The sequence below is a fragment of the Dendropsophus ebraccatus genome, chromosome 1 (genome assembly GCF_027789765.1).
Source record: "Dendropsophus ebraccatus isolate aDenEbr1 chromosome 1, aDenEbr1.pat, whole genome shotgun sequence".
Lineage (NCBI taxonomy): Eukaryota > Metazoa > Chordata > Amphibia > Anura > Hylidae > Dendropsophus > Dendropsophus ebraccatus.
This window is the reverse complement of record NC_091454.1, coordinates 57,395,035-57,539,213: the sequence shown is the minus strand read 5'-3', so window position 1 is coordinate 57,539,213 and position 144,179 is coordinate 57,395,035. Positions and strand designations below refer to the sequence as shown.

The 144,179-nt window shown below is 42.0% G+C and overlaps 1 protein-coding gene across 5 annotated transcripts; it reads left to right on the top strand.

The window, feature by feature from the left end:
* The first annotated feature begins 26,237 nt into the window (after positions 1-26,237).
* Positions 26,238-135,353, top strand: HRH2 (histamine receptor H2). 5 transcript variants are annotated; one of them, XR_011363220.1, is made up of 5 exons: positions 26,238-26,414; positions 72,052-73,585; positions 115,344-115,504; positions 126,267-126,342; positions 134,136-134,215. XR_011363220.1 is itself a non-coding variant. In XM_069971485.1 (3 exons), the coding sequence occupies exons 2-3, from the start codon at positions 72,468-72,470 to the stop codon at positions 134,338-134,340; spliced, it is 1,320 nt and encodes a 439-aa protein (XP_069827586.1). In that variant the 5' UTR covers positions 26,238-26,414; positions 72,052-72,467; the 3' UTR covers positions 134,341-135,353. The 5 variants fall into 5 exon arrangements, 2 of the variants coding, with proteins under 2 accessions (XP_069827586.1, XP_069827578.1); XR_011363221.1 differs by lacking the exon at positions 126,267-126,342 and having other exon boundaries at positions 134,139-134,217; XR_011363217.1 differs by lacking the exon at positions 126,267-126,342 and having other exon boundaries at positions 134,136-134,214.
* The last annotated feature ends 8,826 nt before the right edge of the window (positions 135,354-144,179 follow it).

Genomic DNA, 144,179 nt, shown 5'->3' with positions numbered 1-144,179 from the left:
ATAACTTATTAAGTACAGCTTCTTCACCAACACCCCCCCAGCCCCACTCAGTGCAGTGAAAGCTTCCCCTCCCTCTCCTCTGTGTGGTAGCCCCAAGGTGAAGATAAAAACAAACATTTACTCACCTCTCATCCTCAGCTCCTCTTCTAGCATCCGATGCAGGCAGACAGACTGAGGCTATGTTCACACTACGTGAACACCCGGCCGTTCTCAGCCCGGATCATCCCGGACGGTACTTAAGTACTGGCCGGGTGATCATTGCAGCCGCGGAGCTCTGATGCATCAGAGCTTCCCATAGCCCACATAGCCGGAGCCGCTTGCTTCACTGTGTGAACTGACAGGTCTTTCTGCTGCCGGAATTCACTGAATTCCGGCCACAGAAAGCTGACAAGTCAGTTTTTTCCGGCGCCGCATGGGATCCCGGCCGGAGAGCATACGATGTGTGTACGCTCCGGCCGGGATCCCATTGAAAACAAGGCTATGTTCCACCCTCAAAACTACGGCTGTAGTGTGAACATAGCCTAACATACAGAGGCTGCCTACACAGGAAGCACGCTGGTCTCTGTTCCGGCATCTCTACTCCTCATAGCTGTGTGTGCTCGGCCATGTCACTCTGGCCCGGGGATTTGGAACTTAGATACCAGATCCCCGGGCGGGTTTCCCTAAAGCTGAGGGGCGGGGCGCTGCAATAGGTGGCGGCTACGGCCCTAAAAAGCTACTGGGGGACTGGCCCAAGAGGCAAATTCCACCCTGCCACCTGGACCAGCCGGCCTCTGTCAGTGCCCCCCCCCCTAATTTCGCTACTGGCTTACAGGCATATTGGTGGTTTAGTGTCCCCAAACCAAATGACAGCTTTTATTTAAATTCTTACTGAAAGCGATTTTTAGAGAACTGTGACAAAAACATCATATTGCAACATTACCATAATGTGTGATCACAGCATACATAATTCACATACAGTATATACATAATTTAGCAGCTTCTTTTACATACTGACACCTGAGTAACACAACTTATCATATTACCTCACCTACATTTCACAACAACACCTAAGTTCAAGCCTTTACACTCAGAAACAGTAAATCTCCTTGGGGTCATAAAAAGTCAAGTAAAATAACTCATCAAATAAAATTTCTTAAAAGAACAGCCATGGAAGTCTAAGAATGATATCATCTGACTTAATCTTCCCTTGAGCATGTGATGTAATATATTCATGACAGTCATTTTCTAGCTACAAGTACTTACAAAGTACTGCAAGCTTCAAAAGACTTTGGTCAATTTTACATGTAAAAGATGGATAAAAAAGTGAAACCTGGCTGTGAATGCAGCACATGAGGAACAACACACCCTAACCTGTTTGTACAGAGCATTTAAGTTACACTTATTATTTATTCAGGAAATGTGTCAAGATGGAAAAGACACTGTGTGTACAGAGGGCTTAAAGGGAACCTGTCATCAGGTAAACAGTGTTTATGTGCGGGGATGCAAATGTTTAATGGTTCTAGAATGCCATTAATGTGAGAACACAGTTCACTAAATATTTAGAAGCATTCATATATATATTTAAATATTCATATATGATTAGTCTGGATCATACAAATCAGAAATTGATGGCCTATTTTGGGGATAGGCCATCAAACATAATAACGCAGAAAACTCCTTTAAACCACAGATAGTAAAATGTTAGAAACAGAAAAAAAGCAAATGCAAAAAAAAAAGCAAATGTACCATCAGGTACATCAACTTTTTATTTTTTATTTTTTGCTGTTAGCACTGGGACGCTGGCAAGATAGGCAGACAAAACAAAAAAAGTGAGCCCTAAGCTGAACCCACCCATTGTCCCTGTCTACTTGCCACAATACAGCCCTAGGCGACTGCGGGCACTCACGGTGCCGGTCCATGCAGTGAGATAGGTAGATAACATGAAACAGAACAGACAAGTCTACGGTCTGGGTCTGCAACAGCAGGCAGTGAAGTACAAAGCGTCAGGCAAGAGGAAAGTCAAGATACAGGCATGAGGTTCAGGGCAGGCAGCAAACGAGGACCGGCCCCTGATCCTCAACACAGATCGCCTGAACAGCAGCAGGTTTAACCCTGAAGCTACCAAGGCATAGCAAGCAAAGCAGGTGGGGCTAAACAAACCTAAAGCCCCTATTACATGGGGAACTGAAGAGAAGCAAACGAGCTATGTCAGCCCTCGCTTGCTCCTCTTTTCCCGCTTGCTGCCGGCTCTATTACATGCATCAGCAGTAAGTGGGTGAGTACAGGGGGGCCGCAGGGTGCTGCCGGGGGGGCTGCCTGGGTGATCACTAGATCGTCCGGGCAACCAATAGCAGATAGCAGCAGTCTGATGCCGCCATTCCTATTCCAGGGAGCTATGGCAGCAGATCACTGCTATCTCAGTTCTCATTACATGGTTCATGTTGCTTGATCGTTGCCTTCTATTACACAAGACCAATATGGGTCCAGGAAACTACACAGAAACACCAAACACAGCGCCTTCTCAGCCGCACAGCCCGAACCGAGGAGTGCCGAGGCACAGTCCTGACAATTTACTAGCATAGGGATCCTGTTTGTGTGGTCCTTTTGTTAAGATACCGTCCGGTTCACACTCTCAGTGCTGTTTTTGTCTTATGCACCTATCCGGCTATACACTGGAGGCTGGCCCAACGCCCCCCAGTGTGACAATATCCCGTCCCCTCTGTGACACACCTCCATTAGAATCAACAGGGCTGCGTCACAGAGAAGAGGAGATATCATGACATTGGAGAGCGCTGGGCCTGCCTCCAGTGCATAGAGCCGGGCTGGTGCACAAATCGAAAATAGCGACAAGTACAGGAACCAGGCAGGAAAAGAGACCATGCCACCATGATACCCATGCTGTAGCTAACAGGGTAATTTAGAAAAATGAAATTGAAGTAGCTAGTGGTACATTAGCTTTAACATTGTTAAATATTTATAGCTCTACATTTTCAATCTTTAGAGTAATCCACATGGTCCCTGGCTACTTCTATCTGTCCCCCTGGCCTCTATTAACAGATCTCTCTCTTTGCCCATCTAGGGAGACATCTATCTTTCAAAGTGCAGGCACTACCTAGATGACTTGTGGTAAAAGTGGTAACAGGTTCCCTTTAAAAAAAAAAGAAAATTTTATTATGTCTGCCATGGCACTCAGCACAGAATAGCTAAGCTCTCCTCAGGCCTCTCCACACTGAAAATAGAATTAGCATCATATTTTATGTCAGGCATCATGTGATATTATGAACTGAATGTTCAGTTTTAAGATTTACAGATGGTATATCAGAATATTTTTTTTACAGTTTTAATTTTAAGAACTTCAATATTTTGTCATCTTTGTAACCTGATCAAATATTTTGTCTTTTCTATGTCATAAAAGACCGAATAAAGAGAATTGATAATCATGTAGAATTTGTAACAGGGAATTTAAAGACTCTAGGGATATTTTCTAGGATTTACTGTGATCCTGGGAATGAAGAGGCCACTGCATTGATTAAGCATTGCATCCCCTTCAAAGTTTTTCCTGTACTATGGTGCTCCAGGCCTTCGAGTGTCAGGCTGCAGCACTAAAGCAAAGCTGCAGCCCGTTCATTCACAGGATAGTGAGGGTCTCGGATGTCCCCCAGCCATATAGTAATGGTATGCCCTAGTGATATGCCATCACTTTATCAGATGGCATAACCCTTTAACGTCTATGTTCTACTGAAGCTATTACCAAAGGAAAAAAAAATATTGTTTAAAGTTTCTTAGCTATCCATAAAGATAAAATAATGGTCAGAATATGACAAGTCAATATCAACTGTCCAGAGGCAGACAGTTCTTGTGCTTCTCCGAAAACAAAGTGAATTTAACAAACTAAGTTGACATTTTTATGTTATACAAGTGAAGGACATTGAAGAGTAGTTTATCAGTTTGATCTAAAGAGTCATAGTGAAACTACAAAAGGGCTGCTGTGTTTGAAAGGTGAGCAACATTAAAAAGGCGAGAGTCGATTTGATATGAAACCTGTCTCCACTTTACTTCTGAAAGTAGTGTTGGCTCTGTGAGTAATATTTACATAGGAGATTGGTAAAACATAAAATCCTATTTAACTTGGCTTTTATGTTTTGTTGACCTTCTCACAATAGCAACAATATTCTATAAGCCTAAAAATAATAATGCATTATCCTGTATGTTATATTGTTTCATTTAGCATTGAACTAAGAACTTTCAGAAAAGGGGAAGATGAAATTATTAGTCTGACGTTTAAGTACTAAAGTCGGAACAGAAAAAAGCTTCATTTGAAAATGCTTACTTCAGATCAGAGAATCCCTTGTTGTTGCTGTTATTCTTTATTGTTTACAAGTTGTTGTTGACTTATTTTAGATGACATTTAGGCTACATTCATATGTTATGTAGGAGTGTCCATAACCGCCTAACCCATAGCTACTACAGATATTCCTACGTAAGATAATCCATGGACCCATTCATTAGACAATAGTGATCCAAATGTGTGAACGAATGTGTCCATAGTCTGTCCACTATTGCAGCTAGAACTATAAAACATGTAGAAAAGGCTTTAGGCTATGTTCACATTACATGAACATCCGGCCATTCCGTGACGGCCGGTCTTAGCCCAGATCATCCAGGCCGGTACTTAACCCCTTCGTGCTGCAGCTAGTTTGGGCCTTAATGACCAGGCTAATTTTTCAAAATCTGACCTGTCTCACTTTATGCTCTTATAGCTCAGTGATGCTTTAACGTATGCTAGCTATTCTGAGATAGTTTTTTCGTCACATATGGCACTTTATGTTAGTGGCAAAATGTGGTCACTACTTTGTGTGTTTTTTGTGAAAAACATCAAAATATCATGAAAATTTTTTAAAATTTGCATTTTATGAACTTTGAAATTCTCTGCTTCTAAAAAAGGAAAGTCGTAGCACATAAATTAGTTACTAAGTCACATTACCAATATGTCTTCTTTATTCTGGCATAATTTGGTAAAAATATTTTACTTTTTTAGGGTGTTACGGGGCTTAGAAATTCATCAGCAAATTATCACATTTTCGTGAAAGTTTCCAAAACTGATTTTTTTAGGGACCAGTTCTTTTTTAAATGGATTTAGAAGTCTGGTATCCTGAAAACCCCCATAAGTGACCCCATTTTGGAAACTACACACCTTAAAGAATTAATCTAGGGGTATAATGAGCATTTTAACCCTACAGGGACTGGAGGAAAGTATTCACAATTAGGCAGTAAAAAAATGGAAAATTAAAATTTTCCAATAATATATATGTTATGAGTACTCATATATATATATGAGTACAACGGTACCCCATATGTGGGCATAAACCACTGTATGGGCACACAGCAGGGCTCAGAAGGAAGGGAGCGCCAATTAGCTTTTCCAATGCAGATTTTGCTGAAGAAGTTTCTGAGCGCCAGGTGCGTTTGCAGTGCCCCTGTAGTGTCAGCAGAAAGAAAAAAAACCATAAGTCACCAAAATTTTAAAAAAAGTGCACCCCTCAAAGAATTCATCTTGGTGTGAGGTGAGCATTTTGACCCCACAGGCATTACAGGAAAGTATTCAAAAGAAGACAGTAAAAATGAAAAACTCGAATTCTTCCAATAATATGTTCGTTTAGTTTGAAATTTCTCAATTTCACGAGAAACAAGAGAAAAAAGTACGCCAAAATTTGTAACGCAGGTTCTCTTGAGTACAATGGTACCCCATATGTGGGTGTAAACCACTGTATGGGCACACAGCGGGGCTCAGAAGGAAGGGAGCAACAATTAGCTTTTCCAATGCAGATTTTGCTGAAGAAGTTTCTGAGCGCCAGGTGCGTTTGCAGTGCCCCTGTAGTGTCAGCAGAGAGAAAACCCCCCATAAGTCACCCCATTTTGGAAAGTGCACCCCTCAAAGAATTCATCTTGGTGTGAGGTGAGCATTTTGACCCCACAGGTATTACAGGAAAGTATTTAAAAGAAGAAAGTAAAAATGAAAAACTCGAATTCTTCCAATAATATGTTTGTTTAGTTTGAAATTTCTCAATTTCACGAGGAACAAGAGAAAAAAAGTACCCCAAAATTTGTAACGCAGGTTATCCTGAGTACAATGGTACCCCATATGTGGGCATAAACCACTGCATGGGCACACAGGAGGGCTCAGAAGGGAAGGAGCGCCAATTAGCTTTTTCAATGCAGATTTTGCTGAAGAAGTTTCTGAGCGCCAGGTCCATTTGCAGCGCCCCTGTAGTGCCAGCAGAGTAAAATCTCCCAATAAGTCACTCCATTTTGGAAAGTACACCCCTCAGAGAATTCATTTTGGGGTGTGGTGACCATTTTTACCCCACAGGTATTAGAGGAAAGTATTCAAAAGTAGATAGTAAAAATGAAAAACTCAAATTTTTCCAATAATATGTTGGTTTAGTTTGAAATTTCTCAATTTGACGAGGAACAGGAGAAAAAACGTACCCCAAAATCTGTAACTCAGGTTCTCCTGAGTAAAACGGTACCCCATATGTGGGCATAAACCACTGTATGGGCACACAGCAGGGCTCAGAAGGGAAGGAGCGCCAATTTGCTGGAGCTAAACCGCAGCTAGTAATGGATATTAGAATAGCGCAGTTACTAAAATAAAAAAAAATAAAAAATGAGATTACAGGTAATGTGGGGTGGTTACGGGCAACCTGGGGTGGTTATGGGCAACCTGAGGTAGTTACAGGTAATCTGGGGTGGTTACGGACAACATGGGGTGGTCACGGGGCAACCTGCTGTGGTTACAGCAACCTGGGGTGGTTTACGGGCAACCTGCAGTGCTTACAGACAATCTGGGGTGGTTACGGGCAACGTGGGGTGGTTACGGGCAGTGTGGGGTGGTTACGGATAAACTGAAGTGCTTATAGGTAATCTCGGGTGGGTACCTGTAATCTGGCATGGTTCCTGCAATCTGGAGAGGGTCATTGGCAATTTGGGGTGGTCAGAGGCAACATGCAGTGGTCAGAGGCAACCTGCGGTGGTCGGAGGAAACCTGCGGTGGTCAGAGGCAACCTGCGGTGGTCAGAGGTAACCTGCGGTGGTCAGAGGCGACGTGGCGTGGTCAGAGGCGACGTGAGGTGGTCAGAGGTAACGTGGGGTGGTTACAGGCAACGTGGGCTGGTTACGGGCAACCTGCTGTGCTTACAGACAATCTGGGGTGGTTACGGGCAACGTGGGGTGGTTACGGGCAACCTGCAGTGTTTACAGACAATCTGGGGTGGATACGGGCAACGTGGGGTGGTTACGGATAAACTGAAGTTCTTATAGGCAATCTGGGGTGGATACCTGTAATCTGGCATGGGCACCGCAATCTGGAGGGGGTCATTGGCAATTTGGGGTGGTCAGAGGCAAGTGGCGTGGTCAGAGGCAACGTGGCGTGGTCAGAGGCAACGTGCGGTGGTCAGAGGCAACGTGCGGTGGTCAGAGGCAACGTGCGGTGGTCAGAGGCAACGTGCGGTGGTTACGTGCAATCTGGGGGGTTACATGTAATCTGGCGTGATTACGGGAAACCTGGGGGGGTTACGTGCAACCTGGAAGGGTTACAGACAATCTGGGATTGTTACTGCTAAACTGAAGTGCTTATAGGTAATCTGGGGTGGGTACATGTAATTTGGGGTGGTTACGGGCAATCTGGAGGGGGTCGCTGGCAATTTGGGGTGGTTACGGGCAATGTGCAGTGGTTACGGGCAACGTGCGGTGGTTACGGGCAACGTGCGGTGGTTACGGGCAACCTGCGGTGGTTACGGGTAATCTGGGGGGTTTAGGGGTAATTTGGGAGTAAACTGCAATTATTACTATAATAAAAAAGTGTGTGTTTTATTTTTTTGTATGTTTGTCACTTTTTGTACTTTACACATTCATTTTCACTGTATTACTATGATTACTGTGATATTTTGTATCACAGTAATCATAGTTCAGTGACAGAGACCAAATTGGTCTCTGTCACTTTAAATTTTCCAGAGTTGGCTGGTTGTGAAGCGCATGCGCACTTCATAACCAGCCAGGACGTCGAGGAGGACGGAGCTCCAGGATCAGGTGAGTATATGGGGAAGGGGGGGGGGGGGGGTGACTGGGGGACGGGGGTGACAGGGGGGGTGGGGGGGCGACTTGGGGGGTGGGGGGACATCACTTTTTATCCCCTGTCACCAATCATTTATGGTGACAGGGGATAAAAAGTGCCGGGATGCACATGGCACAAGCGATCAGCGGTATATAGTATATACCGCTGATCGCTTGTACCGGGACCCCACAGGGGGGTCCCTGATGACTGCCCCATGCTCTCCGCTACCTCCGGTGGCGGAGAGCATGGGGCTTTCATTCATTTAAACTTTTCCATCCCTGCGAACAAACATCGTTTGTTCGCAGGGATGGCGGCAGCCATCTTGGAAATGATGGCCGCCGGGGGAGGGGGGTTAGTTATTGGGGCACTAGGGGGGTCTGATCTGGGGTCTGATATACACTTATTTCATCTCCCCCCACCGTGGTTTCACGGCGGGGGGAGATGAAAGGCTGCGGCGGCTCCGGTAATCCCCTTTACCGACGGCCGCCGCTATAACGTTAAGGGGGGGTAAGGGGGGGGGGGGCGGGACGGACCCCACATACTGCCCCAACCCCTCAGCCGGGGGGATGGGGTGGGGGCCGTCCCGGCCCCGCAGCCTTATTCTCTGCCATCGCCGTAAAAAGCTGATGGCAGCAGAATAAGGCCCATTAGTGACCGCTGTAAAAAGCCGTATCGGCGGTCACTAAGGGGTTAAGTACGGGCCGGGTGATTTTTCCGTCCGCGGAGCTCTGATGCGGGCGCTTCAGCGTGCGCCCGCATCAGAGCTTCCCATAGCCCACAGTGAATCAAGCGGCCGGAGCTGCTCGCTTCACTGTGTGAACTGACAGGTCTTTCTGCGTCCGGAATTCACTGAATTCTGGCCGTAGAAAACTGACCTGTCAGTTATTTGCGGCGCCGCATAGATCCCGGCCGGAGCGTATACGATGTGTGTACGCTCCGGCCGGGATCCCATTGAAAGTAAGGTTATGTTCCACCCCGCAGAACTACGGCCGTAGTTCTGCGGCGAGAACTATGGTCGTAGTTTTACGTAGTGTGAACATAGCCTTAAACTGGTTCCTCAAGCCAAGTGGCGGAACTGTGTATGGTAAGTACATCTAAAATGATGGACATTTGATATTCTAAGTTGTTAAAACCTGTCTTAAGAGATTACTAAGCAAAATGCTTTAGAATTGTTCCTTCAATTATGCAAAAAATAAAGTAAAGACTATTATATATCTGTAAGTATACAGTTATAAAGCTGTGTTGGTTCAGCACATCCAACAATTTCAGGAGGTGCTGCCACAAAGATCAAGTCAGCAAGTCAAATAAAAGTCACAAACATTAGTATTTCACTCATCACCTGTTCACGTTTTATTGTAAAAATCATTCTCAATATACTTGAAACCCAATATTCAATGTCCTTCAATCGCCCTGTGTTTGCTTATGAAGGATAAGAGTTTCGAGTCTTCAGAATTCATTCTGCTTTACTCTATGTTCTTTCAAGGGTTTTTCACCTGATCTATAGTCAAATAGAAAGGAAAACCATAGTGCAGACACAAAAATATTATAAACGTGAATGATTCTTTATTACTTCTAAAGTGGGAGGAAGAGGAGGCACTTTAACACCATGAAGCAAAATCATATACATGGTTGTGATCTTGTTGCTGAGGGCTGCCGCTAATCGCTTGGACAGAGCAATCTCCATGCCGGCTGTTTATCCATCTAAATGATTCTGTAAAAAACTGATTGCAGCATTTATATTGCCTTACAACAAGTGACTAGTACTCCCTAGTAGTTTTTATGGGGAGCTGAGCTGTTTGCCATAGCAGGTTATAGAGCCTCTCTTTTATACATTCTTTGGGCAAGTCTGCCCTTATGTTAAGTTATGAATTTGCTAAAGTGTATCAGTTGTGCCATGTTGGTAACATCTAACGTTAAATAAATGTCATGGATGGTTTACAAAGCAAATACTATACCTGTAAATATGTGTATAGATCCCTCGCCTATAGAGATATCTTGGACGTGTTTCCTAAAAGCCTGATGCGCTATGTTTCTAAAAGGACATGTGAACAATCGTGCACTTGCCCCTTCCTTCCCCCTTTTTTCCCACTCCCTCCTTCTTGAAGGCGGAATACGACCGATAATCGTTCCGTGGAATTGACAGCAACGATCAGCCGACATCGTTCATGACGGCTGATCGTTGCGTCGTTTGTCTTTCAAACATGTTGAAAGACAAACGACTGATACAGCAACGATCTGCTGCCGTCGCTCCGTGGAATAGAAGCGTCGGCAGCAGATGCTGCTGTATCCTATGGGCTGCCTGGACGATCAGCAATTAGGGGACATTTGTTAAGTCCGGCATTTTTGTGCCGGGCTTAAAAATGTCTCAACAGCACTGACGGTGTACAGATTTATGTAGAGGCGCAGTGCCTTTACATTACAGTAAATCCCGTGCGAACAGACTGGCGTAGGTTTCCTTATAATTTTCCTTTGTGAAAAATAATAAATTCAGCGGACCCAGAGTTCTTGCCCCTTGTTCCAGGCATTTGCGAATAAATTTATTTAGAAGCGAATGGTCCCTATCCCTACAGGTGTTGTTTGTAAATAGGCATATCCTGTAATTGTCTCTGTTGCTACATAATGTGGAAGTCTTGGGTTTCAAGCCCTATTTATTATTTAGGTTCCATTATCTATAGTTCTCTTTTTAAAATATGTGGTTCCATAATTAAAAGGAATATTACTCCTTTACATTGTAGCAAATGTCCATTTTTTTTGTAGATAACTGTAAGGGCTTTTCACTCGCATCAATGAATATAATTGCTTTAATATAATTTTTGATTACAGAAATAAAACTTCCATTAAACATGTTGTTACATTCTGTGAGTTCCTTGAAATTTCCATCCATTGGCTTCAAATAAACTACTGGAAAATAAATGTTTAGCAAACAGTTTAGCAGACTGTTAAATGCACTACTGGATCCCTGACCAATTACTGTAAGTGGACCTTTGATCATTTCACATAAATACTGTCTTTTATTAATAAGTTACAATTTGTTTAGTTTGTTGGTTAATTTTTTTTTTAGTTTGCTATTCTGTTTTCAGAATTCAAACTTATGCTATAATCCACCCTGGTTCCTCTGTTTAGTTACCCTAATGATGCGCTGTCCTTACACTAACAATTATGCTCTTAACACGCTGTAGCCTCAAAGATTGACTGTTGTGGCTTCAGAACTTCATTAACAATGCAGAGACACAGCCTCATATGGGTAACTAACAGAGAGTCTGTTCAAGAATAGAGAAATTCTGGACCAGGTGAGGTGAGCTTGGTGGTGTAACATAAAAGTTTTTATTTCTCTGTTGAATATTATTTGACTACTTTGGTACCTGTATTTTGAAAAAAAAAAAAAAAAAAACACCTTGTACTGTAAGTACAAGCTGCATTAAAGAGGGAGTTTCATCACACTGGGGGCTGGCTGACCTGCTCCCAGTGCTTAATGCTGGGCCGGTGCTCGGGAATATGCCTGCAATGTGCGTGGGAACTGGGCCGCAGTTTAAAATAAAGACTGGCACCGACATCCACGCAATGGCGCCGTTCTGTTCATGTAACAAACACAAAAGATGTAGCTAGTGGTACAATCACTTTAAAATAATAATAAAAAGTTAAATAGCATTAGCACGAGTGATAGCTCCATTAAGCGTGAGATAAAAGTCAGCCTCTTGGTACCTCTTCTGACTATTTGATGTGACTTCCGCTAGAGATCGCACCCGTTGGTGTTTGAAACCCCTGCTCATATAACTCCTCCTCTTCCCCCTTCACCACCATTTCATCCCTCTCCAGCTCAGGTTCACATGGTAGACTGTGGCATTGCTCCCCTCTGTGTTTATGTTCCCCAATGCAGACATAAGGACTGAGTTCTACCACGTTTTCACATTGCAGATGAGCTGATGTTAAAGTCTGCAATGGCATTTGATCTGATGAAGGGCATTACGTTCCACTGAAGTTGGTACAAAGTTTCCTGGACTAGCAGCTACTTCAAGTTCAGGGAAGGAGCATAGGAACCTTTGCACTGGTAAGTTCAGCACATGAGCCATGCACGGAAGGTGTGTCAGTCCTCCCTGCTACAGTGCCAACACTGTGCAATGTCCTTCTTGATTTACAATGTCCTTCCCGTTGTCTATCACTACAGTGCTCAAATGTGGAGCGGTGGGCACTTTGAAATTTCGTTCTCCATGGACCAAAGCAGTTCCTGCCCTATGTAGTTGCATTCACTCAGGTCGCACAAGCACAGGACAGCCTGACAGCGGTGGACTTGGCAGCATCAGTGCCTCCATCACCTCGTGACTACAGGATGAGGTGATGAATTCAGACAATGAGGTTTTTGAATTATGTCCCCAAATGAGCCTAGAAAACCAGGGGGGGGGGGTGACCTGTGCCCCCTTGTTCATAAATCTCCAAATGTTCGCACTAGGTGCACATGATTACAGGTACAGTAGAGATTACTGAGTGGTGCTCAGTATGCATAAAATCCAAAGCAGCAGAGTAATAGCAGCGGCGTTCACCAGTAGTGAAAATGGTTGCTTTTTTTCAGGTCAGGTGCAGACATACATGGAATGCATTCCAATAAACAGAGCGCTCTGTTTATTAGAATGCATTTCATGTATGTCTGCACCTGACCTGAAGTAAAGCAAACGTTTACACTACTGGTGAACACAGCTGCTATGACTCTAATGCTTTGTATTTACTGCATTCTAGGACTTACTAGGCTTTAGTGCGGGTCTATTTATTTCAGTGGTCGAAAAGGCAATACCACAATTGTCTGGACCCTGCACCTTGGGTATTGGTGAGAATCCAGTACTACAAGTATCAGGAATCCCACTCTATGGGGGCACAGAGGGGCCTAACTTCTATATTGGGCCACAGAGGCGTAGTACTAAAGGGGGACAGAGGAACCCTTATACTATAAAGTGGCACAGAGGGACCTAATACTATATGGGGGTCCTTTTGCCTATCGCAAGGTGGGGGTATAAGTGAAGAGGCCTAACTAATCCAGGATGACAGAGGGGGCCTCTGAAAATAAAAACATATATCTACTCAGAAAATAGAAACATATTGTAAAAAAAGAAGAGATTGTTAGTTTCTGGTTTTAATAAAAAAAAAAAAAACTAGGTAAAACATGCAAGAGAGGTGTATAGTCAGAGCCATTTCTATTAGGGCTGCTTGATCAGTTGTTGAACTAGGTAATGGAATTTTCTCTAAATATGTCAGTATGTCTTTATCTGTAAATTCCAACTCAAAAGTATAGAGAATTGTAAAGCATATCACCAACTCTTCCATTGTGATATTAGGATCCATAGTAATTCTATTATCCTTACTCCTAGTTGCATTTATCAAGTTACATTGTTGTTGTGATGCAATCAATCTGGTTAAAAGCCTTGGAGATGCATCCCCAGCGACAGTGAATCTATATTTATTAAATTGTATAGATTGTTTGGCTCTTATAAAATATACAGATTTCACATTTTCTTGATGTTCAAACCAAGAAATCATATTATCTTCAGCAGATACACTTAAATATCATTCTTCTGATCTTTGCACCTCATCTGTGACCTTTTTATATCTTCGATAGCATTGTTCTTAAACCGTACTATCCCCTTGAACAAGCCTTTGGAAGATGGTCTTTAAAGCATTCTGCACTACACATTTATTGTAATTAGGGAGATTGATCTCCAGAAACTCCTTCATATCTTTACAGATTTCACTTTGTTGCCAAAGTAGTTTTTAACAATTGAGAATTACTTTTTTATTTTGTTTTTTTATTATTTTGTTAGTACAGATATAGATACAACTCTCAGGCCCTACTCCACTTTCTTTTATATGGCATAAAAAAGGGGGGGGGGGGGGGAGATACTTACCTTCTACTGCCCCACAGGTTATATTACATATTAACGTTTGGCCTCTGTGGTTTGTCACTTCTCAAAAACTTCAAGGAGTCAGATTAGTACCTGCCCTCTTAGCCAAACACTAACCACAGTGATGTCCCATCTAGAGCAGTAGCTTAATAAGCAGAAAGATCCTGCTGAGACATCTTCTCACAGATAAAGGAGAAGAGACAATTAGTAGGGGATTGTAAGCCACTGAAAGAGTGGGGATCAAGGTAGGAATCATACTTTTTTTTTTTTTTTCCACTAGCCCAGTGACTTTCACATTCACATACACACTACTCAATGGGACACCTCAAAGAGGTTATCTGAATAATTTTTTTAACATAAACACCCACCTTGCTGCTCATCAAATAAGTAGCTTCACTCCAGACAATACACATATTCTCTGCTCTGTTGGTGCATGACATCACTTTTTATGTCACTGACTTTATTATGTAGCGAAGGGGGACCAACTAAATTGGTTTGGTCTTCAAATTCCCTACATTTAAATGTAATCTTAAATCTGTGATATGTGCTGCAAACTCAACTTTTTATGGAGGCTCGCAGCTTGACTCTAAATAAATCCATCAACAAATGGCTTAGTTCTTGAATGCATAAAAACAAAAGGAAAAAAACATAACAAGGGACACTACATGGTGTAGTGTAGCCGAGCATTCAATATAGGGGTTCGTGAGCCAATGAAAAAGAACTAACCTGTTAGTGTTGTACTGCAAGGTCGGCACAACACTAAAGAAGGCAATTTTCGGTGAATAATCTCAGGTGTCAGGCTTGTGGTCGTGGCTTCCAACATCCATCACAATGTGTCAGCCCAAGCAATACAATAGCCAAAGACTATCAGCTGAATGTCTCAAATGTCATTTAAGACAGGTAACATCAATCATGTATACAATCAACAAGACACAATATGGAGCAAACAACGCATTTGGGTACCACACCAGTACCTTCTCCAGGTTCTCTAAAGAAGGTGCCAAAATACATTGTTTGCTCCATATTGTGTTTTGCTAGATTTAAATTCAGTGACAATGTTGGTAGGGGGGGTTGAAATAGGTGATATTCACATACAGCTTATCGTAATTAAAGTCTACAGAAATATTGACCAGACATTTGTGATGAGCGAAAATGCTGATGTTCATTTTGGATCACGCACACAGACATTTTAAAAAAAAAGATTGTGATCGGTTTGTGTTTGTCGAACATTCACGAACAAATAACAAACGAACAGTATAAGCGTACGTTTCGGACTACTCCCCAGCAAACAGATTATAAGGTGCAAAGCGTAAATTACGCAGTTGCTTATGTTTGCAAGTTTGAATATGTTTGAAAATGTTCTTATAACCATTCCGATCATCGAACAAATTGCTTGTGATTGGCAAACACGAACAATTAGTGTCATGTTTGTACGGACATACGAACATTTCCGAATATGTTCGCTCATCACTACCAGACACCCTAGTAATGGAAATAGTTATGCTAAAATGCTCTCCTAAATTCAACTGACTTTTGATTGAGCCCCTTACCCCAACAATTGATATCATTATGTAGCTTTCACCAAGAGGAAAACAGGTCCTAACACAGCCATGGATTTGCTAAATCTACATAATGATACCATTGTTTTTTTGTTTGTTTTTTTTTTGTTTTTTTTTTTTGTTTTTTTTTTGGGGGGGGGGGGGGGTTGTACATATTCACTTTAAGCAGTGTTAGCAGAATCGGTATTGAAGAAGGGATAAATACTGGAAAATAAAGACTTGACTTGATATATTACAATGCACTTTACTATAAAAATAATTTTATTTCCTCATCGTGTGTAAGCCCATTTATAACTACAGAAAACCCTTTTTAACTATAAACTGTGCATATGATGTAGTGCAACAGACTGAAAAGTCAAGCAAAGTCAAAAAAGTCATGTCTGAAAACAAATATTTTGACAAAATTAAGCTTAGATATCCTTGTTGAGGTTATTGAGCTTAATGACATCTGGTTACATTCAGCAAAAGCTTTCGAGAGGAGAAAAAAATAATAGAGCTCAATTTCCTTTTTTTTTCTTTGTTCATTTCCGACAAAGTTGCGAGTTAATCTGTTCTCTTTTGTACTCTCTTAAATTTTCCATGTTGATTCAAGATATGTGAACTGCAAGATAAATGTGGTAAGAATACTTTTTCCACTTTCATTGCCTGTAGTGCAATCGTTTTGTCACATAGCACCTAGACATACAGTACGCCCTGGGCATACAGTTACATCAAGAATTTTAGCTTCTACTGTTTGCTGTCTTGAAAATTTGGTGTTTTAACACATGCTAGTCACATAAAGTTACATATTAAAGGGTTGGAAAATAAGACACATGTCCATCAAGTTCAACCAAGGAGGATAAAGGAGGGAATGAATGAGGGAAAGGGATATGGAGGGATAAAGTCTATATTTCTACATATGTATTGTTAAGCCTCCAATGTTTTTTCTGTGACCAGATCCTGGGGTAGATTTTTCTACATATTCATTGTTCTCATGGTAAAGAAGGCTTGTTCCTTTTTTTTATCTCCAGTCGGAGACAAAGCCCTCTACTCTTTTGAGGCGGTTTAATCTGAGACATCTTTTCACCATATTTTTTGCATGGGCCATTTATATTCTTATAGTTGATCAAGACTTAAAAATGTAATTCATTTAATCATTCCTCATAACTAAGATGCTCTATTCTCCTTACTAGTTTAGTTGCCTGTGTAGCTTTTCCAGTTTTAGGGCCTCTTTTCTACGAACCGGTACCCAGAACAGCATTTTCCGGATGAGGCCACACCAAGGCTTTTTTAGGCCAGGTTCACATACTGTCTTTTTTATTAAAATACCAGCTGTTATTTGATATTAAAAAAAAACTGTTGTTGTTTTTATTCTTCCGTGATTTCCAGTGAAGTCTTTGGAAGCAGCAGCCATTAGTCCACACAATGAATAGAATAACAGACACAAATTAATGTTCAGGACATTTATTGGCAGTTATTTAGCAAAAAGTACTTTGGCGGCCGTTATTTTAAGTTGTTCACACGCAGATTTTTTTTTTCTTGCCATCCTTTTACCATCTTTTCAATAAAATTCAATGGATCTTCAAAAATAGCCAAACCCGAAAGGGTGTTGAAAGCGGCCATCATTCAGCCTTAACAACAGCCATTATTTTGAGTAGACATGAACAAACTTTTGAAAAGTTTGTTCCAATCCGAACCAAAACAAACCACATTATATTAGGAGAAGGATTGCAGCTATATTAATAGTAGTATTACAAAGTATAAGCTCTAGAGGCAGCAGGAGCTATTACAGTAAAAAAAAATGTTAATCCGCAGACAGGGCATTTAACTTTCACAATATCTGTCATTGCCGTGGCCATCTCTCTGTCCCTGCAGGGTATGTCACAGATCCATGCTCCTTCTCCTCCTCTCCTTAGCTGTCTGTGTGAGCCTGCCCCGTCCACTGAGATTTAAATCGCCAGTGCGCCCTTGATTGGCTGCCTTTTATTATTTAAACCCTGGCTTCACCTGGCTCTCCTGTTGGAATCTCAAGTAGGGCCCGGGTGCTGAGAGATTCCCTGTAAACTTTACTCTATATTATCAATTTTTAAACCAAATACAAGAACTGATTATGGTCCTAGGACCAGGAACATTAGCTTTAACATTACAAATGTCATGCTAAACTTTTAAAATACAAGACTGCCCAGACCAGGTTAGTTTTTGGCCAGACACTTGTGAGTCTCCATGATAAAAGACCGACCCCTGGCTCTTCTGATGTTGTTGAGCAGAGTGGTCTGGGAGGTATCTCCCAAGGACATGTGGCAACCGCCACCCATCATCCTTGTTGGCCCTTCATAGAAGTAAACTTCACTTCTTGAACATGAAATATAGAAACTGGGTAAGCTCACCATGTGCAGGATAACGTAGTGGAGTGAGTGGTTTTCCAATGTAGGACTGGAGCACGTGTAGAAGGCTGGGCTACACCACCAGCTGGGCAATCATGGCAAAAGGAAATCCACAGCTCCAAATAAAGTCCAAAAGTTTATTGGGTGTCCATAAAATACATACAAAACTTTAAAATACACCAACGCGTTTCGGGAAGGTCTCCCTTAATCATGCCATGTCATGTATTTTAAAGTTTTGTATGTATTTTATGGACACCCAATAAACTTTTGGACTTTATTTGGACTTGTGGATTTCCTTTTGCCATACTTCACTTCTCCTGATTTTAGATTGTGGAGAAACTCAAGGAAGTAATCCCGCTTTACTGCACCCAGACTCACAAAAAGGGTTTTATCGATGTTATTTTCTAGGAACCCATAACCCCTCAGCAGGTTGAAGTCCACTACCACTGCTTCTCTTCTTTCTGGAGGAGTCATATCCTCACCTCCCACTTCTGCTGTTTCTTTTTCTTGAACCATCTCTGAAGGTTTATGTACAGCCCCACAGGGTTGGGCCTAGGGAGCTGTACAAATTTGAGACCATCCTCATCCCCAAACAGCCATTGTGGAATGATAGTTGCTTCCAGACTCGGGGGCCTCAGCATGACAGTGGTCGGCCTCATAGCAGGTACGTCAGATGTTTTAGACAATGCCTCCGCTTGCTCCATCAGGTCACCTAAACGGCCCTGTTATGGGTAGAGGAGCTGTAGGAGAAGTTAAACACCTCACTTGAGATGACTGTAGTACTCTAAGGGTTGGGCTTAGGGAGTTGTACAGATTTGAGACAGTCCATGTCCCCAAACAGCCTTTGCAGAATGACTGGTGCTTCTAAACTCGAGGGCTTCAGCATGACAGTGGTCGACCTCATAGCAGGTACTTCAGATGTTTCAGACAATGCCTGTCATGAATGTGCCTGTGCCGAACTCCGTGCGCCCCTTGGCTCGTGCTGTGCACCTGAGATGGCGCTGATATTCATTGTTTTTGTATATTTGTGCAGTGTCCTGAACCCTGTCTGAACACTGCTCTATTTCCTTCTGTGTTTCTTCAGCCACACCCGCTTTGCCTGAGATACTCCTGGCCACTCCGGAGTTAACTCTGATGCTGGTTAGCTAGTCTGATAGACTGTTCTCCCTGCTAGTCAGGTTGCTCTTGCCCCAGGTGTTCTGAGGAGATTAGGAGTCTGGTCCAATCAGCTTCTGCACTGGACCTCTGGTCTCCTATATAGTGTCTGCCAGCCTGCCTCTCACTGCCGGATATTGAGCTTGTCTCAGCCTGCTTCTGCCTCTGTTTAGCTCTGTGTTTATTCTGACTATTTTTGCCTTGTATTCTGACTATCCCTGTTTGCTGCCTGCCCCTGACCATATTTCCTGTTTATTGACCGTGCTTTTTGGATTGTGTTTTTGTACTGTGTTGCCCGATTGTTGTGACCCGGACTGTCGACTATTCTTTATTGTGTTTTGTCTGTCTGTCTTGTCTTTGTGTTCCACCTAGCCAGTACAGGGACCGCCGCCATCTTAGGGCGGATTGCGGCAAGCAGGTAGGGAGAGTGGGCAGGGTTCAGTGTCAGGGCTCACTGTCTTGTATTGTCCTGCTGTCCGGTTCCTGACAATGCCTCTGCTAGCTCTATCTGGTCACCCAAACTGGATGATATAGCCCCGCTGTGGGTAGAGGAGCTGGAAGAGAAGTTATATGCCTTACTTGAGATTGCTGTAGTACTCTGAGGCATCAAACTCGGTGTGATCAAAATTTGGTTTGTTAACTGAATTTTTGGCAAAATTAGAAATTAACCCAGGTTTGAAAGGTTTAGTTTGCTCAGCTCTAATTTTGAGCATCAAATATTGGCCATTGAAAATCATTGTGTAAACATAGTCCTAAGCAATAATATTATGTCCCTGTCCTGAAAGTCCATGTCTGTTTTATTGCATGACAATATTCTGCTGGCCTTAGACGCCGTTGATTAACATTGCGTGCCATTCTTAGATCTAAGTGGATGACAATGCTGGGTATGTTTGTGATGACATTATAAAATTTTATACAATAAAGGACAAGATTTTATTTAAACATTGTAAAATTGAACTGTATGTATCTATTGTTTCCATTTTGACTGCCCCTATCACCAAACTTACAAACTAGTGAGTGGTAAAGTGCCCAGGGTCAATGGAAACTTTGGGCCCTATTCCACAGGACGATTATCGTTCGGATAATCATTAAATCATTCGGAACAAAGCGATAATCGTTTGATTGAATAGCAATTAACGATTAAATGACGAACGAGAAATCGTTGATTGCTTAGTGAGACCTGGACCTACTTTTATCATTGCTTGTTTGCAAATCGTTCACATGGAATAAGACGTTGTTTGTTTGTTCACAGGAGCGACAGATGCAATAGTGACAACAAGACGACCGCAAGAAAGATCATAAGTAACGATCATCGTTCTGTGTAATTGAGTGAACGATTTCAGGTCATTCGCAATAGAGATCGTTCATCGTCAACGATTATCCGAACGATAATCGTCCCGTGGAATAGGGCCCTTTCTATAGTATAGAGTATGCAAAGTCGGCTGGCAACATGAGCCAACAATCTTTTCTATGTCTTTCCAAAATTCTTTTGCTAATAATTTCATAAAATCAATCCAAAAAAAGAAAATAGTCCTATACTTAAAAAAAAACAATCAAGCTCTTAGTCAAACTAATCCTGTTGGAGGTTTAACTTAAAATGTACAGCACTCTGATCTGTCTAGAAGAAGCGTGTGCATCTATTTTTAGCTAACCAATTTAAAGTAGTTCTGTAACACTTCACATTCTTGCTTCTAAAGCATGAAAGATCCATATTTACAGAACGTAAAGCAGCAGAAAATTACCTTGCAACATGATAATGCTGCATCGATTTTGTACCATAATGCCAAACTTTTACAGGCGGACTATTGATAAACAGACACCACAGTCGCTGTATCAAAATAAATGCAAAGGCAAGGGAAGTCAGTTAATAAGGTCAGATGAAAAATGACTATTCCTTCCTCTGTGTGGTTTTTTATAGAAATACTGTACTAAGCTAAAATACATTGATACAGGCATGACACATTTTTCACAAAGATATACGTATCACCATGAGTGAAATGTATCAGCTACATCAGTTATTTATTAAAGGGGATGGCCTCTTCTATGACATAAATAACCATGATAATGACAATTCACAGCTCCTGGGACTGTTAGACACTGTCCCCACTCTTTATAAAGATCTACCCCTACCAATCTTCCCTCCCTTTGATGTGCCTGGATGGAGATCTACAGTTTTTCCCTAAAAATAAGACAGTGCCTTGTATACATTTTTCCTACTAAAGAGGCACTATGGGGGAGATTTATCAAAGGGTGTAAAATTTAGACAGGTGCAAACTTCCCCCAGCAACCAATCACAGCTCCTCTTTTCTTTTTACCAGAGCTGAAAGCTGAGCTGTGATTGGTTGCTGTGGCCAGTTTGCACCAGTCTAAATTTTACACCCTTTGATAAATATCCCCCTATGTCTTATTTTCGGGGGATGTAAAAAAGCACAAGCGCAATGGAGGGGCTGGGTTGCATTACACATTCACATGCTCCTCCATATAATGTCATGGTATGGTAAGGATCTCAGAAGGATCTGCATCAGAAGGAGGGTGAATTGGAAGGAGGTTGGAGTTGTGCATTATATTTGTCCCTCCTTAACTTTCCTTGAATTTAAGAAAAAATTTATTCTTTCTTTAATCTTTTTTCTTACTATATCTACCTGCTTACAGCACACATGCTGGTCCCATTTATTAAGCAGAAAGCTGTCAAAGCATTAGCGATGATTAAACAAGCCTACATACATGGAACAGTAGGGCTCTCACCAGAAATTAATAATGCTTAAAGTGTACCTGTCATGGCAAAAAACAAACAAACATAAAAACAAAATGTATTATTAAGTTTGCAGCTCTAGTGGTCTATTTTGTGCTGCTTATGTTTCTGCATCTCACTAGTCTGATTGGCGGCCATTAAATCTAACTAACTAAAGTTAGTTTACTTAACTGCAGCAGTGCAGGGGGGGGGGAGGGTGTACAGGGGCCTTCCCTTCTTGTTACAAAAGACCAAATATCCTTAGTGACAGAGCCTTGACTGCAGATATCAGAAAGTGAGACACCTAGTGACTGATTTTATAGCATTGTATTTCATATTGAAAACAGGCAAAACAAATAAATGAAGTAAATTGCAAAGATGTAGTATCGCAGCTCCCCTACTGATTTAGCATTATTTATTGGCAATGATAGTGACCATTTAACTGCATGTTTTATTACCCCTGTAAAAATGATTTATTATTTAATTAATTAAAAAAGCACCTAGGTTTTTTTAAGGAGAGGATATTTTTGCGGAAAATGTGGACCTTCATGGTACTTTTCTTGGATATATTCTATTTATTTTACAGTAACAGTGTCTATTATAGAATGAATAAAAGATTATAAACTATTTTATCCAATGAAATGTGCACAGTGAACCATATCAAACTAAATAAGAAAAAAAAATATCTAATAAAGTATACATTTCTTGGTACCTGTGTACTCTACATTAATGTTGTGTATAGTTTGTTTCATAACAATGGGGTGGCGTTGATAACACCAACACAGTCTATCCATTTAGAAATAGAGGTATTACTGTATTTTTAGTAATGTTGGTCTTAATTATATAGGAATGTTAGTTGGTGCTTTTATGGTGGCATTTTGGTAATTACTGTATATTACTAAGTTGATATAGTAGTATTAGTAAAAGTATGATGAAATACTGTGTAACGTTGGCCTCTCCATGACTAATAATAAGCCTATGCTCTGGGTACAGGCCGTTTTCAGCAGTTGGGTGGCTGTTTTTAGCAATTTTCATCTCTGTATTGGGTCTGTTTCTTGTGTGTCTGCAATTTCAGCCATAGCAACATGCTCTTGCCTAGTGAATAGTGTTGTAGGAGAACTGACCAAATTTGTCTTTTTGTCTGTGTTCCAGATGGGGGGAGGGGTTGCCTCTACTTGGTCGTGCACTCCACCCATGTGGTTATTTTTGCCAGTATTAGTTGGATGCTGCATGCCCAGAGCATAGGTTTAATATTAGCCATGGAGAGTACACTATTTGCAAATGGTGTGCCGAGAGCCCTTATTATTTTTATAGAGATTTTCTTTAACAGTTAGGAAGCTCCTTTTAGTGATTTTCATATCTGTATTGGGTCTGTGTCTTGCCATTAGCAGTCAGCTGTTGCATTTTTGGTGTTTTTGTGTGCCTATGCCAGGGATTCTTCTTCCACAGCTTTGACAGGTTAGCTTCGCCCAGTTGTGCAAGCCTGGGACTCGTACTTCCAAACCTGTCACTTGCTTGCTGGACTTGTTTGACTGGTCTTTATATTTTGTCTACTTCTAACCGTGAGTATGAGAGTCTTCCTACACAAGGTCGCTACAACTCATTCCGGCAGAGTACTGTACTATCTAGGTAAAGTCCCCAAGGCAGCCCCCTAACCTACACCTCCTATACCTAATCTATTCAACTCAGCTACACTTGTTAACCCTACACTTCAAGCACCCAAAGCTAGAGATTCTGTGTCCTTCAAGAGAAAGGACCTTGTTAATTGTGATTATTGTTGGCGCACTTTCTACTGGAAAGTACTAAAGGGGTTGTCCAGCAATTTTTTTTTTTTTTTTTTTTTTTTTTAAATCAACCAGTGTCAGAAAGATTTGTGATTTACTTTTATTTAGAAAAGCTCAAGTCTTTCCATACTAATAAGCTATTATATGTCCTGCAGGAAATGTTGTTTTATTTATAATTAGAAACAGTGCTCTCTGCTGACACCTCTGGCCGAGAGAAGAACTGTCAAGAGTAGTAGCAAATCCCCATAGAAAACCTCTCGTGCTCAGGACAGTTCCTATCTCGCCCAGAGATGTCAGCAGAGAGCACTGTGTCTGAATGGAAATAAAACAATACTTCCTGTATGACATATAGTAGCTTATAAGTATGGAAAGACTTGAGTTTTCCAAAAAAAGTAGTTCGACAACCCCTTTACCTGTGCTACCCTTACAAAGCCCAGTGCCAGTGTGTCTGGAGGTGGATATCACCACTCTTAGCCAATGTAAAAATTGCCCAAGCATGACACCAACTAGCTCACTGTTGTTGGCAACTAGCAACCCCGGGCCAGTGCACACAATTTTGTTTTGTTTAGTATTTAGCAGTCTCCAACCCATTGCTATCAATACGTGATCCTGATCAACCAAACTGTAAAGTTCTGTCAGACTTGAGATATCTTCTAAGAAGTTTCCACCCGTCACCAATATTATACGGATCCCTTGGGGGCATAATTGTAAATTGTGATAAAACACCAGTCTGCCTATGTTTTTCCATTTACTTTGTATTTGCTGTACATGCTTTATCTTTTGGAGCTGCTAATAAAATTATTGTTTAAAAAAAGGACTGTATTTTCCGGTGTATAAGACGACTCGGCAAACAGTATAATACGACCCCCAACTTTCCCAGCTAAAATATATAGTTTGGGATATGCCCGCTGTATAAGACTACCCCTCTTCCAACACACACCAAATAAAAATTTATAAAAAAACATCAGACAGCAGTGAGATCTAAGAGGCAGAAAAGGAGATACAGTAATACTGGTAGGATACAAGGGTAACCACACGGGTGAGAGAGATGTGTTTTTCTGTGCACACTGCCACTCTACTCTACTCTTTTTTCCATACAACGGACGTCTGTAGCTTACTCTGCCCTTTATACAGTCGGAGTATATGATGAATGTACGCTGTATAGAAATTAGTTGGGAGCAGCCATCTCAAAATAAATGCACAGTCCATAGCTGAGTTGGCCCATCTGTGGACACAAATCCACAGAAGAAAGTTATAGGACAACATCTCTTGCAGAAAAATCTTATTTATTTTGCCATATTGCATGCAAAAAACTGTCAATTTTTCAGCTCCTAAAATAGCATGAACCTTTTTCAAGCACAAACAACATGATGTGATACACCATATTTATGTAACCTCTTACCAATCATGTTACACCATTTATCTTATTAAACATGGAGGGTTTGACACGCAATGTATCATACATGTCAAAGGCGTATACAGCAGAAATGCGTACAGGAAGATACTACCTGCTGGGGAGATTACCTACAGAGTGATGACTACATGGGGGAAACTAACTGCACAGATATGGCAAACTATGGGTCACGGAGGTGCCTAACTTCTATATGAATATAGAGAAGGGTGCCTAACTATTATATGGGGGAACAAGAAGACTAAAATGTTGGTCTAGAAGATTTTGCTAAGAGGAATTCTGGACAAGAGAAGTCTTTATGATGTCTGATATTTTTTAATTTGGGAGTTGTTCCACTAATCATTTAAATAAAATAAAATGTGTATAATCAGACACCTTAAGCTATTTAAATTTAAACGGACAAAAATCATGAAGATCACTTAACTGTTTATGTGTTTCCGGTGATGCTTGTCTTATGGTTCTTAGGTGACCCTCCTGGTTTCCCTCCTGGGTTCTTTCCATTCACCTAGTGACAGGTTCTCAGTAATATTTGTTACATCTTGTTTTGGGGGGGTTAACCACAGGTCCACAGGTTTAAAGTGTTACTTTTATTTGAAAAAAAAACAAAAAACTTTTGACATGTCACACATGGTGACACACAAACATGTCAAAAGTTCTAATCTATTAGGGTCTCTGTACTGAGTCCCCCTCCAATCTCTCAATACAGTGTCAAGAAGTACATGGCAGCACACGTCACTCCTTGGTTTCTTGATCGATCAGGTTCATTGCAGAAATCATCTTTTATAGACTTATAGACTGCGATTACTAGCTAAAGTTATGTCCTATATTTTGTGCGTACATGGTCTATTTAGCAAACAAGAAGCAATAGTTGGGTCTCATTTGCATTTGCATTATGAACACTTCTTTCACTTGGATCAATAATTACTCCAAGCAAGCGGTCCTCTAGGCTGTCGATTATTTTCTCGCCAGTTCTGCAAAATATTTCTTCATCAAGTAGTTTTATTTAGCTTTTTGTTTAGCAAATTTAGTGTTCAGTGTTTTTGTTTAGCATGTCAGTTTCTAATTTCATGTATGGTGGAGCAATGGTTGACCAGACCCAGACATGCACTGATGCTATGCACTTGAGAGGAGGGTTGCCAATGCCGAATAATAGAGTTTGCCTGTGAGATTACAGAGCATAAAAATCCCTCCCACCTCTCTTTTCTGCCTGTGTGAGTCACTCTATATTCAGAGCAGTGCTTGCATGTCTGTAAGAGCAGGAGCTGCAGTGAGCAGTATGAGAGCTGTGCACTCCTTCTGGGCAAAGTGACAAGTCTTTCGTATGGATGTGTCGTTCTGTTCAAGGATATTCTCGAGAAGAGAATTGGGAATTTCAGTACCTGGAATGTTTAAACTACGGTATATACCCTCGGCATACTTACCATGAAGGTAGGAACTTTCCTTTTTTCGTTCTCTTTAAGCATCACATAATATTTTATACATGTAAGAAATAGTTTATTTCCTTGATATTAAGGAAACATTAGTATTATTGTTTTCAGGAGTTACTGTACCTGCAATGTCAGCAAGCCATTCTAAAATATACAATTATACCAGAACATAAGTTGTGTAAGACCTGCCAGCTAAATATCAACCTGTAGACTTTAAAAACATGTTTGAAATGTTACATAGGTGTTTCTAACAATTTATTCAAATTGTCTTTGCAATTATATATTTTCCTATTAAACAAAAAAATCTTTGTCTGCAGCCCATGGATTCCAAATAAAGAGCGTCAAAGAAGCTTTTGACATAAAAAATAACCATTTTTGAATCATAAATGAGAGATTGGGTGTTTAAGGACTTTGTGACCTGTTTTGCTTTGCCAGAGGCTGAATGATGTCACTCATACTCTAAGCCAACAAAATAAGCACCTTGGTTTACAGCAGTGGAACATACTGTAGCCTATCTATTTCATTCCATTAAACAGAAGTGAAAAAGTGACTGTAGTGTTTGTTCAATTGTGTTTAATGGATTGTGACACCAACAACAGTTTAGTAGAGCAAACAGGCTAATCATTATGGTACAGTGACGTTTCCAAACATCAACCCTTTAATATGGTTTTATCATTGGATGGCGGTCAGGTGTTGCATTGTTCCAGTGAGGCCACCTGTGTAGTGATCAAGATTGTATATAGCTTTCTCCCATTAAGCATGTTAAATACATGCATAATATGATTAGCACTTGTCTCAAGATTTTTTTTCTTTTGTGGATTTTCAAGAAGAAAAAGATGTTTTACTACAGACAGTGATATTGTCACAAACTAGAAACAGACAGTGATATAATGTTACAGACTAGAACTAGACAGGTTACCTGTTAGGATTTCCATCTGTCAGAGAAAGGAAAATAGATTAGGTGAAGATTACAGGTGCAGGTAGAATTTGTCTTCATTACCAAAAGTTAGACTTGCCTAAAGATCTTGGCAGCTGTAAGTAATGGAAGATTTTTCTTTCCTTAAATTGACCCAAATGTACAGGCAGACATGGGTGTCAGGCAGGGTCCTGCAGATACTACTAAACTCTGCTAGGGTATCATGGTCAGACAATAGGAAAGGAACCCTTTGGAAAAATATCTGGACTACTTCTATTTTCAAATTGAATTTGCAGGTTCAACTTTTGACAACCCTGGGAAACACATGTTTTAGCTGTGGGAAGTTGCTGTTGTCTATACAATACCCCTGAAGCATCCACAGGAAGTCAAGTCTGCTAGAGTAGGAACTGCTGTTGATTTGGTGCGCTCCACTTTAGCTCATAGAGAGGGTCTAAAACACAGGACCCCTATCTTGATGTCTGTATGCCTTCTTATGACCTTTTACACCATAAAAATAGTACCTATTTAGTGATACTTCAGAACTGAAAACCTTCTTAAATAAATATTTAATAAAATTGTGATTTATTAAAGAAAAATGGTCATCAAGGTCTGACCCATAAGAAGACCTGCCAACATTCACAGAAACATTTTCTGAACAAAAAACTGTGAAGTAAAGGAAACTAATAAGTACAGTTCCTCTATGACATCTTCTGTCTAGATGTAAAAAAAAAAAAGTAATTGCATATATAGTACTACAATAAACAGGTGTTACAGCTATTATCGCTACTAGTTAAAAAAAACATTAATATCTATTATATTTCTTAAACTTAGAAGTTTAAAAAACTTTGGAAGGTTTTCCTCACCAACTGAATCTAAGGTGTAGTGTTTTGCTGCCCATAATGTAGACCTCGCGAGTACTAAACGTTCTGCAAACCTCCACTGATCAACATGGTCTTTTTTTAAGCATGTGCATATATATATATATATATATATATATATATATATATATATATATATATATATATTATAGTTGTTACAACTAGATGGGGTTAAACAATTTTTTTTTTTTGGTAGAGCTTTTTTCACTAAAGAATTAAAGAGTTCACCTTTATCTATGGTCTGGTAATTCATTTAGACCTGTCAGAAGATAATTATGGTAGTGGCAATATGAGCCAAGAATAGATAGGTTACAGTAACCCCCTTTAAGGAAAGAGAGAGGACATGTCTGATCTTTTGGGGACATCTGAAAGAATTCTTTATTTATTTCTCAGTTTGTGTTACAATATAAAACCTACTTCATCTTGTAATCACAAAGCAGTAAAATATGGATAGTTTTTCACCTGGTTTGATAAACTCCATTATTTCTCACTTCCCAATTCACAGTCATAAAATTTACCAACTGTGTACAGACAGACCTATGTAAGTGTCCAACCACTGGGACCCCACTGTTTGCATTCTGCTTGGCTATTTTCATCAATTGCTTGGTTACATTTAATAATAGTTTTTTTTTCTTCTTTTAATGAAATACCCCATGAAAGGGAATCTGTCACCTGCAATTCACATTTCAAACTACTTACACTGTTAAAAAGCAGTTAGTGCAAGAAGACACATTGTACTTTTTAAGTATCTGTATGTCCTTTTATAACATAGAAGATTTATTTTATTATCTAGTTGAAAGAGTCAAAAGTTCCTAAGGGCCCTATTACACCAACAGATGTCTGACAGATTTTTGAAGCCAAAGCCAGGAATTGATTTGAGAAGAGGGGAAATCCCAGTCTTTCCTTTATGACCTGTTCCCTGTTTATAATCTGTTCCTGGCTTTGGCTGCAAAAATCTGTCAGATAATCTGTCAGATATCTGTTGGTGTAATAGGGCCCTAACTGTGGGCTGTAATGCCCCACTTCCCCCCATACTTCTCCCTTCTTGAATGACAGCCAGCTGTAAGCTGAGCTCTACTTCTAAAACTCATACCTGTGCACAATTTGTATGCAGAGAACAAAAATGAGACTTGGCAACACAAATCAGCTCCCAGCTGACTGTCAATTAGGGAATTTGAGGGGGAAACAAGGAGGCGTTACAGCCCTTTGCACTTTCAGGGCTTGGAAACACCTTTTTGACTCTTTATACCAGGTAATAAAAGCATTTTCTATGTTTTGGAGGTAAACACGGATATAAAAAAAAAGGAACATGTGTCTCCTTGACCTTGAACAGCTATTTAACCGTGTAAGAAGTTCAAACATGAATTAGTAGAGCTGACAGGGTCCCTTTGTATAAACACACACACACCGTATATGCAGCAGATACGCAGCAGATCTGCAGCAGATTTGATGGTGCAGATTTGATGCTGTGTTCAGTTATTTAAATCTAATCTGCTGCGTATCTGCTGCGTATTTACTGCGTATCGCAGCAGTAAATACGCTGCGTATACGGTGTGTGTGTTTGTACCCTTTAACCCCTTAACGACATCGGGCGTAAGTATACGCCCCCGCAGGGTGGGCTTTAACGCAAGCGGTCGGGGAAGATGGCCTGCTATAATGTATAGCAGGCCATCTCTGCTCATCGGCACGGGGGGTGATTAACCCCTCCCGTGCCGACGATCGCTGCTATATGCTGATCTATACAGATCAGCATATAGCAGCTGAAAACAGCTTTCCGGGTCATCGGTGACCCGGTGACCCGGAAAGCAATGGAGATTGGTGCTGTCCGAGACAGCACCAATCGCCATTAGTGTCCCCACCAAAGATGGCGCCGATGCCACCCCCACGATCGCCGTGATAGGCTAGGTAGCTGAGGGGTGCAGAACAGGTGTGTGTGGTGCAGGTGTACCATACTCACCTGATCTGGGCGTCCGGAACGACGATCTGCGGTCCGCGCCGTCCTTGCGTCTTCTTTGCTTCACTTCCGGGTTCGGTTGTCCAGCGTCGGAAATCTTCGGAAACGCTCGGGTCCTCGGGTTCGGCGAGTCTCGACAATCTCCGGCAGCGTCGCTCTACTGCCCCCTAGCGGCTGATCAGTGAATATCATTCACTGATCAGTTGCTTTGGGTTAAAAAGATTTTTTTTTTTTCAAATTTTTTTTTTCTTTTTTTGCGCCCTAACGCCGCTGAGTGCTGATCAGCATCGCACGCAAGTACGCCGCTGATCAGCAACTCCCCCTTATGGCGTAGGGGCGTTTTTCCCCCTATATCCTACCACCACTGGCTGCTGATAAGTGCCGCACATAAGTGCGGCATTTATCAGCAGCTCCTTTCTTGGCCAAGGGATATTTTTTCTTACTGTCAAAAAAACACGTAAAAAACACTACACTACACCACAATACATGAAATAAAGTTTTACACTACACCACTACACATTTACATACCGCATATACCAATCCCCGTATAAAGATGGCCCCCAAGGTGTTTGGTGGCGTTATTATTGCCTCCGACACCGAAACAGCCAGTGAGGATGAATGGGGGGATCCTTCTTTCCTCCATTCATCCTCATCATCCTCATCATCCAGTGACGTGTCTGGGGGTAGCGTAGCGTACGCTGCCCCCCAGACACGTCTTTTCCTCCAGTACCGTCCCAATAAGAGATGATGGTATGGCGTGAAATTCTACAAACTCTGTGAGCGTACCTCAGGGTACACTTACAGATTTAGGGTACGTGCACACTGCGGAATGGCGAAGGATAACCCTTTGTGCATTCCGCAACTGGCAACCGCTGGCGGACTGATGCGGGCACGCGTCTCCACCCGTGTCATAGACTCCATTCTATGCACGGGCGGATTCCGTCGTCCGTCCAAAGAATGAACACATTGGACAGAGGGCAGAATCCGCCCGTGCATAGAATGGAGTGTGACAAGAGCGGAGACTCCATCAGTCCGCCGGTGGGTGCCAGCTGCGGAATGCACAAAGGGTTATCCTTCGCCATTCCGCAGTGTGCACGTAACCTTAGAGTATATGAAGGAAAGGACACCCAAATCCACCCCCAGATGCCCCCCCCCCAATCCTCCGAGTTAGTGGGAAGATCGTTCGGGAACTGATCTTCCCACTGCTAAAGGTTACCACCTGTAACTCTTTCGGTCCCTCGCTGCCTGAGCTACTGTAGCTTGCGGCACGATCCGTAAATATCAGAAGTAGTAATAAAGCCCTAATATTTAGCAGCCATGGAGCGGACCCAGCGCTTCTGGATATGAAGGACCCCGTATCGCACCAGGACAACATTTTCCAGGTGACGTCCCCCACACTGGAGAAAGGGAGACCCCAGAAGAAGTGCAGAGTGTGGCGTAACAGGGGGATCAGGAAGGACACCATTTTCCAGTGTGACACCTGTCCTGATCACCCCGGCCTCTGCATACTGGATCGCTTCAAGGCGCACCACACGTCATTGACGGCCACATTTGTGCCGTAAAAGTGAAAAAAATGAAATTTTTCCCTTTCACGTCACATTGTTCCACATTTGTGCCCGTCACCAGTGGGGTCCATATGCTCACTGAACCCTTTGTTAGATTCCTTGAGGGGTGTAGTTTCCAGAATGGGGTCACTTGTGGGGGGTTTCCAGTGTTTTGGCAGCACGAGGGCTCTGTGAATGCGACGTGGCCCTTGAAATCCATTCGAGTAAAATCCAGCTTGCAAAGGCCAATTGGCGCTCCTTCCCTTTGGAGGCTCGTCCTGCGCCCGCTTGGCACTTTATGTCCACATGTGGGGTATTTCCCTACTCGGGAGAAACTGCGCTACATGTTTGGTGTTTTTTTTTTTCTTTTATCCCCTTGTAAAAATTAAAAATGAAGGCTAGAACAACATTTTAGTGTAAAAAATAGAATTTTTCCTTTTTTACACCACATTGTTCTGAAAATCTGTGAAGCACCTGTGGGGTCCAAATGCTCACCGCACCCCTTGTTACATTCCTTGAGGGGTGCAGTTTTCTAAATAGTGTCCCTTTAGGGGTGTTTTTTAGGTTTTGGCACCCCAGAGCCTCTGCCAACCTGAAGTGGTACAGTCAGAAATGATCAAATATAACGGAGCCATTGAAATTCACTAGGCGCTCCTTTGTATCTGAGGCTTGTGGTTGTGTCAAATAGCGTAATAGGGCCATATATGGGGTATTTCTATAAACTGCAGAAACGGGGAAATCAATATTGGGGTGCATTTCTCTGGTAATAGGTTTATCATTATGAAAGATATTGGATTACAATAAAATCTCTGCACAGAAAATAAAAATTTTCAAAATTCTTACACACTTCGCTTTTATTTCTGTGACTCCCCTAAAGGGTTAAAAAACTTTCTGGATGTGCTTTTGCAGAGTTTGGGGGGTGCAGTTTCTGAAATGGGGTGCTTTGTGGGGCTTTCTAACATACAGTCCCCTCAAATACACTTTGAACCTGAACAGGTCCCTAAAAATATCTGATTTTGAAATTTTACAGAACATTTGGAAAATTGCTGCTAATGTTTTAAGCTTCCTATTGTCTAAAAAAAATGAAATATAGTTTAATAAATGCCGCCAACATAAAGTAGACATGTTGCTAATGCTATTTAATATATAATTTATGTGGCATAACCATTTTCTGTATAAGCAGAAAGGTTTCAAAGTTTGAAAAATGCATTTTTTCACAATTTTTCACGTTATTTTGGTGTTTTCCATAAAGATTCGTTATGAGTATCGACTCCATTTTACCAGAAATGTAAAGTACAATATGTCACGAGAAAACAATCTCAGAATCGTCCGGATAGGTAAAAGCATCCCGAAGTTATTAATGAATAAAGTGACACTGGTCATATTCATAAAATTTGTCTCTGTCCTTAAGGCCATTTCAGGCTCTGTCCTTAAGGGGTTAAAGAGAATCCATCACTTTATTTTTCTGTCGCTCACAATAATATTCAAAGTACTTATTTATTTAAATAATATCCATAGTAGTATTTTTATGTCAATCATAACAATAGCCTGGGTGCTACAATTTCAAAGATGTTTAAACCAGGCAGGCTCTGTAATATCACTTTAGTAAACACATCCATAGAAATGAGACAAGATACTGTAGATGTTCACAGTAATGCATTATGCAAATGTGCCTCATGGGGGTTTTGCCTTTCTCTGGATCAACACTGTAGGGTTATAGGTTTAACTTGATGGACTCTGTGGGGTAGATTTATCACCAGAGCTGGAAGCTGAGCTGTGATTGGCTGCTGTGGCCATTTTGCACCAGTCTGAATTTTACACCCGTTGATAACCCCCCCCCCCCTTTGTCTTTTTTCAAATGTATTAGCTATGTATCTATGAATGTTCAGATAGAGAAGTTCTGTAATACCGTTCTCACTCTCAGACTCTCAGAGTAATATTTACTTAATCCAAAGTAATAAAAAAAAAAGTATAAAGTATTTTATAATTAGGTAAATTAGAAGCAAAATTGATAACTTTTATTTCTCTTTTGAAAAATAAATGTGGATAGTGGCCAAAACATGCTATTTATTATCTAACAATATTCTTTGCACTACTTGCATTTTTTGGTTATTGTTCAGCTGGATGTTAGTAAATTGTAGGGTTTTTTATTGTTTCTTTGACATTCATAACATTGGTGGTCTATCCACAGGAGTACATAGGAGTAACCATGCATAGTTAAGGATGCTAGAAGCCCTGTGCCTTCTTATCTGTAGTGGTGGCATGGCTTATTGGTGCTCAACTACCATTGAATTCAATAAAAATTTTTAGCCTGTCAGAGAATGAAAATGCAGGCCCAGTCATACCCTCACACCCTTTTGCTAATTTAATAGCTGGAGGCTTTCATACCTTGCTGGTGACCAAGTCTTTTGGCTGGCTTGTGTGTTTACTCTGTGCTATTGTTTGGTATTTCACCCTTTACCTCTGTGTTTTTGACTTTGCTCTTTCAGATTCTGACTTGGCTTTGACATGCCCTCCTGGTTCTGGAAAAGCAGGAAGCCACTATACACTTTAGACGTTGGGCTGAGTCTGCTGAAGTCAGTGAGTTAGGCTGACTTTTGTCTAAAGTATATGGGGAAAGACATTGAGACTGAAAAAGTCAGTTTCAGATTCAATTCAAATCTTTTCTCACAGACGATGAAAGGCACATGGGTTTAAACCAAAAAAATGTTTCAATGACAATTGGTGTTTGTGAGAATCAGTTCATAAATCACTGGGCCTCTTGTCCCTAGACAAGTAGAGCATGTTTACCTAGGTTGCAATTGACTTCCAAAGCTTTGTGGGTCCCTTAAATTTATTTGTTTGTCTGATGCTGAGACGGTCATATTTTCTATGTCCAAAAACACTAGATAACATTGTAAACATAAGACATATTAGCTCGGATTTATCATTTCGCTAGAAATTCTAAACTGCCTGGTGTTGTCCATAGCAGCCAATTACATCTCAATGTGGACCAACCAGACAGCCATTATAAATGTACCCTATGTAGTCTGGATCAAACATGTCAAATCTCTAAGCTGAAGTTTCAATTTTTAATTTTTAACAATTGTTATACACCAAACACAACTCTGAAAGGCAATTCAGGACCTCTGTAGTCTGTGGTGATTATCTTCAGTTGATTCAATTTCTTTACAATATGTGATGTTCATGCTGTATGATTTTCTGAAAGCAATTTACCAGTTTATATGTCACAATCAATTTGCTCTTGGTTATAGATAGTACTGTATAGAAACATAGAAGATTACCTGGTCCATCAAGTCTGAACGTGTTCATTTATATGTTCCATTTATACTGCATCCGTTCCACCCCCCCCCCCAAAAAAAAAAAAAAAAGAAGAGAACATAACGTCAGTTTCCCTAAAATTAACATGGAAATCATCATAGTACTTATCCTGTCTTTTTTTTCTTTATTTTCTTTTTTTTACTGTGTGCTTACAAAGCAATTGATGTATACCAGTTTGTATTTAAATAAGCTTACTCCCCATTTAAAAAAGTTTTGCTTTATATTTTAACCCTTTGAGGACCAGGCCCAAAATGACCCAGTGAACCGCGCAAATTTTGATCATTGCGCTTTCTTTTTTCCCTCCTCCTCTTCTAAGAGCTCCAGCACTTTCAGTTTTCTATCTACAGGCCATGTAATGGCTTATTTGTTACAGGAATAGTTGTACTTTGTAATGGCGTCTTTCATTTTACCATAACATGTATGATGGAATTCCAAATATATTATTTATGAAGATATAAATAGGTGAAATCGTAAAAAAGAATGCAATATGGTAACGTTTGGGGGGTTCCTGTGTCTACGTAATACACTATATGGTAAAAGCGACATGATACTATTACTCTATAGGTCAGCCCAAACACAACCATATGCAGGTTACACAGATTCTCTAATGTTATATATATTTTTTTTATTAAATCCTTTTTTTTTAGCAATTAGTTAATAATATTATGGCCCTATTGTGATGCTTATAATGGTTTTATTTTTTCCCCTATGGGGCTGCATTTTTTCCGCCATGATCTCTAGTTTTTATTAATACCATATTTGTGAAGATCGGACTTTTTGATCACTTTTTATTAATTTTTTTATATATATAATGTAATATAAAATGGGTAATCCGCGCACATTTTTCCCTCTTTTCGTCTACACCATTCTCCGTTCGCAATGACGCTTGTTATACTTTAATAGATCGGACAATAACACACGGTACGGTATATTATATGTTTATTTATTTATTTATTTTTATATGTTTTATTTATATAATGGGAAAGGGGGGGTGATTTAAACTTTTATTGGGGGAGGGGTTTTGGGGTAGTGTAATAGTGTTTTTAACTTTTTTTTTTTTTACACATTTGAAGTCCCTTTGGGGGACTTTTACATTCAATACTTTGATTTCTACACTGACCATTGCTATGCCATAGGCATAGCATTGTCAGTGTTATCGGCGATCTGCTCATTGAGCCGATTGAGCTTAGTGAAGCAGATCGCCGATCGGACCGCACAGAGGAAGGTGAGAGACCTCCGGCGGTCCGTTTTACCGATCGGGACCCCCGCAGTAACACTGCAGGGGTCCCGATCGGTAAGTGACAGGGGACTCCCCCTGTCACTTACACTTAAACGCTGTGGTCGCGCCGTGGCGTTTAAGGGGTTAATGACACGCGGCAGCGTGATCGCTGTAGCGTGTCATTACCGGTGAGGTCCCGGCTGGTGATTGCAGCCGGCCCACACCTGCTGTGAAGCGCGCTCCGCTCCGGAGCGTGCTTCATAGCCGAAGAAACACCCAGGACGTAGAGTTACGTCCAGGGTCGTCTGGTGACAGACTTCCATGACGTAACTCTACGTCCTGGGTCGTCTAGGGGTTAATAGAGACTATGGTGGCACCACTACAAACAGTCAAGTGCTACTTTAAAATTTCTGTATCTCTAATGGAACATTCTAAGGGTATGTGCACACCAGATGTGCTTCGGGATGCAGGTGGACATGCGCATGTCTGCTGATTCCATAGGCTTCATTCTATGGTTTGCCAGATTCCGCCGGCTGCCCGAAGAATGAACCTGCTCATTCTTTGGGCGGACAGCGGAATCTGGCAAACCATAGAATGAAGTCCAGCAGACCAGTGGAGATGCGCACATCCGCCAGCGTCCATGAGCAGAGGTGAGCTGCAGAATCCACGGCAGGTGATCTGCCGGGATTACATAGTGTGCACTAACCTAACATAGCAAAAATGTGCTCTGTACATAGCAGTTTATCCAACTTCATTGTATATGCTTTATTATCCAGCCTATAGGCTAAGAAGGAGGATAAACGGATACTCCAAACATTAATATTTTTTTAGCTATAGCCCTAAAGAAAAAAAAAAAAATGAATATTTTCACCTACCGTGCTCCCTCTTGGGTTCTCCTCTAACGTCTTTGAGTCTCCTGCTGAACACCCTTGTCACTGTTAGGCTTGCTAAAACAGCAGAAAAGGCTAGGTTAGATTGAACCCGAACCTAGGCAAACCTTCCGCATTTGATTCCTGATGCCTTGACCATCCTGATGCCTTGACCGTCAGGGATACAGCCGTCAGGGAATTTCAGGCGGTCCCCGGGATATCTCCTCCTTCCACACGCACCGCCAAGGCATCAACATTTAAATACGGAAGGTCCGGCTAGGTTCGAATTCCATCAAACCTAGCTTTTTCCGCTGTTCGATCAAGCCTAGTAGTTGTCACTACCAAGACATATCAGTCTAGGAAGTGTTGGCCACAGCCTTCAGCAGGAAATATGTGGCAGGTGAAAATAGTGGCAGGTGAGAATAGGCTATTTATAATTTATTGTGCAGCCCCAGCTGCAAAAAAATTTAAATGCTCGGAGTACCTAACTTTAAAAACATCAATATAACTCTAAATTTTGAGCATTAATATGTTTAAAAGTGTACTACATAAAGATATGGCCATGTTGTCCAATATGAATGACCTATAAAGAATAGTCAAAATCACTACGGCTTCTTCTCACAACATATAGAAATTGCGGCCCTTATTTTCTAATAAATAAAAATACCGGTGACCTGACACTAGTAGATGCTGACGATTTCTATAAAGAGTATCAGACTTAGGAATGACTATGTTGCAAGTTCTGTTTTTTATCTCTGAGAATTCAGCAAAGCCTTTGAGATGCTAATACTAATCTCGTTGAGACTAGCGACAAAAAATCTAAAAGAAATGAGTCTGCGGAGTTATTTCATTTCTTAACTCCAGCAGGGAACTCAATGTACAATACATGAAACAAAACAGCTGACATTTATGTGACTTACAAAGCTAAGAGGGCCACTCATCTTCCACCTAAAGAAAAGGGATTTTCATGTACATGTTTCTATGTTTCTTTACTATGTTTGTTTTGTTTAGACCCTAGAGTTAGCAGCAGGTTATATGTCACTGGATAGAAGACGTTAGTTGTAGATAAAGCTAATGCCAGATCCTGTGATTAATAAATAACCTCATGACAGTGCAAACAACTCTGTGTATGAGCACAAAGATGAACACGTTGTGGGATAGTGCAACATCTGCCAAGTCTATTATATTGTTTCTTTTAAAATTTTTATATAGTATTATGGCCCATTGTGCAGCAGAAGCTTAACTCAAATGATCCATTGCTGTTACCCACTATTTTATATATGTTTCAGTTTACATGGTCATTTCAGGGAGCCATAGATATAATACTACATATTTAACTTATAGTACATTTATGTTGTTCATTTGACTCCATTAAATTTTTCAGACACACTTAAAGTGAATGTACCACTAGGTACATCGCTTTGCGTTTTTTAACATGAACAGACCAGCACCTGCGCAGGGATGCCGGTTCCGTGTTCCTTTTTTGAAATCACCACATGGTTCCCACACATGGTGCTGGTTTATTCCCGAGCACCAGCCTGGCATGAAGCACAGGGGGCTGGCCCATCGGCCCCCAGTGTGACGAACTCCCCACCCTTCTGTAACTTCGCCACCGGCATACTCGTGCCAGTGCCGGCCTGTTCATGTAAAAAATATAAAATAATGTATCTAGTGGTACATTCACTTTAAAAAAGTGCTCCTGAGATTCTGTTTTTTTTTTCTTGCTAATACATTGCCTAATTAAAATTATATAACTTTGTAATATAACTTCATTAAAATAAATGTATACTTTTTTTTCTTTATATAGACACTTCCATTGAGTAACAGAAGTAAGGGATGACATAACCCCTCTGTTGCCACCAATGTTCTTGGTGGACTCCTGCTCTGATCAAGCACTGCTACCAATGGCGTAGCTACCTTGGAGGCAGGATAGGCAGCTGCTATGGGGCCTGTGCTGCTGGGGGGCCCGGGCCCCCCTTAACACAGTGTGGCCTGCCTCCATGGTGCTAGTGCAGTAGGCGTGAGCTGGATCTTTAATTACTGGGGTAGCTTTTGGTGGTTGTGTGGCAACTAGGTGAGTAAGAGTCACTTGGGCACTTTTCACGGTAGCCTGGAGTGGCGTTACTACCCACCCCCAGTTGGACGGGCTCTACTTCCGCAAGGTTTAGGTAGCCCAAGTACACGCTGGTTTGTTGGTGCGAATGACTAGAGAGTGCAATGTCTTAACCAGGATAATGTCAGTTTACTTAAGACAAAAAATATATTTTTTTATTTCAATAGTAACACTAGGTGCAGGCAGGAGAGCGAAGAAGTGGTAGTCTGTAAATGGAATAGGGAGGAGTAGTAAAATGTCTTGAGAGCCCTGCCCAAAGTAGTGCGGTGCTCTGTCTGGCATAGCGTAGCTGGGTGAAATAGAGAAAAAGAAGAAGAAGAAGAGATCTTTGTACTTATGTTGCTGAACTGCTTAATGCCTCACAGTGTCAAAATGCCCGTCCCTGCGCTGGGTTGAGCAGACTTTCCCAACCTTTTCAGGATAGCTGTGCATTACATAGTGGAATATTTAGGCTTACTGCAGCTTTGTTCCACTGGGGTCAGTGCCTACCTGGATCCAGTTCACTGCCCTGTACTGTTGGCTAGTATCCCTGGCGTGGGCAGAGTGTTCCTCAGAGGATGTCCTTTTCCTCCTGAGCTAGTGGTTGCTAGCTTTAATAAGGAATACGCTAAGTCTCTGGTTCCCGGTCAAGCCAGACCCTGGCTTGACTGCATCAGGAACTGTGTCTTGTTATGCTCTCCCTCTGATTCAGGCTAGACTAACTGGAGAACCCCTCCCAATTAGACTCTTTTTCTAGGGAAACACTGAATACACATAGACCCTCTCCCACTCTGTGAATTTGAGAGAGAACTTTACATGGGTGCATAGAAAACTTAGTGCAGCACCTTGTGCTGGGGCACTACACTAGCTCCGCTCATCCCTCCCACCCCACAGAAATAGTGTCTCAGTGTGGCCTCTGAATCACCTCAGCTGTCAGCTGTCGTGATCCGCACCGCTCCTTCATACCCACCTCTGTCTTACCTCAAAGACAGGGTCTCAGCACTCAGCACAGGGTCTCAGCACTTTCCAGGACCCGGTGCAGGAACGACTGTACCAGAGCCTGCCGGAATGCTTAACCCCTTATGTACTGTAGTGTGTAAGTGACAAAAACTTCACTTACATGATGCAGCACAAAGGTTAAAGAGCAAAAGTCAAGGAGACCTCTGCTTCATTGCTTGTACACTGATAACCTCTGACCTCTGTTATTCAGCTGCCGGCAGGTAGAAAAATGAGCGAGGGCTCCATAAAGAGGTCAGGGGTCATTAGTGCAGAGCATTGACGCACACCTCTCCTTCTCTTATGCTCTTTAACTCTTATATTTGTGCTGGAGCATGTAAGTGAAGTTTGTGTCACTCACAAACTGCAGTACATAAGGGGTTAAGTAAAAGCTGTTTCCCGTGTGTGCGTCTAGGAAAGCTTACAGAGGGGAAATTACCTACAGGGGAGGATGTTTATTGCTGGGGGGGGGGGGTTTCACTACAGACACTACATTAACTAAAAAGCTTACTATAAGAGCATAACCTGCATGAAGAATACACGGGGTGGGCAAATAAGGGGACTACTACCCACCTGGAAGATAGGTATATGGGGGATAGCTAAATAAATGCATACAGGGGCCTAACTACTATATGGGTGCACTGGAGACCTTTTATACTATATGGGGGCCAGTGTCGGACTGGGATATCTGGGGCCCACCAGAGGAAATGATCCTTGGAGCCCACCAAAGAAGAATCGGTAAAAAGCGACATACTGACCCGGCCCTATTCTGGATTCATCTGGATCTGCGACAACTCCCTTGTCCCCCAATCACAGCAGGTTATAGAGATAGCACTCCAATGACTGACTCTATATACTATTAGTTTGTGTCCATATGATGCAGCTGCACCCAATATAATAATTTTATTACCCCCTTTATCCTGCTGCCCTCCATCATCATACTATTACCCCTTCATCATCCTCCTGCCCTGCCATCATACTACTACCCTCTTCATCCTCCTGCCCTCCATCATCATACTACTACCCCTTCATCATCCTCCTGCCCTTCCATCATACTACTCCTCCCTTCATCCTTCCTGCACCTCCAAGATCATACTACTACCCCTTCATCATAATACTACAACCCCCTTTACAACCCCCCTGCCCTTCGATCATCATAGTAGTACCCCTCTCATCCTATTGCCCCTCATCACTACAGCACATCATATACTACAGACTCCTTTATCATTCTCCTGCCCCTCTATCTGTATTTAAAAAAAAAACAGCTAAACTTACCTCACCTGTATGCTTCCTCTAGTCCCCCAGCAACTGGCTTTCCGGCTTCCCGTGGCGGGAACAGAGCTTCCCGGGTGATACCCAGACATGGTTTTGCCGGGGCTTGAGTCCAGGTATCCTCAAAGTGCTGAAGACCTGACAGCTGCCGCAGCGTCCAACTATGGGGCCCACTGGGGACAGGCAGCATCACTGTCTGGGGGCCCCAGCTGCTGGACGGTCACTGGGAGTTGGGGAGGGGCCCAACGGAGGATCCTCCGGTCCTCCAGTGGCCCAGTCCGAAAACTGAAAGGGCACAGAGTGAGTGGTGACTACTTGCTGCTTAGAGGCTGCTGCACTATGCAACCTCCCCAAGGGTACTATATATTCTAACAGGGATATACAGTGCACCCTGCTCTGTAGAGTGCTGTGCGTCAGTGTTTGATCTGAGCAAGGGTCTGGGAAATGCAGGGTTTAGGATGGGTTCATACTGCATTTTTGCAGTCCGTTTCTTTCATATGTTTTATGCAAGAAAAGGGGGATGTATTTGTGTGCATCTGTTTTGATCTGTTTTTTGACCTTCACTATTAAAAAAAAGTGGGTCAAAACAGATGCACACAAATACATGAGTTTTTTTTTTTTTTTTGCATATAAGGGATGGGGGGGGGAACACAGTGTGAACACAGTGTGAGTGGAGTGCCTATTTATTAATTCATTTTATCTGCTAGCCTTAGGGTCCATTTACAAAGAAAGATTATCTGACAAAGATTTGAAGCCAAAACCAGGGATGGATTTGAAAAGAGGAGAAATCTCAGGCTTTCCTTTATGACCCAATCTCTGCTTATAGTCTGTTTCTGGATTTGGCTTCAAATCTTAGGCAGATAATCCGTAAGATAATCTTTCTGTGTAAATGGGCCCTTATTTGGGTATTTAAATCAATTAAAGGTTTCAATTAAAGGTGTTAGCAATGTAACAATTATTAGGAGACACATGATGATTAGCACTTGAACGAGAGTTATTTCCACTTGTAAAAGGCACATCGATCAGCCTTCAAACAGGCAAATGATTGGCTGATGGCAGGGGCGTAGCTAATGTCTCTTGGGCCCTGGTGCAAGAGGTCAACTTGGGCCCCCCCCTTACCACATACTGACTAATAACACCACATACTGACTAACACCACCGCTGCTATTGACTAATACCACCACATACTGACTAACCCCACCGCTGCTACTGATTAACACTACCACATACTGACTAACACCACTGCTGCTACTGAATAAAATCCTCTGTACATAGACCAATATCACTTCATACAGTCATATAGAGGTGGACGCACTGTACACAGGCTCTATACACCATATACATTACAGTACAGTTATATCAGGTGACTCACAGGAGATGTCTTCTCTGATCGGAGTTCTTCCCTTTTCATCTTCTCCATCTGCCCTGGGCCATTATGAGAACTTTTTGGAGCCACGAATCCACAGAATCTGCCAGACAGACATATTAGACTCCTCGCTCCGGCACCATCCTCATCTCTCTACAAACTGCACATCTGTATTGGCCCCTTTACACCCTCATTTAGTGGGTAGCCCTGACTCTATGTGATCACCCTTATAGTACATATCCCCCTATTGTATACACCCCCCGTGTAGTCCGCCTTATAGATGGCCCCCCAATGTCACCCCCTTATAGATGGCCCCGCTGAGTTGTCCCTATTATGGATGCCCCCCATGTTATCCCCCATATAGATTGCCCCCATGTTATAAACCATATAGATGGCCCCCATTTTATCCCCCTTACAGATGCCCCCCATGTTGTCCCCTCCTCCTGCCCCTCCATCATCATACTACAACCACCTCCACCATAATACTACTACCCCTTCATCATCATACCACTACACCCCCATCATCCTCTTGTTCCATCATCATACCACTACACCCCCATCATCCTCTTGTTCCTTCATCATCATACCACTACACCCCCCATCATCCTCTTGTTCCTTCATCATCATACCACTACACCCCCCATCATCCTCTTGTTCCTTCATCATCATACCACTACACCACCATCATCCTCTTGTTCCATCATCATCATACCACTACATCATCATCCTCTTGTTCCTTCATCATCATACCACTACACCCTCATCATCCTCTTGTTCCATCATCATACCACTACACCCCTCATCATCCTCTTGTTCCATTATCATACCACTACACCACCCATCATCCTCTTGTTCCATCATCCTCATACCCTTACACCCCTCATCATCCTCTTGTTCCATCATCCTCATACCACTACACCATCATCCTCTTGTTCCTTAATCATCATACCACTACACCCCTCATAATCCTCTTGTTCCATCATCATACCACTACACCCCCATCATCCTCTTCTTCCATCATCATACCACTACACCCCTCATCATCCTCTTCTTCCATCATCATACCACTACGCCCTCATCATCCCCTTAAAAACAAAAAAAATCTATACTCACCTGCATGATTTCTGTAGCCCTCAGGTCACACGCGCTGGGGGGGCTTCCCCCGGCGGGGGCGGGGCTTAGCGCAGAGGGGTGGAGCTTTGCTGGACCTGTTTTTTTACAACGCGATGCTTCCTGCGCTGGAAGTAATTCCCCCTGGCGCACACAGAGCTCCCTGGGAGCTGCAAGACAGCTGGGGGCCCCTGCCTCTTGTGATTGCAAGCAAAACATTGCTTGTGGTCACAAGAGGGAGTGAGAGGCGGGCAGTGCAGTGGTAAGGGGGGGCCTCGCGGGCCCCCCCTTGGTAGCTACGCTACGCCACTGGCTGATGGCATCTTATATACAGGCCTAGGGCTATGTTCACACGCCGGAAAAGACCGGCCATTCAGTGACCCGGCATGGTCACGGAACGGCCGGTCATTGCAAAGATCATCCCGGCAGTACCAGCTGGATGATTTTTCCGTCCACTGTGTTCTGATGCGGGCGCATCAGCACACGCCCGCATCAGAACTCTCATAGCACACAATGAAGCAAGCGTCCGGAGCCGCTCTCTTCATTGTGTAAACTGACAGAGCTTTCTACAGCCGCAATTCACTGAATTGCGGCCGCAGTAAACTGACATGTCAGTTGTTTGCAGTGCCGCATTGGGTTCCCGGCCGGAGCGTGTACTATGAGTATAGGCTCCGGCTGGGATCTTATAGAAGGCAATGCAGTGTTCCACACCATACAAAGTACGGCCGTTGTTGCTGATGGCAACAACGGGCGTACTTTTAAGCTGTGCGAACATAGCCTAATGCTGCAATTACACAGAGCAATAATTTGCCCAATCAAGCAATTAACAATTTTGAAGTAACTTTGTGTTTTTTATAATAATCAGCATTTAGACGGAACAATCTATAATTTGGAAAATTTGTTATTGAGATTTTTTAAGATCTCTTAAGCCTATCTCACACATAGGGTAAATCGGTGAAAGACTGTTTACACAAAGCGATCTGCGAATTTTTAGAGAACGACCAACGATGATTTGAGAACATGTCAAAAGATCAAAATGAACAATTTCTCACTCGTCGCTTAATAATAATAATGATAATAATAATAATTTTAATTTATATAGCGCTAACAGATTCCGCAGCACTTTACAATTCTGGGGGTACATACTGTACATAGACAGAAATCAGACATTACAGAGATATACATATAGTTATCCATACAAGAGGAGTGAGGTCCCTGCTCGCATGCATGAGCTTACACACTATCGGGAGGGGGTTTGAGACAGTATGGCAGAGGGGCAAAGTGCATCATTGTTCTTATGGTCCGGCCATCTTTATAAATAAGGCAGTGCAGGTAAGGGTGGGTGAACCTGTCACCAGCCAATGCCTGCATGCACAGGTCTAAGTGCTTAAATGCTTGGTGTGTGTGTGGGGGGGGGGTTTAGGGTAGCAGTCAAAATTAGGGAACCTGGTAAGTCTGCTTGAACACATGTGTTTTGAGGGCACGTTTGAAGCTTTGTGTATTCGAGGTGCGCCTGACAGTCTTGGGTAATGCATTCCATAGAACTGGTGCAGATCGGGTGAAGTCCTGGAGACGGAAGTGAGAGGTGCGGATTAAGGTGGATGTTAGCCTTAAGTCGTTAGAGGAGCGTAAGGCACAGGTAGGACGATAGACAGAGATGAGGGAGGAGATATAGGGAGGTGCAGCACTGTGGAGAGCCTTATGGGTGAGCAGGAGGAGTTTATATTGTATCCTGTGTTTAATAGGGAGCCAATGTAGTGACTGGCACAGGGGGGAGGCATCGGTATAGCGGCTGGACATGGAGATGAGCCTGGCCGCTGTATTAAGAATGGACTGGAGAGAGGAGAGTTTAGAGGAAGGAAGGCCAATTAGTAAGGAATTGCAGTAGTCTAGACGGGAATAAGAGCGACAATGAGAGTTTTAGCAGATTCGACCGTAAGGAAGGGACGGATTTTAGAGATGTTTTTTAGATGCAGATTACAGGAACGTGAAAGAGATTTAATATGAGGAGTGAAGGACAGATCCTCTTTAAATCAACTTTAAACAAGCCGATTATTGCTGAAATGCGATAGTTTTTGTGATAATTCGAACAATAATCCATGTAAACGTAGCATAAGAACAATTTTTAACTGACAGCACATGTAAATAGATGATGTGCTGCTCCCAATGATGGAGATTATGGTCTAGTCATCATTCACTTCCAATTATTGGCCTGCCTAGAGGGTGCTCATCAACTTGTACATGGTTGATCAGCACTTGTATGAGACAGCTATATGCCTATATAAATAGAACGTTAAACTTAAGTCAGCCAAATCCATTGTTGCCTCCTGACTGTACGTCAACAGATGATTTCATTGGAGAGAAGTTTTGAATTAGCTGGATTTTCGCTGCTCAACCTTTTTGTCCTTGGAGGGATAAATCAGTGTCAGTGAGCAGTGGTTGTGGCCTACCTCTTCCCATCGAAAACATTCGGCTTTGCCAAATGTTCATGTGCATGGGAAGATTAGGAGAGATAACTGTCAGACATATAAATGTTCAGTCTATAGTTATTGAAAGGTTATGACCATGGTGGACAACATAAGAAAGTTATGACAAGATAAAGAAGGCAATGAACTTTTTATAAAACAATTATATATAACTTGTCAGCAATCATGACATACATATTTCTGATCATTTCAGGACATAGATTCAATCAAAGTAGCTACAAGGTTGATATGAGTCTATCATCTAAAGTCTATGAAAGTGTCACCCGAAGCCACAAATTCTATCTTGTAGTGATAAAAGCAAACAGAGGCAGAAACGGTCTTCCAGACCTTTTCCTAAGGCTGTGTTTTGGAAGTTTACGTATAAGGAAGACTGATAGCCCTGTAATTTACTGCTAACACATAAATAAAAGATGCGTCTTTATAAAAGGCTTTCAGGAAAAGCTAGACAGAAAGAGGTCAATGAATAATTTCTTTTTTTTAAGCTACTCGTCCATGTCAACCATGGTGCATGAGATTAGCCATCAGTCAGGGCTATCTGTTAAATAGAGTTAACAGATTAAGCAGCTATTGATTCTCTATAATTGTAATATACACCAATCAACTATAACATTAAAGCAATCCCATTATTTGGAAGGAAAAATTCCCCATCATTTCCCTGGGGAATTAATTCAATCACTGACCCCTTTCAGGGAAATGATGGAATGAACTCTATCATTTCCCCCTGTGACATAGAATTCACTTACAGTATAGTCTCTCTGCTCCACCGGCCTGTCCGCTCTGCTCTCCGCCCGCCCCAACGCCGAACGCTCTGCTCCCCGTCTGCCCCCAGTCCCATCCGCCAGCCCCCATATGCCTGTCAGGAGGAGTGCCGCTCTGCTCCCCTGTCCGCCCCGCCGCCATATGCCTGCCGGGGAGGTGTGTCGCTCTGCTCCCCCATCTGCCCCCGCCGCCAAACATAGAGCCAGGCAACTCCTAGATTGTTTCCTGAAAGGGGTCAGACATTTGATCAAATCCCTAGGGAAATGATGGAACAGCGTGTTCATTCCATCATTTCCCGCATTGGGTTGATCTGCAGCTCCATTCATAACATAACATTCATAATAAGGATGAGCGAACTTTTCAAAATTCATTCCGACCGTACTTCCGGATTTTTACGTAAAGTTCGGTTCGACCGAATTTCTGATTTCTTCGGATTTCATAGTTTAAAGCATCTATATGATACGGGGGTAGTGTATTTGGTTGAATTTAGGGTACTACATGTCAGTAACATCATTATCTTTTCGATATCTCAAAGTCAATTTTTTTTTTTTAGACTTCAATATTCACCATTACAGGGTCTATGCAGGAAATTCACCATTACTGGGTCTATGCAGGAAAAAGGTGACAAATGCAGTGAAGGAGCAGCAGTAGTCATTGGAGGCCAGTGGAGGTCCAGCAATAGTCATTTGAGGCCAGTACTGGAGCAGCAGTAGTCAACATGGAGGACAGGCATCAGCAACAGTAGTCAACATGGAGGCCAGGCAGGAGCAGCAGTAGCCAACATGGAGGCCAGGCAGGATCAGCAGTAGCCAACATGGAGGCCAGGTAGGATCAGCAGTAGCCAACATGGAGGCCAGGCAGGAGCAACAGTAGTCAACATCGAGGTCAGGCAGGAGCCTCAGTAGCCAACATGGAGGCCAGGCAGGAGCAGAAATAGTCAACATGGAGGCCAGGCAGGAGCAGCAGTAGCCAACACAAAGGCAAGGGCAGGCACACCAGTAGTCAACCTGGATGTCAGTTAAGGCCCAGCAGTAGCCAACAAGGAGGCAAGGGCAGGCCCAGCAGTAGTCAACATGGATGCCAATTAAGGCCCAGCAGTAGCCAACATGAAGCCAAGGGCAGGAGCAACAGTAGTCAACATGGAGGCCAGGCAGGAGCAACAGTAGCCAACATGGAGGCCAGGCACGAGCAGCAGTAGCCAACATGGAGGCCAGGCAGGAGCAGCAGGATCCAACACGGAGGCCAGTACAGGAGCCGCAGTAGTCAAAATGGAGGCAAGGGCAGGAACACCAGTAGTCAACCTGGATGCCAGTTAAGGCCCAGCAGTAGCCAACATGGAGGCAATGGCAGGCAGACCAGTAGTCAACCTGGATGCCAGTTAGACTTTTATGCTATACACCTGCACCAGGTATTTTTGTCTCTCAGGATAAGATGGATTTGATATACACACTATCAGAAGGGTCCAAGTATAGAAATTGTCTATATGTATAGCACTTTTTTAAAGACTTTTATGCTATACACCTGAACCAGGTATTTTTGTCTCTCAGGATAAGACGGATGTAATATACACACTATTAGAAATATAGGACTTGTATATCTGTAGAGCACATTTTTGTTCCCTGCACCCTTTGCTGTCCTATGCCTAATCTATCTATCTTTCGCCCTCTCTATATTTCTCTCTCAATCACTAGATGTTTCTCCTCTTTCCTAATCTTTCCTTTCCTTTCCTACAATATCTTCTCAGTAGTCTGTAGTACACAACAGCAGCAGCACCAGCAGCATTTTGATAATCACGAGCTGTGTGCACTGCAGCCAGTAACAACCTCCTTCCTCTCTCTAAGCAATACCGACGTCACACAGGGGGTGGGCTAGTGCAAGATCCCTGCTGATTGGATGTGTTCAGGGCACCATGGGTAAGTGCTTTTCCCGCCCGGAACACTTCCTGCTTTCTAGAATGGTGCCTGCCATTTTAGAAAGCAAGAAAAAAAAACGGAGCGGATTTCCAAAAATCCGAATCCGATCGGACTCAGATTTTTTGAAAAATCTGAACTGGATCCTATAGCAGCCGAACCGGTTCGCTCATCTCTACCCATGATCTCATAATTGTGCTGTGGATAGGGGACAAGTAAGGTTAACCCCTTAAGGACAGAGCCAATTTTCGTTTTCGTTTTTTTCTCTTTGTGTTTTAAAGGCCATAGTACTTGCATTTTATCATCTAGAAACCCACATGAGCCCTTATTTTTTGTGTCACTATTTCTACTTTGCAATGGCAGACTTAATTTTTGCATAAAATATGCTGCGAACCAAGAAAAAAATTATATGTGCGTTGAAATTGAAACAAAAACGCAATTCTTTTTCTTTTGGGGGGCTTCGTTTTTACACCGTTAGTCCTATGGAAAAACTGACATGTTATTTATGTTCCTCAAGTCGGTACGATTAAAACGATATGTAACATGCATAACTTTTATATTATTTGATGGCTTTAAAAAATAAAAAAACCTTTCACAGAAAATAAACGTTCCATAAAATCGCTCTATTACCAGGCTTATAACGCTTTTATTCTTTGGTCTATGGGGCCGACTAAGGTGTCATTTTTTGCGCCATGATGTGTTCTTTCTTTCGGTACCTTGATTGCGTATAAGCAACTTTTTGATCACTTTTTATTACATTTTTCCTGGATTTGATGTAAACAAAAATGCGCAATTTTTCACTTTGGCGAGTTTTTGCGCTAACGACATTTACCATGTGAGATCAGGAATGTGATAAATTAATAGTGTGGGCGATTACGCAAATATGTTAATTAATTTATTTTTATTTATAAAATGGGAAAAGGGGGGGGATTTAAACTTTTATTAGGGGAGGGGATTTTTGATTAATAAAAACACTTTATTTTATTTTGACTCACAGTAATTAGAATCCCCCTGGGGGACTTCTGTATACACAGCACTGATCTCCTATTGAGATCAATGCTGTGTATATAATAGAACAATGATCCATCAGATCATTGCTGCTTTTTACTGGTCTGCTGCAGACCACATACATGGAGTGCCGAGCAGGGATCAGCGTCAGATCGACGCTGAGCCCGGGCCTGCTCAGTACAAGGGATCTCCCCTCCGCAATCGCATCAGCTGCATTTGAATAGTTAATTATCCGGCCGTGGCGATCGGCCGCGGCGGCTAATGCATTCGGTCCCTGGCTGGACATAGCAACCGGGGACCGCGGGCTGCAGAAAGGGCTCACACCCCCGCCCCTCTATGACGTAGCTCCATTAGAATCAATGGAGCCGCTTCATAGAGGGACAGTGTTTTCTCCCTCTGGGAGCAGGCCAGGCGCCTCCAGTGCTTCACCCCCGGCCCGATGCCAGTGAATAGAATGGTGTCGTACAGGGGAACCTGGCTACGGTTAAAAAAAAGGACCACGGCACCAGCTTCCTAGCGCCGGCGCCATTCTATGCATGGGCAAAGCTTCAAACAAATGTACCTGATGGTACTAGGTATGACAAAAAATCCCTAATGGACAGAATATGAATTTGCAGGCCTAAATAGTTTTGGTAATCAAAATATATTACTAAAATGTAGTATATCATCACATATTCCACTTTTGAAAAATATATAAATAAGTTGTGTCAAATGACAGTGACCCTTTCAGGGTACCTATGCATAATGCAGCGGTGGAGCAGTAGTGAGAATTCCATGATCATAATGAGTGATGATGAAGGGATCTCTGAGGTCTGTAACTCATCATCCAAATTTATGGACCTTGCATAAAACATGCAAATGACCCCACAGTGGTATTTTTTAAAGTGCACAATGCAATTGTTTAATCATTTTTAAATGTTTTGGTATATATTATAGACCAAGACATTTTTTGCCCTAAGTTAATAAAAAGAATACCCTCACCAGAATTTATCTAAAAAGTCCAGAATCCAATGTGAAAAAACAATGCATAGAAGGATGCTCTCCAGTGAAAAATCAGTGCAAGTCAGATCATGCAACACTTCAGATCTCCTGAGCTTCACACACACACACACACACACACACACACACACACGTAATTATTCTTTCGAATCAACTGGTGCCACTGCAAGGAAGTACCAGAGATTTGTAATTTACTTCTATTGAAAAATCTCTAGTCTTTCAGAACTTATCAGCTGCTGTATGTCCTGCAGGAAGTGGTATATCCTTTCCAGTCTGGAGAGTAGGAGAGTTTTTTCTATGGGGATTTGCTACTGCTCTGGACAGTTCCTGTCACGGACAAACGTGGCAGCAGAGAACACTGTGTAAGACTGGAAAGAATACACCACTTCCTGCAGGACATACAGCAGCTGAAAGACTGAAAGACTGAAAGACTTGAGATTTATTAATAGATGTAAATTACAAATCTGACACAAGTAAATTGATTTCTGACACCAGTTGATTACACACACACACACACACACACACACACATATATATATATATTCCACTACTGTACCCCTTTAACCCCTAGACGACCCTGGACGTTCTGGTACGTCCTGCGCTTTCCAAGGCTGCTGGGGTTAACTTTGCCTGTATATAGTAAGAATGGCTGCTGCTTCTCACATCAGCCATTATTTACTAACATACAGCCGGGAAATCACTCCCCCCTCCCAAATCGCTGTGATAGGCTGATCAATTCTGACCATCCAATCACAGCCTTTCAGGGGGATTGTGGGAGTGACCCCTTTCTGCTTGCGTCCTTTCTGTGAGGAGAACGCGAGCAGTGAGGGATCCACGTGAGTGAACTGCTCCCCGTGCCTCCCCCGCTGTGCCATCTGCTTCCACCGCTGTGCCATCTGTCTCCCCCTTTGCGATCGTAACCCATGTCATCCCCCCCCTCCTGTGTGCCCCGCGGTCCCCCTGCCTCTTTGCCCGCTCAGACCGTTCCTCCCTCCTCTTCTCACCTGCCCAACCCTGTGCCACCCCCCCTGCCTCTCTTTGTCCCGTAAGAACGTTCCTCTGCCCCCCACCCCTGTGCCATCATCCCCCCTGTCTTTCTTATTCTGATCCGTGACTAATCACTGAACAGCAACAAGTGGGCACAGGTTTTTTTTTTTGTTAAAAAGTTACACACTACATGTTCACTACACAACACACATAAAGTTTTACACTTACATACCCCCCCCCCCCCCCCCCACACACACACACACACACACACACAAATAAAAAAAATGGCCTAACAGGGTTTTTTTTTTTCAGTAGAAAAGGCATACGCTCTTATTGCCTCAGACAACAAAACAGCCAGTGAGGGAGAAGAGGAAGATCCCACCTTCCTCCTTTTAACCTCCTCCTCCTCTTCATCATCCAGCGATGATGAGACCCCAAGGCGCAGAACGCGAACGCTTCATGCAGCCTTCCCCTCAAGGGACCCCATCTCCACCCCAGCCCCCCAGCCCAGTGAGCCCTTCTGGACCCCAGCCCCCCAAATTTTGAACCCCAGATTCCTGAGTTTGTGGGGCATTCAGGAATCCAATGAACCCCTCAGGCTTCACTGAATTAGACTTCTTCAAGCTCTTTTTCAGTGAAGAACTGATAAATCTGATGGTTGTACAAACTAATTTGTACGCCCTGCAGTTCCTGGCCAAGAATCCTGTCTCCTCCTTTTTTTCTGGAACCCAGAGCTGGACCCCAGTTGATGCAGCAGAAATGACCACGTTTTGGGGCCTTATGCTGCACATGGGGCTAGTTAAAAAAAACCCGAATTAGGCAGTATTGGAGTGTGGATATTTTATATAACATTCCAATCAACCTGATGGCCATGACAAGGCATCACTTTGAGGCCATCCTCAAATTCTTGCATTACAACGATAATGCAAGGTGCCCTATACAAAGTTAGGCCGATCATTGATCATCTTGTGGACAAATTTTCGGAGGTATATATCCCAGGGAAATATATCTCCATTGACAGATCCCTTGTTAGCTTCAAGGGGAGAGTGCAATTTCGCCAGTACCTGCAAAGGAAGAGGGCAAGGTACGGTATCAAACTCTACAAACTCTGTGAGAGTACCTCACGGTACACCCACAGGTTTAGAGTTTATGAAGGGAGGGACACCCACATTAAAACCCAAGAATGCCACTGCACTCTGGGGGTTAGTGGGAAGCTTGTGTGGCAACTGATGTTCCCACTAATGGATAAAGGTTACCACCTCTACGTGGATAACTTTTACACCAGTCTCCCTCTCTTCCAATCCCTCGCAGCCTGAGCTTCTGTAGCTTGTGGCACTTTGAGGAAAAATCAGAGAGGCCTCCCGAGTGATCCTGTAGCAGAACCACTGCCACGGGATGACAGCCGGGCACCTTGTAGCGACAACCTGTTGTTAGTCAAATATAGGGACAAACGCGATGTCCTTATATTGACTACAATGCATGGTGCTGGGATGACCCCTTTCCCAGTCTGCAGTACTACTGCAGTTGCACTGAAACCCGATTGTATTTTGGACTTCAATCGGTATATGGGAGGAGTTGATCTGTCGGATCAAGTCCTCAAACTATACAGTGCTCTGCGAAAGACCAATGTGTGGTACAAAAAACTGGCTATGTACATGGTCCAAACGGCAATGTACAATGCTTCTGTACTTCACCGTTGTGCCAGCCACCCTGGGAAATACCTCAAGTTTCAGGAGGCAGTCGTCAAGGCCCTAATTTTTGGTGGTGGAGACGGAGGAGGGCCTAGTACTTCTGGAACTTGAGGTCCCCATATTGTCCCAGGGCAGCACTTTCCTGGCCTAGTCCCTCATACTGGCAAGAGGAGCAGAAGCCAGGAAAAGTGCAGGGTCTACTACAAAAGGGGGTTTAGAAAGGTCCCGTGTTATCAGTGCGATACCTGTGCCGATAAACCAGGCCTCTGCATCAGCGAGTAGTTCAAGGCGTACCATACGTCCATGGAGTACTAGTTTCCAAATTTCTAAACTTTCAATTTTCCCAAACTTCAAATTTCCCAGCCTTCAAATTTCCCAAAGTTCCAAATTTGTAAGGTGTTTTTTTTTTTTTTTATAGGAGACATACACGGCATAATTAGTGGAGGGCAGACTTTCCATGTTGCATCACATACTGATGTGGAAAGTCATACTGGCCTGACAGTTGAGCAGTGTGAAAATTGCCATTTCTTCTTTTCAGCTGTCAGCCAACGCCATGCTTATCTCCTAATTTAGGCCACATTTAGAATTTTTTTCTAACGGGGACATACACGCCATAATTAGGGTATGTTCACACTGAGCAAAATCTGCAGAATTCCATGGCGGAGCTCCGCCTGCGTCATTGTCAAACAGTGTGTCTACGGGAGGGCTCGCATGCCTCAAAGAATTGACAAAACAATCCATAAACACACTGGTTTACACTGAGGCAGACGGGATTCTGCAGTATAGAGTTCCGCCGCAGAATTCCGCCAAGTTTGCTCACTCCAATACTGCCTCTTTTTTATTAACCCCTTGTGACTATAAAAAATTTGAGCCTAGACTAACTTTTTAGTAAAAAAAAAAAGTAATTTTTCATTTTCTAGCCACATTGTGCCTGCCACCAGTGGGGTCCATAATCTAGAGGTATAAGCTGTGATAAAGATGGAAACGTTGAAACGCATTGCTGTGCACGCTCTTCTTTTTTAAGTGGATTTATATGTACTTGCATCAAATAAAGGATTGTTATTGTTAGGAACGGAGTGCTACAAGCCTGTTACTTTTAGATGTTTAGTGGAGTATTTTTGCGGAGTATTTCTATAAACTGCAGAAACAGGGCAATAAATATTGCGGTGCATTTATCTGGTAATAGGTTTTATATTGGAGAAATTGGATTACAATATCATTTTTGCACAGAAAATTTTAATTTTCAATTTTGTTACACATTTAGCCTTTATTTCTGTGACTCACCTAAAGGGTTAAAAAAAATTGGAAGTAATTTTGAACAATTAAAGGGATGCAGTTTTTGAAATGGGGTGATTTGTGTGGGGGGTTATTAACATACAATCCTCTTAAATTCACTTCAAACCTCAACTGGTCCCTAACAAAATCTGATTTTGAAATTTTTGCTGTGATTTGTTGCTATGAGCATTTTACACTAGCAAATCTGCTCCCCCCACACACACACAAACACACACACCCAGATCCCCTGCCCACATCCCAAACTGCTGCCATCATTCCGTAGCCTGCAGCAAGCCATATCCTGTCACAGGGTACAAATTGATGCAGGCGCAGTAAACCTAGGGGACAGCAGTTCTAGCTCCCACCTCCTTAACTGTGCTCTTTATGGCAGCACAGGAGTCCGTGGAGCCTCGGTTGCGAGTCTCAAAACACGGGATAGCCAGATATCTCTAGCCTGTTGCCACGGGGTGCCTCCATGATAGGGAGAGCACCACACCACCCTGATAAATAGCCCCTTAAGTCCCACTTGGTTGCGAGTATTGGAACATAAGTAGGGAAACACCAGGGTGGCCCCTTTTTGTCAATATCTAACTCAAGGTGCGAGTATTGCGATCATGACAAGAGCTTGCCAAGGCAGGCTTCCATCCACAGACAGCCGTTTCGGGGTTATTGCCCCTCGTCAGTGTGGAGTAGGATTCTGGCTAGTAGGGGCAATAGCAAATTGACCAACAAAACACAGTTATCACTGAACTCAAGGAGAACAGTGAAAAGAAATTCCAATGAAGTACTCATTCAAGAGTCTCCACTGATGCCCCCAAAAATTTAAATATGCAAAACAGGAGTCCGTGGAGCCTCGGTTGCGAGTCTCAAAACACGGGATAGCCAGATATCTCTAGCCTGTTGCCACAGGGTGCCTCCATGATAGGGAGAGCACCACACCACCCTGATAAATAGCCCCTTAAGTCCCACTCGGTTGCTAGTATTGGAACATAAGTAGGAAAACACCAGGGTGGCCCCTTTTTGTCAATGTCTAACGCAAGGTGCGAGTATTGCAATCATGACAAGGGCTTGCCAAAACAAAGAAATAGAACAGCGCTCCATAGCACAGATCAGACGGCAAAATAGGTGCGAGCACAATATAGAAGCTCTCACCTGTAGAGGTTGTGCAAAAGGAGGCACAACACTCAGAATGGCTTGTAATAGAACTGCAGCCTCTCCCCCAGTGGATCCACAAACAGGACCATAAAAATTGCAATAAAACACCTCCTCTCCTGGTAGGGGAGTTGTGGGGCGCAGGTCCAAGGAAGATAAGTGTCAGGAGAAAAAAATGTTTATTAAAATACCCATAAAAATAGCTAAAAAGCGACACAACGTGTTTCCGGACGCATATTTTTTGTGGCCGGACATATACGTGTAAAAATCCGGCCGGGATTTACGCAAGTTGCGGCCGGCTACGTACGGTCCGCGAACTTACGCCCATAGTCTACGTACACTTCCCGAGCGGCGTACGTAGCGATCTGACAGCGGTCTTTTACTTGGATATCTTCGCCTAGCCCCGGACACCCCACAGAACCTTTTGGATCGGCAAATTAAAGTGTAAAAATGAAGAAATCACCACTCCGTACGGGACCGCATGTTACGCTACGGGCGTAAGTTACAGCATTTTACTGCGCTGCATACGATCCGGGCGTAAGTTCTTACGTAGTGTGAACTGTGCAGCCGTAGATTCTATACTTTCCATTGTACGCAAACTACGTAAATCTCCGGCCGCTTATTCACGAAGCGCTACGGTCGGAAACTTATGTAGTGTGAACATAGCTTTATAGATGAAGAAATAAAAAAAAAGAAAAGAATGTGATGGCTCTTGGAATATAGCAACATTCAGAAATTCGTGTAAGGCAGTTTTGATAAGAATGCTGCCCTGAGGGAAAAGCTGTACATTACTAAGGCAATTTCAGAGTGTGATAGCGGTATTACGCTGGAGGATATAATTGCAGAACATTATTCATTATTTACATTGGGATTTGTTTTTGGAAAAAATAAATGATTTACTAAATGTTCTAAAACAGGTTTCTAGAAAATGTATGATTAATATAATATTCCTAGCAATATAATTGACTATATAGGATATTTTAACTGAAAGTGCCAGTTAACATGTTTACTAGCCTTAGGCTAGGTTCACAAGCATGAAAATAAAAGCTAAATATGAGTGAAAATAAAACAGGTGTGAACAGCAGGGAAAAAATGCAGTATTTTGCAAATAATGAGCATGTTAATTATTTGGACAGTCACAATCGATTGTAGCCATTATTCTATAATACGGTGTGTGCACTGCCAGCCAATTTCCATTGACTTCAACGGAGTGCATTCTTATATTGAAATATAGCCTTATTTTAGTAAGTATGTCCTTATCTGTGTGGCCTCTGCGGCAGCAATTCATCTTCTCCTATTTGCAGTATTAATCAATATATCAGCTTTCGCAAGGTTAACCAAATCTCCTTCAGTCTTGAATACTGTATAAGATTATAAGATCCACAGCGTCCAAAAAAAGGGTTTGTTGTCTTTATTATGAGGCATATAAAAAGTTACAGAAGATAAAAACGTAGGCCTACGTTTTTATCTTCTGTAACTTTTTATATGCCTCATAATAAAGACAACAAACCCTTTTTTTGGACGCTGTGGATCTTCTCCTCCTTTTTACCATTATTACCGGGTGAGGCCCGCTACCACTCTACTTGCTTCTGCCTAAATGTCCACCATCACACAACAAACCACCTATGGTGAGCTGAGTTTTTTCTTTGTTCATGAGATAAGATTATAAGGTAAGCAGCACCTACTGTAAACTGTTCCCAGACAAGTAATCATATGTGACATGCTGCAGGCTATGAAGCACTTTACTCTTCCTCAATGATTTTACATTGCTGAATCTAAGATGAGTGGTGGTAAGTGGAAACGCCTCCTTAAACATAAATATTTTATTCTTACTGAAGATAATGCTTTCACATTTTCCTGTAGAATTCACAAAGCGCTAGTAGGACAAGTCATTTTTAGGTTGAGGATTTATGAAAATACTGTAGGTTATTTTGCTTGCTCTAGGTTAGGACAACATGACCCCATATAGACGCAGCTGTATGCAAAACAGAAAACTCAACAACTGATTTAAACAGATCATAGGAGGAAGGAAAATGCATTTAGCTGCAGCATGGCATGTAAAAGCCAATAAATTAAAGTTGTATGAACATAAAAGTAATTTAACCTTAAAAAAGACAAGATAAGGACCATTAACCCCTTATGGACATACCCCATTTTGGCCTCCAGAATACATCATTGTTTTATTTTTCTCACCCACTTTCTGAGACTTTTTTTTTTATTTTTCAGTATATTATTTAATATAGATAGATAGATATGTAAAAAAAAAATGGGTACCAGCGCTCCAATAGTGAAAAAATCAGTGATTTATTTGAAAACGGTGCTGATTGTGGCTCTGAAATTTCGCTGTGTGTTCCTTTGAGCAAATAAATCACTGATTTTTTTCACTATTGGAGTGCCGGTGACCATTTTTAACATTTGTATACAACGCACGAGAATTCTTATGGTAATATTTGCTTTGGTTTAAGAGTGATTTGGATTACAAGCACGGTCCTGGAACGAATTATGCTCCTAATCCAAGGCACCACTATATATATATATATATATATATATATATATATATATATATATATTCTTCTCATCTTTATGTTTTACTTTTTAGTTTTATATATATATAGTCTGATCACAATGATACCGAATATACAGATGTAATTGCTGTCAAGTAGTGTGATGCGCACAGATTGCTGGTCACTTACACAGTACATTCTACATTCTTTCTGCTACCAGCATAGAGTAGCATGCAAACTACTTAAGGCTGCGTTCACACTACGTATATTTCAGTCAGTATATTTCAGTCAGTATTGCAACCAAAACCAGGAGTGGATTAAAAACACAGAAATGATCTGTTCTACAATGTTGAAATTGAGTGGATGGCCGCCATTTAATGGCAAATATTTGCTGTTATTTTAAAACAACGGCTGTTATATTGAAATAATGGCAGTTATTTACTGTTATATGGCGGCCATCCACTCAATTTCAACATTGTGTGAACAGATCCTTTCAGTGTTTTTAATCCACTCCTGGTTTTGGTTGCAAAACTGACTGAAATATACGTAGTGTGAACGCAGCCTAAAGCAAATTTATATCCAACCCCCTCCCCCCCTTCCCTCAAACCACTGGTACAGTTTGTTCACTGTCAAGAAATCCGTCCCGGCTATGTCTTTCAAAATGCACCTGGTGCAGCAGTTGGGGTGAAAAAATGATCTTTTATCCTTCAGAAGCGGTGTCAATGAAGCATGGGCTGGAGCATCCATTTGCTAGGCCTCCAACACCTCTCCTCCTTCCTCCCGCCCCCCCTGGCTTTAGTTACGCACCTGGACTGGATTTTTCCTATTCAGCCCTGGTTGAACTACTGGGCATGTGGCAGAGCCAACCGAAGAGGGGCAGGCGCACTGACACAACAAAGCTTCTTGTTCTAGATTTCTGGATCTGTCATTTGTGTGGAGAAAGCCATGTGTGAGGTATGGGCTCCATTTGGCAGTCACTCTCACAGGATTTGCACTGTACAAATGACAGATTCCCGAACATTGTGAAAGATGGCGCAGGCACACTGACATAGAACATGAAGTTTCGCAGCGTCAGTACACCTGTGCATCTTCAGATCGCTCAGGCGTATGCACAATATTTAGGGTTGAAAAGAAGAAATTCAGCATGAGGGTTGGGAGGGGGGGCATAACTAAAGATGAGGGGACGGAAGGAAGAAGCAGGACGGCATTGCAGGCTTAATACATCATTGGCTTTTTGTCTGTAGGCTTGTTGATATACTCTTTGTAAACTTTTTAATCTGTTTTGCCAAATAGAGTATAAGCAGTCATGCTATATGAAATACCTGCTTACACTCTGTATCTTACTACAATAGCAGGGACTCCTGTCTTGGACACCTTATGCTAACAGTATAAGAAGCCAAAGACTTTGATAGATTTTTATAGTACCCTGATTCACTTGTAAAAAAATTTACAATATTTTGTTAATGGAATGTCAGCAGCTATAGGTCATTTTGGGGTAAAATCATTATTTGAGAGGTATCCAGTATCTTAAAAGCTATAAAGTTCAATAATACTGTTATCAATTTTGTATTCAGCATCCTAAAAATAACCTAAATTATTTTAAACATTATTGGCTATGGCAACTAAGAAATGTTTGGCTGTGTTATTGTGTTACTGTTAGAGCTTACTTTCACTTTTGATTACAAATCCTGCTGATCCATAGCATTACATGCATGAGTTATATAAGTGGTCCAGTTATAAACTGTATTTCTGTAAACACAAACTATTAATTCCCCTTGAGTTTTGCTGAAAAAAAATTGCTCTTTTCTAACCTTATCACTCTACATTTGCAGTTTTTAATTACCATCGGTGCACTGGGATAAAACACCAGTTTAGCGATATTTTTTTACTACTTCTATGCCAAGAAAATCAATGGACTAGGGGTTCTTTTACAATTTAACATTTTTATTTGCAGCAGAAAATGCATCTCAATGTATTTAAAGAAGATGTACAGTACCATCAGGTACATCCTCTTTAATATGACCCACGGATAAAACAGCACCATCACGGGGAAGCTGGTGCCGTGGTCCATTTTTTGAACCGCAGTGCCATGCTCTCTACAGGTACTGGGCTGGGGCTGAAGCAGGCTGGCCCACCTCCAGTGGGAGGAAACCCCTGCCCCTCTATGACGCGGCTCCATTCATTTTTAAAAAAGCCGCGTCATAGAGGAGAGTGAATTCCCTCCCACTGAGGGCGGGCCAGCCCGCCTCCAGTGCTTCAGCGACGATACCCGTGGATAGAACAGCGCCGTACAAAAAACGGACCGCGGCACTGGCTTCGCCATGATAAAAAAATTTATGTTTTTGAAGGACTCTATATAAGTAAATAATGACTGTTTTTCATGAATATGGATGCAGGATATAATTATATTGATGATGTTTTTGTTTAGAAAGGCACCTCTTACACAGGACTTCAAATACTATTTTAACTCTTGCTTCACCTTACATTAGAAGTGATAAATATATGGAGACATTTGTGACAAGTGGGTATTCCTCTGAATTTGTGTTCAAGTTATGCCAGACAGTTATGGTTGCTGATTATAATTATACACCAGTATCATAACTTAGTACACCAGTATCAGAAATTTGTATTTAGATAAAATTATCATCACAAGCTATATAGCTTACTAATATAGTGTCATCAGTAAAAATACTGGCTTAAGTGGTTTTACCACTAACAGAAAATGAAAATTGAAGGACTCTCCCATGACAGAGCAATATTTTCTAATGTCAGAGAAGGTTTATCTGGATCTTGTCTCCCACCTTTTCGAGTGATTTAGCACCTCTGACCAGCACCTTCAGCCCACATCACTATTTCTCTGAGCAAACGAGTGAAAGAAGCAGGTTGTATCCCAACATCTTTTCACCCCATGAGGCTGCAGCACAAACAAAAGAACTGTACTATGGAGAGAAGTTTACTGCCACATTGACCAACAGTGTCACTATACCGCTTTTTCTTTTCAATGGCAGATGTTGTGTAGGGGGGAGGGGTGTCTGTGGGATGACTGGGATATCTAGTCTTATGCCAATCATTCTTTAAGTTCCCATCAATTCCATATCATAGGAGGAGAGTCCATTTAACAAGTTGAATAACAAGTTTTGGCTGGAGCTAGGATAACCGGTAAAAGCGTTCTTGAAACTGGAGATCTTTTCTCTAGCCTGGATTATGTCGCTATTCCTTTGTTTCCCTCTCCTGAGATATATTGTGGTTGGTCTATGTTCGTCCCAAAAGTGTTTACTCACTTCTATTGTTGCAATGATTAACTGTGGAATACATATTTCTTTAGAAGTCTTGACTGAAGCCCAGAAAGGTCCTAGGCTGTGGCTATGGGGCCCTTGAACATCTTTTCCCCAAAGGCTGTATAGCTCTCCTTCTTTTCTTTCAAACCTTTTACTTGGTTTTTAACTCAAGTCACCAGCAACTTGACCTTAGATTGACCATCCCGGAATTACAGAATGCAGAGATAGCTGGCCAGGGATGTTTTTTACATGAACCATCTCGGAGGAGAGGGGTTAGGAGGGGATTCAGATCAGAGACAGAGTAAACAGCTCACGTACAGTTTTCTGTGTCTTCAGCAGAGAGCAGCAGCTCAGAACTGGAGGAGGGAATGCTTAATAGATAATAACAAGTATGGAACAAATTGTTAGTCTTCAGGAGGGGGAATAATTCAACATGTATTATACCATAACCCCTTTAACTATCTCTAATGTTGTCCAATACATAGCTCAGCGTCCCCACCCACATTCCTAACTAGTATGCCGTGCATGTTCACATTACTAATGATGTCTTACTGGGTCACGTATTCCCGTGCCACCTATGTTTAGCATTTTTCTGTTGCACATCACTGCTGCCTTCCCTCTGCTTTAGATGTTTAGAAAGTATTTATTGTCTCCTGAGAAATTGCTTTTATAATTGCTGAGCAATTTTATTTCTTCAATTTAATGTACTTTTAGCTTCATATGCCCCACCCATTACTCTTCTTTTTTCTCCTTATGGGAATTGTCTCAGCACTGGTCCCCTTGTAGGAAGAGTATGTGTGTTCAATATACCCTACCAGGCATATAGTATATTCATCTTACTTGACATATGTTGTAAAAATATTTCTTTCCTTTTATATCCTGAGATATGTGAGCAATTCCTTTTATGGATTTATCATTACTATTATAACCATTACTGTTATTCCATATCTGTCATTCCTATTCCTATTTTTATACTTACTTTAATATCCATTTTCTACTAATATAAGGGATGGGGTTGTAAAAAAAAGTGTCATGAAGGAAGGAGCGGGGACAGCAAATCAAGGATGCTTTATGGCTTGATTGGCCCTTTTTTTTACTGTCACTGCTCTTTCATTCACTAGGACACCTGCTATGATGTATGTATATGTATATAATAGAAAATGTATAAAGCAAAATACATACAGTATTGTACAAAATTGTCTTTTATATGTAGGTTTAGTTTAATAAAAATTTTAAATCTTGCTGTGTAGTGCCAATACTCCTTAAGGTGAATATTATGGTACTGTTATAGTTAGGCCTAGTAGTTAGGACCCCTCTCTGCCCCTATATAGTAGATAGTCCTCTACATGGAGGGAAAAGTACATCCAACATATGCTATATGTAGAGCCAGTTGTCTAATCTGACAAAAAAAGACCATGGTACTTTATGTCTTCATATGAAATGTCCAGCATGCAGGGGTAGAATAAGGTTAAAATAGGTAGAGGTAGAAATTTTTGATTGCCTCATTATAACCCCCTTACAACTTTGAGGTTGCCATGGAATCATAATACACCCATGTGAACAAACTTGAGCTGCACAAACATACCGTTCTATGCAACATCAACTGTAACTTGATGTGCATGAAAGATGGTATCCAGTGCTTGTTTTAAAGGAGTTATCCAGCACTACAAAAATATGGCCACTTTCCCCCTACTGTTGTCTCCAGTTTGGGGGGGGGGGGGGGTTGAAACTCAGTTCCATTGAAGTAAATGGAGCTTAATTGCAAACTGCACCTGAACTGGAGACAACAGTAGGGGGAAAAGTGGCCATGTTTTTGTAGCGCTGTATAACCCCTTTAAAGGTTTAAAGTGTAACTCTCATGTTTGTTTGTTTTTCAGAAATCATAAGTATAAGCGATTAAAAAAAAAACCTCTGTAATGGTATTATTAGGCAAAAAAGCCTCTTTCTGTACTCAAAAAGCAGTTTCGCAGCCTCCCCCTCACTTCTTATCTGTTCAATATCAGGCAAATCCGTCTTCATTATAGAGAAGCAAGTAAAGACGGGTTCAGCTGTGTCCATTATAGCCTATGGAGAGGGAGGGGCCGAGGGAGATGAGTTAGCAGGAAGAAGAGACATGAATGTCAGCTGTTTGTAGACTGTCTGGGCACCTAAAACACTGGATTCAGAGGTCAGAAAGGTCAGTGCTTATCTAGGAACTTGCTGAGAGAAGACTGCAGGGTGTTGTGCTGTGCAGGACTGTTATTTCTCTCCTCTGTGCTCACTCACTCCTCTCAGCCCCTCCTCTCTCTATTGAGCATAATGAACACAGAAATCCTCCTCCTGCAGTGAGGGTGGAGGTAAAAAAAAGTTTTTTGAGTACAGAAGGAAACATTTTTGCTAAATAAAACCTATTACAGAGTTTCTTAAAATCGCTTGTACTGTTGATATTTATTGACTTCTGAAAAATTACATTCAAATGACAGTTACGCTTTAACAGAATTATTTTTACTTACAATAAAACAGATTTTGCGCTGATAGAACAGATGCAGTATGTCTTCTGCGGTGCTACTTTAACTATGGTTATTGTGTTTATGTGGTTTGATGGGTTCGGTTAGCTAATCTAGTCTTGAGCTTGAGATCCACGTGACTAAATGAAATATTCATCAGTGATCAGTTAATAAGTAAATTTCATTCTTACCTTGTACACACAGACGTAATAAAAAATGTAACCACCATTGGGTGATGGTTACCAGCCGATTCTGATGTTTCACCGGTTAGTGTAAACATTTATTGCTTGCGCTTGAAATGAGGACATGCGTCTACTGTCAGAGCTATTTAAATCCTAGATTAGGCTAAAGTAAAGTACTTTGGGAAAATGAGAAGCTACATTTATTTTTAGAGAATAAAATATGGCGGAATATCTTTCTGCACATATAGTTACATACAATATTATACACAAAATACTCCAGTTCTCTAAAATTTTAACATGATATGTTGAATGTAAACTTAAAATACCTGTTGGTTTTTCTTTACATTTTTTTCTTTTACTTATTTTCTTCATTGCCGTGTCCCCTTTTTCAGTTAGGTAAAGGTTTTCTTGCTTTTAAGACTACCTGTGGAATAGTGTTCTTCAGTAGTCGTCTTCGGAGACGTGCCCCCTTGCTCTTGCTTAGACCAGTGCAGATCATCAAGGGTTTCATGTTCCCCTCCTCAGGTGATACCCTAGGCAGAGTACAGTATATAAGAATTGCACTATTTTTTTAACTCAGTGGCACAAATAGGGATGAGCTTAAGTACCAGACACAGACCTTGGATAAAAATGTTTCTGAAAAAATGAAGCAGAGCCTTTTGTTATTTCTACAAGAAACCCTTAATTCTTTCCTACATTGTCATATTTATATACATTGTGGAAAGGTATCTTCTTGCAGTGCAGGGAGAAGTAGTCTTTTCAGGCGTTAAAAAAAAAAAAAAGGAATTTCTTACAGCAATAATGAATAGGGGTAGTGGTAACCTAGACAATGAGCTGTCAACATTGGGAGGCAAGAAGGAGGCAAGTTTGCTAGATGAATGTACAGTATTCACAAAAATATTTAACTTGACAAGCTCTACATGTATAACAATGTTAGTTGAGATGGGAACACGCCCTATGTAATGTTTATTACCAAATATAGAAAAGAATTTATACTAATTTTATCAAACAAAAGGCAATGTACAGTTCAAAACGTAAAAAAAAAAAAATAGAAACACTAAACAATCAAACATGGTGCACAATTAATAGCAATAGTACAATCTTTATTGATTCATTAACTAATTAATTCAAATGAAAAGAAAAGCAAAAAAAAACATACACACATAAAAATCAGGTAAAGAGCAAATACAGAGCAGATAATAAAGTGCTGAATGCTTAGATCATAAGATGATGAGGTCTAAACAATGAAAGTGACATAAAAAAGCTTAGCTGGCCATTAACAGTCAAATAGAAAACTGTACAGAGCAGAATAACTGCATAACGGTCACATGGCTTCTGCTCTATGAGACTATACCCTAAGTTTGCACCTAAAATAAATCCAGACTGTATTTCCCTCCCTTTGTGAGACATTGAGTTCTTTCTGTGTTTGAAGCTTGTGAGAGATGCCAGTGGGATACAATAAGCCTAATACTCTCAATTGTAAGTGGCATAGAATAATGAACGGTATTGTAACACCTAGTTAGAGCTTAATTGGCAATCAGTCTGTGTTCAATTTGAAGTGTCAATGTGCTTGACGTAAGGCTTGCTTAAAGATCACTGTCACTCTTAACCACAGCAAATATCAAGACAAAGCATGGCTTATAGGATCATTCATCAAAGTCTTATTACCCCAAGAGCATATTGGCTGGTTTTGCACATTAGGGGAAAAGGCCACATTTTTCATGGCAATTTTTTTTCTTTTCTTTTCTTTTTTTGTTATCCAGAAAACTCTGTCCAATGTTACATTTAAGTATTCCATAGTATTCCAAAAAACATCACATGCACATCATCAAACATGTTTTGGTTTTGGTAATGGGGTTTACATTAAATAACAGAAGAACTTACTGACACAGGGGTGGGTTCAAATGGCAACTCAAAGCAGCTACAAAATATCTATTAACAGCCACTCACTACTCATGAGGGTTTGGCTGCTTAGTACACTATTTCACCTGCACATTTATATAGCTTCCATAGGTTACCAGTCATATGGTTGCATGAAGTCCACCTTGTTGGCTTTAATTTAAAATAATAGTAAAAATTAGAAGAACTGGGATTTTTTCAGTTGTGATATTTTCCATGTATCAGAGCATGATAAAGATAGAAGGTCTAAAATTTAGGTAAAATATGATGGTTGATTATTTGTCAAAAGCAATGTAAATCTGGAAATACACACAGAGTAGTTTTGTGGAAAACCGCCACTGGAGTTTTTGTGCCAAAGCCAGAAGTGGATTCAAATGGAATAAAAACTATAAAGGGAGGACTTGTAATTCTCTTTTCTGTTGAATCCACTTCTAGCACAAAAAACGCAGTGGCATTTTTCAAAAAAATGTGGTGTGTTTCCAGCCTTATAAAATCAAGTACACCATAGGAATTAAGAGGGGAATTATGAACTAGATGCTGTTAGTCAAATGTTCTTGAATATTTGACCATCAGCCTGTGTGACTGCCTATATAAAAGCAGAAGTTCTATCACTTTGCTGACCTGGAGCATTCAGACACGTGTTAATGTCACAACACCAAGAACAAGAAACATCAATAATGATCTTAGAAAAGCAATTTTTGATGGTTGTCAATCTGGGGAGGGTTAAAAGGCCATTTCCAAACAATTTGAAGTCCACCATTCTCAAGCGGGAAAAATTATTCATAAACATTTAAGACAATCTTCCCAGAAGTGGATGTCCTAGAAATTTTACCTCAAGGTCAGACCATGAAAAGCTCATCTCAGACCTTAGAGACATCAGTTAGCATGTTATATGTTCAAGCTCATGACAGTACAGTTAGGAAAAAAAGTGAACAGATTTTGCAGAAAGCCTTTTCTTTCTAAAAAGTACATACCAGCATGGCTTAAAGTGACTGGCCACTTCATAGTAAAATAGTTCAGTGTACAGTATTAGTATGTGTAGTCACTGCAGTTAATGACAGCAGCTCCCTGTGTACCTTGTAGAACTAAATCAGACTCCTCTCCCCCAGGCTGTGCTGTCCTGCTCTGCGGTGAGTCTGTCTATAAGATGGCTTACATGGAGGAGCATGTGACCATGCCCCTCCTACTGTGTCCTTCATAGGCAGATACAGGCTCAGTGGTGGACACCGGGGGTGGGACATCAGCACATGGTCTTCTATGCTTGCCATATTATGGACAGAAACACCACAGAGAATGATAGCATTTCCAGGATGATCATGTGAGGCGCCATATGATACTAACAGCTCAGCATTACGATGATTTGGTTGTGAAACCAGTGGTACAGACATGTCTCTGAAGCATCCCTGGAACTGTTTGTCTGAATAGATGGGTGTGGTAGAGAATCAATTACAAAAGCAAAAATAATTAAAGTGGTTATCAAGCACTACAAAAACATAGCCACTTTTCCACCTCTCTTGTCTCCAGATTAGGTGGGGTTTGGAACTCAGTTCCATTAAAGTAAATGGAGCTTAATTGCAAACCACACCTGAACTGGAGACCAAATTTTTGAAGCGCTGGATAACCCCTTTAAGCTGTGTTCAGACTGGTGCAAATTAAATATAGCCTACAAATACTAAATATGGCTAAGGGTGCATTTTCGAACATGTACCATGAGCCGAGGACAACACCGAGGTCCGAACAGGCACGTGCATGGCACATGTCTATCTTCATGTTATTTCCTTTAGAATCAATGGAGCCGTGTGATAGAGGGGTGGGGGTTTCCTCTCACTGGGGGGATGGCTGGCCCCCTCCAGTGCTTCACCCCCAAGAAAACAGCACCGTACACAGGAACTGGGCCACATTTAAAAAAAATGTTCTATACATGGGTGATACTTAAAGTGAATGTACCTTTAAGGAACGTCACTTTAAGGAACGGGTGTTTTAAGTTTATAGTAAAACCAGAGACATTAAAGAGGGTGTAAATATTGTTGAAATATGGTTGTCTGCATATGCAAATTGTATATTCTCATAACTACAATATATGAGGCTGAGAAATCAAAGGTGTAAAAATGTTGATTTCTATCTGCTTCACAAGTAATCTTTGATCTGTATCTTTAACCGGTCTTTACAATCCCTTTTTTGTTGAAATACATGGACATCCCAGCTCAGGGGGAGTTTAAAAATCCTTATTTTAATCTTCATTACAGTGCAGAGCTTAAAGGTATTTGGTTTTCAAAATGTGCAAATCCCTTTTTGTCTGATTTGAGTTAAGACAATGGAATTTGCATGTGCAGCTATTACAGTAACAGCTGTCTCTGTGTGCTGAATGTGTTTTAGTTACAAAGGAATGTGGGCTCCGCTGTATGAATATTTGGATAGGATGACCTACTTGACACATTGATTTAATGCAGTTTCCATGAAAAGTATTTTAATATATTACACTTGACTATTAAAATTGAGCAATCAGTTGAGCAAATGCTCTGACTTAACAGTTTTATTGATTTAGACCTGATGAAAAGAACAGAGTTGCTATTTTTAATTAAAAGAATAAATGTAGCTAGTTATAGAGAAAAATATCTTTTTTTTCTGTATTTAAAAGAAGCCCTTATTCTGTGGCCTGTTAGCCATGTCACAGTGTACAATGTTGTGTAGTGGGCTGGTGATCCCTAATAAAGGTTTCTCCATAGTGTTGCCCACATGGTCTCCAGACCAATCTCCAGCTCCAATTGTATCCTAGACAAAAGTGGTACTTGATGCTGGACAGACCTTTATTCCAGACTTAATTGCTGTCTTGCTCTGCAGCATAAACGTACAGTAGAGCTTGTCCTTCTTGGTTTTGCTATTTCAATGTTAAGAAGGGAACATTGCACTCGTCCTACTTCCAGGTTAATCAAGTAGGCATATGATAGTCGGACTCCTGTAGTCTTAATTACAGGTACTGTATACAAACAGCTCAGCACTACATTATTTTATTGTGTGTTGTTTTTGGATTTTATGTACTTTATATAACTAGCAAGAAATCAGACTTTGATTGATCTTCTTCACCCAGAGAGATTTATCAAACCTAGTACAAATGAATAGTGGAGCAGTTGCCCTTGGTAAGCAGTCGGACTCAAGGTCATGTTTCAGAGGTCTTTTTAAAAATAAAAGATGTTATCTGGTTGCTATGCAAGTATCCCTGTATTCCTGTGCACCAGGATTGAAAATTCTTCCCCTAGTGCTTGAAATCAGTAAGTGAGGGACGACTACCTAAAAGGGAAACATCGCAAACCTGGGATAGGTAATACTTTATAAGGATAAAACAGGAAAACTAAGTCAAAGGATTTTGAACGGGTCAAATTAACCAAAAATATTATATAAAAATGTGGCAAAGATCAGTAAATAGTTTTTTTTTTCCAAAATAATAAAAAAAAAACTAAATAAATAATGTCAGTCTAGAAAATATTTTTCACACAAAAATCATATCATCATATCTATTAATCTGTCCCATTACCTCTCTTATAATCTCTTCATTGTTGTAACATGTGTGGTACGTGCTCAGGGAATTGCATCAAGGCCAAATGAGGTACCTAAAGTTGCACAAATAAAGGTATTTGGCATTATTACAATCTACCTGATTGTTTCTAATAATGACATTGTGTTCCAGACGCACATGATTAAAGAGTTCAATTTAATTCGTGAAAAGCCTAAAAATCAGCTAATTACAGCATCTTCTTCCCTTTTTTCCTTTCTACAATTGATTCTCTTTCCTCTTTAGCAAATAAAGAAGAGCACTGCAATAGTCGGCAGAATAAACACAACTCATGTAGGAAGTTTATTAACATTGTCTTAAGTTTAAAGGGGCAACCAGCCAAAAGGAAAGACAAATAGGCATTTACAAACTGCACATCCACAATTAAGTAAAATTTAACAAATATCACTTTATTAACAATAATGCTTGACAAAGACCTCCAGCAGTGCCATTTTGTGTTGTGACGTCAGCTGCAAAGGAGGTCTCTTGCTTCAGGCCGTATCGTATTGTAATAAGCGAGAGTACAGTCAACAAAGCAGAGCTGTACTCTTACTTATGGTAAGAGTACGGCACAGAAATGCATCTGAACAGCAGAGCGACAGCACCTGAAACAAGAGAGGCGGCAGCTGACATCATGGCACAGAATGGTGGTGCTGGAATGCAGCTGTGCCGTGAAGTCATAATTCCTGTGACAGAGCTTCTTACAAAGTTAGCTTGGCTAGAGTACCACTTTAGGCAGCAAAGAACCAGACAAGGCTGAAACTTGTCTAGTGGCGCATGTTGTGTTACATGTTTGCTGCGTCTTGCTAGACATGTTAGAAACTTATTCACATTCTGCAATATGGCATACAGGAATTCCCAGTTTTAGGTATTTGATTAGACATTTCTTGGAGGTAGCCCAGATCTTCATCACTTCTCTAAGTCATGATATTTCAGAAATAATTATTGGCCCACCATGCCACTCAATTGGTAAGACTTGTGGCCATTTTGAAACAAAGTCATCCAATGTTTTTCCCCTTTTGATCCCCTTTTAATATGGCGCTTGCTGCAGAGAACTATCAGGACACTACTTTTGGGAAGCACCATGGGGACAGAAAGTGATGAGTTTGGAAGCTGGAAAAGGTCTTGCACTGGAAACATACATGTGTGATCATGGTCAGAAACAGGTTTAAGCATGCAGCACAGGTTCATAACCAATCAGGTTGAGATCTAACAGAGAAGACTGAAACAAAGTCAAGGAGACATGCTGAGGGTATGCACAAAATGGAACACATGCACAAAAAAACGTCACTGGAACACTAAGTGACATTAAACAAGTGAGCAAGATGGAACTGCCCCTTTTACTAGTTACTAGAGATGAGCGAATTTACAGTAAGTGCATCTCTTTGTTATGCCTTTTAATTCAGTGTCGCTTTTTGCTCCTCCCCAGGTACTGGGAAAAGTTGGATCCAGTCCTGGTAAGCTTGGAGAAGTTTCCCAGGACTGGATCCAGCTTTTCCCAGTACCCAAGGAGGAGCAGTCCTGAGTTAAAAGGCACCCAACTGAGCGGATTTAAAAGATAATGAAGCAATTTGCTCATCTCTACTAGTTACCACAGGAGGTTGGTTGGGGTCAAGGGTTGGTTGGGTACAGACCAGTGGCATTACAATATATAGTCATCCTTCGTAACCTAATCAAGCTTGCTATAAAATCACCATTGATGGCTGTGAGAGTCGGCTGGTGCTGCAAAGCTGTAACATGCCAGCATGTGGCATCCAGCAAACATATAGAGATTACCATTTAAACAAAAACCTTATATGCTTCTAGATATAACTATCCTTTATATAAGAGTGGCTGAAATGACATAATAAATGTGCAATGACCGAACCTGTGCACTCTTTTGTATTTTTTTTTTTCTGTTTTAACACTCACTTTTATTTATCTTTTTTTTTTCAGGTTGTCAATGGCCTTCAACAACTTCCCTGCTAATGAAGAAATATGCTGCAAATTCTAGACTTCTACAAGTGCAAAAACAATGTTGTTGCTGGCAGCTATGAATGATCTATAATAGTAGGAGCTCCAAAATGGCAATACAAATAGTCACTCCTACTGAATGTGGCGGAATAAACAGATTCTTAAGCTTTATAAATTAGAGAAGAGACTACCAAGGATACACAGATCTGCTATCATACATAAGTGGATACTATCAGTCAAAGGAATTGCTTAGTATACTGTGGGGTCCAGCAATGCATAGTTCAGTCTGCATTGCTGGACCCCTTTACATATTCGGTAATGACTGACTAGGATTCTAATTTCCTTTAGCAGCACTGAACCTAATGGAACTACTTTAAGGACAACCAAAATTCAAAGCAATGTGTTCTGTCATGGATGACAACCTTAAGGATTCAGTTGCTTCATGTTGGAAGACAATCCTATACAATGTGCTCATTGGTGTTGTGCTGGTTCTAATTATAATCATTACCATATGTGGTAACGTGGTGGTATGCCTGGCAGTTGGATTTGACCGGCGGCTACGAAGCATGACAAATTGTTTTATTGTCTCCTTGGCTATCACAGACCTTCTGTTGGGTATTCTGGTGCTACCCTTTTCAGCCTTGAATTTGTTACATGAAGAATGGCCTTTCGGATCTACGTTCTGCAATATTTATACAAGTCTGGATGTTATGCTGTGCACGGCCTCTATTCTGAATCTTTTCATGATCAGTTTGGACCGCTACTATGGCGTTACAGCCCCTCTGCGCTACTCCATGCTTGTGACCCCTTGCCGTGTAGCCATAGCTATGGGCGTGATATGGGTGGTATCTCTTATGGTCTCTTTCCTTCCAATCCATCTTGGGTGGAATACAAAAGATAAATCTATCCAAAACCTTAGAGGAGATGGAAACAAAGAATGTAAACTGGAACTGAATAAGGAATATGTTTTAGTAGATGGTTTACTAACGTTTTATCTTCCTTTGGTAATAATGTGTCTAATGTATTACAGAATCTTTAAGATTGCCAGAGAACAAGCCAAGAGAATCAATCACGCCAACTGCTGCAATGCTGTTAGTCCAACACTACCTACTGTTCGAGAACATAAAGCTACTGTGACATTGGCAGCTGTAATGGGAGCCTTTATCATCTGTTGGTTCCCTTATTTCACTGTATTTACATATGAAGGAGTGAATGACATTGAAGTTGATGAAACAGCCTTCTTGATAGTTCTGTGGTTAGGCTATGCCAACTCTGCTCTCAACCCAATCTTGTATGCTGCTCTGAATAGAGACTTCCGTACAGCCTATCAACGGCTCCTCCACTGTCGACGTGTGGGTCCACTTAGCAATGAAACTCAACTTACTTTACTTCACATTCGACGTCCAGAAGAACGAACACTTCAAGATATGCATAACATGAATGAGGACAAGGCACAGAACTTGCAAGAAGCAAATGGAAAAGAATGTAGTCCTTTTATCAAGGATGTTACAGAAAGGTATTTTTATTTAATATGCTGATTTATAGATGGAAATATTACAATAGGTATTGTTGCATGCGCATTTATATATGGTTTGGGAGGGACGTGTTTTTAATAAGAAACTGAACACAAGAACAAGGACACACAATTTGAGGTTAATGAGTGGAAAGATCAGATTTCTAGCAGATTTGGTTGGTGAATGTAGAGTAGTTGAATGTAAACTTGCCGCCTGGGAGAAGCATACTGGATATCTATCCTAAAATAATAATAAATGAATTAATATAAGGGCAGGCTAGATGGACCGGGTAGTCTTTTTCTATGTTTCCATGTTAATCTCAAATGACTTTCTTAACAATTTTTTTATTTTATTTAAGTCTTTAGTTAAACTAAGGGGAACTCCAGGTAGAGTTTAAATAGATGAAATTTCTGCAGAAGCATATAGCATTACTTACCTATCTATCCCACTTTTGAAACTACCAAAAATCCATTTGTTACGGGGGGATTGTTCTTTATTGTGTTTCTATACTTCCTGGATGAGCAGTTTCCAGAATGCATTTCTGGTTCCAGAATGCACTACTTTCCCTCAGCTGTTAATCACAGTCCCAGAGAAGTGGCAGCACCTGTTTCTGGCTAGTGAGAGATGGTGAATCACTCAGGGGATTGGGGGATCCAGCCAAGCCTACTGGGAGATCACGCCCTGCCCCCTGTCTGCATCATCAGCCTGCGCTCAGAAAACACACACAATGTGAGACAGAGGCATAGAATCTTTGTCTCCTAAGGTGGGAGAGCAGTGGGAGCAGGAGACAATGTGAATTGGCACAGAGACCATTTTTCTTCACTTCCTGGATTTCTATCAGCTACCAGTGTAGCAGAACCGCACAGATACTGTAATACATTGTATAGACACATCTATATATTTTAATGTACTTTTAAATGAAAACAAATTTTCCTTATGTGGAGTTCCCCTCTAAAGCAAGGGAGGTTTACTTTGGGGATTTGCTAGCGAGACTTTGTTCTGGACAGTTCCTGACACAGACAGAGGAGCAGGGAGCACCGTGTCTGACTAAAAGACTACATAACTTCCTCCAGGGCATATAAAACCTACCCTTATACACATGCTTATCTCACAAATATAATGGCAGTATTCCTAAGATAAGTGACAAGAATGTGGCTGGTACAATATATACACCAGACTCCTGCAGCAACTGCTGAAATTTGAGATAACGCCAATACCAAGAGTTTTTTTCTCTTAGATTCCTCTTCTCCAACTCTCTTTAATCGTTGGGTGTTGATGAGTAGTCGTAGCAGCTGGGGGCCTATTTTTGTAACCTAATAGACCCTACCAATAACAAACTTTTTGTTTTTATTCATTCTACCACCCAAATCTAAATTTGGAATGGTAGTAATCATATAATACGGCAGAATAAGGCTAGGTTCACACACACACAATGAAATAAAAGCTAGCTACTTCTGTAATTTTGGTTGAAAATAAAACAATGTGCAAGTGTCCCTATTTTGCTAAATCAGGTTGTGTATAAGGAGCATGTTCATTATTTGGACAGTCATAATCAACTACGGCCATTATACTATACTTCACCTCAAAATTATGGCCGTATTTTACTTTTATTTCACAGTGTGTAAATGTATCATACAAAAAGAACAAAATTAAACAAATTAAACAATAGAGGACATTTTAACCATTGATTTTGTTTCATTATTGCAATTTTTATTTCCATTTAACCTCATTGGAAACTATTTCAGACTCTATGAGGAAAAAAATAAGCAGAATTGTAAATTTTAGAACATGTATTCTGTTCAATAACTTGTAGGCACTTTTGACAAGTGAAATATAAACAAGGTTTCTGGAGTTTTACAGTTGGTCTTATCATACCCTTCTTCTTATCTTGCTCGCATGGTACAGCTTTGCACCCCGGTATCAGAATAATCATTTTCCTTAAGATGTCAGCCTGTAAATGTTTCTATTTTTTTTGCTGTCGTACCACTATACTATACACACATATATACTATATTTTATCAGTAGTGGTACCAGTTAAGTGAAAAGGGTATGAAATAATCTATTCCTGGAAAAAATAGCCTTTGTATGATGTGGATTAACACACTCATGGTTTAGATCATGTCTTGAAATTCATGTGTATAGTATGCAAGGGCGGATTAACTTTGCCATAGGCCCCGGGCTGTTCACCAAGCCTGGGCCCCCCCACCACACTGTAACTATGGCAGCACTAGCCGGGCGTTCTTGTACAGGATAAATAATGTCATGATGCCCTGATTTGTGCAAAATTGCCATAAAAAAACAGTGATTTTTTTGCAAATCATGGCGGAAGTGTAGCCAGGAGACAGTACACCACTGAAAGTATAAGTCTTTATGGGTGGTCATGGGCCCGCCAGGAGCTCAGGGCCCCGGGCTACCGCCCGAAACGCCCCTATTATAATCCACTACTGATAGTATGAAAGATAAAACTATGTAAAATGTGAGGTTGAATGTTTATGTTCACTGTAGCGTATTTAACTCCTTCAGGACCAACAGTCATTGATTCACAGATATCCAGGTTATAATGAACCAGTGTTCCTCCTCAACTACTAAAAGCCATAACACTTTTATTTTTACCAGAATCCCTATAGATCGCTGTGTTTTATTAGTTAATGGTAGCCAGCTGTGTTATCACGATTGCCTGTCATTGTCCCAGACATTAATGTGTGTGGGGCTGCTAACACTAAGAAGGGGTTAAGAGCTCTGATATTTCAGTATGTGGTGAAACAAATTATGTATTTTTTTGTAGGTTAAAGTGTCTCTATCATTATAACTTTCAAAATCTAAATCAACAGTAGATGTAATATAAAGCAAGTTTTCAATTTACATTCATTATTATTTTTAGTTATCATGGAAACCATGGCACTTCCTGTTTTCTGACTCTTTTTTTCCCCAAAGAATCTAAAAACAGGAAGTCTTGTGTTTCCCAGGTCATTTGCGCTCACAGAGAAGGCAGTCATGTGATTGATGGAGACATTGAGCTGTGACTCTCTGTACTGGCCGGAACTTCATGTCTATAGTCTCTTTTTTAAATCATCATAAGACTAAAAATCTTCCTTCAGGAGACTGGACCTGGATTTCTGGTGGGTATAGCTTTGTTTTACAACATGGTAGCAAAAAAAAGAAAAGAAAAAGTAATTAATGTAAATAGCAAACTTGCTTTATTTCACATAAACTGTTGATTTAGATTTTGAAAGTTAAAAAAGAGAGTGACACTTTAATTAGAAAAAAAAGTCAATTCAATCTCAACTGCTATAGTGAACAACCTGCAGCTCCTAAGCCTGTTCCATATTCCCTATTCACCGCTATGACATAAAAGTGTTTCTTATTATATACAGAAGGTTTCACATATGCACATTTTGCTGTTTTTGTACGTTTTTTTTTTTTTTTTTTTTTACCAAAAATCCGAATTGGATTAAAAAAGGATGGAAAATATATACAAATGATTGAAACGTCCTCCTGTCAGATCCACTTGTGGCTTTCACTCCAAAAATTGCATAAAAAAATTATTTGTGTAAATCTCCCCTTAAGGGTATAAAAGCACACACCGTATACGCAGCGTATTTACTGCTGCGATACGCAGCAAATACGCAGCAAATATGCAGCAGATTAGATCTAAATAACTGAACACAGCATCAAATCTGCACCATCAAATCTGCTTTGTATTTGTTGCGTATCTGCTGCGTATACGGTGTGTGGGTTTGTACCCTAAAGGAGTTATATGAGTTATCCCCCCCCCTTCCCCTGTGCATCCTTTAGCCCGTAGTAAATGTGGAGAAAAGTTCTGTTTGCCACTTTTTCTGCCAAAATTCTGGTGGAGACACATTAGTAAATGTGGACCGATGTGCAATAACTAGTTCAGCTAAATCTACCTTGAATGTATTTTTTTAAAACACCCAACCTTTCGAAATATAACTATTTAATATCCATAATTAAATAAATACAAGTAATGTACAACAGAGACAAAAACCTGGAAGTCAGAAAACCAACCGATGATGAGGCACATCCATAAAAGGAGATTGGGGGGGCTTTCATCCCTGTACTAGCGCAAAGTGGGAGTTTTCACAACACTTAGGTTTTTTTTAATTCATAAATGGGTATGACATGTATCATGCATCATATCTATGCAGCTGTTTGTTAGAACACGCTTGAACAGGATCTCTGATTGGCTGCTATGTTTGAAAAATGTTACATTTTCCTAATATATTATTGATACATAAAGCCTATAGTCTTAACTTTTCTTTAAAATGTAACATTTTTTTAATCTACAAACTCTTTAACCAACCTCCTTTTGTAGAATATTACTAACAGATAGCAGTGTTTCTAATGTTAAATGAATGTTTGTTATTAATGTGCACTGCTGGATTCTGAACTCCTAATTAGCCCCAGATGCTTTGAATACTTGTGTTACCATGATTTGATTATTTATGAAAAAAGAGTATCACAGCACAACATTGCCCAAAGGTTGTATGGTGTAGAATGGAACTGTGCAGCTACTGCGTCATGCACTGTTGGATGGAGAAATTCACCCCTAGAGACAATGGATCCATGGGGAAGGGGGGTAAAATCGAATTATGATATCTTCTTTGCATGAACTTAACCAAATAAAAGCCTGGTATATTACATTTTAGGAAATTTTATCTAGTTTTATGCTAGAAAGAATGCCTTTTTGTGACACTCCAGAGAACCTTCAATTTCGGTCTTAAAAAGGGACGTTGGCATAGTGTTGTTGTTTTTTTTAGTTGGGAAATAAAAGGGAAGATCAAGGTCAGATACAGCCCACAATATTTAACAATTAAGAGATCATCAATAGAGATGAGCGAACCTCGAGCATGCTCAAGTCGATCCGAACCCGAACTTTCGGCATTTGATTAGCGGTGGCTGCTGAACTTAGATAAAGCCCTAAGGCTATGTGGAAAACATGGATATAGTCATTGGCTGTATCCATGTTTTCCAGACAACCTTAGAGCTTTATCCAAGTTCAGCAGCCCCAGCTAATCAAATATCGAACGTTCGGGTTCGGATCGACTCGAACCCGACCCGGTTCGCTGATCTCTAATCATCAATCATCCTCTTAGGGTGTGTTTACACAGAGAGATTAATCTGACAAAAATTTTTAAGCCAAAGACAGGAATGGAATTGAAAAGAGGAGAAATCTCAGTCTTTCCTTTATGACCTATGTCCTGTTTATAATCTGTTGCTGGCTTTGGCTTCAATAATCTGTCAGATAAATCTCTCTGTGTAAAGACACCATTACATGGGTATTAAGATATTAATATGCAAAATGATAAACAGTATAGCACTGTGAGCTACATTCTGGGCCTTAATACCCAAGTTATTTATTTATCTTAATTTTTCCATGGTCATGGTGACACTTTTTTATTTTCCCATTGACATGGGACAAGTTGTGTTTTTTAGTGGTGCCAATTGGGCAGATGTTAGTGAAGGCCATTAAAAGTTTATATTACGCCTTACACACGTGGCATGGTTGTTTAGTGGGGCATTTTTTTCTTCTGACTGGCGTTTTTGAGGCTCTGTTTTTCCAAAATGCAGCATGTTGAGGCTTTTTTGGCAATCTGTGACCATAGACTTCAATGGGATTGTTCTGGTTGTCTCAAAAACTTCATTGCTGTGCATATGTTTTTTTTTTCCTGGCGTTTTGGTCACCCCTTGTGGTCTAGCATAGGTCATATGATACCTGAGAGAAAAAAAAGGACAGCCCACAAAAACACCTTAACCACAAACAATATCGTTCACACAGAAAGTCAAAAACGCTAGAAAAAATGCCCCCCCCCCCCCCCCCCAAGAAAAAAAAAACAGCAAATGCTTGGAAAAAAATACCAAAAACTTTGGCAGTGTCTCTGGTGTTTTTTATAGGCCTTAAAAATGCCACACAAAAAGGATGTGTGAGGGCACCCCTAATATCCAAGGTCCAATACCTGTACGTCCATGACACTGCATAGTTAATATGTAAAAAGTTAGTAACAAACTCAGTTATTCAGTCTCCTCTCTATCCATTAAGACAAGCCCAAAAGGTATCCAAATCTCAGTAGGCTGCAAATTTGATAATTTTAAAAATAAAATAATCTATTTATGTGCTAACCTGACTGCTTTAGCATTATTGTTCAATGTTTTAGATCGGGGGTAGGGAAATTTGGCCCTCCAGCTGTTGCAAAACTACAACTTCCATCATGCCTGGGCAGCCACTGCTTTCACTGGAGAGCCAAGGTTCCCTACCCCATAGTATTGTAACGGCTGTACTTTTTCAGGCAAGGACTTACATCACAAGGAGAAAAAAAAGAAAAAACATGGGTTGGGGAATGGGTTCCTATTTACTGTAGCTACTTTTTATTCTTCTATCATGAAAATACCTATATAAACAACATACATAGTTGTAGAATTTCTCTAATGTCTGCTGTAATTTGTTTACCAAGGAAGTAGGAATATTAAACTAGTTGTTCTATTTTGGCCAAGCCCTAAAAACATGGGTCTCCAATCTGCGGCCCTCCAGCTGTTGCGAAACCACAACTCCCATCATACCTGGACAGCTAAAGCTTTGGATTTGGCTGTCCAGGCATGATGGGAAATGTAGTTTTGCAACAGCTGGAGGGCCACAGTTTGGAGACCCATGCCTTAAAACAACGATTACAAGCTATTTATGATTATATAATAAATCTGGAGCATAAAGCTGTAATATTTTAACAAATGACATCTAAATGCTTACTCTGTCATTCGGTTATACAGAAACATGCCATGTCTGGTGCTTCAGAGTACGGATCCAGCACTTCTCTTAATTAGTACTGTCATATGGACTCTTTTTCTCATAAATCTTTTCTTCCCTCAATATGCACTGTCTATAACAAGATTGAATTTGTCAGAGAGAAAATTATGATAGGTACAAAAACAAATTAGTTCTTACAGACTAAAGTGTCACCGTCACTACAAAAAGCATCTGAAAAGTTTTGATTGGCGTTTAGACCCCCACCCATCTCAAGAATGAGCTTGGCTGAGCATTTTTATTCCTGGCTCCCTGCTCTCTCCATCTCACTGGAGTATAGCAAGGCTATGCAAGCCATCTCCTGCAACAAGATGAGGATAGCAGAAATCCAAGAAGTGAATGCTCAGCTAAGCACTTCTTCCAGCTCCTTCTGGCAACCGTTGGTGGTTTATACAATTACGCTTAGACACGAACCAATCAAAACGTTTGATGTCCCTCTATGAAATGTCAATTGTAGACAATTCAGCTAAAACAACAGTCCAGGCCTCGCCACAGACAGAAGCAGGCAAGGGGTATTTTAAAACTATAGTTGTTAGGGGTTGAACACTGTATATTAGCTACTTAACAAGTACAGGAGCAGGGACTTCTTTCTTTGACAGGGGTGTCTGCTCCTATACTAGATTTACCTGATGCGACCCTGCATCACACAATTTTTTTTTCTTTGTAAAATTCAGAATGAATCAGATTAGTTATTGATTTGCACATCCTGATTGATTACATGCTTCTAGAGATTCTACACCCCCACCCCGCTTATCTGAATTAACAACTGTCATTCCCCACTTAACCACAGCTTTTAAACTCCCTCTTGAAATTGGAAAATTCCCATTTTTTAAATATGCTTTAGTCACCCATTTCAAAAAGCCTCAAAAAGCTTCCCCTCCTATCCCCCCATCTCCCACTCATCCTTTAAAAAAAATGTACTCTGGCTGTTTAAGCGCTCACTACATCATATCTTATTATAATGCATGACCATGTTTTACAGACTGAACGTGTTAGCATGCAAGAGCCCAAAGCTTGATCTCTCCATCTCTGTAAAATTATCTTCCTCTTTTAAAATGAATCCTAATTTCTTAAAATTATACAAGACTCTGATCTGTCATTTTTCCTCAAATTTAACCCACTGTCAAATCCTGTTGTCACTTTCCTCTAAAAACATCTCACACCACTCCTTACCTTATTTATAATGCTGCTGAACCTCTAATCCTAGCCCATTTCTTGCCTCAATGACTGTAACTCACTACTTATTGTCATTCCACTAAACAGATTGGTGCCACTTCAGTCTATCATACACACAGCAGCAGGGATGATCTTTCTCTCCAGGGGTCATACTAATACCTCTTGTTTATTATGCTGGTTACCCGCTTCTTAAAAAATGTAATTCAGTTCTATCCTTCTAGTCTACTAAGCTCTTGTAACACCTGGAGTAGTGGATCCACTGGACCGTCACCAGCGATGGCACTAACCTCACCAGGGAGCGGAGTCTAAGGGGCCGCTGGTTTTCACCAGAGCCCGCCGCAAGGCGGGATGGACTTGCTGCGGCAGGCGACCCCCAGGTCGCTACCCCTGGCTTGGTTGCTGGTGTCGGCAGGCGAGGCGTGGCAGGAGATGGCACAGGCAATAGTCTGCAGATGAGAGAGCACGTGACTGGCTGGACACAGGAACAGATGGAGTGACAGGGAAACAGGAACCAGGAACAGGGACTAGGGACCGGGTAACGGATAGGACTCAGGAACAGGGACTGGGACCAGGTAACAGATAGGACTCAGGAACAACAGGGGGCTGGGCCAAACGCTATGGGAAGCATGTAGAGGCTCCAACACTAAGGACAGGGCATGCTGGGATTTATAGGGGAGTGATTGGGTGCAACTACCAATTAGGAGCGCACTGCCCCTTTAAATCTGAGACAGCCGGCGCGCGCGCGCCCTAGGAGGCGGGGACGCGCGCGCCGGCCGGCACAGCGGGAGACAGGAGCGTGGAGAGGTGAGGCGCCCCCCGGGGCCGAGGTGACAGCAGCGCCGGGTCCCCGACTATGGACACCGGCTGCTGCATAGGGCAGGTAGCGGTCGCGGCGGCGGCCCGGAACGCGGGACGCCGCCGCGGCCGTAACAGTACCCCCCCCCTTTGGCCTCCCCCTCTTTCTTGCCTGCAAATGGCACAGGAAGCCACAAAGTCTTTGACATCTTGGGATAGGCTGGGCCACCAGTAGTGGCGAGAGATCCGTTGGCCGGTCTTACGGACTCCCGGGTGCCCGGCCTCCAACGAGGAATGTCCCCAGTTCAAAATACCTCTTCGAAGCGCAGGGTGAACATGAGTCTTTCCGGGGGGTACTCTCTGAAGAGTGGAGGTGACGACTGGTACTAGGCGATCAGGCGGTATAACGTGGCAAGGGACCTTCTGTAAGTTCTTCCGGTGGTGAGAGGACACGACCTTAGTCTTGGGTACGGGGAGAGGGTACACCTCGGCAGAGAAGGCATCCGCCGAGTCTTGGTCTTCTGCCGGAAGGCCGGATAGAGGCTTGGCCGGGACAGGAAATGACAAAATACACTTGGTCTGAGGTGACTTGAGACACTGGTGGGAACAGTCCTGACCCCAACTGAGAATCTCCCCGGTTCTCCAGTCCAGCTGAGGGGCATGTTCTTGTAGCCACGGGAGTCCCAGGAGGACCGCGGGGGAAGAATGGGGCAGAACGTAGAAGGATATCTCTTCTTGATGTGAAGGACCCACCTGGAGGACTAAAGATGCGGTCTGGTAGTACACACGGTCGGTAAGAATTTCGCCCGTGACCGAGGAGATAGTCAGGGGCCTGGCTAGTCGGGTCACGGGTAGCCGCCATCTTTGGACCAATGTTGCCGCAATAAAACTGCCTGCTGAGCCAGAATCGAGGAAGGCAGTAGTCTGATGATTTTGTCCTGAGGGAGTCCGGATGGAAACAGGCATAGACAGACTTGGAATGGTGGCATTCGCACCTAGGGACACCTGTCCCACCGGACCTAGGTGCGAGCGTCCTCCGGATGTTTGGGGACGTAGGGAACATCCCAGCCGGAAGTGATCGGAACCACCGCAATAGAGACAGAGATTCTGCTCCAGGCGCCGGATTCTTTCATCAGGCGTCAGGTGAGCCCGTTCCACCTGCTTAGGAATCTCAGGAGAGGGCTGGGACATCGAAAGGTCAGGATTCTGGAAAACCGGCGCCAGCTGGGGGTGGCGACGGGAATGGGTTAGTAAATGTTCATGCCGAACCTCCTCCTCCCTCTCCGAAAAACGAGTATCAACTCGGGTGGCCAGTAGAATGAGTTCGTTCAGGGAGGTAGGCAGGTCTCGGGCAGCGAGCACGTCTCTCACTCGACTAGACAGGCCCTTCTTGAAGGTGGCCAACAGGGCGGCCTCGTTCCAGTCCAATTCAGCTGCCAGGGTGCGGAACTGGATGGCGTAGTCACCGACAGAGGAGCTGCCTTGAGAGAGGTTGAGGAGAGCAGTCTCGGCCGAAGAAGCACGGGCAGGTTCCTCAAAGACGGAGCGAAACTCGAATAGGAAGGCCCGGAGATTGGCAGCAACAGGATCATCACGGTCCCACAGTGGCGTGGCCCAGGCCAGGGCTCTACCCTCTAATAGGCTGATGATGAAAGCCACTTTAGAGCGCTCGGTGGAAAACTGACTACTCAAAAGTTCAATGTGCATGGTGCACTGAGTCAGGAATCCTCTGCACAACTTAGAGTCCCCAGAGTACTTGCTTGGGAGAGCCAGTCGGAGTGAAGAAGCAGCGTCAGGAGATGGTGTGCGCTGGGCAGTAGTCTGCTGCTGTAAGGCGGCAGTGAGTTGCTGGATCTGCTGTGACTGTTTCTGGATTTGTTGAGCCTGTTGCGCGACCACTCTGGCGACGTCACGGAGATCTGGCACCTCGCCGGGATCCATGGTTGGAGCCTACTGTAACACCTGGAGTAGTGGATCCACTGGACCGTCACCAGCGATGGCACTAACCTCACCAGGGAGCGGAGTCTAAGGGGCCGCTGGTTTTCACCAGAGCCCGCCGCAAGGCGGGATGGACTTGCTGCGGCAGGCGACCCCCAGGTCGCTACCCCTGGCTTGGTTGCTGGTGTCGGCAGGCGAGGCGTGGCAGGAGATGGCACAGGCAATAGTCTGCAGATGAGAGAGCACGTGACTGGCTGGACACAGGAACAGATGGAGTGACAGGGAAACAGGAACCAGGAACAGGGACTAGGGACCGGGTAACGGATAGGACTCAGGAACAGGGACTGGGACCAGGTAACAGATAGGACTCAGGAACAACAGGGGGCTGGGCCAAACGCTATGGGAAGCATGTAGAGGCTCCAACACTAAGGACAGGGCATGCTGGGATTTATAGGGGAGTGATTGGGTGCAACTACCAATTAGGAGCGCACTGCCCCTTTAAATCTGAGACAGCCGGCGCGCGCGCGCCCGAGGAGGCGGGGACGCGCGCGCCGGCCGGCACAGCGGGAGACAGGAGCGTGGAGAGGTGAGGCGCCCCCCGGGGCCGAGGTGACAGCAGCGCCGGGTCCCCGACTATGGACACCGGCTGCTGCATAGGGCAGGTAGCGGTCGCGGCGGCGGCCCGGAACGCGGGACGCCGCCGCGGCCGTAACAGCTCTACACCAAGCTGCATGGTCATACCCGCTCTCTCTGCTCTCATTTCCATCTTCCAACCCTCTCATGCTCTTTACTCATCCATGACGCAGGACTGTTATTTTTCCTTACTACAGCCTCAAACACTTGTCTGCAAGATTTCCCTCATGCAACTATTATGTGGAATTTGCTGGCCTGGAACACTGGGTAAATCTTTCTAGATAAAAGCATACTTTAAAAACTAGTTTTGGAGAGGCCTATGTCACATACTGTACAGTACAGTAACTTTAATCCATGGCTCAAACATCAACCTGACCAGGTTACATATATCTTAACTCCACCATGTTCTCAACCTTGTTGCATCATTCTGCACTTTGCACCCATGTTGGCTCAAGGCTTTATTGCACAAAGCGGTTATCGGCCAATATTGGCCCAGCAACGATCTGCTGCTGTCGCTCTGTGTAATAGGAGTCGCTATCTCCTATAGGCTCCCCGGACAATCTAAAAATTGTCAGGGGAGCCACCCCGCCGCTCCCTGTAGCAACCCCCCCCCCACCCCCCACCCGCACATACCCGCTTACTATTGGCGCATGTAATAGCAAACAAGCGTGTGCTGACCTGACAGGTCAACGCTTGCTTGCTCCAGCTGATCGCCCAGTGTAATAGGGGCTTCAGATATTTGCCAGGCATCTTACTAACTCATGGGATTGGCTACTAGATGAAATTACAATGATGTACCTACTGTGTGATTCCTCCTTGTATTTAGATTGCAATCTTTTGTCAATAAAGAACTCTAAACGATAGATGGATAGATAGATAGATAGATAGATAGATAGATAGATAGATAGATAGATAGATAGATAGATAGATAGATAGATTTTTTTTTGTTTCTGTGGAGCTATTTTAGCATTTAAAGATATGCTTTATAGGGTTGCCAGAGTCTATTACAGGCCAACACAAATCTTTGGTAGATTGCGTATATAACTTTAAGCCAACAGCGAAAATACTACACACATAACTATATACCCACAGTGACTATGCCATCCACATACATACAGTATATACCAGCAGTGATAAGCATATTTTTTAATTCACCTCTAGTGATGAGTGAACATCCCGATATTCGATTCGAAACCCGAACACTAACATAAAAAAAATACTGTCATTGGTTTAGTTCATGTACGCCGAACATTCACTCATCACTCATCACTATTCATCTCCACCATCCATTTTCAAATGCAGCAAGCAACCCTCCATAGTTCCTTTAGTGGTGGTAACATTCCCTTACAAGAGCATTTTCAGTGGCTCTGTAGTGGTAGAGTCCCCTAATGGCAATGATTAAACCTTCTGTGGGACAAAGCAGAGATCCCCAAACAGGAACTATAACCCCTCCTGCTCTTTGCTTTTATGGCCAGTAACCTACCAAAGGTTTTTACTACCATTCTGCCTCAGAATCCTGTGGTTTTGAGTAGTGATGAGCGAACCGAACAGATACGAACCAGATTCGTTACGAACTTTGCAAAAAGTTCGGTTTGGCACCAAACCGAACTTTGAGAAAGTTCATTACGAATCTGGTTAAAATAACAACGACGACGCAAAATTGTACTTGTTTCACAGAATAGACCAAGATACAAGGGATTATTACTCTTATAATGCCTTGTATCATGGTTTTCTGTGAATATCAAGATGTGTGCCGTCACCCCTATTAGGGTCAGACCTTAAATTAGTCTCCTCAGATATACCTGTGTGCTGCCTAATCAAAAATGTAATGTGACAGCTGTCTGTGAGTATTAACCAAGACACATGAAAGCAACTTCAGTATTCAAGCTTATCAAATTTATTAAGGGAAAATCTCAGTTCATATCTTTACAATAAAGGTTCAAAAAATAAGAGAACCCCATTTAGCCGCAACAAAAAAACTGTCCAGAAAAAGTCCCATCACTGTCCGAAAAAAAAAAAAAAAAAAGTCTCATCAGCTGTCCCATCACTGCACAGTTCTGAAGGAAAATGTTGGCGACTCATTGGGATTCTTGGTGTCCAAGACCGTGCACCCCAGTGCTGATGTCTGTTCCATTAATTATGGGCAAGGGCAGTACATGTCTGTTACTGCCCATTGGGTCAACATTCCCCAGAAGACCACCAGAAAGTTAGCCCATTCTTGCAACTGTCACCTCCCTGGTGCTTTAGGGGGCCAGTTCTGCAAAATTTCTGCCTCCACCAGCTTGCAACCATCCACCACTTTGACTGCAGTCCAACCTGCCCCAGTGTCTTACCAACTATGTCAGGCCCGGCACTCTCAGGCTGTCCTCCCTTTTGTGAGCCTGGGTGAACGGAGCCACAGTGGGCAGGAGCTCCTCCGGACCATCAGGGAGGAGAAGGAGATATATGAATGGCTGACCCCAGGTCAACTAACGGTGGAAAGTGTTGTACCCCACAAAGGGAGCCAGCAGGGAGGGCAGAGTCATACACCTTGTATGGCACATGTGATAAACCTCATAGTACACAGGTTTCTTCGAACATGTCCTGCCAATTGTTGATTCCTTTTGAGGACGCGACTCTGTTTGTGATCAGGCATGACTATGGGATCAACGACATCATCCCACTCGTTCGTGTTCTTGAAACTGCGGTGAACAACATCATCAGTGAGGATTACCAGGCCACCACTCCTAGGCTGCATATCCTCCTCCTCCGTGAATTGTCTGTTCTCAACCATACTGGCCTGGGTGCAATCAGGTACTGCCTCCTCCTCCTCCTCCTCCTCAAATAGTCTGTTCTCAATCATACTGGGCTGGGTGCAATCAAGTGGTGCCGCCTCCTCCTATAGTCTATTTTCAACCATACCGGGCTGGGTGCAATCAAGTGCTACTGCCTCCTCCTCCTCCATCAATTGTCTGTTCTCAACCACACTGGGTCCAATACAGTACTAGAACTGCTGCTGCTTCCACTGTCAAATGTCTGTTTTCCACCCTACTGGGTCCAAGGAACTTTGTGTCCTGTGTCCCGTGTAATCACTTACACCTTGGCTAATTTTGTTCCACTATTTTTGCACGTTGTTTTTTTCCACTTTTTTCATTGTATTAGCAACTGCAACTTAACGAAACTATACCCTATCAGACTCCCACTACTGTAGCTGCAATTATTCAGCCGTTATAGCAAGGTTCTTTTTCGTCCGCATCCGAACTTCACGAATCGCCGAATCGAACCGAACTTTTCAAAAGTTCGCTCATCCCTAGTTTTGAGCTTCTTGAAGGAGTTGGGCTGTGGGATGTCAAGAAGCAGCAATATCAAACATTCACTGAAAGCTAGGGAAACACACATTGCTGCAGAGGTTGGCCACCAGTCAGGTTAAGTACTTCATACAAAACTAAACTAAACTTTTTATACTCCATAGCATATCTGGTTAGCAAGAGTGGGTGGGATAGAAAGGTCAGCATCCTTCCCACTGGATGACACGAACAAGTGGCAAAGTAATGCTAGGTTCACACTACATTTTTGCAATCCGTTTTTTTCATCTGTTTTTTGCAAAAAATAAAACTGATTAAAAAAGGGATGCATTTGTGTGAATTGTGCTGACACTACTTTTGTGTCCGTTAAAAAAAAATGGATCCGTTTTGATCAGTTTTTTTTTTTTTTTTTTTTTACAATCGAAGTCAATGGAAAAAACGGATCAAAACGGATGCACACAAATGCATCCGTTTTTTTTTCCATCCATTTTACATCCGTTTTTTGCAAAAAATGGATGAAAAAAAAAACAGATTGCAAAAACGCAGTGTGAGCCTAACCTAAGTGAGTCAGCCCTGTAATTTTTAAGTTTCACTGACTTAAAGGAAATGTGTTGCCTAGATTTTCTTTGATTGAATACAGTCAAATACTAAACCTTCTTCTTTTTTTCAATTTTTCTATTGTTATAGAGGCTGCCATCTTACCTGAGCTGTTTTTAACAGCCTTTATTGACATGCTTTACAGCAAGCCTCATGGACATAAACAACAATATTCAGAGTCTGTCCCCTTGAGATGAATGTGAAGCATTACTGACCGTACTCTGTGACCTTTGAAGACGGAGAGCTGCTATTCTCTTGCTATCTATCTACTGGTGTCACATGATGCTGTAATGCTGTACAGATCACTTTACAGCAGCCTCCTTTTATCAACACAGACAGAACAAAAAGTCTCAGATTAGTTTTAGCCCCAGTGGGAAAAATTAAATCTGCAAGATCTCAAGATTATTTTATATTATAGTTAAAAAAATGGAAAATCACCAAGACATTTTCTGATGACACATTCCCCCTCAACTAAAAATGCATAGTAGAAGTTTCCTCCCTTTCTTAGACTTGTGAATCTGGCACCTTAGGGGAGATGCTTATCTGGTCTTATGGCAGATATGGCCTTGGGGAAATGTGCAGCCGATAGGCAGATCATTTTATGCCAGAACTGAGTAATCAGCCCACAAACAAACAAGTAATTGCTTGTTCAAAAGCTGAACATTGGTCCTATTACACGAGACAATTATCTGTCTAATTTCACAGATAATAGGCCCTTTTAGTCTCATTGTGCATGGTTTAGCTTTTTCTTTATTCTGTTACAAATTAACAAAGTTTACTTTGCTGTTCTGTTCTGACGCACTGTTTACTTAATGTAGGCAGTGTGTATTCAATGAGAAAGCATTCCTAAGATAGGACAGTGATAAGGAAGAGGGAGAAGGAGAAATGCTAGAGGACAAAACAAACTTTAGTACAACATAAGTGTAAAACAAGAGTTTGCATGGTAAATGTAAAACAAATCTCTCACAAACAATAATTAAGGTGTCATTTAATAGAACTGTGGCCACTAAATACACTGGACTCATTGAACGAGCAATCAATAGTGCCAAGATAAACATGTTATATAAGAATTTAATGTGTCATATGGAATGTGATCTCAACAAGGCAAGTCTGATAATGACCACTCATAGTTTCCATATGATAACATATCCTTCTGAGAGTTCAAAGGTAGAATTTTTCATACAGTGTAGTGACATATTATGGCAGACTGATTTATGTGATCTCAACCTTCACAAAGCCGAAGGAGGAAAAAATGGCAATGGTTTTTAGGCTCCATATTGTTATTTTTAATTCTTTTTACCACAGTTTAAGTGTAATTACGATAAACATTAAAATGTTACGATAATAATTACTGCCAGGAAAAAATGGATACAGCCTACGGCCATGTTCACACGACATAAGTAAAGTATTAATCACGGCCGTTGTTGATGATTTTCAACACGGCTGTGATTAATACTTAAGTTACATTGTGCTGCAGCTAGAGTGAATCCCGGCCAGAGTGTATACCCATAGTATACACTCTGGCCGGGATCGCTGGCGGCCACGCAAAAAGATGACATGTGATGTCAGTTTTCTGCGGCCGATCTTCGTTGAAAAGCTGCTGCAGAGAACCTGTCAGTTTACACAATGGAGCGTGCGGCTCCGTCCGCACTCTCCATTTTGTGCAGCGGGGACTTCGGATGCGGGCGCACACTGAAGCGCCATCATCCGAATTCATTAGAAGGACAGATCATCCGGCCAATACTGTAGTACCAGCCCGGATGATTTTCAGCACCACCGGCCGTTCTGTGATATGGCCGGGTCACAGAACAGCCAGTGTTTTACATAGTGTGCACATGGCCTAAGGCTGTATCCATGTTTGCTGGGTTCACATTGCATTTTTGCTGTCCGTTTAACATATACGTTTAATGAAAAGAAAGAATCCATTCTTTCAATGACTTCCATTATATAAAAATTTTTTTTTTTTTTTTCCCACTTTTCTTTTTTTACAGTAAACAAAAATGTGGTTGACTCAAGTGTATCCATACACATGATTATTGCAATTGGGTGATATAAACACTACTCAGATCACCAGAAAATGACATGCTTGCCTGACTTTCTGTAAACTATGGGATTACATCACCACCAATCAGATTCATCCTGGCAACTCTGATCCTTTCCCTCTCTATTCTACACTGCTTTTTTCTGTAAGTTCCTTTATACCAGGGATGGGAACCTTCGGCCCGGGTCATGCCTGGGTAGCCAAAGCTAAAGCTGCTGAAGAGATCATTTCTGCTTTATCTACAGGATGGACGTAAACAAATGCTTTGGTATGGTTTCCAAAGGCATCCGTACTCTTCAGGATCCAAGAAAAGCTTACTCCAACAGAAAATGAACAGTACTTTACCAATAAAAAAAGTTTCCGACCACTTTCTTCTGGACTCAGCTTTACTTGGATCGTGAAGGGTATGAACACCTTTGGAAGCCATCCATTTACTTTCATCCTGCTAATCTACTGGTGCTAGGAAGGTATTCCAGAGGGTGGCAGCAGTTACCCATCCAGTTTCACGCTGATCTAACAGCACTTGCGAGCATCCCTGCTTTAGTTTCTATATTCTATTTCTCCTTTATCTAAGAGACCAGGAGTGCAGTGATATAGTAGGCGAGCCCATACACTGATTAGCTGCTTAGCTTGTCTGATCTGTGTGACGATTCTCTGACAAGGAGAATCCCCTCACAAGGAGACAGGCTGAAACTGTACCTCATAAGATACAGGTTAGGAGAGGGTTAGGAGAAAAGTTTTTATGTCATTGATCTATCATTAGCAGTACTTAACTGTCGACAAGGTATACACTTGAGCCAATACTTTCTTTTTTATCAAAAGCCTATGCTGTGCTTTATAAGCAAAAGATTTTTTTTTTTTAATCCAGAAGTGCAGTGCTTTTTTTTTTTTTTTTTAAATCAAGAAAGTGTCAACATTTTAGTGCAAGTTCATGGAATAGAAAGCAAGGAGGATAGTCAGGGAAAAACAGTGCATTTAATCCAGGTAAAGCACAGAGTCTATTTCATTTGTTAGAATAATCCCCGCTTTGTATTTCTAAAGCTTTCTGACTACAACTAAAGTGATATCATGCCTTTATAGACATTTTTGTACCTTTCAACAATGTCCATTTGTTCAACACCCACAGAGAGTACAAACAGCATACAATTAGCCTTTTCTGCAGAATTGTCACCTTGACAAATGACCAAAACACAACTACCAATGCCTTGTCAAGCTATGTAGGAACAGTGAGCAAAGCAGTATATTTTTAAATCTAGGGGTTTTGTTCACGTTTGACTCAGCGGGTCATATACTTTACAAGCTTGCTCTTTTCAGTATCAGTGTTCTTTATTCTCGTTTAATGTTCTTGTCACTTACTGTGATCTTCCTTAAGTGAAAGACTTGCTCTAAAACATCTTTTAAACTCTTATTAAAGTAAAGCATTTCAGTTGATTTTACAATACAGAAGCCAGCTGCTGATTGAAGTAAAATTAAAAAGAAATATTCAGTGGGAAAAAAGTATTTATTAAACTGATGATTTCGCAAGTTTTCCCACCTACAAAGAATGGAGAAGTTTATAATTTTTATCATAGGTACACTTCAACTGTAAAAGAATCTATTTAAAAAATATATATACCGAAATCACATTGTTTGATTTTTTTTTTATTATACATTTTATTGCATGAAAAGTATTTGATACAACAGAAGAACAGAACTCTATACAGATCTTTATAAAATTCTTTCAGGTTTCGGGGCTATATATGAGATTCACCAAAGTTTTCTATTGGGTTCAGGTCTGGAGACTGGCTAGGCTACTCCAGGCTCATGAAATGCTTCTTACAGAATTTCTCCTTAGTTGCCCTGGCTGTGTGTTTCGGGTCATTGTCATGCTGGAATAACCAACCACAACAAATCTAAAATGCTCTTGCTGAATGTAGGAGGCCAAAATCTTGCAATACATGTCCCCATTCATCCTCCCTTTAATACAGTGCAGTCATCCTGTCCCCCAAGCACCCCCAAAATATGACGTTTCCACCCCCATGCATTACGGTTGGAGCAGTGTTCTTGAGGTTGTACTCATCCTTTTTCTTCCTTCAAACATTGCAAGTGGAGTTGATACTTAAAAGTTCTATTATGGTCTCACCTGAGCACATGACCTTCTTCCATGCCTCCTCTGTATCATCAAGATGGTCATTGGCAAACTTCAAATGGGCCTCGACATGTGCTGGCATGAGGAGAGTTACCTTGTGAACCCTGCACGATTTTAATCCATGACGGCGTAATTTTTGAGACTGTGGTCCTGCTCTCTTCAGGCCATTGAATAATAATAATAATAATAATAATAATAATATTTATTTGTATAGCGCCAACAGATTCTGCAGCGCTTTTTTAAATATATAAATACATTACAGGTTATATAATAAATTATACAATGAATAAATTAAAATACAGAATTAGAGACCTGCTCTCAAGAGCGTACAGACTAGGATGACTGGGAGTAACACGAGAGGCAACAAGTGCTTTATCTGTCAATGTTCCAGTCATTGTACATAGAATCTCTAAGTGCCTGTAGGTGACTGGGCAAGCCAGTCACAAGCCATTTTCTGAACTCAGATAACAAGGACAGTGTAAATAGCACCGAAGAGGTTATAGAGAGGATGGAGAAGGGATAGCAGAGGGAGACAAGATTACGAAATGTTATAAGCACGCTTGAAGAGATGAGTCTTCAGGGCACGCTTGAAACTGGGGATGTTGGAAATAAGTCTTTGGGTAGGGAGTTCCAGAAAACTGGTGCAACACGAGAGAAGTCTTGGAGTCTTGAAGTCTTGAAGAGGTCCTCTCATGTAGTTCCGGACTGATTCTTGACTTTTTTCAACACTATCCTTACCCAAAACTTGAGATCTTGCATGGAACCCCAGAATGAGGAAGACTGACAGTCATCTTGTGTTTCTTCTGTTTTCTAATAATTGTACTAACAGCTGTTCACTTCACATCAAGCTGCTTGCCTATTGTCCTGTAGCCAATCACAATCTTGGGCAGGTCTACAATTTTTTCCCGGTGTCCTTAGACATTTTTTTTTTTTTTTAATACAAATAACTTGTAACAAGCAAAATTGTCAGTGTATCAAATACTTATTTTCCCCACTATATGTGTCACTTTATGTCCAAAACCTGAAGGGTTTTTTAGGTGTTTCAAGTGAATAACACCTGAGCTGCAGTTACACATCACAAACATTACAACTGCTACTCAGTACAAACTCTGTAATGTGGACCCTGTTAATCAGTGACTAATCTTGCAGATAGCCCATCAGACCATTTTACAAACAGAACTCCTTTAACCCCTTAACAACGTATGACGAATGTACCCGTCATGTGGCCGTTAAGGGTAAACAGAGAGGGCTTCCCAGCGTAAGCCCTCTCTGTAGCCTGCAGTCCCCGGTTGCTATTTGCAGCTGGGGATTGCGGGTATTAGCCAGCGCGACAGAGGGGAGATCCCTTCTACTAAGCTGGCCGGGGCTCAGCGTCGGAATGACGCTGACCTCAGCTCGGCAATCAGTGCATCTGGTTTTCTGTAGACCAGAATAATAGAGCACTGATCTGATGGATCAGTGCTCTATTATATACACAGCATTGTTCTCAATGAGAGATCAGTGCTGTGTACATAGAAGTTCCCCAGAGGACTTATTGCTGTATGTAAAAAAAATAAAGTTTATTATTAATAACCCCCCCCCCAATAAAAGTTTAAATCACCCCCCTTATATATAAAAATAAATAAACATGTTTGGTATCGCCACGCACATAATCACCCAAACTATTAAACTATCACATTCCTAATATTGCATAGTAAACGGTGTAAGCACAAAAACCCACCAAAGTGCAAAATTGCACATTTTTGTTCACATCAAATCTAGAAAAAATGTAATAAAAAGCCACCAAAAAGTCACATATATACAAAAAAGGTACCAAAAGAAAGAACAAATCGTGGTGCAAAAAATGACACCTCGCATAGCCCCATAGACCAAACAATAAAAGGATAAGCAATGTTAAACACATTTTGTTCTTTTTAAAGGTTTTAATTTTTTAAAAGCCATCAAATAAAATAAAAGTCATGCAAGTTACATATTGTTGTAATCATACTGACTTGAGGAACATATATAACATGTCAGTTTTACCATAGGGCGAACAGCGTAAACACGAAACCCCTCAAAATAAAAGGAATTGCACCTTTTTTTCCAATTTCACTGCACATATAATTTTTTCTGGTTTCACAGCATATTTTATTGAAAAATTAAGTCTGTAATTGCAAAGTATAATTGGTGTCGCAAAAACTAAGGGCTCATGTGGGTCTGTAGGGGAAAAAATGTAAGCGCAGTGGCCTTTTAAACATGAGGAGGAAAAAATTAAAGCACAAAAATGAAAACTGGCTCCCTCCTTAAAGGGTTAAGGAAGACCTAAATTAGTTCATTCACTCACCTGTGTAACAGATTCTTAGACAACTTTCTCTAGGTATTTTTATTTTTTATTTATTTATTCATATTTTTCTCTCCTTTGCTTTTACAGCTATGTTTGTTTCTGCCCTGAATATTTACATGCTTTTCTTCCACTTCCTACTTCCTCTACTATCATACTCAGCATTTCCAGGCTCTAGTCTCCATCCTATGATATTCCCTGTACTATCCTCTCCCATCAACTCTACATATAGACCTCTGTAGGCCTACAATCCCCACCAGGAATACAGTGCTGGTCAAAAGGATTGGTACCCTCTGCAATTCTGTCAGAAAATACTCAATTTCTTCCTGAAAATGATTGCAATCACAAATGCTTTGGTAATAATATTTTTATTTATTTTGATTGCAATGAAAAAACACAAAAGAAAAAAAAACAAAAAAAAAACAAAAACAAATCATTGATAGTTTTACACAGGCACCCTTAGCCTGATACTTGATAGCACAACCTTTAGACAAAATAACTGCAAACAACCGCTTCCAGTAACCATCAATGAGTTTCTTACAATGCTCTGCTGGAATTTTAGACCTTTCTTCTTTGTCAAATTGCTCCAGGTCCCTGAGATTTGAAGGGTGCCTTCTTCAAACTGCCATTTTGAGATCTCTCCACAGGTGTTCTATGGGATTTAGGTCTAGACCCATTGCTGGCCACTTTAGAAGTCTCCAGAGTTTTCTCTCAAACTATTTTCTAGTGCTTTTTTAAGTGTGTTTTGGGTCATTGTCCTGCTGAAAGACCCATGACCCTGAGGGAGACCCAGCTTTCTCACACTGGGCCATACATTATGCTGCAAAATTTGTTGGTAGTCTTCAGATTTCATATTGCCATGCACATGGTCACGCAGTCCAGTGCCAGAGGCAGCAAAGCAACCCCAAAACATCAGGGGACCTCCACCATGTTTGACTGTAGGGACCGTGTTTTTTTCTTTGAAGGCCTCTTTTTTTTCCTGTAAACTCTATGTTGATGCCTTTTCCCAAAAAGCTCTACTTTTGGGAACATTCTTCCAAAAAGTTTTTGGCTTTCTCAGGTAAGTTTTGGCAAACTCCAGCCTGGCTGTTTTATGTCTCTGGGTCAGAAGTGGGGTCTTCCTGGGTATCCTACCATAGAGTCCCTTTTTATTCAGACGGCGACGGATAGTAGGGGTTGGCACTGTTGTACCCTCGGACTGCAGGGCAGCTAGAACTTGTTTGGATGTTAGTCGAGGTTCTTTAGCTACCATCCGCACAATCTTTCGTTAAAATCTCTCGTCAATTTTTATTTTCCGTCCACATCTAGCGAGGTTAGCCACAGTGCCATGGGCTTTAAACTTCTTGATGACACTGCGCACGGTAGACACAGGAACATTCAGGTCTTTGGAAATGGACTTGTAGCCTTGAGATTGCTCATGCTTCCTCACAATTTGGCTTCTCAAGTCCTCAGACAGTTCTTTGGTCTTCTTTCTTTTCTCCATGCTCATTGTGGTACACACAAGGACACAGGACAGAGGTTGAGTCAACTTTAATCCATTTCAACTGGCTGCAAGTGTGATTTAGTTATTGCCACCACCTGTTATGTGCCACAGGTAAGTTACAGGTGCTGTTAATTACACAAATTAGAGAAGCACCGCATGATTTTTCTAAGAATGCCAATACTTTTGTCCACCCCCTTTTTATGTTTGCTGTGGAATTATATCCAATTGGCTTTTTGCCAATTCTTCTGTGGTTTTCAATTGAAGGCAAATTAAATGAAGAGATTAATACCAAAGTATTTGTGATTGCAATCTTTTTCTGAAAGAAATTGAGTATTATCTGACAGAATTGCAGGGGTGCCAATACTTTTGGCCATTACTGTACATACACACTTTAGATGGTGACTTCTCTGTAATTCTGAAGCACTGTACAGCCTCCTAGCAAGCACTACTGACTTAAGCTAAAGTCCCCAGTAGCCCTGTAAAGGGGGTGGAGGCAACCTATGGGTGAACCTGTATTCAGTGTCCTGGGTCAGGGCTTAGATTACTTGTGATTCTTTTAAAAGTCGTGTTGAGCGGACTTGCCAGACTGTTTGGTTTGGCAACATTCTCCAAACCTGAACACTTAGTAATTGACTCCCAGTGACTGAAGAAGTTGGATGCTGCTAGATATTAGAGAATTTGCTCACTTCAGCATGCTCACAGATCTTTGAAGCAAAGTTTGAGTTCGCACTAACTGAACCTTAAATGAACCACATGAAAACAGCTAAATGGTTACAGGCATTTAGTTGTTTCAGTGTGGTTCGACCAGTTCACTTACCTGTACATGCTCCATCGGTTTCCCCTGCTGATTGCAGCCACATACTTTTCCTGACTGAGATGAGAGTGACAGCGCGCTCAGCCAATCACTGGCGGTGGTGCTGTCAGGAAGCCACCTTGGGAGTGACAGCTTGCTCAGCCAGTCACTTACTGAGACTGCAGCACTGCCAGTGATTGACTGAGCAGACTGTCACTCTTGTCTTAGGAGTGACAGCCTGCTCAGCCAATCACTGACTGAGACAGTGCCACGACCAATGATTGGCTGAGTGAGCTGTCACTCTTGTCTTGGTAGTGACAGCCAATCATTGCTTTTTTTTCTATGTGTTTTAAATTGTGAGGCCTCTATCTTTACAGTTACAAAGTTTGCAAAGTTCACAATGAGTCCTGGTTTGTGAAGGTAGGTTTACTTGTCTCTAGATGCTGCCCTAGGGCTGCCAAGAAAACATGGATACAGCCTATGGACTCCCTAGGATGGCTTCCAACTTCTCCAGCCACCACGAGTCAAATGCAGAGTGTTCAGGTTTAGAGAATGTTGCTAAACCTTAGCAGTAACTAGAGGGAATGGTGATATTTAGTATTTACAAGCAGAGTACGGAAAAGCCTCTCTCCATAATATAGACAGAGGCAGCACTAAACTATATTACTGAGCTATTTGTTAACACACATTTCACATTACTCCAATCCAGGCATTTTGTTTTATGTACACACAACACACAGAGCCTTACGTAGGCCCAGTCTAAGATACAGTATGCTTCCTTATAGAAGCTGTTAGAGGGCATGTTCCACCTAAATTTTTCTGACTGTAATTTTTTTATTTGTCTCTTTATATATTGTTGCTGCTATCTTGCCTGGGCTGTTTTTAACAGCATTTAGTGACATGCTTTACAGAAGACTCATGGACATAGACACCAATAGACAGGGCCTGTCCCCTTGAGATGAATGTGAAATATCACTGAGCATGTTCTGTAACCTTTTAGGAGGTCATTTCATAGGTACAGTGTCCATATTAGGATATAGTCAGAAGTCAGAAGAAAGAATCATTTTTAACACAAGTCTGACACCTGACCCCTGATTAGGACATAGTCAGAAGTCAAAGTCAAGAATCATTTTGATTCTTGATACTGATAATCCAAGTATTGAACACTGACTTCTGATAACTGACTTTGACCATTGACTTTGACTATTGACCACATAATTTGACAACTGATTTCTGACTACTGACTTTTGCCTACTGACTTTGACTACTGATTTTGTCTACTAGCTTCTGACCATTGACACCTGACAACTGACTTTTAACTCCCTGAAGCTTCCATGTGCAGGGCTGTTTTTACTGCCATTTCAGACTGGGGACGGCACGGGCATCAGTTGCAGTGATTGCTGGGAGGCTTCAGGGCTCCACACATTCAGTCAGTGCTTCTGCTCCAGGTCAGCAATAGATCAGCTATTTGCAAAACATAAACAAATATAATGTTTCAAAACTAAGTGTCACGGCCGCGGCGGCATCCCGTGTTTCGGGCCGCCGCCGCAACCTCCTCCTGCCCCATGCAGCTGCCGGGGTCCTTGTGCAGGGACCCGGCGCTGCTGCTAGTTCGGCCCCTGGGGGCGCCTCACCTTCCTCCGCTCCTGTCTCTCACTGTGCCGGCCGGCGCGCGCGTCCCCGCCTCCTAGGGCGTGTGGGCGCCGGCTGTCTCAGATTTAAAGGGGCAGTGCGCTTCTAATTGGTCCACATGTCAATCACTCCCCTATAAGTTCCAGCTCTGCCCCCTTCCAGGTGTTGGAGCCTCTACATGCTTCCCATAGCGTTTGGCCCAGCTCCCTGTTGTTCCTGATTCCTGTCCGCTACCTGGTCCCTAGCCCTTGTTCCTGATTCCTGTCCGCTACCTGGTCCCTAGTCCTTGTCCCTGGTTCCTGCTCCTCTGTTACACTATTGCTCCGGTGTTCAGCCTGTCACCTGCGGTTACGCCTACAGACCTCTGCTATCACCATCTCCTGCCTACTGCTCCTGCCACGCCTCGCCTGCCGTCACTAGCAACCAAGCCAGGGGTAGCGACCTGGGAGTCGCCTGCCGCAGCAAGTCCATCCCGCCTTGCGGCGGGCTCTGGTGAAAACCAGCGGCCCCTTAGACTCCGCTCCCTGGTGAGGTTAGTGCCATCGCTATTGACGGTCCAGTGGATCCACTACTCCAGGCATTACACTAAGCTCTGTATGCAATGAACAAGTCAGACAGGACTTCTCACTTATGACAAGTCAAAGATCAGATATGACTACTGCAAGCTAGGGGCTGCCTAGCAATTTAAGTGAAAGTGAAACTCAAACTGAATAGGGACTTGTAATACCTAACTACTGACATTTCAGAGATCAGATATCACACATTATTTGATCAGAAGTCAAGTATAAGTAGTCAGGAGTCAAAAGTCCGTTATCAGGTGTCAATGGTCAGAAGTCAGTAGTTAGAAGTCAGTAGTCATTAGACAGAAGTCAATAGTCAAAGTCAGAAGTCAAAGTCAGTAGTCAGAAGTCAGTAGTCAAAGTCAGTTATCAGAAATTAGTTGTCAATACTCAGTATGAGAGTCAAGTGTCAAACTTGTGTCAAAATGATTCTTGACTTTGGCTTCTGACTATGTCCTAATCAGGGGTCAGGTGTCAGACTTGTGTCAAAATGATTCTTCACTTCTGATTATGTCTTAATATGGACACTGTTCATAGGGAGCTGCTATTGTCTCCTCTATCTACTGGTTCACATGTCCTTGCAATGCTGTGCAGGGAACTTTAAAGCAGTCTCCTCTTATCTAGACAGACAGAATAGGAAGTCTAAGCTTAGTTTTAGGCTCCAGTGGTAAGAAGATGTCAGGATTATTTTGTAATATAAATAGAAAACTGGAAAATTAAAAAAAAGTTACCAAAACTTCTTAAAAATATGTATAACATAAAATCATTTTTAAAACAATAAGTCATTTACTGATGACACATATTCCCTTTAAGATTTGAAAGGATTTTTCCCTTAATAAACTCATGCTGATGCTGTGTTATAAGGTTAATTCCATTAGGATATTTCAGATTAACATTTCTTAGAAAACTGTCAATAATTTATCTACTAAAGAGATTACACTTACAGGCTTATAGTTTCCAGGTTCACATTTTGACCCCTTTTTAATGTTGGCAGCACATTTAGTTTGCACCAGTCCTGTTGAACAGAACCTGTCTACAGAATCCTCAAATAAAAAAAATGAGGATCTGTCTTTTACAGTGTTTAATTCCTGTTAAACTTAGATAAATGGCACCAGGAGAGAGTGATTTGGCTATTTTAGTGTTATTAAGGCAGTGCTGTAATTCTTTTGGCCCTATTCCACGGGTCGTCATAGAGGAGCAAACGAGCGCTGTCAGCGCTTGTTTGCTCCTCGTTCCTCGCTCGCTGCCGCCACAATTCAACGCAGCTGCAGCGAGTGAATGAGTGCGGGAGGGGTGGCGGGGAGCTGCCGGGGGGGGGGGGCTGCCCGAGTGATCGCTGATCGTCCGGGCAGCCCATGGGATATAGCAGAGTCTGCTGCCAACGCTCCTGTTCAACGGAGCGACGGCAGCAGATTGTTGTTATATCAGTCACTTGTTTTTCAACATGTTGAAAAACAAGCGACTGCAACGATCAGCCGACATGAACTATTCCACGGGACGACTATCATCCGTAGCGGACGATATCGGCCCGAATACAGACTATAATCGTTCCGTGGAATAGGGCCTTTACTAGATCAAGCAAATAACATTTAATGGGGAATTTATCTATATCATGAAAATCAAAGTCTGTCTGTCTGTCTGTCCTTCTGTCTGTCTGTCTGTCTGTCTTCTATAGACTTCCAAACGCCTGAACTGTTTGACCCCAAATTTGGCACACAGATACATTGGGTGCCCGGGAAGGTTATTGCGAAGGTCCCGTCCCCGCCAGATGTACAGGAGGGGAGGGGGAGGGGAAAGAGAGGCGCCCCATAGAGATGAATGGGAAAATCTCCTCACTGCAAACACAGGTGATATAATTAGCTGCAGCAGACACGGCAGTTGGAGCCTTAGCAACCAATAGGATTACTGCTTTCATTTTCACAGGGAGCAATGGTTGCTAGGGAAGCTGCCTCACAACATCCGCAGTAATAACTGGTAGACCCCATACTCCATCTATACAGTACATGTATATACAGGAGCCCCTACTCCAACTATACAGTACATGTATATACAGGGCACAACAGGTATACCAAACTGTGACTGGGTAACACTGCTACACCAGACCTGACCAATACCGCCATACTGTGCTGGATAACACTGTCATACCAGACCTGACCAATACCGCCATACTGTGACTGGATAACACTGCCAGACCTGACCAATACCGCCATACTGTGACTGGATAACACCTCCATACCAGACCTGACCAATACCGCCATACTGTGACTGGATAACACTGCCAGACCTGACCAATGCCACCATAATGTGACTGGATAACACCTCCATACCAGACCTGACCAATACCGCCATACTGTGACTGGATAACACCTCCATACCAGACCTGACCAATACCGCCATACTGTGACTGGGTAACACTGCCACACCAGACCTGACCAATACCGCCATACTGTAACTGGATAACACTGCCACACCAGACCTGACCAATACCGCCACACTGTGACTGGATAACACTGCTATACCAGACCTGATACCAACATACTGTGACTGGATAACACTGCCATACCAGACCTGAACAATACCGCCATACTGTGACTGGATAACACTGCCACACCAGACCTGACCAATACCACCATACTGTGACTGGATAACACTGTCATACCAGACCTGACCAATATCGCCATACTGTGACTGGATAACACTGCCATACCAGACCTGACCAATACCGCTATACTGTGCTGGATAACACTGTCATACCAGACCTCACCAATACCGCCATACTGTGACTGGATAACACTGCCATACCAGACCTGACCAATACCGGCAAAATGTGACTGGGTAACACCGCCACACCAGTCGTGACCAATACCACTATACTGTGACTGGATAACACCATCATATCAGACCTGACCAATACTGCCATACTGTGACTGGATAACACCGCTATACCAGACCTGACCAATACCACCATACTGTGGCTGGATAACACCCCCATACCAGACATGACCAATACCGACACACTGTGACTGAATAACACTGCCATACGGGTAAATACAACCCTGCAGGTATACAGGACACTACAGGTATACAGGACCCCAAAACTATACACTACAAGTGCACGGGACCTCCACAAAACTATATACTACAGGTATACAGGACCCCAAACTTTACACTACAGGTATACAGGACCCCAAAACTATATACTACAGGTATACAGGACCTCCACCAACTATATACTTCAGATATACAGGAACTCCACCAACTATATACTACAGGTATATAGGACCCAAACTATACACTACAGGTATACAGGACCTCAAAACCATACACTACAGGTATACAGGACCTACACCAACTCTATAATACAGGTATACAGCACCTTCACCAACTCTATACTACAAGTATACAGGACCCCAAATATACTTCAAGTATACAGGACCCCAAATATACTACAGGTATACAGGAACTCCACCAGCTATATACTACAGGTATATAGGACCCCAAACTATACACTACAGGTATACAGGACCTCCACCAACTCTTTACTATAGTTATACAGGACCCTCAAACTATTTACTACAGGTATACAGGACCCCCGAACTATATACTATAGGTATACAAGACCTCCACCAATTATACACTACAGGTATCCAGGACCCTCAAACTATAAACTACAGGTATACAAGACCTCCACCAACTATACATTACAGGTATACAGCACCAACTATATACTACAGGTATACAGGACCCCCGAACTATACAGTACAGGTATACAGGACCTTCACCAACTGTACACTGCAGGTATACAGGACCTCCCTCAACTATACACTATAGGTATACAGCCCCCCCAACTATGCACTACAGATATGCGAGACCCCTAAAAACTATACATTGTGGGTATACAGAATCCCTCCAACTATGCACTACAGGTATACGCTAATTCCACTGATTAACTCAGATGAAACAATACCTTTAGCTTGGCCTCCTGGGCACCTTAGAACAAATCTAATTAACACACTGACACTTTATACCCAGGCAGCGCCGGGTACATTTTCTAGTACCTCATAAATTTCATCTTTCATTGGATTTTCCTGTGTGAATACAGTAGAGATGAAAGTAATCAATAGTTTTTTATTTTATTTAAAAAAAAATGGGTGCCCCCTCCACCTTTTCTGACCAGTCAGATACAAAAGCAGAAAAACTGTAGAGCTACCAGAGTCGGTAATTAAAGAGGTAACTTTCACTGTGAAGCACAGCCTTTATGAGGATACTCACTCACAGGTGAGTAGGTGAACTGTCGGACTGTGACAGTTCTCTTTTGGAATATATATATATATATATATATATATATATATATATATATATATATATATATATACTGAATATATATATTCATTTACCTGCAGTTGAACAGCTCTAGCTTCTGAGGGGGCATTGCCCCTACTGAAAGGCAGACTATCTAATGGGGGCACTGTACCTACTTGGGGGCAGCCCTATCTACTGGAGGGGGGGCTGTACCTACTGGGGAGGAAGCCCTATCTATTGAGGGCACTATTCCTACTTTGGGCAGCTTATCAACTGGGTGGCACCGTGCCTACTGAGAAGCAGCCCCATCTACTAGGGTGGCTTTGTACCTACGGAGAGGAAGCCTATCCACTAAGAGGGGCACTCTAGCCATTTGAGAGGGGGGGGGGGTATAACTACTAGGGGCAGCCCTATCTACTGGAGGGGCATTGTACTTACTAGGGGCAGCCCTATCTACTAGGGGGCGCTGTACCTAATGCTAAACCCTATATACTGAGGGTGTGGCATTATACCTACTGGGGGGAAGTCCTATCTACTGAATGGACAACTGAACCTGCTAGAGGGACTTGTATCCACTAAGAGGGCAACTATACCTACTGAGTGGGTCGCTCTATCACTGTGTGGGCACAGTAGCTACTGAGGGGGCAACTCTACCATCTAGGGGGTACTGTACCTACTTAGGGGGGAAATCCACCTAATGGGGTGCATAATATCATAATATGAGCAGAATGGCACAGTAGTTGAAAGGCTTGGGTGCAATTTTCCCAAATAGCCAGACTTGAGGTCCACTGGCAATTTAGTTATTTGTGCATTGTCACTATATAGGGTAATATTGGGCTGCATACTGTATTTTGTATTATTATTCAGCAGTAGAATTATTGGCATTATTTACTTATTTGGCAGTGGTAATGTTTGATCAGAATGTGAATTTATTTTATGTCACTTATAGAGTATTATTATTATTGGTAATACAGTAATGCGTTTTTGAACGCTTTGGAACTCGAACTGCTTGGTATTCGAACGAAAATTTACCCAGAAGTAGTGTTTAGAATTCGAACTTTGCATGGTTTTCGAAAGTTTTTTGAACGTTTTTGTGAGCGTGGATGGTGGGTTGTTTCTGGCGAGTTAAGCAGTGGTGAGGCTTCACATACAGTACAGTGCTGTATAAGACTGCTGGAGTGCATATGCAGTGCAGTAGTAGTACAGGCAGTGCACCACCATCTCCCATACATTACAGTGCTTGGATGGGGGGGACGCTATCAGGGGCGTAGCTAGGATTCATGGGGCCCCATAGCAAAAAAGAAATGTACAGGCCCCCCCTCTCCCGCACAACAAAAAGCACACTGCATATATATATATATATATATATATATATATATATATATATATATATACTCGTTGATGTGGCCAAAGAATAAAGTCTCTTGTGGCAGAGTAGAGAGCCAATCGCTGCTTGCTCTGTCAGTCCACTGTAGACTACCTTCTGCTTAACCCCTTATGTACTGAAGTGTGTAAGTGACCTCACCTACATGCTGTAGCACAAAAAAAGGGTTAAAAGCAGAGTAGAATGAGATGACTAGTGCACTGATAACCCCTGACCTCTGCAGGGCTCAAAATAACAGAGGTCAGGGGTTATCAGAGCAGTGAAGCAGAGAATGCTTTGTCTTCTGCTTATTAACCCATCTTTATGTTGCAGCATGTAAATGAACTTTGGGTCACTTACACACAGCATTACATAAGGGGTTCAGCAGAAGGACACAGGTTGGCTCTTATCTTCCCTGTGTATTCCTGGGGCCCCCTCCTCCACAGGCCCCATAGCAGCTGCCTACCCTGCCTCTATGGTAGCTACGGCTATGGACTCTATACAGTAAAGGATGGGTGAGGAGTTGGTGACTACTGTACTATAATTGCTGGTTCTGATGAACATTTCTTATGTTTAATGTCCTGTACAGTATAGTGCTGTTCTGTACTGTAGTGATTATACTGAGCACTTATCAGTGTAATAAATAAGTACTGTAGGTAATTATTGGTGGCTGCTGGAACCAATTAATCACATTTACATTATTTCCTATGGGAAGACACTGCTCGGTTATAAAACTGCTTGGTTCTCAAACTGCCTTCCGGAACCAATTAAGTTCGAGAACCGAGGTACCACTGTATTGGCTTTGATATACTGGGATTTATTCAGTAACAGTATGGTGATAATATTCAGTCTCTATGTTGTGGTAATATGTTGTAGTGTGGTAGTATTATTTAATGGCCTATATATACTATTGGTTAAACAACAATATATCAATATGTTATCAAATATGGTGGTATTTATTTATTCTATAGCAGCCTGCCTTAGTGTGTCATATCATCTCAATGGGAGAGCACACGCTCCTCCGCAGCCGCCACGGCAGCAGAAGAGCGAGCGCCCTCACATTCACTCACAGCGGGACACTGGGTGTGGCGGGATTCCGCATCGGAGAGCTCCGCCGTGGATTTCCGCTGTATTAGCTTAGTGTAAACATACCCTTAAAGCAGAAATGAAAACTGATGCTCAACCTTTCAATTAGGCCCTGTATCAATTTTAAAAGGTTCACCTAAAGGATTCTGCTTTCCAACTTGTATAACAACAATTACTTTAATATTTTATCTATTTGCCTTATTAGAACATTTTCTGCTGTTTTTTTTCTTGAACATTTTACTGTTGTGTAATTGCTCTACCAGTTTACACCTATATGAAATTATATATACACCTTCCCTATAGATGTCATTATACAGCATAGGCTTTAGGTAGGGTAATACATACACATTCTCTTGTTCTTATTTATACAGTTATTTCTGAACAGATTACAGTCCTGAAAAGTAACCTTTCAATCATATGCGTTATCTAACCATGTTTCTTTATGCCATTATATATCTTCTAACATTACAAATTCTAATTCCTCTTGTAAGCGGGCTTCTGTGTATACATGCAATGTGTGTTTTTCTGTATCTCTTTTCCTCCTATCCTTATTAACTGTTCCAGTCTCCATGCTTCATTAGTCAACTGTTCCTGCCATTTTCAATTGAGTCAGTCCAATGGTTGGGATTAACTGTCTGATCCTATTATTGTCAGTAACATAAGCACTAAATAAGTGTATGAGTGCTGCATATTTTTAAAACCTTCACAAAATTATGACGAAAATGTGACCAAGTCAATCATTTATAACTTCTACATGTTGGTGCATTATCCATTTTATTTTTTGTTAATGTTTATTTTGGCCAACAATTGTAGCATGTATTCGACTAGCCTAAAGGAGAACTAACCCTATATCAGGTAAAAAAAATTACATGCTGCAGAAGCATAATATAACATTGCTAACCTGGCTATCCCAGTTCTGAAATGTTGGCCATGCTTCATCCTCTCCACAAAAAAATGTGCCAATAGCATCAGAACTAGAGCATGGAGCAATTGTGAATTGATGTCACATTACCTCAAGTAACTCAAGTGTTATTTTTAACATGTACCACCTATCTTAAAGGGGTTGTGTAGGAATAGAAGATGGCTGAAGCTTTTTGCTCCCCGATGCTTATCTCCATGTCTCTGAAGTATACCTTCCAATTGTATATCCTGATTATGACATGCAGGCAAAACCATGCCTACCTAGGATGTGGTGGCCACATTGTGCAGCTATTGCTAATTGCATGTGGGTGTGGTTTCCCCTGCAAATGATGATCGGGTATACACCCGTCCCCTCCAGTCTTCTGAAAATACAGAAAGTGAGTCCGGGAAAGCAGAAGGATTCAGTCATCTTTTGCTCTCTGCACAACTGCTTCTGAGTTGACAACAATAATCCATACTAACAGACCTGCTCTGTGGTAAATCTGTCCATAAGTTGGCTGACATGGAGGAGCAGGTTACCATGCCCTGCCCCCAGTGTTCTCTATAGGCATATACAGGCTCAGTGGTGGATACTGGGGTGTGGGGCATGATCACATGCTCCTCCATGTCGGCCATCTTATGGAGAGATTCACCACAGAGCAGGGCAGCACAGCCTGGAGGAGGGGAGCCTGATTTTAGCTCTATGAGGTACACAGGGAGTCACTGTCAGTAAGTGCGGTAAGTACACTTACTTATACTGTATACTGAAGAATTTTATTACAAAGTAGCCATATATGTTGTTCATGCCTTGGTGCCTAAAAGGAAAGGACATCTTCAGAGATCAGGTAGAGTCCATGCCCCATGTGTAAGAGCTGTTTTGGCAGCTTGAGGGGGACTTACATAATAAGTGGCTACTATAAAAAGGCATATTGGCAGTCATAAACGCCACAGGTTGGCATTGCAATTAAATTTCATTCACTTAAACTGAGCTGAAAACCCCACCCAAACTGAAGCCAAAAGTATTGCTGATACTGGAGGAAATCGACCATGTTTTTCTAAAGTGCAAAATATAGTTTTACCACTGCAATCATAATTGTACCATTGAAGGGCTGTGTGAATGTATACCTGGGCTTGGTGATCAGAGGCTATAGGTGCAAGGTGCAAGAGATTCACCCAGAGACCATCAGGAACCAATAAAGCAAGAAGAAAATCCAGCACAGCATCTATAAAAGTTTTCCTTTTATTAACCAAAAATCCATTAAGTGACAAACATTGTGATCGTTTACCTACGCTGGGCGCGTTTTAACCAGAGGCCTTGATCAAAGCATCATTAAAAGCATGTGTGAGCACACTCATGTTTTTAATCATTCTGTGATCAAGGCCTCTTGCCGAAACGTGTCTAGCGTGGGTAAGCAATCACCATGTTTGTCACTTAATGGATTTTTGGTTAGTAAAAGGGAAGCTTTTAGGGGCGCTGTGCTGTATTATCTTCTTCTTGCTTCTAACCTTGGCTAACCCCTTTAAGTTTAATTAAAAAAAAAATGTTCTTGCATTATGTGTATCTATCACAAAACTATTCAAATGAAAACTTTAGAAAACCTCAATTCATACCATATAAAAAAAGCTCTCATATATAAGCCCTCAGTGGATAAATTAAAAGGTGACACATAAACAAAATTAATAAATACAGATATGGCTGTACTGTCATCAGAAAAGATAATAAAGTTAGGATAATATTAATACCAGTAAGTACACACCATAAAGTGTTTTGTTTTTTAACCCCTAGACGACCTTGGGCATACCCGTATGTCCAGCGGTCACTAGGGGTGTTCAGAGCGGGGCCGTGCACCGGCCTCGCTCTGAACCGCCGCGATCCCGGGTGCTGCTTGTAGTCCAGGACTAAGGTAAAGTTTTATCAGAAAAAAGAACTTTTTTTTTTATGCACTAATTTATCCTATTAATATTAAGGCTGTGTTAATGCATGCAGATTTTGAATTGCAATTCAATACAAATGTAGAAATAGGTTTTAAAAAAGGAAACCTTGGCCCTGTTGCAACACCAAGAAGGGAAAGTCGTGGAATTATGGAAATTACTGGATCAATAGACATGTTGATGATATGCAAATTATGAAAACAAAATATTAAAAACATCTTTAACACTTGTGTCACGTGCAGAAATACACACTCATAAGCTTTGGCATGTTATCAGTTAGGTTATTAATGTTTTTCTGTAAAAATTTCTGCCACACTGAGTCTACTTGGGCACACAAATCATAATGGTTGTTGTTAACCCCACATGAACTAAAGGTTATGACAGTCCACGATGTGCTACCTTGCCCAAGGCATTGGGAATCAAATGCAGAAGGTTCAACAAGGTTTGAGTTCGATAGAACTTAAGATTTTCCGATGTTCGATAATCTCTATCAGACACCAGAAACGCCAGCAAAAATGTGACAATCCCTCTTCTGCTTTTGTACTCTTGGCCTATACATCTGCCTGCTGAGGCCAACCTGCCTCCCCTCGAATGGAAGATGTCGCAGCAGCAGTACCACCACTACTAGCTTCCACAGCCATGATCCCACAGGGAACTGTGCAGCTTTCCATCACATAAACCCTGTAAAGAAAGAGAGAACACAACCCCTCAGACCCATAATCCCTGCCTCTAAACAGGAGCATTTAAAAACTAATTTCCTTTTAAATGCTTCCATTCAGGCTGGTAGAGACATAGGGGGAGATTTATCAAACATGGTATAAAGTGAAACTAGCTCAGTTGCCCCTAGCAACCAATCAGATTGCACCTTTCATTTTCCAAAGAGTCTGTGAGGAATGAAAAGTGGAATCTGATTGGTTGCTAGCGGCAGCTGAGCCAGTTTCACTTTACACCATGTTTGATAAATCTCCCCCATAGAGTTTTAAGAACCTATTGGCAGTACAATGTTAGCTGCCATTACTTCTCTAGGTTCGCCATCCCGCATCTGTACCAACAAGTTTGAGAGAAGATACGGTGTGTGCTCTGCAGCACTATCAGTGCCAAGGTCCATATTACCACTGACACATGGACCAGTAAGCACGGTCAGGGACATTATATCTCCCTAACTGGCCACTGGGTGAAAGTTGGGCCTGACAAGGGAATGATACTGCCACATGTTGTGCCCCCAACCAGGATTTCTGGAGGGTGATTCTTTCCCCCGGTTTCTTCCTCTGCCACCTCTTCATGCAGCAATCGTAGCCCATGCATCACCACTTTCAGCACAGATACGGGGGAGCGACAGTAGGCTGTGCCCAAACTGATTTGTCTGGGGGACAAACCCCACACCGCGCAAAGGCTGTGTGCAGGCATAGAACTGTAGACATCTCAGTGGTTGCTGCCGCTCAACCAAAAGCTGATAAGGTGGTGTGCGACAATGGATGAAATCTGGTAACAGCTCTGGGTAAACCTAGTTTGGCACCCATCCCTTGCCTTGTGCATCTGCTAAACTTGGTAGTGCAGAGCTTCCTGGATGATTCACCTGATATGCCAGATCTGCTGCCCTCCGTGTGTGTTGGCTTTAGGAGCTCCAACCCTGCAGTGACTTGCCTGTCCATGCTGCAGCAAATTTTTGCCTCCCCACCCACTGTCTCATGTGCAATGTACCCATGCACTGAAACTCCACTTTGCATATGCTGCAAAGAGTCTGCCAACAGCAACAGGCCATAGTCATAGCTAGCTGTGGTATGCTCAGGTAACTCGCAGCCAGGAAAAACAACACTTCACGTCAAAGGAGTGGGCCACCAAGCAGAACATTTTTTTTTATTTTTTTTATTTATTGTATTATTTCAAATATTTTCCCGGCCCCATTATTTCCAGGGCGATTAGCTTGTACTTTTAGCTTGTACCCACATTTTGGTTGCATTTGCAGCTTTTTACCCTCATTTTAAAGCAATTTTTGTGGCCCAAAGTTTGGGTCTCTATTGACTTTAATGGGGTTTGGGTCCATGCAAAAGTTTGGGGAAAAGTCTCTTATCACTAGTGAGGGGGCCTATGCCTTTAGTTTCAGAGTTACAAGGGTATCTTGAGAATTTTGACTTCTCTGTAATATATATATATATATATATATATATATCTCACACACCGACTTACCTTGAAAAGTTATCTGACAGGTACACATTAAGGCTAGGTTCACACTATGTAACTGTGCGGCTGTATTTTTTATGCGGCTGTAAATGTGCGGATGAAACTCCGGCCGTGGGAAAAAATAGACATGCGGCTGAAAACATACGGTCATTTACTTGGAAATCTGGTTCAACTAAAAATAACAAATAAAATCTTAAGAAAGTGATGCAAACACCTCTGTATGCATCTGGGAAAGCAGGGAACACAGTTTACATGAATTGCTATTACCAGGGTTTGCGATCCTCTGCAGTATGCCGATGCCTTAAATAAATAAATAATTTTAAAAAAACGCATAGGGTCCCCCCTATTTTTATAACCAGCCGGGTTAAAAACCAAACAACAGCAGCCTGGTAACACCAGGGTGGGAAGAGCCATTGTTTTAGGCCCTCCCCAGCCTAAATCTTAACAGCCTGCTGCCGCCCGGTCCAGGAGCGCCAATTTTGACGCTCCGGGACCACTGGCACCCGGCTCTTCCCAGTACCCCTGGTGGCATTGGGTACTGGGATAATAATAGGGGGTTAGTGTTAGCCATTTTATACCGGCTAACACTAGGCCCCAACTTAGTAATGGATTCCGTCTATTAGACTGCTTCCACTACTAAGTCTATAAAGTAAAGAAATAAAGACAAGACACAAGTTAAAAAAAAATTTTATTCAAATAAAAACACCCCCACACCCCTCATTGACCATTTTATAAAAAAAAAAAAAACAACAAACAACCGCTGGTCATCGACGTAGTCCACGGAATCCGACGTAATCCCCAGGATACCGATATCTGAAAAACAAAAAGGGAGAAACACACAAAAAACACACAAACAGGAGCACAACACCCATCATTGTGAGCGGTGTTGTGCTCCTTACAGTATGCAGCATCTTTACAGATCACTGCTTACAGTCTGGCCCCCAAGGGGTTAAGGAAGGATGTATTGCATCCCCCTTAACCCCTTGGGGGCCAGACTGATGTCAGACTGCACCCATCCCAGCAAGGAAGGGGTTAAGTGACCCCCCTTCCTTGCTGGGAGGGGTGCAGTGCAGGGGAGGGGGTGGGGAGATCTGTATACTCACCCCGATGTGTCCTCTTCGCTGGTCCGCAGCACAATGAAGTCACTGTGCTGCGGACCCGCTAATTATATGTGCGCTGAGCCGATCAGCCAATCAGCTGAGCGCACATATAATTCTAAATGTTTCTTCTAATAATGCTATTGTGATAACATAATTAGAAGAAACATTTGATGTTTTAATTAAAGTAAAGTGATGATCAGTACAGAATGCTCTATTGCCGGCAATATGAATTAACGGCTTATGGAGCTTCCTGTACTAATTAATATTTAATTAATAAAACACATTTTCGTTGAAATAAAATCAGTTTCTTTGTTCAATAATTTAATTCTAACGAATCCATCATTGTGCAATTAAATATACTGTCAAAAAATAAATATATATATATATAAATATACATTTATTTATATATATATTTATTTTAACAGTATATTTAATTGCACAATGATGGATTCGTTAGAATTAAATTATTGAACAACGAAAGGGACTTTATTACAAACAAAATGAGTTTTATTAATTTAATATATTAACTATTAGAGGCATCGGCATTCGGCATCATTGCCAGCTATTTTTGAAGTACTCCGTACGGACCGCCTGTCAATCCACGGCCGCATGTCCAGCCGCAAACAATGGTCTTGTTCATTTTTTACAGGTCCGTTTACGATAGGGCCGTAGATTCATACATAGTGTGCACTGTGCAGCCGTATATCGTATACTTTCCAGCATACGCATGAACCACCAAAAATACCGCCGCACAATTACAGCCGCAAATACAGCCGCACAGTTACATAGTGTGAACCTAGCCGCAGTCTCCAAAACTGTGTCCATAAGGGATTAACCGGCAAGTAAATTAACTTTTACCTCATTATTGTTACCTTTACATTTTAAAGTTGCTTTGCATGAATTGTATTACAAAAGCATAATGATTGTCAATTCACTTAACATGTTAGAGCTTGTTCGGTTCCTTTCAGTGCTTATTGCACTAAGCAGATTTTCACATCACCAACATAATTATTTTTTTTTCAACACATAAATTATTGAGAGATAAAAAAGAAACTGGGGGAAATAACAAGGGGATTTGCACCAACTGAATAACTGTAGTCAGCAGGTTTATCTAAAAGAGAAGTACTCTTTGAACACATCATTTAACAACTGTAATTGGGCAAATCCTTCTCTTCCTTTTTAGGCTATGTTCTCAAGCTGTATAAAAAAACGTCCATTCCTCGTACATGGCCGTTGTTTAACGTAACCTACTGGCCAGAATTATTGAACATGATTATTAATTCTGACCGTTGTTTGACAACGACCATTGTCTGAGCTTATCAGGATGTTGTGGGAACATAGCCTAAAGTGAATATGTGAGCTGCAATTTAGGTTCTACTAACTGCTGACACTGTCAGATATCTCTATGTTGCAGAGACACATGGTACATTTCATATCCCATCTCTTTCCCTGTTTGATTGTCAGTCAGCTGAAAGTAAGCAGGCAGGGTCATTGAAAGGAGGAGGAGACAAGAAGAATTCTAGCCTGCAGCACTTCAGAGGCTTCTTCATGGGAAAATAAACACATTTTCTGTGCTATGGAAGCATATACAGATATCTGAAAGCTGCCATGTGTCTCCTTGACCTATCAGCCACTTTTTAACCTTAATTGTAACAACAGTTTTACTTGAAAGGGAAATTTTGGGTGAAATGGACTAAAAAAATATCCACGGGATATCTCAATAGCCACTGATACGCCCATACTGCATACACCCAGCACCAGCACCAAACAGCTGTCCAGTGCCCACACTACACAGTGAATAGAATTTGTCTTCTGTAGCGGTCATGGTGTGTAACTGCAGTTTAGCTCCCGTTCAAGTGACAAATCCCGTTCACTGTGTAGTTTGGGTGCCAAACAACTGATCAGTGCAGACAGGGGTGTAACTACCACAGTAGCAGCCACTACATCAGGGGGCCTGGTGGCCAGCTCCTGCAATACCCCCTGATCCATCATCATTTGCAGCACCCAGTAGTTGAGCTGGTCGAGCGGGTCCACCACATCAGGGGGCCTGTTGGCCAGCTCCTGCAATGCCCTGATCCGTCATTTCCAGCACCCAGTAGTCAACTGGCTTCCTGGGTGCTGAAAATGTCCCTTTAACTTTAAGTACTCCTGACAAGCACATGAAGTTAAATGTGTTGCTGTGATGACAGAGTTGGGAGCCATTGGCTCCCCGCTCTCCCAATCACTCTTGTGGCCGTAGGCGGCACTGTGCCTCTGGCCACAAGAGGCCCCTCTCACTCTCGCTCAGTGCTTCGGTTCACATGTCACATGGTGAGAGGAGGGCCCAATGAAAAGTTTGCTTTGGGGCCCAGCCATTTCTTGTTACGCCGCTTAGTGCAGATGCTCGGTGCCTGCCCCCTGCAAATCAGTAACTAATGAAGAATTTTGTAGATAGCTTTTTAGTCCATTTTGCCCAGAAAACCACTTTAACCATCCCCTACATTGATTTTTCCAAACCCTGTAAATTAAAAATATAAAACAATATAGAATTGTTAAAATCCTATAAAACAGCGATAGCTTAATTAGTGTGCCATTGTGCTATAGTTAGATAGATAGACGTACAACATATGGCAAATCATGTTAGTGTGTTTTAATATTTAGAATCTTGATGTACATCATTCTAATGATCCATACTTATTGTTTTATAATTTAACCCTTTCCAGCTCAGGACCATAGGTTACTCATCGTCCTTGATTTGTAACCCAGTACAAGGCCTGCCACAATAACCTTAAACTTCAGAGTGCTCTATGCAGAGTCCAGCTGGATCAGTGGACCAGGTCGGATATGCCAGGAGACAAGTTAAATAGAGCCGAGAGCATGTTGGGTGAGTTTGCACCTTAAAATTCTTCTTGAGTTGTCAGTGAGCCTGGAAAGGGTTAAATCTTCATGCTCATTTGATATTAGATATGTATGAAATTACCTGGTTATTTATATTACGTTTCAAATTAGAGGTTGGCTACTTTACATGTAATCTTGACAAATATATAGTAAAGTATAATATTTCCAGCTTTGTTATTGACAATCCCCTGTTTATTCAAACTATGAAGGATGGCTAGCAAAATGTTCTCTTCTGAAAGCACCACCTCTCCTATCCAAGCAAATGGCTACAAGTGGAAGGTCATGTGATGTGACTAATCCACAAACGCTGATCTCCTGGATTTTTTCATCTGTGCTTGCTCAATAACATTGTAAACAGCTTGGATTTGCCATTGATTCTATCAGTATATGTATCCCTTCTTCCACTACAAGATTTTATATAAAGTGGGGAATTCCATCAGATGTATTTCTGTGTATACTACATGGTATTTATTTCCATGTTATTATTTACATAAAAAAAGTATTGAAGCCAAAAACAAAACACACAAAAAACAAACTTCTAAATGGATGCAGTTTTTATACTAGCCACAGAGCTGATACTTTATTGTTTGTAGATATAATTTCCAATTGCATTGGCATTGCAGGCATAATAACAATATGTATTGTTGAGAAACCTTCTAACCCCTACACCCTCCTCCCTCCCTCTCAGCATAATCTGCATATGTCATAGCACACATACTCTAAAATAAGTCAATGAGTCCCTTTTGACTGAGCTTTTGTTACATCCATGTCGCTACTGTAAGATTAATCTTTAAACTTTTCCACAAAGAAGGGTTATACATCCCTTCATGTTTACTGTTCAATTTTGTTTACGGCTAAAGTTTCTCAAAGCTCAAAAGTTTTTTTTTTTTTTTATGTAATTTATCCGGGGTTATAAATATGCATTATATTGAAGGTTAGAAAATGAATGTACTTTAGATCTGAATTATATTGTTGTATAAATTATTAGTCTTGGGTGTATTAAGCTAGTAAGGCTATCATCAGCACTTAAATTATTTAATATCAATTTTTGATCATTTCCACTTAAAGTAGCCTCAGCATGTACTAGCAATAAAACTGCAAAGTACATATGCTTGCTTTTATTAAGCTATTCAGAAATGTGCTCTCCAGGGACTCTCTTTATTTTCTTGCCAAGATTCTATAAGTAGGAAAACTAGAAACTAAGATGTCCAAAAGACAGTAGTGCAAATTGTATTATTTTGTTTCTGTTAGTGGTTATTTCATATACTGTAGGTTTGAAAACATATATATGTATATTAAAAAAAAAAAGAAAAAAAAAAGAAATGACAGTGTATAAAATGCTTGTCTTTTGTGTGCTCAATGGGTTGTCTCAAGAGTTCCCAGGAGGCCAAGCCCTCATTGTTTTAAAACAAAATAGCTAGTTGCCCTACATACCCTGTTAGTTACACATTGTTTACTTGATTTTTAACCTCATAAATACCTAACAGTCAAAAAGGTGGGAGACAGATTCAAAAGATTCTTTGGCAGAGTCTATTGATAAGCAATAGTGATGAGCGAGTACTAAAATGCTCGAGTGCTCGTTACTCAAAGCGAATATGTCCCGGTACTCGAGTGCTCGTTTTGAGTAACAAACCCCATTGAAGTCAATAGGAAACTATAGCATTTTTGCAGGGGACCCAAGTTTGGTAGAGGGAAAGTTGTGTGAAAACCTGTCAACCTCAGAAAATGATGGCAACACAACGGAAATGGACAGAAAAAAGCAGGGGCAGCATGTATGGATGCCTCTGAGGCTGCCTAATGGCACCATTATGCCTTATTCTGGACAACAGTCTGGTTGAAACAGAGGTAGGCATATGAACCACCCAAAAACTCAGCCTGACACAGCATGGCAGTGAGAACACAGGGAACCATTAAAACAGAGGTAGCATATGATGAACCACCCAAAAACTTTGCCTGACACAGCATGGCGGTGAGGACACATACAACCATTCAAAACAGAGGTAGCATATGAACCACCCCAAAATTTAGCCTGAGACAGCATGGTGGTAAGGACACAGAAAACCATTAACTTCTTAAGGACGGAGCCAATATTCGTTTTTGCGTTTTCGTTTTTTCCTCCATGTGTTTAAAAGGCCATAGCACTTGCATTTTTCCACCTAGAAACCCACAAGAGCCCTTATTTTTTGTGTCACTAATTGTACTTTGCAATGACATGCTGAATTTTTGCATAAAGTACACTGCAAAACCAGGAAAAAATTCAATGTGTAGTGAAATTGAACAAAAAAACGCATTTCTTTTATTTGGGGATTATCTGTTTTTACGTCATTCGCACTGGGGTAAAACTGACTTGTTATGCATGCTCCTCAAGTCGTAACGATTACAACGATATACAACATGTATAAATTTTCTTTTATCTAATGGCCTGTAAAAAATTCAACCCATTGTTAACAAATATATGTTTCTTAAAATCGATCCATTCCCACACTTATAGCGCTTTTATCCGTTGGTCTATGGGGCTGTGTGAGGAGTCATTTTTTGCGCCATAATGTGCTCTTTCTATCAGTATCTTGATTGCGCAGATACTACTTTTTGATCACTTTTTATTACATTTTTTCTGGATTTGATGCAACCAAAAATTTGCAATTTTGCACTTTGGGATTTTTTTTGCGCGTACGCCATTTGCCGAGCGAGATCAGGAATGCGATTAATTAATAGTTCGGGCGATTAGGCACGTGGCAATACTAAACATGTTTATTTGTTTATTTATTTATTTACTTTTATTTAAAACATGGGAAAAGAGGGGTGATTCAAACTTTTATTAGGGGAAGGGGCTTTTTACTAATAAGAACACTTTTTTTTTTACACTTACACTAGAAGCCCCCCTGGTGGACTTCTAGTATAAGTGCACTGATCTCTCATTGAGATCTTTGCTGTATACTTATACAGCAAAGATCAATGAGATCGGCACTCATTTGCTTTCGGCTGCTGCAGCCAAAAACAAACGAGTGCCGAGTCGGGATCAGCGCGCTCTCCACCACTAGACACCAGGGAAGTGCTGCAGAAGGTAATCGGATGCAGCTGTCAACTTTGACAGCTGCATTTGATTACCTGATTAGCGGGCACGGCGATTGGACCGTGCCCGCTAATAGCCGCGGTCCCGGGCTACACGAGGCACGGGTACGTCATGCGTCCTTAAAGAGGTTAAAAACAGAGGTAGCATTTGAACCACTCCAAAATTTAGCCTGACACAGCATGGCGGTGAGGACACAGGGAACCATTCAAACACAGGTAGCATATGAACTACCCAAAAACTTGATACCACAGACCCAGACCAAGATTGACAACACAATTATTCATTAAAAGTAGCCGGATTATGGCTAGATTTAGCCTCATGCAGGTGTGCGTGAGAGGCATATCTTTGGAGGTAGGGACAAAGAATAACAATACAGTCTTCTTAAGAGGCCCCAGAATTTGATTTGAGCAAATGAATACACTTTAAATCCTTTTAAAGAGTCTTTAAGAGAGGGCAAGTGCGGTAGCCTGTCTATTAAAAAGACCTGGCCAATCCTGCCTTCAAAAAGGCTACTATCACTTCCAATGAAGGATAGAAGCTACTGGTGAAATGCCTGGTCAATACAGCCTTCAAAAAGGTAGCCTGTCTATTAAAAACACCTGGTCAATCCTGCCTTTAAAAAAGCTACAACATCCAAGGAAGGTAGACAGTACTGGTGAAAGGCCTGGTCAATCCTGCCTTCAAAAAGGCTACTACCACATCCAAGAAAGGATAGAAGCTACTGTTAAAAGGCCTGGTCAATTCTGTCTTCAAAAAGGCTACAACAACATCCAAGGAAGGATAGAACTACTTTTAAAAGGCCTGGTCAATCCTGCCTTCAAAAAGGCTACTACAACATCCAAGTAATAATAGAAGCTGCTGTAAAAAGGCCTGGTCAATCCTACCTTCAAAAGGCTACAACAACATCCAAGGAAGGATACAAGCTAGTGGTGAAAGGCCTGGTCAATTCTGCCTTAAAAAACGGCTAATACAACATCCAAGGAAGGATAAAAGCTACTGCTAAAAGGCCTGGTCAATCCTGCCTTCAAAAAGGCTACAACAACATCCAAGGAAGGATGGAAGCAACTGGTGAAAGGCCTGGTCAATCCTGCCTTCAAAACGGCTAATAGAAGATCCAAAGAAGTATAGAAGCTACTGGTGAAAGGCCTGGTAAATCCTGCCTTCAAAAAGGCTACAACAACATCCAAGGAAGGATAGAAGCTACTGGGGAAAGGCTGGTCAACCCTGCCTTCAAAACGGCTAATACAACATCCAAGAAAGGATAGAAGCTACTGTTAAAAGGCCTGGTCAATCCTGCATTCAAAAAGGCTAATACAACATCCAAGGAAGTATAAAAGTAACTGGTAAAAGGGCTGGTCAATTCTGCCTTCAAAAAGGCTACAACAACATCCAAGGAAGGATGGAAGCAACTGGTGAAAGGCCTGGTCAATCCTGCCTTCAAAACGGCTAAGAGAAGATCCAAGGAAGTATAGAAGCTACTGGTGAAAGGCCTGGTAAATCCTGCCTTCAAAACGGCTAATACAACATCCAAGGAAGGATAGAAGCTACTGTTAAAAGGCCTGGTCAATCCTGCATTCAAAAAGGCTAATACAACATCCAAGGAAGTATAAAAGTAACTGGTGAAAGGCCTGGTCAATTCAGCCTTCAAAAAGGCTTCTATCATACCCAAGGAAAGATAAAAGGTACTGGTGAAAGGCCTGGTCAACTCTGCCTTCAAAAGGCTTCAACAACTTTCAAGGAAGGATAGAAACTACTGTTAAAAGGCCTGGTAAATCCTGCCTTCAAAAAGGCTACAACAACATCCAAGGAAGAATAGAAGCTACTGGTGAAAGGCTGGTCAATCCTGCCTTCAAAATGGCTAATACAACATCCAAGGAAGAATAAAAGCTACTGTTAAAAGGCCTGGTCAATCCTGCCTTCAAAAAAGGCTAATAAAATGTCCAAGGAAGTATAGAAGTTACTGGTGAAAGGGCTGGTCAATCCTGCCTTCAAAAAGGCTAATACAAATTCCAAGGAAGGATAAAAGCTACTGGTGAAAGGCCTGGTCAATTCTGCCTGTAAAAAAGGCTACTATCATACCCAAGGAAATATAGAAGGTACTGGTGAAAGGCCTGGTCAACCCTGCCTTCAAAAAGGCTACAACAGCTTCCAAGGAAGGATAGAAACTACTGTTAAAAGGCCTGGTCAATCCTGCCTTTAAAAGGCTACTACAACATCAAAGGAAGGATAGAAGCTACTGTTAAAAGGCCTGGTCAATCCTGCCTTTAAAAGGCTACAACAACATCCAAGGAAGGATAGAAGCTAGTGGTGAAAGGCTGGTCAATCCTGCCTTCAAAACGGCTAATACAACATCCAAGGAAGGATAGAAGCTACTGCTAAAAGGCCTGGTAAATCCTGCCTTCAAAAAGGCTACAACAACATCCAAGGAAGGACAGAAGCTACTGGTGAAAGGCCTGGTTAATCCTGCCTTCAAAACGGCTAATAGAAGATCCCAGGAAGTATAGAAGCTACTGGTGAAAGACCTGGTCAATCCTGCCTTCAAAAAGGCTACAACAACATTCAAGGAAGGATAGAAGCTACTGGTGAAAGGCCTGGTAAATCCTGCCTTCAAAAAGGCTACAACAACATCCAAGGAAGGATAGAAGCTACTGGTGAAAGGCTGGTCAATCCTGCCTTCAAAACGGCTAATACAACATCCAAGGAAGAATAAAAGCTACTGTTAAAAGGCCTGGTCAATCCTGCCTTCAAAAAAGGCTAATACAACTTCCAAGGAAGTATAGAAGTTACTGGTGAAAGGGCTGGTCAATCCTGCCTTCAAAAAGGCTAATACAACACAAGGACGGATAGAAGCTACTGTTGAAAAGCCTGGTCAATCCTGCCTTCAAAAGGCTACAACAACATCCAAGGAAGGATAGAAGCTAGTGGTGAAAGGCCTGGTCAATCCTGCCTTCAAAACGACTAATACAACATCCAAGGAAGGATAGAAGCTACTGCTAAAAGGCCTGGTCAATCATGCCTGCAAAATGGCTACAACAACACCCAAGGAAGGATAGAAGCTAGTGGTGAAAGGCTGGTCAATCTTGCCTTCAAAACGGCTAATACAACATCCAAGGAAGGATAGAAGCTACTGCTAAAAGGCCTGGTCAATCCTGCCTTCAAAAAGGCTACAACAACATCCAAGGAAGGACAGAAGCTACTGGTGAAAGGCCTGGTCAATCCTGCCTTCAAAAAGGCTACAACAACATTCAAGGAAGGATAGAAGCTACTGGTGAAAGGCTGGTCAATCCTGCCTTCAAAAAGGCTACAACAACATTCAAGGAAGGATAGAAGCTACTGGTGAAAGGCTGGTCAATCCTGCCTTCAAAACGGCTAATACAACATCCAAGGAAGGATAGAAGATTCTGTTAAAAGGCCTGGTCAATCCTTCCTTCAAAACAGCTAATACAACATCCAAGGAAGGATAGAAGCTACTGTTAAAAGGCCTGGTCAAACCTGCCTTCAAAAAGGCTAATTCAACATCCAAGGCAGAATAGAAGCAACTGGTGAAAGGCCTGGTCAATCCTGCCTTCAAAAAAGCTAATACAACATCCAAGGAAGGATAGAAGCTACTGGTGAAAGGCCTGGTCAACCCTGCCTTCAAAAAGGCTACTACAACATCCAAGAAAGAATAGAAGCTAAGTTAAAAGGCCTGGTAAATCCTGCCTTCAAAAAGGCTACTACAACATCGAAGGAAGGATAGAAGCTACTGGTGAAAGGCCTGGTCAATCCTGCCTTCAAAATGGCTACAACAACATTCAAGGAAGGATAGAACTACTGGTGAAAGGCCTGGTCAATCCTGCCTTCAAAAAGGCTACAAAAACATCCAAGGAAGGATAGAAGCTACTGGTGAAAGGCTGGTCAATCCTGCCTTCAAAACATCTAATACAACATCCAAGGAAGGATAGAAGCTACTGATAAAAGGCCTGGTCAATCCTGCCTTCAAAAAGGCTACTACAACATCCAAGGAAGGATAGAAGCTACTGTTAAAAGGCCTCGTCAATCCTGCTTTCGAAAAGGTTACCACAACATCCAAGGAAAGATATAAGCTACTGGTGAAAGGCTTTGTTAATCCTGCCTTCAAAAGGGCTAAAACATCCAAGGAAGGATAGAAGCTACTGGTGAAAGGCCTGGTCAATCCTGCATTCAAAAAGGCTACAACAATATTAAAGGAAGGATAGAAGCTACTGGTGAAAGGCCTGGTCAATCCTGCCTTCAAAATGGCTACAACATTGAAAAAAGGTAGAAGGTACTGGTGAAAGGATGGCAGAGGACATTGGTAAGATGACATACACAGATAATATGGTTCGAAATGGAGAAGACAAGGATGCTAAATTGAATTTGACTATGAATTTGACTGTAGCAGTTGAGGTAACATTCCATGCATAATGTGACTCCCCCCTTCTCCCCCATACCGCTGTTTCAACTTTGAATTTGACTGTAGCAGTTGGGGTAACATTTCCTGCATAATGTGACTCCCCACTTCTCCCTCCACTGCTGTTTCGACTTTGAATTTGACTGTAGCAGTTCGGGTAACATTACCGGCATCATGTGACTCCCCACTTCTCCCCCACCAGTGTTTTGAGTTTGAATTTGACTTTGAATTTGACTGTAGCAGTTGGGGCAACTTTCCCTGGTTGACTTGCCAAAATGCGCACAGAAGCGGTGCACCTTGGTAAACAAGTCAGTCAAATTGGGGTAGGTTTTAAGGAACGACAGCAACACTAGGTTGAAGGCGTGGGCCAGGCATGGTACATGTGTGAGGCTGCCGAGTTGCAGAGCCGCCACCAGGTTCCACCCCTTGTCACACGCAACCAAGCTCATTGCTAATTACACAGGGCAATTAGCAGTGAGCTTGGATAGGGCTTCAATAAGACATAAATAGATATAAAAAATAATAAAATTCAGTCTGTCAGCACTGTCAGTTGACAGGCGGGTGCGCTTATTTGTGACTGATGATGCCACCAGCTGCACTGAAGACCCGCTCTGACAACATGCTAGGGGCAGGCCAGCCCAGCACCTCCAAGTCAAACACAAACTCAAAATCCAATTAGCGTTGGGGAGAAGTGGTGAGTCACATCCAAGCTCACTGCTAATTGCCCTGTGAAAGATGGTGGTGGCATATACTATATACTATATAGCTGCAGTTACCCACGGATTGTATACGACAACCTCCAGAAACTAGTGTGACCAGTATATTTTCTTATTTCTTCATTGATGACTGCAGTCACATCAAAGCTCACTGCTATTTGCCCTGTAAAAGATGGTGGTAAATACTATATAATAGTAATAATAATATAATAGTACTGAGGACTTTTTAGGGGTCTGTATGCAACACCTGCTGTCCCCAGCAGCCGATCACCAAAGTGTGCTGCTAAAATCTTTGTAGCTGCACTACATGTCCCAGCCAGCAGTCTGGAGTCTGACTTTGATCATAGTGGAGGTGAAGGGGTGGGTGTAGGGCGGGAGGCGCTCGGTTCTGAGGCCTGGGTGTGGGGACTGACAGAGCCAGCATGTGACATAGGGGAAGGAGCACTAACTAAGTGGACGGCCTTGGTTCCACTGAGTGGGGTGTTTAGCACTCATATGCCTACGTATGCTGGTTGTGGTTAGCCTGATAGTGGTGGCTCCCCTGCTGATCCTGGCAGAGCACAGTTTGCACACTACAGTCAGTTGGTTATCCGTAGTTTCTTTAAAGAACCTCCAGACTTGCAAACATCTAGGCATGCCCACTGGAGTTTGACTGATCTACTTGCTCTGGCCCTCCTTCTCCCTCTGCCCACCCCTCTTCCTCTTCCAACCTGTCTTGTGGCTTAACTTGACTCCCCCTCGGTAGCACTGTCACTAGGCTTATCCACCTAGCTAGGGTCAGTCACCTGGTCCTCAACCACCACCAGCCCTTCCTCCAATTCTGAATCCCTCCTTTCCCTGGAGGGGCCAGGCTGTGGGGAAGGAGGCTGAGCTTCTAGAGTAAGGGTTCCACTCCCTTGGCTAGCGTGGGTGGACTGCGTGGATTACTGGGTGGTGGATAAGTTACTGGACACATTATCCACTATCCACGTGAGCACCTGTTTACGCTGCTTCTTAGGGGTCTGTAAGCAACACCTAATGTCCCCTTTCTGCCAGCAGCCGATCACCACAGTGTGCTGCTGAAATCGTGGTAGCTGCACTGCAAGTCCCAGCCAGCAGTCTGTAGTAATACAATTTAAAAACAAGTTGAAGCCCTTACAAGGGCTGTTTGGTTGTTTCGCTAGTATTCCCTGCCTACTGGAATGCTAATTCCCTCCCTAACACTCTCCCTGACAAGCAACAGCTCTGTCCCTAATCTCTTCCAGCATGCATGTGAGCCGAGCCTCAGCGGCCAAGATTTTTATATCGCAGGGTCATCTGATCTGGCCAACCAATCGCTGCTATCAACATGTATGGGTCCCACGTGATCGCAGGATGTACCAAAGAGTGTCCTGCATGTTTATTGGCTGAGAAAAAGTGCCGAAAATTACAGGAAACGGATGATGAGATTGCGGTATCATGAGATGCTCGTCCGAGTAACGAGTACCATCAAGTACCCTAATACTCGATCGAGTACCAAGCTCGGACGAGCACGTTCGCTCATCACTAATAAGCAAAACTTATAAAGATTTTTACCCGATTTAACTCTAGAGTAGGCTTGCTTTAGGCACATGCTATGATTGGCATTTGGAACTCAGTTGAGGACACGATTGGCAACTGGACAATAACTGTTCTTGGGGTTTTTAAGATATCATCAGGGTACTTAGAGCTCGCATAATGGTTCCTGATAAGGTACAGTACTTGTTATATGACGTTTTTATGGCTTTTTTGACTACTTGAGTTGTTTCAAGCTATAGGAAGGCTTCGTGATGAGGTATATATCACAGAGGATGATGTCCTCTAAACGTGATATAAGAAACCTCTGTTGCTTAAAGGCAGGTTAGCTTGACTTATTTATAGTTCCTTCATCTAAGAATGGTTGCTTTTTACTTTCTACTGCCTAAAGTCTTCTGCAAATGCGCAGCTGTATTTCACCCACCTTTCAGTACTATGGGTCGAGTGAATAATACACAGTTCAGTGCGTAACTACCTAGTTCAAAACTAAAACTGCATATTTCCCAAAGCCTGCATAGTACTGACAGGCATAAAGATTTGCTGATGGTTTTACGCAGCAGCCCTGGAGGGACATGTGAATGCACCATTAGGGTGAAGTTTATTAGGAGTAACCAAAGCAAGGGTGGGAGGGTCACTCTCAGACCCCATTAGGGGTATCCCCCTTCCCTGTTCATTTAAGCTGTAGACATCTTAAATACCCCAAGAGATGTAAGTGAAAGAGGACCAATAGCTGGGCCTATAGGTTCAGCAGGTACACAAAATGCCACACAGACACACACAGCGTTTTTGTTCCTAGTTAAAAGATTTAATAAGTAAAGTGATGAAGAAAAAAAAAATAATCATTTTAATCTAAGCACTGTGTGGTGTACTTAGATGCAGCAAAGCTTTAATCCTTGAGGTCTTTCTTTAATTCAGAATCCCCTCTTTCTGAACCCCAGGGGGCTCTTTTCTCTGTCTCTTTTTCCACAATTGCAGCCTTAAATCAACTCCAGGACTTTTTCTCCCTTCTCCACAGCATAGACAGCAACTGACAGGAAGCTCCTCATTGATAACACAAAGCCACTTCCTGTTTCCTGCAAGGTGATGATGTAGTAAGTGATTTTCCATATGAAGTATCAAAATCTCAGCATCCTGAGAGTCCAAACATCCCGGAAATTACACATATTTTGACTTTGAAACTCAGAACATTATTTACAGTCACATGCAATACTACATATATTTATGGGCAGTTTACTATTTTGCTGACACGTACTGACCAAAGTTATTACTGCAGTATATATGACACAAAGCAAATAACTCCACATTCTTATACAAGCATGCAGGGGTGTAGATAAAAAAACTACCCTACACACTATAAAATGTATATATATATATATATATATATATATATATACAGTGGTGCCTTAGATTACGAGCATAATTCGTTCCGGGACTGTGCTTGTAATCCAAATTTACTCTTAAACCAAAGCAGATTTTCCCATAAGAAATCATAAAAATTAAGACAATTGGTTCCCCACCCCAAAAATAATGATTTTATTTTCTGAATATGTCTTGTCATTGGGGGCTTTTTACCAACCTCAACTGTCTTGCTCAAAGAGAGTAACAGTGCTGCCTCTTCCGCCTACTGGTGTTTATACTAAGCCCCTCAAGGTCAAAGAGAGTCACAGTGCTGCCTCTTCCATCTCCTGGTGTCTGTCCTAAGCCCCTCAGGGTCGAAGAGTTTCACAGTGCTGCCCCTGCCACCTCCCAGTGTCTTTTTTTGAGCCTTTTAGGGCCATTGCCCCTGATACAGTTTTTACTGTAGAAAATATATTGCTGTCCTGTGAGAAAGTGTCATTTAACACCGAGAAGGAAGCCTGTTGCCAAGGGCTACTCGCAACACAGTTAGACTTTGACTTAGGTGGCCACCCTGGTGTTTCCCTATTAAGGTCCCAATGCTCGCAAAAGAGTGAGGACCTTAGGGGCTACGTATCAGGGTGGTTTAGAGTTCTCCCCACTGGGAGGCACCCCTTGGCAACAGGCTTTCTTCTTCTTCTTTCTTCAAGGCAGTCTTTGTTCAAGCAAAAAGTCAGTGCAAAGTGTAAAATACTCCCATTAGTGAAAACTAATACCAAAATCTGTCGCAAAGTGTAAAATACTTCCCTGCCAGTGATATTTTGACAGCAACAGAATCCTCCACTCCACAACTGGGTCCAATGGGCACAGGTCCATGTAAAAAAGCAAGGCCAAATAAATTACTAAAAATTTATTTTAAAAAACGACACAACGCGTTTCAGGATTGCAACAATCCCTTTCTCAAGTGTCTGACCTAGGATCCTGAAATGCATTGTGTCGTTTTTAAATAAATTTTTAGTACTTTATTTTGCCCTGCTTTTTTACCTGGACCTGCGCCCATTGGACCCAGTTGTGGAGTGGAGGATTTTGTTGCTGTTACTATCCTGTTGTGGTTGCCTGGGAGTGGCTGCGGTTCATAAGTCTGCTGTGGTCAAGTGTTGTGCCTTGTATTTTCACAACACCATCAGGTGAGAATCTCCATTTTCTCTTTTTCCTTCTGCCCTTCTGCCTGATTTCTACATTATGGAGCGCTGTTCACTTTTATGTTGATAGTGATGTTTTGAGACAGTCTTAGTTATGTCATGGTCCAGTATAAAGTGAAACTCTAAAGTGACCGTGAGCCCCTGTCTAATTGTAAGCACTTATCCTAATAAGAGCGACCCAAACCATGAAGATAATCCCTCAGACACAGAACCTGGCAGAAGGAACACGGACAAACAGGCTGTGTCAGTACATGGATGCTGCAAGATAGCAGCGATAAAATACAGCAGGCAGTCAGACTTAGGTCCAATGATCAAGTAGTCAGGAGGCCAGGCATCAGCAGGATAGTTTGGCAGCAGATGAAAGCTCCAATGTCCAAATCAGATGGCACATGGAAAAAGAGAAACTAACATGAAGATCAGCAAACAGAACACACAGCATAAGGAAACTCCGAGAACTCTGCATACTTTGCCAAAATAGTAATTATCATTCTGTATAATGCCTAGGTATTATACTGTGTATAAAGCCAAGAGAAATAAAAACAGACCTTTTATATTGTGCCCACCTATACAATTCTAGGGCATTCTATAGATTCCCTAGGCATTTCACACTTGGACTGTAACATATCTTTATCACACCTTTACTTAAGTGTCCTGCAGTCACTGATAGACTCAAAGTCACCCATTCTTAGCTGTATACTTAAATAACTGATAAGAAGTCGCCTGGCTCTACTGTGTCTTGGAATAGAGTCACTCAGGCTGGAGCCATACCTCTCATGCTTACTTAGTTATTTTTTTTTACACTGTCCTATTTACAGTATATGCTAAGATTTTTTTCTTTCACTTGAGGTCACTGTAAATACTTCTGTTGTAATGTGTTCTAGTATTGGAGAATGTGTTATATTTTAAAAGGAACCTGTTAGCTGTATTGTTGACTGTAATCCAGCCTTAACACTTTTTGCAGCTCTTACATCTCTCTCTTAGTATGCCTATTATTATGCTGCCGGAAAATTGATAGTGAAAAAAATTTGTTTTATAAGTACACGCACTGTATGTTAAGTAACCAGAAATGTGATTGACATCCTAAAGAGTTCCCAGAAGCACCAGGATCTTTGCTGAAATCTGCCACCTCTTGATGCATGTGCAGTGAAGCCAGGCATACTGGTTCCAGCTTCATTTATATGCTGAGCATACGTGCATCATATCCTCTAGCAGGAATAGAATCAGGGTGTACATGTTATTAGAAAAAAAAACTTTGGACTTTTGGAGTCAAAAGATTTGATCAGGAGAAGGAGCTATTCTCATCCGACTCTGTGTCACATGACCTGGACAGCAGAATAATGTAAGTTCATGGAGCCATTTAGTTCACACAGACGCAGGGCAGGGAATGGAATGCTCTCAGGCCCCAACTGATTCAAACTTTTAACATGTCATTGTGACATGTCAAAAGTTTTTTTCTAATGACAGACACTTTTTAAGCATGACATATTTTGTAAGTGGGCTAATGAAAGACAATAAAAATTACATAATTATTAAAAGAACTACCTGCTCAGCCAAGCATCATTTCATGCAGGGATAACATATCGGAGTATTCTGAAAGCAGCGGAAAGCAGTGGGACAGGGAGCTTTTATTTTTTAACCCCTTCAGGACTGTGCACATTTTCATTTTTGCGCTTTTGTTTTTTCCTCCTCGCATTTAAAAGGCTGTTGCACTCCCTTTTTTCACCTAAAGGCCCACACAAACCCTTATTTTTTGCGCTACTAATTGTACCTTACAATGACAGACTTAATTTTTCCATAAAATATACTGCAAAACCCGAAAAAAAAATATTTGTGCAGTGAAATTGAGAATAAAACAGATTTTATTTTTTTTTATGGGGGGGGGGGTGTTGTTGTGTTTTCACCATTTGTCCTATGGTATTTCTATGTTCCTTAAGTCCCTTAAGTTCCTTTTATGCTGTGTGCAAAAACATTCATTTAGCCAAAATAATGGGGAAAAGAGAATGATAAATGTGTCCCTATCACTGTAAACCCTCTGCATCCTTTAAACCTTCGCATTAAATGAACAGTTAACTATAAAGATCCCCTTCCTCCATCCATGATTCTGATCAGTCTGGAGATCCATGCCCTAAACCTTCAGCCAGCTTGACAAAGGTTCTCAGTGAATTTACATTGAGTAACTCCACAAACTGCGGCCCTCCAGCTGTTGAGAAACTACAACTCCCATCATGCCTGGACAGCTAAAGCTTTAGATTTGGCTGTCCAGGCATGATTGGAAATATAGTTTTGCAACAGCTGGAGGGCCTCAGTTTGGAGACCCATGGTTTAGGGCAATATGTCTGTGATCCAGGCACAAGCCCCAGATCTGAATGCCTTTCAAAATGTTAATGTGTACTTTCAATAAAACAAACTCAATCATTTTCACCTAAATGATATATGGACTGCAACTGCTAAGCTCTTACTATAGATCAAATAGGCTATGTTCACACGTCAAAAAAAGAGAAAAAGCGAACGATTTTGATATAAAAAAGGTGTGTTTTTGCCGTGATTTAACCCCTTAACGACACAGGGCGTATATTTACTCCCTGTGGTCACCTCAGGGAGTTCAGAGGGGGGCCCCGCGGAGACCCTGCTCTGAACCGCCGCGGTCCCGGGTGCTGCCTGGGACCACGGCTATTAAAGTAATCAGATGCAGCTGTCAAAGTTGACAGTTGTATCTGATTACTTATGCAGCCTGATCGGTGGTGGTATAGTTTCGGAGATTACCCCCCGGAACGTTGTCCCGGAGGAGCGATCTCCGTGTCTGCTGCCGCCAGGGGTCTGCGCCCTAATGGCGCTGATCCCGGCCCTGCACTCGAATGCTTTAGGCTGCAGAAGCCAAAAGCAATCAAGTGCATATCTCATTGATCTATGCTGTATTACTATACAGCATAGATCTCAATGAGAGATCAGTGTGCATATACTGGAAGTCCCCCAGGGGGGCTTCTAGTATAAGTGTAAAAGGAAAAAAAAAAGTGTTATTATTAGTAAAAAAAAAAAAAACTCCCCTAATAAAAGTTTAAATCACCCCCCTTTTCCCATGTTATAAATAAAAATAAATAAATAAACAAACATGTTTGTTATTGCCGCGTGCGTAATTGCCCAAATAATTAATTTATCACATTCCTGATCTCGCATGGTAAACGGCGTAAGCGAAAAAAAAATCCCAAAGTGCAAATTTGCACATTTTTTGGCCGCATCAAATCCAGTAAAATTGTAATAAAAAGCGATCAAAAAGTTGCACATGCGCTATCAAGGTACCGATAGAAACAACATGGCGCAAAAAATGACACCACACAGCCCCATAGACCAAAGGATAAAAGCGCTATAAGCCTGGAAATGGAGCGATTTTAGGGAACATATATTTTTGTTAACAATGGTTTACATTTTTTACAAGCCATCTCATAATATAAAAGTTATACATGTTACATATTGTTTTAATTGTAACAACTTGAGGAATATATATAACAAGTCAGTTTTACCCCAGGGCAAACGGCGCAAAAACACATACCCCCTAAAAATTCAGTCAGTCATTGCTAAGTACAATTAGTGGCGCAAAAAATAAGGGCTCATGTGGGTTTCTAGGTGAAAAAATGCAAGTGCTATGGCCTTTTAAGCACAAGGAGGAAAAAAACTGAAGTGCAAAAATGCCAGTTGGCTCTGTCCTTAAGGGGTTAACTGACTGCAATGGCAATGCATTAAAGTCAATGCACACAATGCATTAAATAACAGACGTTTTTACCGCGAACGTCAAAATAATGAACATGATCATTATTTTCGGACGTGATTTGCAAACAGCGTACGTTTTTTATTAGTTGTTCAAACATAGTTTTCCTTTTTCCACCTTTCTTTCTCCTTTTTAACTATTAAATTCAATGGACTTTTTAATGAAGACACACTCAAAGGGCAATTAGTAACCCCAAAGTAGAATAATGTACCAACAGCCGTCAAGGGAAGGCTAGGCAGCTAAATGACGTCCTTTATTTTAGACTCAAAAAAACAGACGTCATTTTAAATGGAGCTCAAAAGACGTTGTGTGAACATAGCCATAGAGGGAAGAGACATATTACTTAGCCTAAATAAGGATTCTCAACATAAATGGAGTTTTTTTTAGGAAAACCAATTCCATTCCGTTAGTCACCTTAGCCACTTTAGTTATGTAATGGGTATCACTCATGTCACATCTGACGGTGTTTACAGATAACACAATCACAGTCTCACACTTTGTACTCATCACAAGATCACTCTAAGAAAAAGGTTCTGACAGGTTTCAAAGTGACTTTTCAATATAGAAAAGATTGTTATGAGAAAATATTTTACTCTATTTATATATTTTTCATGATTCCTGAATCTATTCACTATAATTTGTGCCTTAGCTGTCACATCACTGCAAAAAGATTTTTTTTTTTTTTCCTATATCCGAATGTAGTATTAAGTTTTGTTCATACACAGTTTTTTGGCAAGTTTTAAGAGGTTGTCTGGGAAGTAGAAGACAACTAAAGCCTCATGCTCCCTGATGCTGAAACTTCATTTTGGCTGATTTCAAACATGATATATACAGAGTGAGAGTACCTGACTAAATGATAGAAAATTGGTCTCTACAAATCTATACAAACAAACAAGAAAAATTAGAAATTACTACTGTGGTAGACAGGGAATGATGCTCAGAGATGAGACGTCATCCTGGGGACCTCGCCCCCCAGGAGGACGTCTTATTTCTGAGCATCATTCTTAGTCATTACCATGTACCTACAGTGCTGACCATCTAAGGCTTAACTTGTATTCCCCTAACATCAATACCTGACTGCAACCTATCTTGACAGCCTGATGATGGTTTACTATTGTAGGGGCATCCTCTGTCTGGCTAAGGAACACCTGACTTAGCGGTTCTCATCTACGCTAGGCAGAGTCTTACAGGGCTACCTTCCTGACAGACCCTTAGCCTGCTTTCTTACCTATACCCTCTACTGTACAGATTTGTAATACTTGTATATACTTTTTGTGCACTTAATAAACATAATTTTGCACCTTCCTCTGAGTCTACCACAGTAGTAATTTCTAATTTTTCTGGTTTCAAACATGGAAGTTTTTTTGGAAAACTGCCACTGCAGTTTTTGTGCCAAAGCCAGAAGTAGATTTAAATGGGATAGAAAATATAAAGGGAGGACTTGTACTTCCCTTCCCTGTTAGATCCACTTCTGGTTTTGGCACAAACAACACAGTTTTCCAAAAAACTGTCTTGTATGAAATCAGTCTCTTAGGGCTATTTCACACTGAGCAAAACAGGCGAAATTCGGCAGTGGAGCTCCCCTCCACGGAATCCCGCCTGCCTCATTGTCACATAGTGTCTCTATGGGATTCTTTGAGCAGAGGGCTGCGGGAGCGGAGGCACGCAAGCCATCCCATTGAAACACCGTTTGACACTGAGGCTGACTAATATATTTCACCCCTTAGCAAGCAGCGTTTAGTTCACCAGTTTAAAAAAAAAATGTTTACATGGTTAAAATTGGGCATGGATTCTGATGCTAACTTGTCTGTTCTTGGCCACATTTCCAAAAAAAGCATTTCCAAAAAAATGTAAAATATGTATTTCTGTCTCAAAATGACATCCGTCCAAAAAGAGGACTATAAAAGGGACAAAAAAATGTGAACATTGCCTTAATCTGCTTCGAATCCACATTCTACAAATTTTAATGGGAAATGTGAATAGCTGAAAAGCAATGTGAAAAGCAATACAAGTTTATGTAGGAGAGAAATGAGAAGGGAGGGGGGGGTCTGGTGAGTAGAATTCTGTAAGAGATCTCATCCCAAAGCTTTATTCACAAGGTAGATAGTTTACTACAGACTTATCATGCCTTCTATCCTGCTTCTTTTTTGTCTGTGCACAAGGACAGAGAAGAGCAGGATCTCCTCCTCTGTATGTGCAGATACCATAGGTGTTAGGCGCTGTCTACCAGCTCTGTGACAACTCAAAGATTAAGCTTGCAGGGCAGAAATCTGCTGAAAAATGTCCTATACAAGATATATATTGGTTGAGTATAGAACTGCTTCCTCCTGTGAACAGCCTCTCCTGAAAAGTCACCTGAAATGACAAGTAGTCTCTAAGCCTATTGAATACTGCATGAATTCAGGGCCTAAATCTGACGCACACGAACTACAAATCTGCTACAAAGTCTCAACAGATTTTAATACCATACTGTATATACATATATCCACCATATAACAATACCAGTATACATGAAGAATTGATTACCTTGATAAGATTTTGAGAATTTTGAGAATTTTCTAAATTTCTCTTCTTTTTTTTTTAGCAGCAGGACTCATCCCAGATGGTGTACCATATGTTTGGATTACATTACCTGCAGAGCACGGCTGTGGCTTCTTAAATACCTCCCTAAACAAAGCATATGGACTTCAATGTTAAAGGAAACTGTGGCTGAAGCTCCAAGTGAGGAGCATGTTCTTCAGTCCCTTACATCACTGCCATCACAGCTTCCCGACACAGTAATAAAGTAAAAAATCTTTTAGGCTTTCTCATACAGGGCCCTACTGACCTAAATTCTTTGAGAATAAGGAATCCTACATTTAGAAATTAAAGGTCGTGTGTGTGTCAATAAAATGCAGACCCTGAAAGGAACAACTAGAATAAAAATTCATAGAAAAAAAAAATAAAAAATATATATATATATATATATATATATATATATATATATATATATATATATATATAGAATTTTCCTATGAACTTCAAAATTTCAATATCTTGGAAAGATGATTTGTACTGTGAAACACTTTTGAACACTGTGAATGAAACTTATCGCCCATTATCTAACAGAAATGTCTTCAATGTGAACCATCACAACATCCAAAACAGTTGTCATTGTCTTGGATGGCATATTTTTTGTACGATAAAAGCTGTCAGCACTTTGAATTCTGGCCAAAGTTTTCATTACAGATGCAACTCCTATATATTTATATACGTGACTGCTCTTTCCCCCTTTTTTTTTACTTTATCCTTAGACAAGACACTCATACAATGGTTCGCGATGATGAGGTGACAGTAATGGCAATAGTTTCTATCACACGTAAGCACTTTTTTAAAGTTATTTTTGCACTAGACTTTCTATATATTGTTTATGTACAATGTATTACAAGTTGTCAAATTGACTGGGCAATAGGCATTCTTTTGAACCAACACCAAATTTGGGGGGGGTGGAGTTCCTGCTTCTTCTGCTCTCCAGTGATCCACTTCCTCCCTCTAAGGGCCCTATTCCACAGGAACGATAATAGGCCGGATCGGCCCCATTTAGTGGAATAGAGAGAACGATCAGCCGATGATCGTGTCATCGGCTAATTGTTCATTTAGGGCAAGACCTAAAATCATCGTTCCCGCACCGCGCATCGCTACGGTGGAATAGCGGTGTGCGGCAGGCGACTGACGATTTGAGAAGCGCAGCATATATTAACTGCAGGGCTTCTCCTCCGCTCTGTCTTCCTCCCCGGGTCCCGCGCGCTCTAGCTTCAGAATGCTCTGTCAGCTGACGGAGCGCTCAGTCAATCACAGGCCGGGGCTGCCGCGGCCTGTGATTGGCTGAGTGGCCTGTCAGCTGACAGGCCATGCTAAAGCGCGCGGGACCCAGAGAGGAAGACAGAGCAGAGGAGAAGACCTGACAGGTAATGTATGCTGCAAGGGCTGCAAGGACATCGGTAACGATGTCCCTGCAGCCCTCTCTCAACGATCATCGGGCCGTAGAATAGGCCCAGTAAACGAGCAGCGATCTAGCAGAACGGCGCTTATTTACATAGTTGATTGGGCCCTGCTCAGCCGGTGGAATAGGGCCCTAACTGTCTCTGGTAATAACTTCCACAGATGAGAGGGGGCCAGGAGCATGTTCTGGGCATAGATCAATAGCTGCCTGATGCTACCAATGTTGCCGCAACATCAGGAAGCTATTGGATACTGTGTCATTAGCAAGACTTCCGCCCTCTTCTCGTTTGTGGAAGTTATCACCAGAAAGGAGAAAGTGGAGAGGTAGAAACAGTTTTTTGCTCTACAGTTAACCCCTTAAAAGATGCTGTTTTTTTTTTGTTTTTTTGTTTTTTTACACTGCACAAGTTACAAGTATAGATAGCAAAGCCCCACAAAACAAAGCCTTTCTAATAATTTATGTAATCTATATGACTGACCTTAAAATGTTCTTCATAAAGTCAAGTACTGTAGTGCGCCGATACTATACATTAATGTGCTTATAAGAAACCATAAAAATCTGTTGAATAGTATAAATATGCTAACTGTTTTCAGGTGGCCAGGAAGAGTGGAACACTGGTCAATAATATACTAAAAAATATAATATATTGCTACAGTTATAGAAAATAGTTAAGATGCTATTCATACCTCACCATGCTCCCCCAGTGTCCTCCTGCAACATCTTAGGGTCAGCAGTGAGACGGGACAGCGCCACTGGTGGTTAGCTGATCTGGCTGTCACTGTCAAGATGAAGATGCTGCAGGAAGACATCTCGGAGAGTAGTGAGGTAGGAATAGCATCTTTATTCTTTTTTATATAACTGCAGCCATATATGAAATGTTTTGTAAAGCCAGAGTATCCCTTTAAGGGACACAAGGTGGACAGAATTGACACTTAACTCTTATTCCAATGCTCTATATAGGGATGGTGTGCAATGGAACGGATTATCAGAACTCTCACCGCCATGTTTCAGAGCTCTTGGCATCATAATGATACATAATGCCAGGAGTTGCAATAATCTGTTCTGTTGCACACATGGGAATGAGGCCTTACATGGAAAAGGAAACTAAGCACAGATATTAGACCTTGCATATATCTGTCAAGTACTTCTTCAAATATTTCCTCAATGGTTTAATGTAAAATTGAAAGTCAATTTTAATAAAACAGTTTGTCTAGTATTTTGTGCAGTTATTTCTTTTACTTAAAAGCCGTTAGAATATGCATTTAAAGGACAAAGTTAAGGGCATGCCAGTCCTTCCATGAAGAACTGGGAAGGTGATTGGAAGAAGACTTTTTCTTTAGATGAATTGCAGACTTTTCATTATTAGGCTATGTTCACACATGGTTTAGTTTAGTTCACACAAGTTTAGACTTATGGTGCTTTTACACAGGCAGATTTATCTAACCAATTTTGGAAGCCAAAGTCAGGAATGGACTTGAAAAGACAGGGAATCTGAGTCCTTCCTTTATGACCTGCACCCTGTTTATAGTCTGTTCCTGGCTTTGGCTTCAAAAATCTGTCAGATAAATCTCTCTTTGTAAACGCACCATTACTGGGCCAGATTTACTACATAAGATGTGCTAGACTTCATGGTGTTGGAAAAATAGAGCATCACTTTGGTAAAAAAAAAAAAAAAAAAAAAAAAAAGGATATATATATATATATATATATATATATATATATATATATATATAGCCAACTTGCATTTTTGCACCTCCGTTTTTTTTCCTCCTTGTGCTTAAAAGGCCATACCCTTGCATTTTTTCAACTAGAGACCCACATGAGCCCTTTTTTTTTTGCGCCACTAATTATACTTTGCAATGGCAACGCATTTTGTTTATTTGGGGGGGGGGGGTATGTGTTTTTGCGCCGTTCGCCCTGGGCTAAAACTGACTTGTTATATATGTTCCTCAAGTTGTTATGATTAAAAAGATATGTAACATGTATAACTTTTATATTATGAGTTGGCTTGTAAAAAATTCAAACCATTGTTAACAAATACACTCACTGGCCACTTTATTAGGTACACCTGTCCAACTGCACATTACAACTTAATTTCTAATCAGCTAATCACATGGCGGCAACTCAGTGCATTTAGGCATGTAGACATGGTCAAGACAATCTCCTGCAGTTGAAACCGAGGCATCAGTATGGGGAAGAAAGGTGATTTGATTGCCTTTGAACGTGGCATGGTTGTTGGTGCCAGAAGGGCTGGTCTGAGTATTTTAGAAACTGCTGATCTACTGGGATTTTCACGCACAACCATCTCTAGGGTTTACAGAGAATGGTCCGAAAAAGGAAAAACATCCAGTGAGCGGCAGTTCTGTGGGCGGAAATGCCTTGTTGATGCCAGAGGTCAGAGGAGAATGGGCAGACTGGTTCGAGCTGATAGAAAGGCAACAGTGACTCAAATAGCCAACCGTTACAACCAAGGTAGGCAGAAGAGCATCTCTGAACGCACAGTACCTCGAACTTTGAGGCAGATGGGCTACAGCAGCAGAAGACCACACCGGGTGCCACTCCTTTCAGCTAAGAACAGGAAACTGAGGCTACAGTTTGCACAAGCTCATCGAAATTGGACAGTAGAACATTGGAAAAACGTTGCCTGGTCTGATGAGTCTCGATTTTTGCTGCGACATTCGGATGGTAGGGTCAGAATTTGGCGTCAACAACATGAAAGCATGGATCCATCCTGCCTTGTATCAACGGTTCAGGCTGGTGGTGGTGGTGTCATGGTGTGGGGAATATTTTCTTGGCACTCTTTGGGCCCCTTGGTACCAATTGAGCATCGTTGCAACACCACAGCCTACCTGAGTATTGTTGCTGACCATGTCCATCCCTTTATGACCACAATGTACCCAACATCTGATGGCTACTTTCAGCAGGATAATGCGCCATGTCATAAAGCTAGAATCATCTCAGACTGGTTTCTTGAACATGACAATGAGTTCACTGTACTCAAATGGCCTCCACAGTCACCAGATCTCAATCCAATAGAGCATCTTTGGGATGTGGTGGAACGGGAGATTGGCATCATGGATGTGCAGCCGACAAATATGCGGCAACTGTGTGATGCCATCATGTCAATATGGACCAAAATCTCTGAGGAATGCTTCCAGCACCTTGTTGTATCTATGCCACGAAGAATTGAGGCAGTTCTGAAGGCAAAAGGGGGTCCAACCCGTTACTAGCATGGTGTACCTAATAAAGTGGCCGGTGAGTGTATATGTTCCTTAAAATCATTCCATTCCCAGGCTTATAGCGCTTTTATCCTTTGGTCTATTGGGCTGTGTGAGAAGTAAATTTTTGCGCCATGATATGTTCTTTCTATTGGTACCTTGATTGTGCATATGCGACTTTTTGATCGCTTTTTATTACAATTTTTCTGGATTTGATGCGACCAAAAAATGCGCAAATTTGCACTTTGGGATTTTTTTGCGCTTACGCCGTTTACCGTGCAAGATCAGGAATGTAATAAATTAATAGTTTGGGCGATTATGCATGCGGCGATACCAAACATGTTTATTTATTTATTTCGGTTCAGGGAAGAAAAAGAGTGCTGCACCTCACACCTATGGCTGATACCAGTACCTCTCGGCTGCATAAAAAACATCAGAATTCTGTATGTGAATTGATCAAGCCACACTGCCCCATGTACCCCGTGCAGGCATCAGATACACATGGGTCCCTACACTAAGTCCACACCGTGCCGGTCAGCGACCACCACCCCCGCAGGCGTGCACAGTCAGGGAAGGGAGGCCATGGAACGGCCCTGCAACCTCCATGCCACAGGACTATACCCAAAAATGCCACACCAAAACCCAGCCAGCACCACCGGCAGAGGAAGCTGCCCCCAAACAGCACAAGTCTGGATAAGGTATTGCACTCACCATAGCTATCAAAGATAGAATGGGATGGACAGGAGGGATTAAAACCATGAGCACTCAGGTGTCTCCTGCTAATTGCGGTCATGTGGGTCTCACCAGGAGGAGTGCAAAACACGGAGAAAAGAGAGAAACAAAATACGGTTCAGGGAAGAAAAAGAGTGCTGCTGTTAGGAACCGGACAGCAGGACAAGACAAACAGTGAGCCCTAAGCTTAGCCCCGCCCACTGTCCTCTACCTATTTGCCACAATCCGCCCTAAAATGGCGGCGAGCAACTGGGCGGCAGTCCCTGCGCTGGCTAGGTGGGACACAAGGACAAGACAGACAGACAAAACACAATAACGAATGGTCAACAGTCCGGGTCACAACAAACGGGCAGCAAAAGTACAAAATCACAATCCAAAGGCAAAGTCAATATACAGGCAGTATGGTCAGGGGCAGGCAGCAAACAAGAATGGTCAGAAATGCAAAGCAGGGTCAGAATCAACAGAGCAAGAATAGAAACACAGAACCAGGCAGAGACAAGCTCAATATCCGGCAATGAGAGCACAGACTGGGTTAGTTATATAGGAGGCCAGGATTCTGGTCCAGAATGTAATTGGACCATCCCTCTGATCTCCAAGCACAGACACCTGAGAACAAGACAGATCCACTGGCAGGATGACCTGTCAGTCACAGCAGAACCCAAACACAGATTAACCATGACATGGCCAGACAGAATTCAGCAGGTGAAGTCGGGTGTGTCTCCCAACAAAGGTGAGCATATAAACCAGTGTTCACACACAGCAAACAAAACACAGAAACAGGATACAAGAAAATCAGTGCCTTCTCGGCCGAACAGCACGAGCCGAGGGGCGCATAATGCTCTGCAGAGATACCATCCTGACAGCTGCACCTCACACCTATGGCTGATACTAGTACCTCTCGGCTGCATAAAAAACATCAGAATTCTGTATGTGAATTGATCAAGCCACACTGCCCCATGTACCCTGTGCAGTCATCCGATACACATGGGTCCCTACACTAAGTCCACACCGTGCCGGTCAGCGACCACTACCCCCGCAGGTGTGCACAGTCAGGGAAGGGAGGCCATGGAAATGCCCTGCAACCCCCATGCCACAGGACCATACCCAAAAATGCCACACCAAAACCCAGCCAGCACCACCGGCAGAGGAAGCTGCCCCCAAACAGCACAAGTCTGGATAAGGTATTGCACTCACCATAGCTATCAATAGCGCCGCTGACCGACACGGTGTGGAGTTAGTGTAGGGACCCGTGTGGACCAGAGGACCTGCGCAGTTGTACACGGGGCAATATGGCTTGATCAATTCATATACAGACACTCTGGTGTTAATTTTTAATATAGGCCTAGCGGCAATAGTATCGGCCATAGATGGGATGTGCAGCCGTTCCTTCCTCTCCAGTTTGTGTTATTTATTTATTTATTTTTATTTATAACATGGGAAAAAGGGGGGGGGGATTCAAACTTTTATTAGGGGAGTTTTTTTTTTTACTAATATTAACACTCTTTTTTTTACTTTCACATATACTAGAAGCCCCCCTGGGGGACTTCTAGTATATGCACTCTGATCTTTCATTGATCTATGCTGTATAAAGTCATACAGCATAGATCGATGACATAGGCACTCGATTGTTTTCGGCTGCTGCAGCCGGAAGCAACCAAGTGCCTAACCGGGATCAGTGCCATTACGGCGCAGACCGCGGCCAACAGCAGACAGGGAGATCGCTCCTCCGGTACAACGTCCCGGGGGCGATCTCGGCCACTAGACCACCACCGATCGGGCTGCATAAGTAATGCAGCTCTCAACTTTGACAGCTGTATCTGATTACTTTATTAGCAGGCTCGGCGATCGGACCGTGCCCCCTAATAGCAGTGGTCCAGGGCTACATGCGGCACCCTGGACCGCGGCGGTTCAGAGCGGGGTTGTGGCATGGCCCCCCTCTGAACTCCCTGAGGCGGCCACAGGGTGTAAATATATGCCCTGTGTCTTAAGGGGATATATATACCCTTTTTTCACACTGGCATAAGATGTTGGTTGAGTATAGAGCAGCTAATAGGTGTATATGTAGACTAGACAGTCTAAAGAGGCACCATTTTATATTTAAAAACAGCCGGAGCTGTCTAAGGGTTCTATTAGACTGCCCGATCATAAACTGTAAACATTTACTGAGCAATTAAATGGGCCGACTATCAGGCAGCAAGGGCTGCACGGACATCATGCCTTGCCTTTAGTATAAAATAATAAGGTAATGACTTGCCTTACCACATTCCCTGGAGTCCTCGGAGGCTTTCCATGGTGTCTGCAGCGCTGCCCAGCCAGTCACATGCTGCGACCTGTCTCGGCCAGTGATTGGTTGAGCGGCCGGTGGCCTGTCAGTGCAGAGACGACAATGCTGCAGACACCAGGGAAGGCCTCCAAGAACACCGTAGAAGGCCTGAGAGCAACAGGGAATGTGGTAAGGGGAGTTATCACTTTATTATTTTACACTACAGTCATAAGTAGGGATGAGCGAACCAAACCGTTACGAACCAGATTCGTTACAAACTTTGCAAAAAGTTTGGTTCGGTACCGAACTTTCAAAAAGTTTGTGACGAAGTTCGTTAAAATTGCAACGGCGTCACAAAACTGTACTTTAATCAGAGAATAGAACAGGCTACAAGCGATTATTACTCCTATAATCCTTTGGATCCTGTTATTATGTGAATATCAAGGTGTTTGACGTCACTCCAGGAACAAGAAGTGCCTGAGCGTCCATGCTCTTTCTCATTGTGTGTCTAGACTGCAGAGAGAGAGAGGAGGTGTACGTTAGGCAGAGAGGGAAAACACATAGATTACATATCAAAACAACTGGATAAGTACAGGGAGAGATAGAGAAGGAGTATATATTGTTTGTGAGAGAAGCCAGAGAGAGGAAGATAAAAAAAAAAATCGCAAGATACAGGGAAAGCTTGATAAGCTTATACATAGTGAAAGAGGCTGAGAAATCAAGAGTTAGGTAGAGAGAGGGAGAGATAGCCATCTAACTCAAAAATCGTGATATCTAGGGAGAGATAGGGAGATAAAAAAAAAGAAATAGGGAGAGAAAAGTGAGAAGAGTCACTCAGGAGTCAGGACTTGAACCAGGCACTGAACCAGCTACTGTTCCGTGACAGAGAGGAGACGCTAGACGTTTGTTTGTGATCAGCTGTTGTAGGTGACACTAAGTTAGCGCCTCACAAAAGCTGTCTGTTTGTGCTCTGCTGGTTGCCGTTAACCCCTGATAGCTGCCCGCAACCAAAAAAGTTGAAAAAAAAACCTTAAAAAGAAAAAAAAAAAAATTGGTTTGTTTGTTATCAGCTGTTCTAGGTGACGCTAAGTCAGCGCCTCACAAAAGCTGTCCGTTTGTGCTCTGCTGGTTGCCGTCAAACCCCTCTAGCCACCTGCAACCAAAAAAGTAAAAAAAAAAACTTAAAAAAAAAAATTCAAAAAAGTTTGTTAGTTTGTTTGTTTGTGATCAGCTATTCTATTTGAGGCAAAGTCAGCACCCCACAAAAGCTGTCCGTTTGTCCTCTGCTGGTTCCCGTCAAACCCCTCTAGCCACCCGCAACCAAAAAAAGTAAAAAAAAAACCTTAAAAAAAAAATAAAAAAAAAGTTGGTTTGTTTGTTTGTTTGTTTGTGATCAGCTGTTTTATTTGAGGAGAAGTCACCTCCCCACAAAACCTGTAAATTTCTGCTTTGCTGGGTGCCTCCAACCCACAAAGCAATAGTCACTGAAAATTTGTGCCTTCTGCCCAATAGATTATTTCTTTTTCAAAATTTACACCAACCAAAGAACTATGTCCAAGCGTCCTACTTCCAGCACTTCCCAGGCAAGGACTGCAACGGCAGGCGGTGAGGGTAGGAGAAGTGGCAGCACCAGGCCCGGCGGCAGCCGGGGCAACAGGCATGGCAGCAGGGTGCTACCCCAGACACCTAGTGGTTCTGTAAGAACCACACAGCCAGCGGTTCTAGATTGGCTTACCCAATCCTCCACTTCCACCGCCCAAAGCTCCCAAACGAGGTCGGCTGGATCATCCGACACCACCCTTACATGGGAGGGTCAGCGACAGTCCTCTGCCCCGTCCCCTGTTATTACTATGCCACCCACCTCTGGGGCACCTTCTGCCAGGGAACTGTTGGCAAATCTTGATCTGCCTTTGGATTCTCTACCACTTTTTAGTGATGATGATGAGGAGGAGGATGAGGTAGTCCACCAAAGGCAGCAGGTGGAAGGTGCAGAGACTACAGAGGAGGTGGTGGCTGTAAGCCAGGGAGGGGCATCCAGTGCCACACCTGAGATCCTGTCCCAGCCACTGGAGGACAGTAGCAGTGGTGGTGATGATGATGTCGCTGATCGGACGTGGCGCCCCCAAGCACCATTATCCTCAGTGTCATCAGGGGAGGAAAGTGAGGTGCTACCGAAGCAGCAACATCCCACTGCTGCAAGGAAGCGAGGCACAAGAGGGAGGGGTAGAAGACAACCTACCTGGCAGAGTCACTTACCTCCAAGCCTTGGTCCTGAGAGGGGAATTGATCAACTGCTGCCTCCTCCAGCTGCTCAAGTAGTCTTTTTTTAATTATACTGGGCTGGAATAGATCAACTGCTGCCTCCTCGTCCTCAATTAGCTTCTTCTCCATAATCCTGGCCTGGAATAGATAAACTGTTGCTGCCTCCTCCTC

Coding starts and splice junctions, on each gene's coding strand:
- HRH2 (XM_069971477.1), top strand. CDS start 72,468: ATGTGTTCTGTCATGGATGACAACCTTAAGGATTCAGTTGCTTCATGT. Junction 73,586..134,135: donor ATCAAGGATGTTACAGAAAG/GTATTTTTATTT, acceptor TTTTTTTTTTAG/CAGCAGGACTCATCCCAGAT.